Genomic DNA, 144,179 nt, shown 5'->3' on the forward strand with positions numbered 1-144,179 from the left:
AGTGAGGTTGGAGATGTTCCTAGAAGTTCTTTGGATGCATGAAATCTAAAAAAACACACATTTACAAACATTAAGGGTCACATCTGAAGATTAAAAGGATGTTCAGGGTCATCATGATAAAAGAGCCACATTTGGTTAATTTGTTGCAGAGGTAACCAGGTTTTATGACTTAGTTGTTCTCCACCCCCTGTCCTTTTTAGTGTCCTTATGTTAGTGTTTCCCCTGCCTCATCACGCTAACTTCCATTCACGAGAGGTTGTTAATTAGCTGATTAGTTAAATTTGGTGAGCAGGACCACTTACTCACTCATTATAAAACTTTTTTTTAGGTTAAAGTCACAAAGTTATAGAATAGACTACCAATTAATGTTCGAGACTCACACAGTGTCTAGGCTAGCCAAGCATTTTTTGTGAATATATTTGCTCTTTCCTCATCTCTTCTCTCTTTCTGCCTCTCTTTCCTTTTCTGTCGAGCTACACACGTTGCTCCTGAGCTGCCAGTGATCCAGACCACCTCTGCCCTCTGGACCTGTCAGAGTCTCCCTGGTGTTTCGCTTTAAATACCCTGTTGTGTGCTTGTGTGTGGTGACTCGGGACGGTTCCAATTTACGGTTCCTCAGCTAATGCATTTAACTGTTCTCTGAGGACTTGTTCTACTTGTTCAAGACTGGAGTTTCCTACAGTCTACCTAAACCTCCAATGATGAACTCCATATTAACTGAAAGACATCACCTGTTATAATAAACGTTCCGCTTTCTAACACACAGTATGACTGCAGATCAACCCCTGCTATCCGTTATCACTCAAATGAGGACAGGTTTCCTGTTGAGTCTGGTTCCTCTCAAGGTTTCTTCCTATTGCCATCTCAGGGAGTTTTTCCTTGTCCCTGTTGCCCTAGGCTTGCTCATCAGCCATTTTGATTCATACACATTTTCCACATTTTATATACAATGAGGTCATTAAGTATTTGATCACCCTGTGATTTCGCAAGTTTTCTTACTTAGAAATCATGGAGGGGTCTACAATTTTCAGCATAGGTCCATTTCCACTGTCAGAGACAGACTCTAAAAAGACAAATCCGGAAATCACAATGTATGAGTTTTTTCAGCTCCCTCTAAAGATTTTCTTTTGGATTTAGGTCTGGAGATTGGCTAGGCCACTCCAGAACCTTGATATGCTTCTTACGGGACCACTGCTTGGTTTTCCTGGCTGTGTGCTTTGGGTCATTGTCATGTTGGAAGACCCAGCCACGACCCATCTTTAATGCTTTAACTGAGGGAAGGAGGTTTTTGTCCAATACAGTGCAGTCGTCCTGACCCCTGTGCAGAAAAACACCCCCAGAGCATGATGCTTCCAGCCCCATGCTTCACTGTAGGTATGGTATTATTGTCATGATACTCATCATTCTTTTTCCTCCAAACACGGCGAATGGCGTTAAGACCAAAAAGTTCTACTTTGGTCTCATCTGACCACAGGACTTTCTCCCATGACTCCTCTGGATCATCCAGATGGTTCTGGAAAACTTCAGACAGGCTGGACATGGGCTGACTTAAGCAGGGGAACCTATCGTGAGATGCAAGATTTTAAACCATGACATCTTAGTATTGGTATTACTGATGGTAGCCTTGGAAACGATGGTCCCAGCCCTCTTCACGGTTTTGACCAGCTCCTCCCGTGTAGTTTTGGGCTGATTCTTCACCATTCTTAGCATCATTGATACCCCACGAGGAGAGATCTTTCGTGGGGCCCCAGTCTGAGGGACATTGAGTCATCATTAGCCTCTTCCATTTTCTGACAATTGCTCCAACAGTTGTTCATTTTTTTTCCAAGCTGCTTGGCAATTGCTCAGTAGCCCTTTCCCAATGATTTCTAAGTAAGTGAACTTGCAAAATCACAGGGTGATCAAATACTTATTGACCTCACTGTATTTTCCATAATTTTCTTTTGAGTGTGTAATGATACTTTGCGACAATGAGCATTGTTAAAACGCTGTAGAAATAAAATGTAATCAAATTCAATTTTGTATTAGGTAAAGGAGCAGATCTGGGGGACCCATGGACATAGAGTATTATGGTGAACTGGTATGTTTAGGTGATGTCTTCCCCACTCTGAGTGATCACTCAGGCTTGTTGATGGTGAATGACTGGTTGCTTCACGTCCCAAGGATCCCTCATGACTGCAAATCAACCCCTGCTATCTGATATCACCCTATAGGATAGGTCCTCTGTTGATTCTGGTTCCTCTCAAGGATTTTTTCTATTTCCATGACATGGAGTTTTTCCTATCCACGGCCTTGTTCAGCAGCTTTCAGATAGCGCTGTCCTCCAAATGTGTTACCCCCAACGGTGTGTGAAAAAGCAGTTCGAAAAGATGCTGTCGGTTGGCGTAACATGGTTCAAAAGAAGCGCTATATAAATAAAACTACTGAATTGATTTAAAATCTTTTTCCTGGTGATTTTAGGTTTGGAAAAGGCCAGAAGTCACCGGGAGCCAAACCAGGGCTGTCGGGGAGCTGAGTCACCTCATGCACTCATTGCATCGACCCTGAAAACCTTCTGAATCATGCGAATAATTTCCACAAAGTAATGCGCAAGCTTAATGCCAGATTTGATACAGATCCGTTGCTACACTCGCTCAGCCATTTTGAACGTGACAGCCACACAGTTACGCGCTCACTCGAGGGTGTCTAGTACCCACAGTAAAGTCATCATTGATCATGCATGAACATTCCAGTCTACTCTCCTTGGTTACATCAATGTTGTGCAAACCATTCTCTTTTTATATATAGCACTGACTCGTGTCTATATTTACAGTAAGTCAGCTTTCCTTTGCCTTTTCACCAAGACTGGATGATGGCCAAAGCTGCATCTTGCTCACTGTGCTTCTTTTGTGTAATCTTTCTAAAGAGCTTCCTGTGTCTCAAGTAGCATTGCATCAATACAGATACTTAGGTATACAATAGATACTAGGTATTAGTCTCATACGTTGCTCATTTCCTTATAAAATTTCTCGGATATCTTGTCACATAATCTTCATTAAGCAATCGAAGAAAGCCGGCTGCAAACTCTCTGCTCTGTGATTATATGCAGAGCGGAATTTTTTTGTTCTTTGGTTAATCACCACCTTGTGTTCTCCTGTATGTTGTTCCTGATGATGTGTCGACAAGGGATCAAAACTAATGCAAATTTAGGAAAGAGAATTATCCAACTGGTGGCATGGTGGCGTAGTGGTTAGCACTGTCGCCTTGCATCTCCAGGATCTGGCTATCGATTCCTGCTGGAGTTTGCATGTTCTCCCCATGCTTGGTGGGTTCCCTCTGGGTTCTCTGGTTTCCTTCCACAGTTCAAAGACATGCAGAGTAGGCGAATTAGTGTTCCCAATTTGCTCATAGTGTGTGAATGAGTGGCCCCGTGACCCTGTATACAGAAAAAAGGGTTATAGATGATGAGTAAGTAAAAAAACGAAAAAACAAGTATATTATATTAGAAGTAAGTATAAATATTCCATTTATAGAAATGCCATTAGTTATGCTTTTGTTGAATAAAATATACTTGTTTTTTATTGTAGAGAAAATGGATTTATAGTCAAGTTCCAAGGGTGCCAATATTTTTACAGACATTCTTGCAACACCATTCATGGTCTCAATCTGCAGCTTGTGTTTGTGCTGTGTGTGTGTGTGTGTGTGTGTGGTAATGAGTGCTTTGGATTCGAGATGATGTAATTAGCAGAGCCCTCAGGTGTGATGTTTCCATCGTCGTGTTACCGAGCTACGAAACTCACATATTTCTACCAGAATAGCCCGTGCTGTGTTTTTTCTTTCTTTTAAACCTGACAGAGGTGAAGTTAAAGTAACAAAGAGAGCATTATCGAGCTGCACCGTGGGCTTTTAGCTGAGCTAATAGCAGAGTAAGAGAGGCGGCTTTGTACGTCCGGGGATTCCAATCATAAGCTCGAGATGACTAAGACTGTAGACTTTATTTTCACAAAGTATCTCTCTGTCTCACACACACACACACACATACACATACACATATGCATTTTCATGCATTGATTAAGCAAATAATCTGAATGCAGCCAATCAGAGCGAGTCAGTACGGTGCCTCGTCTCTCATCCCCTTGTCATAACCGTGCTGCCGTCTCCCTTCTCCGCTGTGATTCATGGCGGTTCACCTGTGTGTGTGTGCTCGTGCCTGGTCTTGTAAAGATGTCTGGAGTGATTAATGCTCTCAAACAGGTGGAAGAATAAAAAAAACAAGAAAAAAACACACACACACAACTCTGTGGGTCACTTTTAATCCTGAAGGCTCATTTCTGTTCATTTAGCTACTGACACCTGAACCTATACATACAGTACGCTCACATTACCAAAATACAAAGTGCAGGCCGTGTTAAAAATCCCAAACGATTCAAAAATGGTTTAAATGATTCCTCAGATGACGTGTGGTCTGACGTTTATTCCGTTCCCTCCTTCACAAAGTTAGCTCCTTCCTGTCAGGAAACATGGAAGCTAATCCTTATGCTAATGTGTGAGGGATCATATGGTTTCGTCTTGTTTACAACATTTACAGAGATGTTTAAAGAAAAAATCAAGCTTAGAAAGAAGTAGCAGCAATCCCTAGTTCCTCTGGTGGGACTACATAAAGATGCTCGCATACTGTAGGTAGCTAATCTAATCTCACGCCAAACTTGTTATTTAAACGTAAAAGCATTTTTTAAAAATTGTGGTGTGTATAAACTGTAGCAGGTTCTATGATTTGATCATCACTCCTCTACCCGTCTAAACCACTTGTGTATATTCTGTGTACAGTGTTGCAGAGGGCCTGGAGCCCATCCCAGGTACACCCTGGACGGGGTGCCAATCCATCGCAGGGCATGTTTTGGATATCAGCATTTTTTCAATAAAAAAAGAGACAAGCCGCACCCGCGAGGCGCAACAGTAGCGATCGCTACACGCCTACAGCTACAAGCAACACGACCGACTTGTCATCCGATAGTCCGGACGCGTGACACATCATGCTTACCGACTGCATGTGTGTGTGACGCACAACGCAAGGTCTTTGTACATGTGTGTGTGCTTGTGTGTGCGTGTGTCTGATGCCTCAGGAAGCTCAGGAGTGTGTCTGGGGCGTCGCTGAAGCCTGAGGCTGTGTGGCAAATCAACCGGATAGACAACCTTCCTGCGGCAGGTGATGTTATGTTACTTTAACTCAGTGTTCACTGTGTTGCCTGTGTTACTCAAGTTCTGCATTCTGATTGATTGCAAAAAATGTTTCATTTCATTATTGAGCTAATATCACTATAAAGAACCTTTGAGCTTTCATCCATTCATCTTATGTAGTGTTTATCCTGTACAGGGTTGTGGAAGGCATGGAGTCAATCCCAGGAGACATTGGGCACGAGGCAGGTACACCATGGACAGGATTCCAATTCTTCACAATGTACACACACACACTACGTTGCAATTTGGAAACGCCAGTTAGTCTACTTTGCAGGTCTTTGGACTGTGGAAGCAAACCAGAGTACCCAGAGGAAACCCACCAAGTACGGGGTGAACATGCAAACTCCACATGCACACAGACCGGAGAGATCAGGATCTAACCTTTGAGCTTGGAGGTGCGAGGCTACAGTGCTGACCATTACACCACTGTGCTGTCTGAGCCTTTTTCAAATCACAAAGATAAATACCTCAAAATCTGAGATTTTTCATTCAATCTTCACCTTTTGATAAATTAACTGCATTTGGACAATATACAAGCAAATCACAAAATACACCCCACCCTGCCATGGACAAATTCAAAGTACAAATATTTAATGTATCAGGTGTTTCAACCTCGATTGAAGAAAGACAAAATGATTTGTTGGCCAGTTTCTTAAAGGGGTACTTCCCCCAAAATGACAGGGTGGACATCAATTTCAGGGATAGGTACTGTAGAAAATTTTTACGAGGTGGTATCAAAAAGTTTCAAGACTAGTTTTGTAACACACCAACAGATGGCAGACCTTCATAAGTCAGTGTGCCAAAAGACATGATGCTTGTACATCAGGAGCTGTGCAACTGGTGCTATTCTGACCATGAGCATTACTACGTCTGCTATTTCATCATGGACAGCAAGTTAGAACAAAAAGCGAACGTAAAATTCTGTGTAAATCTGGGCAAATCTGCCACAAAGACATTTGACATGATTCAGCAGGTTTACGGCGATGCTGCAACGTGTCGTTTGAGATGTTTTGAGTGCCACGTGCACTTCAAGAGCAGAAGAACATCACAGGAAAACAGAAAGAGTTCTGGAAGACCTTTAATGAACTCAACCTCCCAAAATGTTGAAAACATTCAGCAACTTGTGCATGATGATCATCAGAGAACATACTACAACATTGCTGCCACTGTCGGTGTGTGACACAGAACAGTCCAGGCAATCCTCACGTGTGATCTGAACATGCCCCTCATTGCTGCCAAGTTTGTCTCCAGGATGCTGACCCAGGAGCAGAAGAATCATTGCGTTGACGTCTCTCTATCAGCATGCGGTGGATGACCCGTCCTTCATGTTGAGGAACATTACCAGTGACAAAGCTAGGGTGTATGGGTATGACCCTGAGATGAAACAACAGACTTCACAGTGAAAGAGCCCATCATCCCCACGACCGAAAAAGGTGAGGCAGATCTGCAGCTCAACCAAGAGTGTGCTCAACGCCTTTTGTAACATTCACGGCATTGTGCATCGAGAGAATTTGTCCCCAGGGGCCAAACCATCAACAGGAAATTTTACTGCCAGGTTTAAAGGTGACTGAGTGAGAACATGTGGTAAAAAAAAAAAAAAACTCGCAAACAGAGCTAATTTCAGAAGTTCTTAATACTCTCTATTATTATTATTATTATTATTATTAGTGTTGTCTATACCGCTTTATCCTGTATTTAGGGTTACAGGGGGCCTGGAGCCTATCCCAGGAGACTTGGGGCATGAGACGAAGTACACCCTGGACAGGGTGCAAATCCACCACAGGGCAATTATTATTATTATTATTATTATTATTATTATTATTATTGTTGTTGTTAATAATAATAATAATAATAATAATAATAATAATAATAATAATAATATAAAAAATAAAAACACCTTGTTTTATTAAATAGTTTGTTGATAACATTAAAATTATATAAAAAAAAGTGTTTTTGTGAAATTAATGATTGAATTTTGCAAAGGTGCATGTGGGACATGACAAAATCACTTACACAAACAAAATCATAGAAAACTGTATAAAATGATTGTTCTAATATGTGTGTAAATGTTTGTTCATTAATGATAAGCCCTCAAAAGCAGAACTATATTATTTTGCAATATGTTGTTCATTATACAGTAACTGGTGATTCTAATGAGAACACCACTGGCACTTTACACACATTACAACACATTAACATTATTTCTATTTACACAACAACCAGGGTGTGAATTTCTTTGAATTATTAATCATTACGGAATTGATTGACCACAACTAAACTCATCATTTTATTGGCCTACAGATTTAAGACAGAATTATTTCTTGTTCGTTTGAAGTCAGAATTGACCTTGAACAATTGTCTGTTAAAAACCTAATAGTATTTTCTTACGTTTTATGTTCCTGGATATACATTTTCAAACTTTTGAGTTCATTAACTACTTAATGATGTACTTAAAAAAAGAAATTGTACTGTATGAAGATTTAAAACATAATTCAAATTTTTCATCTCGGTTTGATCTTCGCCCAGGTGTTTATTTGCCACTTTGTTCAGTTATATTATTAGAATAAAGTCTTTTTCATGGAAAACAGTTCAGCATTTACATTAATGTTTATGGCATTTGGCAGCAGCTGCTGCAGCGTAACGTCATGATCAGAAATGCCTGAGCCTCTTCTGATTTGTTAATTAAAAACATCTCTTTACATACCCGGCAGTGCCAAGCCTATCGTCTCCGGAATGCAGGGATTAAAAACGTAAAAAATAAAGTATGGTTTATTTGGTTATGAAAATGTCCACGTTTTTTTTTTCAGCTCAGCAAATGAGCAGTTTTGTAATAAAGGCGTGGTGATGGACGACTGCTCCATGCTGCTTTACTCAGACTTTAATTCTTATTTAACAGATCCCTGTGGCCAGTGCCAAGAGCTTATGCGCACTCTTGGTCATTCACTCGGAGAATGAAGAAAAACCTGCAGCACTCTCAGGAATGCCTGAGTTAATGGCACTGCTGATGGACTGCGTTCTTCAAAACCTCACTGCCTGAATATTTATGTTGACGCATGGCATTTCCTGAGAATGTAGCTCGTGTTTTCTGCATTACATACACTCAGACTTACACACATTGTTCCTAGTGTTGAAATGCAAACCATAGCTTATGTGCATTTTTGTTCATTTGTTCAAATAATCACACACCAGCGGTGCTTACGGAGAAAAAAATAAGTGTTTTCTTTTTACACACACACACACACACACCGCTATTGTTCAGTTCTGCTAGTAAAAACTAAAACTAGCCTAACCTTAGTTTACTGCACATCCAGATAGTCAAGATCTCCACGAACAGGTCGAGCCAGCTGGATTAAAGCCGCACAATCAAAACCGTCAGACAGAAACGAGTCATCGAACAAAACGCTCGTCTGTGTGGCCTATAATGATAATAATGGTCAGAATTATGATTATAATTATAACATATGCAACCTACCAAGCAGGAAATGTCAATGCGACTATTAATTACATCATGAAACTGAGAATGGGTGAAAAATCCTTTAGTAATTTGGAATTAGTTGTTAGGTATCATTCATGTCTATTTATACTTTATTGTATGTTGGTGTTATATACTTTAGGAAGAATACTTTATTAGAAGTGCCTTTCAAGTCAAACCGAGACTTGTCTCATAAACAGAAGAATGAAGGTGTAAAATTGATTGACATTTACAAAAGATTTCAAGCACAGCATGGTGATAAGACTCTGAGCCTCAGTAAGACATTCAAATGGCGCTAACGTTTTAAAGGAGGTCGTACATTCATGAATAATGCTCCCGGCTAAGACAGTTCGGAGCCCACTGCACTCATAAACATCAGGAACTTTAAGTGAGTGGAAACGTTAGGGGCGAGTGTGTTACGCCGCCCTTAACGATACGTGAGCGAGCAGTTCGAAAAGATGCGGTCGGTTCGGAGGAAACACATGATAGTCCCGGCTGAGTAGTAGTAGTAGCCTTAATGTGGGAGCCCCCTAGTGACGGGGAGGAATTGGACACGACTAAATTAGGGGAAAAATCTGGAAAAATAAATAAATAAATAAATAAATCAACAGTGCCAACTTGCGGTAAAGACACATTTGTCTTTGGGAACTGTACACACACCAACAACACTTGTACATTACCGGAACTCGCTGGGAGTTATTATCACACCCCCTGTACAGTCCTGACCTCACTCCATGCTATTTCCACATGTTTGGGCCATTAAAGGAACTCCTGGGAGGCCGGCGTTTAAAACCGATCATGGCTCTGGTGTACTGAGAAAACTTTCCACCTTGATGGTGTCCAAGCACTAGTGAAACACTGGAATAATTGTTGGAGATTGTAAAGAGAAATAAAGGATGTTTTTACTCTTTTTCTGTTATTCTGAACGATCAAAGGGGTTGCTTTGACTTGAAAGCACTTTAACATACATGAACCTGTATTTAACTCCCACATGTTTGCATCACTATCCTTTCCCAGGACTGTTTTTTGTCCAAGACTGTCCACATTCTCAGGAAAAAAATAGTCCTCTTTAGTTAAATATTCCTAATATTATTATTTTTCCACCACATTTTGACCACAGACAATTCAGAGTCCTTACAGAAACGGTTGTTTATTTCTATTATAATAAAAATACATAATGTATAAGCTGTAAAAATACATGCCTTCTATTGTTCTTTCTATCAATGACTCAAAAAAAAACATTTTTTTGGATGGCCAAAAATTATAATTTATAAAAAGGTTTGGTTTGTTGTTGTTGTTTTACTGTTGCCTTGACTGTTCTCGTATTGCCCCTTCGCGAGGTGCACCATCTCATGGCAGCTGCAGTACATAGAAAACTTTAAAAGTGTTGTAAAGCAACAAATATAATCTAACTCCATTGTTGCAAAATGTTGGTTAGAAAATCAAACAAACAAAATAGTTCCTGGAGAAAGGGGTTAGGAAAGAGATATGAATGGAATACCACGGTTTATTGCCTATTCACACTCACTCATTCTCTATACCGTTGATCCTGTATAGGGTCGCTGGAGGCCTGGAGCCTGCATGGGGTGAAAATCCATCACAGAGCACAAGCATGCACACTGCGGGCAATTTGGAAACACCAATTAGTCTAATCTGCATGCCTTTGGACTGTAGGAGGAAATCCACCAAGCATGGAGAGAACACGAAAACTCCACACACACACACCGACTCAAAGGCAGGAATCGAACTCTCGACCTTAAAGGCCACAATATTAACCACTACACCACTACAGTATGCTACCAGTTGACTGACAATTTTTGCTGTTCAATAGGTAAATATCAGCCATGTAAACATCTTAACCTGACTTGGGTTTAAAACCCCTAGTTTTAGATAAACGGCTCTGACTCAAGATAAACTGAGAAATTCAAAAGTGTTTTTTCCTTGATTGCCTTGATATTATCAGGAATTTAGTGTTTCAATGTTTAAGGAACTGGAGGACTTACTAAGGACCTCAGTGTTGTTCTACATAGCTAGTTACAGCCATGCAAAGCAGAGCATCAAACAACTTTTTTATATTTTTCTGTCTGCAAGCTTCAGGATCTTCCATGTAGTAAAGTGATCGTTCATGAACGATTCGTTTGTTTTGAGCGAGTCTTTAACATGACTCAGAGAGTGATTCATTCATTTTCTATACTGGGCGCGCATGCACATAGTATCTCAAACCCTCCAGGTTACATACTGTACAGAAACAGAAATAAGTAGTTACCTTTGAGTCTTCTAGTCCGAATCTTTCGTTCTTTTGTCACGTGACTTCCATAGAAGCTATGTAGTGCATCAGACAGGCAACAGAATTGAACGGTTCTTCTCATTAGTCTTTGTTCTTTTGAATCTGTTGCTCTGCATAGCATCTATAGGAGTTAGGTGACAAAAGAACAAATGATTCAGACCAGAAGATATGAGAGGTGAGCTGCTCATTCTGTTCTTAATAATATGTTCTTAGCTGCATTGTAATACTTTTATTACTGGAACTACTGTATAGCCAAAATTTGTGCATGTAGACGTGTCAGGGGTCTGTTTATTGAAAATTTAACATTTTATTTTATTGCTGTTCAAAAGAACGAAATGACCTAAATGACTAAAAAAAAGTCATTTATTTTGATGAATGAGATTCAAAGAACTGAGTCATTAAAATAATCCAAACTTTCCATCACTACTTCCATGTATATACAATCCTGTGCACAAGAAAGCATTTTTCTAGTTATGTTTTGTATGAAGCAATGAAGCATGGTGGCTTAGTGGTTAACAGTGTGGCCTTGCACCTCCAGGTCCTGGGGTCAATGCCCGCATCTAGTCTGTTGTATGCATGGAGTTTCCATGTTCTCCCCGTGCCAAGGTTGGTTTCGTACCGTCGTACAAAATGGGAATAAATACAATAGTCACCACTGGCTTCCAGAGTCCCTAGTTGGACTACAGAGGTTCCTAGATGGATGGATGGATGGTATGAAATAAAAATGGCACACTGTAGGAAATGGCTTGTGATTGAGAAGTGCATCGACTGTACACAGTATTTATTCTAAGTTACTGTACATGTAACAATACCTGAATAAATAACTAAATGGAAATGCAGTATATAATATATTATATATAATACTGTATAACCGTATCACTTGTTATCTAAGTAAATAGCCGTAAGCCTTATATCTGATTATGTTCACCAGTTCATATGAATCAAAAGTGGATATTTGTTCATGCAAATAATTTCCAACTTAAATAACAGCTCATCTCGTTAGAGTCCCTGTGACTAACTAAACTCTGCTCATGAGGAAGAGGAGGCGATAAATATATATATTTTTTAAACTGACTTCATAATGAAAGCTGAAAGCTGAAGTGAATCTTGCAACTTCTTACTGTGAAATCGAGTGTTGAGTAACACAGAAGTGGCGTTGCCAGCAAATGGCTCAGCATGACATTTCATCACAAGTTACTTTTGTTCCAGATTACTTCAGTGCTGTTTATAATGCCGTATTATAATTGAACGCTTGTCACAGCATGTTTTTATTCTTTTTTTTGAAAGAGATCTAGCTGGTACAAAGCACCTGTAGGGCAGCAGGCAGGTCAGAGAAGGTCTGTGTCTTAGGTCCAATCTCACCTCATGCCAGTCAGGGGTCATCTAAGGGGCTGTGGTAAATATGGTTTATGATTCAGGGAAAAAATAAGAGAAGTGAATTGACACAATATGAGACACTCTAGGAAGGTTTTTGCTTATTGCTCTTGTGATAGCATGAACTACGGCAAAAACAGGTACAGTAGTACGGTAGTAATGTGATATCACACATTATTGAGACAAGTTACAATCATTCTATAGAAATATGCTTAAAGCTTTAAAAAAAATGGTTTGTGGGAATGTGGTGCGAAAGCATCCGAACAAAAAAAAAATTCAAACTCAGAACTAAAAATGACTCTTTAGGGAATCATAAATAGTTCTTCTTTTCTATTAACATTTTGGCAGCTGAAATTTGTAAGAAATAACGTAGAAAGGCAGGAGAGCACGGAACTGGGATACAGTGCAGTTTAACGTCCATCAGGTCAGCTGGGTCACGTCAGGGTTGTAGCTCATCTTCCAGAAAATGTGCTTTTAATCCTTCATGAAAGAAACACTGGATTTGTTTTTGTGAAAAAAGGCAAAAGGAGTTTCAAGGTTCCATATTTTAATATTTCTCTAGCCAGTTAGCACAGACCTCAGAGCTCCGTCAAAGTGTGTGTGTGTGTGTGTGTGTTAACGCCTCAGTTCAAACCCCCTTAACACTCCTCCTACAAATGCACTATTTCAGTGTCTATGGAAATGAGCTGCTGTTGGGCAACACAATAGAGCTGAGCAACACACTTGCTGATGGGCTTTTCTTTTATGAGGTCACATAAGGAGGTGAATTCGAGCTGGCTTGTAGAGCTTGAGCCCTAGCCCATAAAAAAAATGCAAAAGGAAAAATGCAGGAAGTGTTTGCAAAAAAAAAAAAAAAAAAAATGCAGGTGTTGTTTTTTGTTGTTGTTTGTGCATACACAAAGGCAACATGGTGCGTAGTGGTTAGCATTGTGGCCACACACCTTCAGGGTTCTCTCCATGATTCCTGTTCGGAGATATAATTGAATGTACGTGCACACTGGAGACATGTCTAAATGTCTAACCACTGATAACTTTTGTCCACTTTTCTGGCCACAAACTTCTGGATCTTGAACGCTGTGATCCAACTGGCTGTTGGCTCTTTAGAAAAGTCTTTACTCTTGCCTGTTATGACTAATAAAGATCTCTGTTTGTTTTTGTGTTAGTAAAATGGCCACTGTCTGTGCAAGTAAGCGGTTTCTGGCCACACTTCATTCTGGGGGAAAAAAAAAAACAGATTCTGTAGTAAACACTTGTGGCCTGGCTTGTCCTGCTATACACATTTAGTGTCAAAAACGTAACAAGGAGAATGAGCTTACCATCTTTGTGAAAAACTGAAGAAATGCCTATAGAGTTTTCTCTGTAACATTTTCAGTAACTTTAAGAGAAAGGAGCTGCATGAAGAGGGAACAGGAACTTGTCTTGCAGCCATTTCCAACACGAAAACAGTATAACCTATCGATTATTTTTATTTAATAAAGAACGATTTGTAGTTGTTGGAAACTTTCTGTTCTATAAAAAGACTAGAACATTCTGCTTCATCACAAAACACTACCGCTCAATATTGTCTTATAACAGCATACAGCATGTGTTTAATTCCTCACAGCTTGCGTTCCGTGATGAGGCTCTTCAGCACTGGAGCAGGTTCCAACTTTCCAGCAGCACATCATGAGCAATAAGTTTACACAACCATAAGGTTTTAATGAATCCTTCATGAATCCTTCCAAGCCCTCGTCCTCGAACAGGCGGAGCGTCCTTCGCAGAGTTTTCGAAGAGAAACCAAAGGCCCCGAGCGCTGAAGCTGGCACTCTGTCTTACGCTGTAATCTAAACCTGTTGTTTGTGATTTCCAAGGAAGTGTGTGCGTGTATGTGTAAACTTTCTGAACAAATCGTGTATTGCAGTGTTTCATTTCTGACGAGGTGTCGGTTACATTAGGCATGAAAAATCCAGTTAGGCGTGTATGTGTGTTTACATCATTTCGTGTCCTGGTTTGTTATAAAAGAAGGATGAAAACCCATGTCAGTGTACTTCTTGGACTGTATACTAGTTACAAATATGTTTTTTTTTCTGACACACGCCACCTCTGCCAACATGCCATGACTCATTTATAGATGTAATAAACATCGTTTTTGAGGGTGACCGGTGCGAACACTTCTCTTCCTATTAACAGGAACTAAATAGACTCACTGTCTATAAACAGGCAGTACTTCTCTATTGTAAAAGGTCAGCAAGCTGCACATGATAAAAGGGAAGTTGTGAGCAGTGCTGCCAACTGGTTTGAATTGATGTGGCAACTTTTTAGAGCCTTTTAGTGAATAGATTTTTAAGCAGATGTCAGCAACTGTCCTGATAGAGCCTCTTAATGATTTATCCCTGATAACCATTGTTCCCAACACACAATAACTTATCACCTTGATTCCAAAGGAAAAATCTCATTGCTCCTAATGACCAATCTCTGAGCTCCATTTTTTTTCCAAAGATGTTTCCCTGATTACCATTGTTCCCAATGACCAATCTCCATTCTTACTCATTGATGAATCCCTGATCTCCACTGCTCCCTAATGACCAATGATCTCCATTGCTCTCAACAATTCCTAATCTCCACTATTTCCCAATAATCAATCCCTGACCTCCACTATTCCCTGATGATTAATCCTTGATCTCCATTGTTCCAAAAACCACTCAATCTCTTATCAATACTGTTCCCAACAACCACTCAACCACTTACTGTATCACCATTGCTCCCAAATATCAATCCCTGATCACTAGAGTTCCCAAGGACCAATAACTAGTTATCACTTTCCCAACAATCCATCTCTCATCATTATTGTTCCCAATGTTCAATCAAGAAATATCTGTGTTTTCCAACAACCAATTAGTGATCACTGTTGTTCCTAATCACTAATCACCAATCATCATCGTTCCCAACAACAAGTCCTATATCCTGCCCACATTCCCACCTGTGTACACATAAATACACACACGTTCTAATGCTATAAATCTTTTTAATAATTGATTCTCTAGCCAGCTTCATCATGGTTTATTCAAGGTTTCTGCTTTTCAGTTAATTAGGGTTGTTTCAACCACAAAGTGATTTTTTTTTTTTTTTTTTTGTAATATGATTTTCCAAACACAAGCGAGCTTTCTGGACTCTAACCCAGATTCCCAAGAATGTTAAGACCATGGCTTAAATAATCATATTTAATCATATTGTTGACTAGTAAAAACTACTACTAGTTCTACTACTGCTAATAATAATAATATTATTAATAATAAATATAATAATAATAAAGATTACATCTTTAACATTTAACCTCTGAAAGTGCCTTGAGGTCACTTTTACTTTTTGTTAGCGGAAGTAAATTTCAATTAAAAAAAAGAACCTCAGTACATTTTCCATCACTGCTAGAGTGATACCGAAAAAAGATGAGGAGGTGCTCTTCCTGTTAATGACTCAAACCATGATTAACGTCCCCCCCCCACCCGCACCCCCATCCCCCCCGCACACATACATCCTGCTGTTGCTAATATGTAAAAGGTAAGGCAGTCTAGTTTGGGTGATGGTAAAAGTGTGCACCATGTAGCAGTTAGAAAAATATGAAGTTATCAAATTGAATTTTAAAAATACTTCTGGACTGGCACATAAACTTTTCACTTATGTAATTACTTCCAGGCCACTGTTTCTTAAGGCACTGCACAGATGCTAAGTAAAAAAATAAAAATTATTACCAGATGCTGAACATACTAAAGTTCAGTTTAGTGCTGCTGTTGATGTTGACGTTGGCGTGTCAGACTGCATCTGGAACTTACTCATGCCGAGGGTCAATCACAGGAACCTTTCAGGAACTCTGGAATTTTTTCCATTGCGGGATATTTCGCAGGGACCTTCAGCATGTTTCCATTACATGAGGTTTTTTAATAATGTAGTAAGTGTGTTTTTACTGCAAAATATAAATTTTTCTGGAACTTTTGGGCTTGTTTCCAACATGAGAAATTTCTTAGAATGTCAAGGACCTTTTTATTTGATGGCTTTCAACTGAAGGAATCTTTTTTTTTCCCTGGGAGGAACATTAGGCAAATTTTCACTGCAGGAACCTGTCAGAAAATAAGGACCTTTTTAGATGTTTTTCAACTGTAGGAAACTTCTCATGGAACCTATACTTTCTACCACAGGAACCCTTTTAGGAACGCTTTCTGCCAGTGCTTCCCTACTGTAGGAAGTTTCTCAAGAACACAAGAACCTATGGTGTATTTCAACCAAAGTAAGAGGAGTGTGTGCTCAGGAGCTCAGAAAATTACACTGTAAGTGATTTTCTAGACAAGATATACTGTAGAAGCTACATTTCCACTATAGAAATCATTTCAGAGTTTTGGGAATGTTAGGGAACTTCCATTCTACTTCCAATTTTAATTTTTTGGGATGGCTCTAATGCAGGAACTTCATAGGAACATTTGTGTTTTCATTGTAAGATGAAACCATCTCCATTTCAGAAACCTTTCAGAAACCATCTCCATTGATAGAACTTTCTCTACAGGAACCTCAAGCATTGTTTTTTTTTTTTTCCATATTGGAATGTCCTCAACATTTTAAATTGCAGGAATCTTGGGTGCCTTTCCACTGCAGAAACCCTTTCAAGAGCTCAGGAAATAGAGGTGTTCTTTTTACTACATTATTTTATTATTATACAGGAATATTAAGGACATATACAATTCATGATTCTGTGAGTCTTTTTTTTAAAAAACGTACTATTAAAAGAATGATATCGCTGCCGTTTCCATCACACAGCGTACATCACTTGTTTTCTGTAGTGAAGTGGAACTGGAGAACAGGAACCTGAACTGCACTGGAAGCTCAGGCACTCTTTATAAAGATGCAATGCACCAAGATGTTCCTGTGCATCTCAAATTCCAGGTTCTCTCCCAAGACGGAGTTTTAATCCCAGACTTTCAGACTAATGTAGGCCTGAGAATACTAACACAGACTAAGCAATGACTGCATACCTCAATTATCCATGCTCCTGAGCGTCATGCTAACATTCTCCCTCTGGTAACTAGCACCGTGCTGATTGAGATGCCAGAGGCAGGTGGACTGCAAAGTCTGACAGCTAGCATGAAAAATCTTTCTTCGCCAAATTTCCCTCGTATGTCATACACTCACGTAAATCATGTCAGGAAAATCACATATCGTATTTTTTGAGCTGTGATGCTTAGCTATGTTGCATTGCATTTTATTTTTGTTTAGTGTTGAATTGAAGTTTTGCATATTAATTTGTTCTTACACACCTATTTTGTCAAATTAATTCATCAAGGTGTGGATTTACTGTATAATCCATTTCTAACTCTCTGTCCTTGGCCAGCTTCCACATCTGCTTATTTGTTAAAAAAAAAAACAAAAAAAAAACACACACACACACACATTCCTAACCCCACCCATTTACAGTAGAACTGTTTTAATAAGCACACATGCAAATTCGACAGAATTAACAGATGTGCTCTAAATAAATACAAATAGATGTATAAATAAGAAGGGCATGATTTGATAAAATTAGTAACGGTGGTGTTCACAGAAAGATTTACAGGGCACCTGGTGAAAAGGAGAGGTATGGATTCTGTAGGATGTGGCATAAGGAGAAGCACAAATTTTTCCCTTTTACGCTGGGGCGAGTGAGCGGTCCCATCACGGTCGGTGATCTCGGTAATGTTGAAGGTGTTTTTGTGTGTGTTCGTGGGCAACATTTTATTGCTTCCTGTACTACTTGTACTATTACTCTGCAATTACAAAATGAAGCAGGGCGTGAGGTGTGGCTCAGTGATTAGGCTGGGATGGTGAACCACTAATCAGAAAGTCACGGGTTCACACCTCAGGACTGCTCAGGTGCCAGTGTTTGTATGTGCATGAGCAAAGCTCGTAAATGCACACATGTACAACAAATGTAATAAATGAACAGGTGTAAGTCTCCGTAGATAAGAATCTCTGCTCAGAAATGTAAATGATGTTCCTGACTCTTGTATTGTGGCTGTCACTAATCACGTTTTCCCTACCATCTCTCATATCCTGTCTTTCAATTGTGATCAAACCTCTCATTTCAAAAATGTGTGATTGATGGGTTTCCTCCTGGTACTCCGGTTTCCTTACACAATCCAAAAACATGCAGATTGGGCAAACTAGCATTTCCAAATTGTCTAGCATTTCCCAAATTCCAAAAATGAGCATTAAGGGTGTATCCTGCCACGTGCCCCAAGTCCCCCTGGGATAGTCTCCAGGCCTCCCGCGAGCCTGTACAGGATAAGCTCTGTAGAGAGTGAGTGAGTCAGTAAATAAATAAATAAGAATTTCCTAAACACTAACTCATTGCTGATGATTTGTGTAGCTCTGTAAACAGACTTTTATGTTCTTAGATAAAAAGGTTCTTCTTTTTCTAAACTCTGCCTGGGGTTCTCCTGAAAGACGGACAACACTAAGTCGTCATTCTAGTTCTTGAATGTTTTTTGGTTAAATTAGGACACATTCTATCGTTTGTGTCATTTTGTTAGTACAGTACTGTTCACGTTCCTCTCCAAAAGTATTGGAACAGCAAGTCTCTTGTTTTTGTTATACACTGAAGGCACGTGGGTTGCGAGATCAAAAGTATTAGACGAGAGTTCAGAATTCCAGCTTTCCCTCCCTGATCTTTACATCCAGCTGTGTTTAACAACGACAGTAAGTATATACTACACGACTTGAAGAAGTCAGGACACACAGGCAACTATTATCTCTACTCCAGTGTACACAGTGTGTTCCGGTTTAATGACATTTATTGTTTAAACATGTTGAAGAGGGTTCTGACTACAAACACTGGCCCTGTGCCGAGAACATGACAAAGCCGGCGTGGCCTTTGGGTTCTGTGTTATTACACGGCAGAAGCTGTCACCTGAGCGAGGCTCGCTGAAATGAACGTTATTAAGGGAATGTGAACAACACAGACGACCGGCTCGGCGTCTGCAGAACGTTTAACTAACTTCACCGAACCTGTTTTTGGCCATCTGGTGCCTGATTGCATCCTCTGTGTGTGTGTGTGTGTGCGTGTGTTTTGTGTGCATGTTTACTGCAAGATCAGGAAGACTTGTCAGAGGTTTTGAGGAGCCTGATGACAGAATGGGTGATACTGCAGATAAGGCACACCCATGTCTTTTTGGGAATGGCGCAACACACACACACACACACACACACACGCACATTTCTGTCTGACTTCATTTCCCAGTTGTTTTGACTGAAGCCCTGCATGTGACTCATCACCCCCTCTGAAACTGAGACTGCAACTTGCAGAGATGTTACTCTGAGCTCGTTTTACCTAAAACCTGATGCTGAAATAACAACAAAACCTAAACAAAGAGCTAAAGTGGATCCTAGAATTCTAGACATAAGGCGGGAATACTTGACAGACATGTACTGTAAGCTTTCTTGGAATAAGAGCGTCTACCAAATGCCATAAATGAAAAAGTAATAGAGCCTGGGCGGGATGCAAATTCATTACACATACACAAACACACACACACACACACACACACATGCACACACTCATTCAGCAATTAAGCGTCATCAGTTCACTTAGTGCTGCTTTTTCCAGGAACCCATGTAAACACACAGGGAGAAGATGTGTCACCCTTTCAGAAAGACCTGGTCGTACCATTTTAACACTCGCTTGTTACTTAGTCTTTCATTAATTAATTTCTATTAAATTCCGTTTACTTTTATTTATATAGAGCTTTTTACAATGGTCATTGACGGAAAGCAGCATGTAAAAAAATATGTATAAATTATAATAATCAGATTGTCATCAGTGATGAGCAAACTGAGAGTGAGGGTGGAAAGGAAAAACCCTCTGAAATGGCAGTAGAAAGTAACCTTGAGAGGACCAAGACTCAACAGGGAACCCATCCTCATCTGGGGTGATAACGGATAGCAGAGAAGCTCAGTGTAGCGTTGTTTAGCTTTTTTTTTTTTTTTTAGCATTTTCTCCCTAATTTAGTCCTACTTCAGTCGTCAGAGCACTCCCATATCAAGGCTAGAACTAGTCACCAACCCCATATCTTTAAACTGCTATACTTCTGCTCGCTCTCGCACCATTGGGAGAGGCCTAACACACTTGGAGATCCTTGTTAAGTGCCTTCCATCCATCCCCTCTAAAAGCTCGTCCAATCAGCTCTCACTAGGCCGCCAGCCGCAAAGGCAACAGCATCATCCGGGGTTCACACTAGCGATCTCTGGATGATAGGACGAACACATTACCACTGCACCACTAGGGTGAATTTCAGTCCCAAACTATTGACTGACTGCAGTCGCAAGATTATGATGATGATGATGATGATGATGATGATGATGATAAGGAAGAGGAGGAAAAAGGCAACATTAAGTCTAATTTTATTTAGAATTTAACTTACATTAATTATTGATCAATTTTGTATGATATTAAATATTAAACAAAACGACAAGGGCAGAGATGGATAATGTGATGGTGCAAATGTTCACTCGTCTAAACTCACTCTCTCACTCATTCCCTACAGCGTTTATCCTGTCCTACTGTATAGACGTTTATAGTGTTGTGGGAGACTCAGGGCACACATGGGCACACACTCATTCACACACTACAGATACTAATCTCATGTCTCTGGAATGTAGGAGGAAACCAGAGTACCTGGAGGAAACCCACCAAATACAGATCTGAAGGCGGAAATTGAACTCATGATCTTGGTGATTATTATTACTATGATATTTATGATTCTTTTAATATTGCATATTACAACTGCAAATGATTACAGGACAGAGTAAAATACAGTCCAGATTTAGATGTGGGAAAGCAACAAAATAGAATAAAGTGAAATGAAAGGAATACAAATAATTAATTAATTAATACATTAATTGATTAAAAATGAGCAGAATTAACCAGCAACTTTAATGAAACTTTTTAAAGTATTCAAAGAAAATAAAGAAAAAAGAAAAACAGTTTAAATCTTGAAAAAATAAACCATGTTTTATTCTTTCAATCCTTCTTTCTTTCTCTTTTTCAAAAGCAGTCTTTGTTAAGGCAACATCTGCTTTCGCTCCCTGATGAACAGACAAAAGGATGGACAGAGTTTCCATCTGCGTTTTACAACAGCATCACTTTTTTTTTCTCTGTGAAGATGAAAGTGTGTAACAGAAAGCTTTGTCCGACAGGTATAAGCATGCACACACATGCGCACACTCTCTATCTCTCTCACACACACACACACACACACACATACACACAGGTGGTAATGCAGGTGTAAGTTTGCAGGTGTCAGAGTTTCGCAGCTTGTCGTGACACGTGCACGCGCCGCTCTGGTTCTTGCTTAAGGACGTGTTGTCACACTCCGAGAAACGACCGTGGGCCAACATGTGCCAAAATCTAAACAAATAGCTTGCGCACACACACACATAACTGTTGGCTCACACTTCTATGTCTTACGTACTGTATATAAGCAGTGCTTAGTTTTTTTATGTAACTCAAGTTTCTCCTGTCTAACGGGTTTCTTCTGGACACATTTAGAGGGAAGAAAAATAACGAGACGAACACCTGAAAGCTGTTTCTTTATTGGCTCGTGTTCATTCGACACTGCCAAGAAACAAAAATACAGACATTAAGAAAGATGGAGGATAATAAACAGAGCCCTGGCATGATGAAACCCAGGTGGACATTTTTTCATTTCTTTCTCAGTCCTGTCGTTCTGCTGATCGTTAGCACTGTCGATTCTGGATTCTGATTGGTCGGAAATGACTGCAACAGGAGCTCCGACAGTAGCGCAGCTGCAAATGCTTTACGTTATGGTTTTCATAGCTCTTTTGTAGCTATGGCATCAACCACAACAGTGGACGGCGGAAGTACTGTACCATTACCCAACATTAGGTCACTACGTATTTTCCTTTATAACTGATAAGGTGTGTTTTGGAGCCAAAAACAAAAAGTAACATGATAATCTTGCACAGTCCTACTGAAAAAAATCAAGTTGGTATCTTGCACCGTATTTCACAGAAAATACTTTAAAGTCTTTGTGCCAAAAAGTAATTGGCTGCCAAAATCTGATAAAGTCTCTGCTAGACAATAGTTAAATTTGCACTAAATTTATGGTAACTATTAAATATCCCCCCCCCCCCCCCATTACTTACATCATATTGGTTTTATAACAACCTATTGTATTGTACTCATACGCACCTTAGTGTCGAGTTAAAAGAATCCGAGCCATCGTTTTAGTGCGTCCAGGGATGTTTACAGATAAAGTTAAAGCTCCAAGCCTAACAAAAACAAGATGTATATTATTTTGTAATGCTTCTGCCTTTTTTCTGCCTTTGGATATAGAATAGAAGCTACAGTATAAGTAACCAAAAGTGTTCGAGTAGCACATGTGACAGAACTAATATGAAAAAGGAAGGGAAAAAAAAGCTTTTAGTAGAGTTGTTAAATAGGACAAAACTTACTTTTAGTAAAAAAAAAAAAAAAAAAAAAAAAGCTTTTTTTTTACTTAAAGTAAGTTTTGTCCTATTTAACAACTCTACTGATTTAATAACATCTCGTATTTTATATTAAACCTGTTCTGGCTGAATTTCTATTTCAAATTGATTTAAAACAAATTAAATATGATTGTGGTGCATATGTCACATAGGGCTTTTAACCATAAAAGTATCAGTAAGAATGCTATAGGACATCTTTCAACATGTATTCATGTGATCTGTTTGGTCTGTGTTATATTACCCATAATATCACTTAAAGGTGAAATTTATCTGTGGGCTCTTATTGGTTAACAAGATGTCTGTTTAGCCGTTTGGAAGGAATCTCCTGTTTCAGTGTTTTATAATGCTCAGAAGCAAACTTGTACTTTTTCTGTCTTCAGGACTTTGTGGCTTCTCAAGAAGTGTCACAAGCTATCTGTAAGATTAACCAAGTTCAAAAGAAAAAAGATTAAATCTGTCATAACATTAGCAAGAAGAGGAACTAACTTTCTAATCGATCTATCTATCTATCATTGATCTGTACATTTACAATTTCTGTACCACGGTTATTACTTTCCTAAAGCAATAAAACCTAAATACTGAACTAGCTAACTGTTCGTAAGTCAGCTATATGTACATTTAGCAGTTCCATCATTTAGCTAGCTTTGTGTATACCATATTTTAGGAAAATATTAGCCAGATATTAATATTTAGCTCTCATTAGGTAGCTCAGTAACTAGCAAAGATAATTACTTTTAGATATTTTTATCAAACCATGAAAATAAAATATATTTCTGGTTACTTAATACATTAACTAAGATCAACAGTTTGTCAGTAAGACAAACAGCTAACAAAGAAAACACATGGAATTACTTTATTTAGCCAAAAACTTCTAATGCTCATGAAGCAGCCTCCCTTGTGTTTCTGGTTCACTTTTTATGAAAGGACAAACATTTACACACTCTTATTTAACACACGGTTTGCCTCAGCATTATCCAAGCTCTAATGTTTTAGCAAGACATCACGAGGTACAGACTGTTCTTGGCCCCGAGCTCTTCACCCGCAGCAGAGTAGACCCTGAGCTACAAGTCTGAATGCTTATGGAGTGCAAAGGATTCCTAAATCTAGCACTTAAACCCAAAACTGAGTCTTGGACAAGAGGATAAGCGAAATTACCCATCGTTCATTGCTCCTTGCTGGAGCACGCTTACATGAGACCTGGCATTAGTTGTACACAACAATTATTATTAGCGAAAAGAACATAATATAAATATTATATAAATATTATATATCATTATTTGTAAGTTATCTAATCACAAATTATAAAAATCTAAATATGATGTGTTTTGTAATACATCAGTTTGCTTAAATAAATATTCATTATTTAATTTCCTCAGGGTGAAATTTCCAAAGTAGCAGCAACAGGTGTGTAGTTGCCAGGTGTGTATGTACCAAGATAACGCAATAGTTCACACAGTCACGCAGAGGAAGTGATGTCAGTGTTAGGAGTGTTGTCCAAGGATGGTCACTTAACTGATGTTCTTTAATCTGGGATCAAGGAGCAGAGTTCATGGAGCAGGGAGCACTGTTTAATGTGCACTGTGGAACAGAACACAGCTTTAGAGAATGCCTGCCTATTCCCAATGATGGATACCTATAGTTCATGCCATAAAATAGTTTATGCCATAAAATTAGATTTTTACGTCCTAACTATAAGTGAAAACTGAAAGACTTTTATTCACTTGTGAAACACCATACACGTTCACACACACATACACACAGGACGCGTTTAAACTGTAGATAAATCTTTAATAGTGAGCTATGGTGATTTTAATCTCACTCTCTTTGCGCATGTGCAGCTGCGAGCTCGCGCGCGCGGCGCAGAAGGGGCGGGGCTTTAAGTAAATTGAGTTCGTCGCGCGCGGTGTGGAATTCGAGCTGCAGTTCTCGAGCTGGCGCGCGCAGAGAGGCAGCGGTTGAGTGAGACCCGCTCTCACCGACATGGAGTAACGGACAGCCGGGAAGAGAGAGGGACACACACCGGGCACACGGGACAGGACGCTGACGCTCTTGACGCTTTAACGGATAACGAGCGCGATGTTGTAGCGGGATTTAAACCGATGGCGCCCGGATTCCTTTACTGCGCGTGACACCGGAGGAGCACAGCAGCAGAAGGCGAGTCAGCCAGGCGGCGCGAGGATCCAGGCGGTGCGTCCATCATGCTGTGGCCGCTGGTGGCGCACTTCCTGTCGGCTGTCGCGCTGTGGCGCCCCGCTGGAGCGCAGTACTCCAGCGACGAGTGCAGCTGGAGGGGCAGGTGGGGAGAGTCTACACTTTATTATTATTATTATTATTATTATTATTATTATGTACAGTTAGTTTATATCAAAAACAAACGTTTCAGAATAAGTTTTACAACAATAATTACAATAATGATAATAAGTAATACATTTAATAATAATGATATTAACAATCACAAAAAACAACTATTATTATTATTATTATTATTATTATTAAGCATTAGTAGTATTATTTTTAATAAGGTATTTTTTTATTTTCATTTATAAAAAGATATATATATATATATATATATATATATATATATATATATATATATATATGTGTGTGTGTGTGTGTGTGTGTTTTATAAATATAAGTTATGTATACATACATAAACACATTTATACCCTATTATTTCTATATTATAATAACTATTAATTGGATAGTTGGTTAGACGATGTATAAATTGTATTAGTATTAGTAAATTTATTAGTTCTGCATTTTCGCATTATTTGCAGTTTTAAGTCGTATTTTCTCATCACCTTTTCCTTTCATTAACCCTTTAAACACCTGGTTTATTATTCAGAGCACAGCATTCAGTAAACATTACACATCAACAAGTGGGGTGTGTGTGTGTGTGTGTGTGTATAATGTTTATTTATTTATTTTTTTGCTCATTCTTTAAAAAAATATATGACCCCCGCTGCAGTTCCCCCCCACCCTGCAGTGTGACTCATTTTGCAGCTGATTATTCAGTCACTACAAACAGAGGAATCAGTAACCAGGGTGAAACCAAGCAGCAGAGAGAGCGACGTCTGTGCAGGTTAATGACCCGTTACGTGTAACGCCAGCTGTAACCTGTAACACAGAGATGTTGGGGCGACTTTTTACTTGTTCTCTAAGCAAAAGTAAAAAGTCACAGTAGAAAGGAAGAGGACTCTGCAGCTTTTCATTTCATACATTTTAGACGAGGTGTGACGTCTTGTGTGATAGATTATAACCCGTAAACCTGACATGATGAGGTTTAAGTAACGTTTATTAACGTTTATTTTTGCAGCTTTGTCTATTGTGTCTCTTTTCAGTGACTTTGTATGCTGATAGCTCTGTTTAGAAGAAAAGAAGTGGTGTGTGTGTATGTGTGGGTGTGTGTGTGGAGTGTTGTTCAGTATCGGGTCAGTAATGTGGTGTTGATCAGCCGGGCTGTACGCCAGGATCTCATTATCAAGCTTGGGGTCTTGACGTGACTCTCCTGATTAAAGAGTTGCCGCTCGGGGGGATTCTGTGTTGCACATGTGCCACGTTACTGTTTCAGTGTCTGCGTCTGAATCGGACCCGGACCCCGGGCTCAGCACGAGAGGCAGATGGTTCCGAGCTGAAAGTGAGCCATGGGTTTGGAGAAAATGAGACAGAAAGAGAAAAAAGATAGTGTAAGAGAGAGGGGTGGGTTGCAGCGTTGCTGAAGCAGTTAAGAGGCTCCTCTTCTTTTTTCTTTTTTTTTGCTTCTTTTCTTTTTTTTTTGGCAGGCTGGGGGGCTTCCAGGCTCTTTGAGGAGGCTGAAAGCACGGGGAGGCGCGGTGCGTGACCTGCATTTGCACTTGCATGCTCTGGAGACGCAGCTACTGTGTCAGCGCTCGCCTCGTGTGCCGTTGGCTTGTGAATCCCCGGGATTCATTGACTTGTGTTTCAAAAATCCGAGCCGAGGCCGTGCGCCAGTCGCCAAGCTTGCCAGGGAGTCAGTGGGAAAGTGGGAACAACAACAAAAAAAAAAACTAATATAAAAAAAAAAATAAATGAATGGTATTATACCATTCACAGTTTAGCAGCTGAGCAGAAGTGTTTAAAAAACCTGCCTAAATTTTGTTTAAAGAGGCGCTGTGTAATTTATTTAGAAGTGCTTGGAGATCTTAGATGTTAAATTTTGCTGTTGAATATATTTGACGACTGTAGAAGCTAGAGATGATAAAAAAATTGTTTCAGTTACATATCGTTATTCGTGTATCTCACCACACTGACTCCAAAAGTATTTTTTTATAATATATATTTTTGCGTTTTGCATCGACAGACCTCACATTTTTCCATAGGGTATGAGCAAATAATTCGCTAAATTCTATCTAATCAGAATTTTTATAGAATCTTTTTCAAAAATTTGCTTTTCATTCTTTTCCTTGGCTAGCTATTTGCGTTGCAGTACTCTCTCGTGACACTGGGTGGCGCTTACAAGCCTTAGCCTTTGGCCGGCCGTACAATTAATTAAATGGGTTTATAATGTTTTTTAGCTTAGTATGGGTTTAACAGGATGTGAAACAATCCTACATCAAGGCCGCTGTTTACACTTTTCTGGCCCTGAAATAGACTCGATGGAAACTAACATTAGACAGGGCTTCTGGGATATTGTTTAAAGGTTCAGTCTATCATTTTAAAAAGGGCCAAATATTAATAAAAAGTATGTAGTAGTTATAACATTTTGGAAGGAACCCTGAGACAGCCTCTGAATTGACATTTTACATATCACGATTAAGAGGAAAAATTTTTAATATTACTTAAAGGGGCGACGTGTAACATTTACGAATTACCGTATCGATGAATTTTTTGCAGTTGCTAGTCATTTAGAGGGTGTTAAATATTATGCAGTGCTCCTAAAAATGCTTTTGTCTAAACAAACAGGTGTTCTGTTTCTCTCCCTTGGCATGACATCATGAGGAATGATTATATTTGATGTATCAGATGAGCACTAAGCTCAGTTGCAGCAGTCTGTCATATCTGTCATGCAGTATCGCTATGCAGACAGCCGCGACACCGCATGCCAGAGGACGTGAAGTTATTAGCAGTTATTAAAGAGCCGCAGAGACATTCCTCTGCCACTAGCTTCGGGTTTAGACTCGGACCACTTTGAGCGTTTAATCTAAATCTGTGGAGTTTCCTTTAAAGCTGAACGTTTTATAAGGAGAAGGAGTAAATGTAAAAAACACACAGTAAAGCTGATGATATTTTCCACCTGGCGTCTATGTGCAGGACGAGCGAGTTACAGGAAACGTCTAGTCAGGATCGTTGTTATTCTTTGATTGCACACTCTGAGACCATTTCTGTCTCTGTTAACCGGCCTAAAAAGTGCCTGCTGTCCCAGAATGCACTGCAAATACTTTCACACACATGGATCAGGGTTTGAAAGATAAAATAAAAGAAAGACAAAAAGAAGGACAGAAGGAAGGAAGAAAGTAGGAAAGAAAAAAAAAAGGAAGTAAGGTTAAAATAAAGGAACGAACAAATAAACGAAGGTTTTTCACTCACAGCTCAGATCAAAGGATGGAAGAAAGAAGAGGACGAAAAATTCCAATTGAGAAGGAAGGAACAAACTGACTAACAAACAACTTCTCACATCTTAAAGGAACGAATGAATGGTGGAAAGGCAATTAGAAAGAAAAAAGAGGGAAGGACAGGAGAAAGTGTAAAATAAAAAGGAAAGTAAGAAAGGTTAAAAAGAGGAAAAGGAAGGAAGAAGCGAATGATGAAACAGTTCTCACAGGAAGGACACAGACCTGGAAGGAAAGACAGAAAGATGGAGGGCCATAAGGAAGGAAGAAAAGAAAGTGGAAAAGGAAAATAAAAAAGAAAGAGGAAAAAATGTAGGAACAAATTAATAAACAAAGAAAAGGAAAAGAAAGAAGGACTTTTTTATTATTATTATTATTATATCCTCATATTGCACAACACTAATTTAAGTACTGGATTAAGTAGTTAATTTATTGTTGTAAAAGAAATCATGATATCTGACTCCGCCCACTCCCTCCTCTGTTGCAGCGGTTTAACCCATGAAGGCCACGCGCGTGACGTGGAGCAGGTCTACCTCCGCTGCTCTCAGGGCTCTCTCGAGTGGCTCTACCCGACCGGCGCCATTATCGTCAACCTGCGGCCTAACATGGCATCTCCGTCCGCCGCACATCTCTCCGTGTGCATCAAACCGTCCCATGAATCGAGCGGCACTCACATCTACCTGGAGCGGATGGGTAAGCTGCGGCTGCTGCTCCGTGAGGCTCAGCAAGCCGAGGGCAAAGTACACTGCTTCGGCATCCAAGAGGGAGCGCTGTTCATCGAGGCTGTGCCTCAGCGCGACATCAGCCGAAGGATCACCTCCTTCCAGTACGAGTTGGTCAACCACAGGCCCGGTGCTGATCCTCAATCACTGATAGGTAAAGAAGATGCAGTTCTTTTAATAAATGTCACTGTTATGTGCGTTTTAGTCTGGGCTTCATAAAGCTGCGTTGGGTTATGACGCTTTGAAGGCATTGACCTCAGAATGTTACTATTTTTTTGGCTTTTTACAGTTTAAAAAAACATTCTAAGCTTTATACCTAAATCTAGCTTTCGAAAGGCTCAATAAGACCCTCATAAGTCCAGGGAAATATTTATAAAAGGTTACACCAACTTACTCCATTGCTCATTGTAAAGGTTTTGCATGCCCTGTGTTGCCAACACAACACAAGCATGATGTGTTATGACACGTTCACTGCAAGATGTTAAACTGTTATAACCACAGACGTTTCCAGCTAAGTGCACCAGTGCATTAAAAAAAAAAACCCTCAATGAAGTATAAAGTCTAATGAAAATGTGTGAAGGTTGGCATCTTAGCAATAAGCCTACATTAGACCTTTATAAGCTCATGACAACTCGCACAAGCCCAGGCAAATACTTATGGAAGACTACACCAATTGTCTGTTGTAAAGATTTCTTCTATTATTTTAGATTTTTGTGTGCTCTTTGTTGCCCATACAACACATGCGTGATGTGTTATGACACTTTCAGGGCAAGATATCGAACTGTAATAACAACTGACATTTATAGCAATATGAGATTAAACCGTCCATAGTAGAAGTGATTAGACATGACAAAAACAAACTCGGTGTAGTTTAAAGGCTAATGAAAGTGTATAGGTAGAGATTTTGGTAATAGGCCTACATAAGACCTACATAAGCCTATAATGGCACAGACATTAATCTGCATAAACATTTATCCATAAAGCCTTATTGAAAAAAAATGCCACTTGTCATTAAGATTTGTCTTGTTTTCTTTGACGTCAGGTTGACCTAATTTGTTTTTGATATGACATTAGAGCAAATAAGTTATCGTAGTGTACTTTTGGCCTTGTCAGAGGTGTTCATAGATGTCTTATAAACGGGAGACTTTAGACTACAGTACATTGCCACAGTATTACAGTGTAACAGGCATCGTAATGATAATGACAATCTGACCCGTCTCTTGGCAGGTTTATATGTCAGTCTTTATGACAGTGTTTATAACAACTAAAGCTTGTTGTAAAAAAAAAAAAAAAAAAAATATATATATATATATATATATATATATATATATATATATAAGTCAAATTACAACCATTATAAAGTTGAAAGCTGGGACAGGAAATTCAAATAAAACATATTGCTAATAAACAAACTAGTCGTAAAGCGTGACGAGTAATGCGTGTTGCCCTTTCTAATCGTATGTGGAGAAAATGGAAAGTATATATTTTACCCATCTAGTAAACCGTAACCTGAGAGTATCAGTGCTCATATGAACCGTGCTTACTAACAGACGTTGAAACAGCGTGTAGGGTTTGTTTTGCTAATGACCCAGTGCACCCCGGGGTAGCCTCGCGCAGCGAGACGCCGCTACGTGCCGAAAACCTCGCCTTATTTTTGAAAGCCAGACCAGGCTTCACACAGCAAGGATGTGCGGCAGCTTTATTTTTCCTGCGCCAATCAAAGCAAGTCTCTGGTGCACGCTTTGTTCAGGAAGGTCGGCGTGTCAAGCTGGAACCGATGAACGTAGAGACGGACTGAAGAATGCAGAAAGCAGCAGTGTTTGCATGGGTCACCGCAGAAATGTTTTAAAGAGGATTCGGGTTGCACTGGGCACGTGTTACACATCAGGCTGATCGCAGGAGCAGCGTAACTCGTCACATCTGGTGTTTTTAGGAACTTTTGTGGTGTCTCTCTTCCTCAGTCGCTAATCACGATGCTTAGAAGAACTCGAGCGGCTTCTGTAGTCCTGCTATGTCTGCTTGCTTTCAGTGGTGTAATTTACAGTCTTTACAAGGTGAGCTGTGATCCAAATGTAATCCACTTCTATTTTAACGAATTTCGCCAGCTCTGCTCAAGTCTCTTTGACCCAGGCTCCAGCCTCGCCATGTAAAGTGACCTGTTTTTCTTTCTGCAAGCGTACTGTTGTCTTTCCTCACCCCCTCAAGCCCCTAACCTGCTGTGTGGGGCCCGAGTCATAGAACCGGTCCCTTTCCAGATGTTTGAAGAATATTTCATCCTTGTTTTTATTTTTTTATAATTTTTTTTGTTCTGACTCGTCGTCGTCTTCTGAAGTGGTCTCGATGTAAAGCGGAGCGCAGCTTGCAAAAAAAATAAATAAATAAAAAATAAAAAAGCTTCAGTCTATTAGAAAGGAATGCGGTGGTGCGCAGATGTTGCGGTGCTCCGCGTGGTCTGTCCTGTGAAGTGGTTTAGCTGACTCAGATCCTCATCCATTCCTGCGGTTCCTTTTTCAAGACGCCACGGCGGCGAGCGCTCCGGATTAGGAGATCAAAGCTTGTTGGTTAAACATACGCCTGGTTGACCCCTGACCCCGTGCATGCAGCGGTTGACCTTTGGCTTGGCTTTGTAGATGTGGCGTGCCTGAAATAACCCCGTGCATAATCGAAAGGAGGCTCGTGTCATTTTTGAGGCGCTGAGTGACGATGAGGAGAAAAGGGCGGGAAAAAAAAATCACCTGTAAACTGGTTAAGCCATGTCTCGAGTTCCTTCCCTCCTGCTTCTTCACCCACCTGCACCAACCTAATGTGGTTTTGTCCGGGGTAGGGAGGAGCGCCACATTTAACCGCAGACTCTTAGTACTTTTGCTGAGAGAGCAGTCTTTGGACGCACTTCCTGATCTGTAACACTCAAGCCTGAGACAAAAATCAGGCATGGTACAAGAACGCTTTGGTCATGACTGGAGACACCACTGCAGGCAAAATCCAGCGAAGGATAAAGACCTGTATGAGTGTGAGAAATATATTATAAATGTTTAATAATAATTTAAAAAATTCTAATTTGTTCTTATTCTATTCAGATACTTACGTCAAATAAAAAACGTTAAATCGTCTAAAATTGATGAACTTCTCAAAAATACACCCCGGCTTTTGCAGGAAATATGAACCGCTTCTATCTAACACAAAATATCTATGTTTTGCAAGAGTATGCCTTCTTTTGCTTATTTCGGATTTTTGAGTGGTTTGGTGCAACACCACCACCTACTGGACTGGAGTGTGGAGCAAAAGGGAAAAAAATTTTTTTTTCTTTTTTAAACAACACATGAGATTTAAACAATCAAAAACCTTTTATGTTTAGTCATTTTTAATTATTTAAATAGGCAAGAAATATAACTGCATGAGACAAAAATGAATCAAACAGAAAATCTCAGTGTTTAATCAGAAGTAGAGTGCTGAGTCTGTTCAGTTTGATTAAGGAATTTGCTGAAATCGCACAGCGCTAGTCGGCGTATCGTCATTCTCGTATCTGATCTAGAGTCGGTGTTGGGTTTCTGCGTGACATCAGCACTTAAAGTTTTCCACTTGGCTTACTATTTCCTCCTTCTTTAGGTGTTTAGCCTAAACCGCTTTTAACCGCATTGCATTGGATCGGTGACTCGTCTGGGTCGTACAGCAACCAGATCAACCTCAAGCCGATTTGTTTGTATGTACGACGCTCAGGTCACGGATGGATCAGAACGAGTAACTGGGCTGAGAAGCCACAGAGTGGTATAATGGTGTCAGTGGTTGGTGGCTGGTGGTTTAGTCGTCACCACATTGAGCAGAAAAAGAAAGCAGGAACTAGTGGTTTACATAGAGATTAGATGTATTATATAAATTTGATAATTAGCAAGGATATATTAGCCTATTCACGTTTTTTATCGTGACAATTCACAAACAGTATGCTTTCATTCATCCATTCATTTTGTCTTTCTAATTCATAAAATCCTCATTCCTCAGGTTTTGAGTTTTCTCCGCTTAGGTCCGTCAGTTTGTTGTACTTCACACTGTTATTTAAAAGTTTTGTGGTGTTTCATCTAGATAAATCAGAAATCTTCCTCATTCAAAGACAAAATTTGACATGTATATACTGTATAAGAATTACTTTGCATGTTATGTATGTATGGGTGAGATAGATTTCTTGAATACACACCAGTGCTTGTGTGAGGTGGGTCTTATTAGCTGTACTTGTGTGTGTGTGTGTGTGTATGTGTGTGTGTGTGTGTGTGTGTGTGTGTGTGTGTGTGTGTGTGTGTGTGTGAAACATTAACTTGATAGAAATGTTGATTAGATTGTATTTGCATTTGTTTCTCACCCCCCTCTCTTTCTCTCTCTGTCTCTCCCCTCAGCCCCGTGTCAGCCCTGCACCGACGCCGAGCTGCTCCTGTCCGTCTGCACGAGTGACTTCGGTAAGTTTCTCACAACGTGTGCCGAATAATGTTTTTAAACAACCTTAGGAATACATCAGACTGCACGTCATCATTCACACACTCATACGCTTCCATCTTCCATAAAATATCTGTGTTTTGGAAGAGTTTGCCTTTTTGTACTTCTTTTGGATTTTTGAGTGATTTGGTGCAACACCACCACCTACTGGACTGGAGCAGAAGAAATATTTTTTTCTTTTTAGAACATGACATGATGTTTTAAACGATCAAAACAAAGTTTCACAGCATTTTCACACTGTTTATTAGATATGGTTAGTCATTTTTAATTATATAAATAAGCAAGAAAGGTATAACTACAACCTTAGCATCCATGTTTTGTTTTGTTTTGTTTTCCATAATGTGAGTTTATTATTATTTTTCTGCCCAGTGTTTAAAATGGTCTTCTATATGTTTTCATCTGAACATTTTTTTAAATTAATCTAATAACTACAATTAGTCACCTGATGCTTCTCATTTCCAAGGTATACATATTCACGCCTTTCATCAAGAATCGTATAAATGGAGGAAATAAACTGTCTTGTGCTGTAAAAGGATATTCAGCTGTTCCTCAGGAGAACATCAAAGCTGAGCAACAAGCCGGCTTTAAAGGGTTTTTTGTTACATTAGGTCACATTAGGGAACATATTTGAACATAATTGGCAAGTTTTAGCCCCGGCCTTTTTTATTGATTTGCAATAAAGTTGCATAAAATTAAGGAAAATAATCAGTTAAAAAAAAAGGTTGCATGAAGTTGATTCTTTGTAGCCTTTAACAGCACATCCTGAAGTGTTTTATTCCTCTTGTTCCTTATCTATCGGTCAGTAATTCCGATTTGTATCAACGACAGATTATTTTTAGAGTTATGTTTACATGGATAAAGTTATCACTTTCCCTGACATGTGACACGCAGCTCATCACGTTGACGCTAAAAGCGTGTGTTACACGCATTCATTTCTGACACAGGAGTCTCCTTCCCTACATAATGCATGTTACAAGCATATGTTATAAGCTCCTTACATATCACTGATATTGCAGCCTGTTGCTAGAGAAATTATATGATCTGATTAGAATGATTAATTGATTAGAACGAGTGTGTTACTGTACACTAGTCATGGACAATCAATCATGGACTAATTAGAATGCTGAACATGTGCAGTGTATTAATATACGTGTGGTTGTGTGGTTGTGTGTAGTGGGACGTGGCAGCATCCTCGGCGTGGAAGAGGAGGAGGATCAGACGTCAGTGGGCGTCACTTTGTCTCGTGTATACAGACAGAAGAGTGAGGTGTTCACACAGACCGGGGGCCGGGTGAAGGTCTGGACGGGGAAGCTCCTGATGCCGCACGAGTGCAGAGTGAAACCCGGTGAGGGCGAGTTCCTCTTCACCGGCACCGTGCGTTTCGGCCAGGCCTGGCTCGGCTGCGCGCCGAGATACACAGACTTCCTTAGGACGTACCGGGAAGCCGAGACTCACGGGACCAACCCATGTCACGTAGACACGAACTGAGAGTCACATCACATCACGTCTTGTATCGGTCGTATCAGACGCATCTGCCTAAATCAGACTCTTTCCCCGAGAGCGGCTTTATACAAACCTGACATTCTGATTAAAACCTAAATCGATGTAGCACACGTCTGTGTTTAAAAAGTGTAAAAAAAAAAAAGAAAAATGTGAAAACATTGTGCGATTGAAGTCCTCTGCTTTTGTAAAAAGCTTGTTTGTACAGTTTTTATTTTTTGTACCTTTTTGCAGTCTTATGACAAAAAACATGTTAAAGAAAAAAATGCTTTTTATTTTATTCTAGTTTCTTTTTTTTGTATAGAAGTGCTATTTCTCTGCCTGCACTATGCCTCCAAGAATGAGAAAAGATTTCAAAAGATTAAAAATACTTTTTTTCTGAGGAATTGGTGTGTTATTGTTCTGCACATGAACACAGCTGCAGCGTATCGCTTTCATATAAACTCTTACACTGGTACAAGTTTGTGTGTGTGTTCATCCCGTTACTCATTCATGCAAATCCACTGCGCAGTAAAACCCTCAGTCATGATAACGGTGATGATGATTATTTTCTTCCAGCATCTCATTTTTCATGACTACGTCCAACGTGTTTTAACTGAAAATCCACGGTATTGAGAGGAGGAAAAAAAAGTCATCCATCATTTCATTTCATCTCATTACACACTCTTCTTACGGTTACCTCGTGTTTACTTTGTAGGATTATTATTATATTATAATTATATATATATATAAATATATATATATATTTTTTTTCTTTTTATTTTTTTTTTTTATCCCCACTCTATGATGTTATGATGGAAGATAAAAAAAAAACAGTAATTACTGGAATCTCAAGACTTAGAATGACGGATGTTTTATTTATATTACACATCTTAAATTTGACTCAACCGAATATCGGGATCTCCTCAAAAGTAAGCACACCCCTCATAGACTCCGCCTCTTTTCGAGCTCTTTGTGTATGACTGGGTAAGATGAACAAGTGATTATTAAGTATATAACTGCTAAAAGACAATCACTTCTATAACCATATCATGCTTCAATCAAACATACAATGGCATAAAAAAGTCACCATTTTAGAAAGAACTGCGTTAAGAACCCTTTAACACATTATCAAAACCTGGAAGGATAGTGCTGGGCCGTCAACTTTGTCAAAGAAATATAATGAACAGAGATCACTTAAACACTTGGTGAAGTTGCATGCTAAAAAAAAACAACTAATAATTATGATTTTTTTTTCATGTAACAGAGCAATTTTAGCCAAAGGCTATTTGAAATCCATCACTTCGCTGATTAATATCTGGTTTATGCAACTCTCTTGCCCTTCTTGAGCCTGGTCTTATGTAATTAAAGTGGATGAATATTGAGTGAAAGAAAGCCTTTTTGAGTGACCTCGTTAATGAAGATCCTGCAGTTCGGTCCAGCTGAGTTGAGTTTGGGGCGGAGGACAGAAGGCAGTCACTGTTCCAGATTGAGAGGGTGTAGGAATGTGCAGGATGAACGCCACTGGCATCACAGCTGCGATATTTGGCCACAGATGATCCGAGTGACTTTCCCACGTGTGTGTGGTGTCACGCCAGCTGTTCCTGTATCCTACATGCCACAGTAAGGAGCCGTGGACAGATCGGTTTGTTTCACAACGTAATGAATAACGATTACGGCTAAAGAGCCCAAGCTGTTTAGTTTGTCCTCGCTCCCGTTGTCCTTTTTTTGTCTTTCTTTCTTTCTCACATCATTTAATTTTGGGATAGAATGGTTTAAAATTGAATGTATCGAGGTTGTATAGGTACAGTATTTGTAACATAAACAGTAATGTCATTGCAATGTCCTTACAACTATATTACAACATACTCAGTTTTGATGTATATGTGTATAAAATATATGTGTAAATATAAAATGTATACATGGAATGAGACACAAATCAGATTTTTTTAGTGCTGTGTGAACTCACAAATCTGATGTCAAAGAATCACCCTTGTATGTGGTGTCCGATCAGATATATCCGGTATATGTCATCAGCCAGCATCAGTAGTGCGGCGATTTTATAGCATCGCTAGCAATAGCTGCTAAAAGAGCTAAAGCAAGGCGTCTGGCTTTCTTTCTAATTCTGAACCTCAGCAAATACAGGCGATTAACTGCTCGCTGTCCTTCTGCCCAATTCCCCAAGCATTTTTTTGCTAAAATCACATCGCACAAATACAGCATGCTTTAACACAGATGACATGAGCAAAGATATATCGATGTGCGCATCCGCGTTCGAGTCAGATAAACATCACTTGTAATAATGAAGGTGAACCGTCATGACATGCAAATTCGACTGGACGGAAAAAATCCTGAAACAAACAATGCGGTTTGTAATGTGAACGCAGCCTGTGATGGTTTTACATTTCAGTAACATGCAAGAATTCAGTTTCAGCTGTCAAGGCACGTTTTGTATTATTTAGAGAAAATAGTTCTGACAGTAATAAAGTCACTTGATGCTCGCGTATAACACCAGAAAGGACCTCATAAGATCAGGAGAACTGCGCAACTATCTATACACGCTTTGCTCACATTTCATGATCGTTGTGACTCGACTCCTCTTTGTAAGACTTTCTCGCACTTGTTTCTGCTCGGATGACGGAAACCTCAGGACTTCACAATCCATTTTGGTTATGAGCGTCTGCCAAGACAGCGCTATTAAAACATAAAATGTTTACAGAGCAATCGAGCTGCTCGAATGATGAAACTGGAACACGCCATGCACGTCACTGTTTCGGTTTTATACGTTTTGTAATTCGTTATATTTTCTAGCTTTTAAAAAAATCAGGACGGCTTTGAATGTCATGTGGTTGTGTGAGTGTGCTGTTTTCTTTTTTTTTCTCCAACAGAACGCTTCTGTTTCTAATCACTGGCCTCATGTTTCCAATTTCAGCCGCATTCTCGCTGAAAAACGCTGTCATTATTTAATTAAGTCCATAACGCGGGCACGCTGTGAGCTATTCAGTATGAAGTGGTTCTGCTCTCGGACTTCAGTTCCGCTTTAAGAGATATGGCTCCATTTCAATACCCTTATTACTCTTCCCTCATCAACTTCCCAGCTCGGGGGAATCCCTGTCAGCATCAGAAAGGAAAAATCTAATAAACAGAAATGTAATCAATCATCCAAGAAGTTCTCTGTGTCTGTGTAGGTTTGCACTGGAGCTTTGATGCATAAGTAGCTACATCTGTCTCATCAGTGATGTGGTAGGAGCTTAAATGCTGGATTGCTATCAGAAGTAAATGCATTTTGGACTGAAATTGCAAGCACAAAAGCAAGGAGCTTAGTATAAAGCTAGCATGCTAATGTTAGCAATAATTCTAATGTTGATGTCTCAAAACAGTGATCATTATGGGAAGTGTTATAGATTTAATGTTGATTTGAAATTGCTTCACAAAAAGCAAAAGAACTGGTAGTTGAGGGGACAATTCCAAGTGGACAAGTTTCAAGTTGAAGCGGTGTTTTTTTAATAGCTTTTACCAATTATAGGCAGAGGGTTTGTTGGGCAGCCATCTTGGAGAGTCTTAAGTTGTGTGTCAATTTTATCCTACAAAAGCTGCATTGCCCCTTCAACTTTGCCCTGACAACAAAGGCTCCAATGGTGGATCGTTCATGGCCCAACCTAGCCATGTGGAGAATGCAGGAGCTGAGGAGTACACTTTCCAATGTAAATACTGTAAATACATTTTACTAATAATATAAATAAATATTAAAATATATAAAATATTTAATGATAGAGCCCCCCGAGTGACGCAGTGGTAAAGTGCTTGTCCTATCATCCTGAAATCGCTGGTTTAATTCTCAGGTGTTGCCTCTCGCAGCCGGGAGCCTAGTAAGAGCTGATTGGCAGGGTGGGATTTGAGGCGCTCTAATATCAATCAAAGCTCTATAGCCAATCATGGGCATCTGTGAGCTCACACAAGTGCTGTCCTCCAATTATGTTACGGTGCCTGAATGAGCAGTCCGAAAAAAGATGTGGTCGGTTGGCATCACGTGACTCGGAAGGTCTTGGCCCTTCTTTTTCAGGACCTCTGCAATTCGACTGGGTAGCTCTCAAACAACTTCTGGGCCAAATCCTGACTGATAGCAACCCATTCTTTCATAATAATTTCTTGGAGTTTGTCAGAATTAGTGGGTTTTTGTTTGTCCACCCGCCTCTTGAGGACTGACCACAAGTTCTCAACGGGATTAAGATCTGGGGAGTTTCCAGGCCAGGGACCCAAAATTTCAACGTTTTGGTCCCTGAGCCACTTAGTTATCACTTTTGCCTTATGGCACGGTGCTCCATCGTGCTGGAAAAAGCTTTGTTCTTCACCAAACTGTTGTTGGATTGTTGGAAGAAGTTGCTGTTGGAGGGTGTTTCGGTACCATTCTTTATTCATGGCTGTGTTTTTGGGCAAAATTGTGAGTAAGCCCACTCTCTTGGATAAGAAGCAACTCCACACATGAATGGTCTCAGGATGCTTTACTGTTGGCATGACACAGGACTGATGGCAGCGCTCACCTTTTCTTCTCCGGACAAGCCTTTTTCCAGATGCCCCAAACAATCGGAAAAAGGCTTTATCTGAGAATATGACTTTTTCCCAGTCCTCATCAGTGCATTCACCATACTTTCTGCAGAAGATCAATCTGTCCCTGATGTTTTTTTGGAAAGAAGTGGCTTCTTTGCTGCCCTTCTTGACACCAGGACTGGTGGCACTCCGATCCCGCAGCTGAATCTTCTTTAGGAGACGATCATGGCGCTTGCTGGACTTTCTTGCACGTCCTGTAAGCCTTCTTAACAAGAATTGAACCTCTTTCCTTGAAGTTCTTGATGATCCTATAAATTGTTGATTTAGGTGCAATCTTAGTAGCCACAATATCCTTGCCTGAGAAGCCATTTTTATGCAACGCAATGATGGCTGCACGCGTTTCTTTGCAGGTCACCATGGTTAACAATGAAAGAACAATGATTTCAAGCATCACCCTCCTTTTAACATGTCAAGTCTGCCATTCTAACCCAATCAGCCTGACATAATGATCTCCAGCCTTGTGCTCGTCAACATTCTCACCTGAGTTATCAAGACGATTACTGAAATGATCTCAGCAGGTCCTTTAATGACAGCAATGAAATGCATTGGAAAGGTTTTTTAGGGATTAAGTTGATTTTCATGGCAAAGAAGGACTATGCAATTCATCTAATCACTCTTTATAACATTCTGAAGTATATGCAAATTGCCATCATAAAAACTTAAACAGTAACTTTTCCAATTTCCAATATTTATGTAGTTCTCAAAACTTTTGGCCACGACTGTAAATTAAGGAGAAATTCGGTAGGGGAGATTTTGAAGCGTCTGATTTTGTTGGACTGCAATTTTGGCTAGTGGTACTTTGTTAGGTAGCCATCTTGAGGAGTTTAGTTCATTGAGAGTCCAACTTGAAGAGTATAAATTTTTGGAGCAGCCATCTTGGAGAGTTTAGCTTCTTGGGCTGTCATTTTAGAGAGTTTAACTTGATGAACAGGCATATTGGAGAGTTTAGCTTTTTGAGCAGCCATCTTGTAATGTTTAGCTTGGGTGGCCATCTTGTTGAGTTCACCTTGTTGGGTGACCTCTTGGGGAATTTAGCTTGTTGGGCGGCCATCTTGGACAGTTTAAGCTTGTTGGGCGGCCATCTTAGAGTCTGCACATTTGTTATTGCAAGACAAATTAAATTCTGATGGATAACTTAAAATTTCTGGCATGGCCAAATAAACTGCTTTCCATGTCACATTGTTTTGAATAACTAGCTGTTTAAAAGGAAACTGTCTGCTGTCAGGAATGGAAAATGTCTGCAGGTCATGGCTTTTACCAGGCTACCAATATTTACGGTGTACTGTAGCACCTACGATGACTCTATAGCCATTTCACTGAAGGACGACGGACATAATAGATGCGCGTTTGTTTCTATTAAGAGTTTATTGAAATTTTGTCCGTACATATTACCTGGGTGAAATTTGAGCATTGAAGTCACGACCCTTTCTCTCCTTGTGAGACAAATATGTCTTTGGCCTGTAAAAAACGTGTTTAATTAAGCAAATCTACCCTCCTTTTTTAAATTAATGTAAATTCCTACTAAATAATTTCTAAACTGCTAGATAGATTAAAGAAATACCAGAAATCTAATTTTTATACAGCACTTCAACTATTAATTATTGATGCCATTGTTTAGAAAGTTGCATTTGGTAGAACAGATTAAGTTTGTATTTCAGACAGTCAGATTAAACGGCTTGTAAAAAACCATGGAGTTTGTAAGTTAAAGCCGAATCCTGGGTCAAGTTTTCTTCTTTCCTTCTTTCTTTTTTCTTTCTTTCTTTCTTTCTTTCTTTTGCTCCTTTTCTGCTCAGTCGGAAATGCGGCTGTAACGTCTCTCACAGCGAGTCGCCCCGAATAGACGGCTGCTTTTTTTCAGGCTGACCTGCGAGCCTGTTTCAAAAGCCTGGATGCCAGCCGAGGGCCGACACACTCACTGGGAAATGCAAACAGAGTTCCCATGGCAACAAGGACAAGAGGCAAAAACTCCCAGTGAGAGGCCTGAGGGGTTGGGGTAAGAGGTTGTGGGGGTGATGGAGTGTGTGGAATAAGTGCGGCTGTGCGTTTACCCTGGCGCAGCCTCGCTTCATGAATACACACACACACTCTGCCTCTGTGCCCAGACCTCAAACCGAATTGCACAAAAATGTTTATTTGGAAAGCAGAGCTTGAGGTATTAGTGCATACATCACATACTTTCACTCTGCCTCATGTTTTCTTTTGTCCTTTCGGGAGTTTTGAGAAAGGTGTATTCAGGCTAAGAACCGTTAGGTGTGTGTAGGAGTTTTACAACATTTTTGAAACATCCACAGCCAGCCGAGTAACCTTAACTCTCCAGCTAGCGGGGTCAGATTAACTCTCCAACTGGCCGAGTGGCATTAACTTTCCATCCAACAGAGTGACATTAACCCTCCAGTTAGCATTAGTGGCATTTACTTTTCAGCTAGTAGAGTGACTAACTCTCCTAACGGAGAGACATTAAATCTCCATCTAGCGCAGTGACATTAACTCTCCAGATAGTGGAAGAACATTAACTCACAAGTTAACGGAGTGACAAATACTTTCCATCTAGCGAGTGGCATTTACTTTCCAGCTAGCAGGGTGACTTTACCTCTCCAGCTCGCGGAGTGGCATTAAAGCTCCAGCTATCAGAGTGACATTAACTCTTTATCCGCTGGAGTGACATTAACTCTCCATTGAGCGAAGTAACATTAACTAGTTGGTTAAAAGACAAGGTAAAAAGATTCTGTTTATTGTGTTGTTTTGTTCACATGGGTTTGTAATGTTTGTTATTGCGCCCCCTTAATCATATGGGCTTCCAACACAGAGCAAAACAGACGAAAGTTTTGCCTCAGTCTCTCAGAAATGATCAGGAAATACCTCATCTGGACAGGGTGTAGCTAGTAGCTAGCTAGCTGAGTTAAGGCTTAAAAGGAAACATAGATCTTGTGTTCCCTAATCAAAATGCATTTTCCTTGTCACTGGCTAGCTAAGGGCTATTATTACATATAAATACCTTCCAGCTAGCAAGCTGTAACGTTAACGTTAGCTCGCACTTCACTGTTATGTGAGACTTCTTACTAACTCTATCTTCTATTTTAGGCTGGTGTTCTCCGTTAAACCTCAGGGTTAATGTTCTGCAATAACTTAAAAAAAAAACAACGTAGCTAGCGTTAGCTAAGGTAAAGCTTCTAGCTTCTAATTCTAGATGGACTCACAGCTCTGACTAAATAAATAATAAATTATTAACTTTAGCCATAAAATCAAAAACAGATCCTGAAAGTCCAAGGCTGAATGCTTTGTTTTTCCCTCTCTTCTATGGAAACGGCACGTTCGGTCCGAGCCGTCCGAGTTCAAACCCACGACCCGAGCTGAAACGTCGGTCTGGTCATTTATTCAGCGATACATTTCCTGGACATGTAAACTATAATCAGAAAACGATCTGGCTCGGACCAGGCGCGTACGCACATCTAATTATGATAAGATGAGCTAAATGTACGGGAAACGATTCACTTAGGGCGCCCTCGGGCTGGGTCAGATAAACACCCGCGGTCGGGGTATGTGCAGTAGCAGCAAATTACTGAAGAAGTCTGTTGGCAGGAAAGAGAGAGAGAGAAAAAGAAAAAAAACATGGGGGGAATAAGGATGAGAGACAGAGAGAAAACAAAAGAAAGATGTCAATGAATGGAGAAAGAGAGAAAGAAGGAGAGAAAAAGAAAATAGAAGGAAAATGGCAGTGAATGGTGAATAGAGAGACGAAGAGAAAATAGAGGGAAAATAGCAATGACGAAGAAAAAGAGTGACACACAAGAAGCAGACAGAAATAGAGAGACAAAGAAAGTGTGAGACGGATGATGAGTCAGAGGCTGAAAAAGAGATGATCAAAGAGAGAAAGAGGGGGAGAGAGAGAAACTTAATGGAAGAAATATGTCAATGAAAGAATAAAGGAAGAGAGACAGAAAAACAAAATGACAAAGATGGCAATAAATGGAGGAGAGAAAAAGACAATAAATAAAGTGAGGATGTCAATAAAAGACAGAAGACAGAAAAATGTCAAACGGAGACAGAGATAGAGAGAGAGAAACCAAAAACAAGCAATGAAGAAAGAGAGACCGAGAGAGAATAGAGGAAAAGGAAAGATGACAAAAAGGTTTTAAAAAAAGAATGACAAGAGAGAGAGAGAGAGAGAGAGAGAGAGAGAGAAGAAATACAGAGCAATAGAAAGTGTGAGAGAAAGAGATGAGGAGTGAGGGAGGCTGAGAAAGAGATGATCAAGGAAAGAGAGAGAGAGAGAGAGAGAGAGAGGAAAATGGAGAAAAGATGGCAAAAGATCGACAGAAGAGTGAAAAGACAGAGAGTGAGAGAGAGAGAGGAAAGGAGGTGGTAATGAAAGAATGATGAGAGACAGACAAAAAGAGACAGAGAGAGACCAAGTGTGAACCATCGGTGCACTAAAAGAATGAAGAGAAAAGACAGAGTGTGCGACAGGGTGTGGAAGAAAGACAAGGAGTCAGAGGGACTGAGAAAGAGACGGGGGTGACGGCATTAAAAATGAAGAGAATGAGAGGCAGAAAGTGAGGGGTGAGAAAAAAAATGGAGGGATGATGGCACTGAAAGAATGATAAGGGGAGAGAGAGAGAATATAAACAGAAGAAAAATTGTGACATCTCTCCAGCACGGGAAGTGCAGGAATTCATGGAATGTGTTGACTTTCACACACACACACACACACACACACACACACACACACACACACACACAGAGCTCCCCACAGTCTCCTGGCCTCGGCTGGAGGGAATCAATAGGGCCTCTGTGGCGTGTGCACGTGGCTTGGCCTCCGGCGCTGACTCTCGGCCACACACACCCGCCTCGCAAAGAACAACAGCCGCCCTCGCTGGGCCTCGCCTCGCCTCGCCTCACGTTTCCCCGCATTACACTTTATACGATTTAAACCTGAAGAGAAAAGCAGAAGGAGGTAATGAAGGCAGATAAAACCATACGGTGGTCAAGAACTTTGTGTTATAAAACGAATCGTATGTCTACACAGTTCATTAATACTACCTACTACACATACACACACCACACACACACAAAACAATACGGTCAAAGAAAATAGGGCTTAGTGGATCGGATTTAAGTGTCAGAGCTGCATGATGGAACATCCTGTAATAACCCGGCTGGAGAAATCCGAGAGAACTTTACAGCCTCAAATCACAAAAGTGTGTGTAGGGTTTTTTTTTTTTTTTTTTTTTAAAGTGACCACAACTTTATGAGGGTAAAATTGCAAATGATCCTGTGCTGTTTTACTTTTCATAAAGCTATACATAGTGGTAGAAATTACAATGAGGCGTGAGATTAGTGAGACCGTTAACTGGTCCGAAACCAAACAGCATCCAGCTTGAATGAGAAAACCAGGAATAAAAAAAGAAAAAGGAAAAAAAAAAAAATACACGGGTGGGGTGAGGGTACATGTTTCTCCTGGACTCCCATCTGGATCCACCTGCATGCTGATCGTCCATTCTGAAAAAAGAATGAATTCATATTAATAAAAATTATGCAATATTACACTCAAGGTTGTGATGTTGTGGTGAATATCAGCACAGCTGTGATGCAGTCATAGGCACGAGTACTGAAGATATCACATTCAGGTACTCACATTTGACCTTGAATGTGATTATGGTTTAATCAAATTTTTAAATCAATTATTAACAGATTACGAAATAGTTTCTTTATTTAACCAGTTTTTTGCTTCGGCCAAAAATATCCTCCTGCGTCTGGCGGATATAACCACGACGGAACTGGTGACCGACAGATAGTGAGTGTAATTAACAGGAGTGAAAGTAGGTGAAACATACCGGTAATTCTTACCGTTACTATGTAGCCAAAAGGTGAGAAGGTGGTCAACAGTCCTGAGATTTACTTTATATTTCCACCTATTCTGCTTTAGAATATCAGCTCCAATAACTTCTGGGTTCCAATTTCTGGCCTTGATCAGAAGTTAGAAAGGGATTTTTTTTGGATGTAAATCTACATTTAAACCAAAATCTAGTCGATCAATCATTATGCTAAGTGCCGATGTGGCTAAACAAATAAAGCTAGCAGTCTTTCTCAGCCAGACTTCTTACAGAAAAGTACTTAACAAGTTCTTAACAAATGAACACAGGTCTCCCCAAAACACTTTGTGTGTTATGCTGCAGCTAAAACACCTCTCAGATAATGTACTTCTTTTTTTTTTTTTTTTTTTACCTTAAATCCTCTTGATTTTACTCCTTACCCAAATGTGTCATATCCGTGTCTATGTAAATGAGGGGGAGGAGCTCTTCTTATATGAGGTAACAATAGGAGGAAAATCTACTTAACTTGTTTAAGCCCCAGGATAATACAAGCTGGGTTTATTTTTTTTAACACACAGAAGACCTATCTGAAAAAAAGTGAATTGTGCATAAATGCATAAAAGGTGTCCTTTAAGTCAGTAAACAGATTGTAAAACTTTTTTTGTAAGTATGGCATTCTTCACTCTGGTTTCTGAGAACGTCCAGCTTGAGGGTTTTTTTCGCATTTTGTCATGAAGGTCTCACATTTTCCGCGGTTGAGGGAATCAGTGGTGTTTTTATGCAGCAGAGGAGTGGAGCTATAATGTATGGTGATTTTAATGCCTTTTCCAGGTATGGATGTAAATTCTGGTTCTGGATCTTGAATCCGTCTTTAATTTGGGGACAGGCCTGAAGTCCTCAGCACCCGCTCCTGCCACATGACCCTAAACCTTGTTACATAATTATCTCATGACTCCTCATTAGTAATGGCCTCATAACGTCGTCAAGGACAAAGCCATGCTGTTTAAACCAACAGCGTTTTTCTGTCTCAGCCCCGGTTTTATTCAACGTATTTATGTTACGTCCCGAGACGGAGTGAGTGAACGAACGGTTCTGTTCAGGAGATGTCATAAAACCGTGGCGCCATAATTCTCAGAAAGATCCCGCAAATGGACGGTGTCTGTAAATCACCGAAAAAACTGGCCCCTCTTACCCCAGTCCAGTTTCCTGGATCCTGTAAGTGTCAGGATCGTTTGCATCTGGGCTCTTGATTTATTTCCCAGCGATTTGTCACCCACACATCAATAAATACCAAGCTGAAGGCACTGGCTTATAAATTAAATGACTGACATCAATAGGAGGAAGTGGTGCCAGGCACTGGGTGCTCTATCTGATCGTCTGTCTTTGCAGGGAAAAATTCCACCCAGGCTTTGTTTACACTTCTCCTTTACACACACACACACACACACACACACACACACACATGCACAAAAAAAGTATCAATAAAGAGTGTGTTATGCATGGTCATGTGACCAAGCGATGACCTTCTCATTGCCCCAGAAATACCAAAGCAAACATGCTGCAAATACTTTACACACCCCTTAACCCAAATTCACACACACACACACGCACACGCACACACATACACAAAGTGGCAGTGCCATTTTCCCAACAGCTCCATGGCAACAGCCGCTATGTCACTGAGGCGACTATTTTCTCATGATGTCATGAATTCATTACAGTCGCTACGCTCCAATGCGCTATTGTTGTCGCGATATAATAAATGATCCACGCAGCTATTCGCGACACGACACTAGACTTCACGCTTTCAGGTTAACTGCCTATTTAGATTATCTTTCATTTCCCAAGCCTGTCTTTTTCCTGTTTCTTAAAGCTAATGAAACTTCTCATGTTGCTGATAAACCACAAAAAAATAACCCTCTGTCCTGAAGATGTCTGAAAACTTAAGGTGACAGCTTTACTACAGACTGTTGCAAAGAGCTGACACTGGAGACTCCTTCCCTAGACGCTACACAAACATCTCCTACAGCCGTTGCTATAGAAACTATAACGACTGCATTGATACTGTATAAACCTGCACTGGTCTAAGAGAACTAGAACATCTTTAGACCAATCAGAATCCAGAATTCAGCACAGGGTTTTCATAATGTTATTGTTGCTATAGGAACCAAAATAAAAACAGAGACGTATGCGGGGGATGCTGCACCGTTTATAGATGCTCTAAGAATGAGAACAGAAACTAGCTTGTTTCATAGACACGACAGGTTGTTAAATGTAACTGTAGCTATGGAGGTATAAAACATTTCAGGACACACTGAATATATATATATATATATATATATATATATATATATATATATATATATATATATATATATATATATATATATATATATGCCTGGCTAAAAAGGTTACCACCTGGATTTAACTAAGCAAATAGTTAAGGCTCATTTAATGGATAAATACTGCAGTGATTAATAAGGGTCAGCTGCAACAAGTTATTTAACCCTAACTGATGCAGTGAGTAGCTTCTCATTTTTTAAACACCCATGTCAGACATTGTCCTGCATCAAGCAAAGAAAACAACTAAGGATAATGCTGAAACTACTAAAATTGGGTTAAAACGCATTATTAAAACCTGGAAGGATAGCAGTGAACCTTCAAGGAAGAAATGTGGTCAGAAAAACATCCTGAGTGAGTATGATGGAAGATCACTTACTGTAAATGCTTAGTGAAATCAAATCATTAAAAAAACAAAAAGCAAAAGAAATCCCGGGCTATGTTTAATACTGAAATCAAATGCATTCCCACATGCACAAAGTCAAGAGAACTCAATGGTTTGGGACTAAACAGCGGTGTAGTCTTACGAAAATTAATTAGTGAGACTAATTTGAAAAAAAAAAAGGCTTCCATTTGCTAGGAAGGATAAATCTGCTCCCTCTGGACTGTAGAGCAATAAAAAAAATGCTATGTGTTCTGATGAGTCCAGGTTGACCCTGTTGCAGAGTGATGGGAGGACCAGGGTGAGAGAGGCAGATGAAGCGATGCATTATGCTCAGGTCCAGGCAATAAAATGAAGTCAGCTGACGACTTGAATGTACTAAATGACCAGGTTTTTCTATTTTTTTCTTTCCTGATTCCACGGGCATTTCCCAAGATGATGATGCCAGGATTCTTCGGACTCAAATTGTGAAAGAGTGGTTTAGGGAGCATGAGACATCATTTTCACACATGGATTGGCCACCACAGTCCAAACAATGCCATAAACTTATTTTTTTCTATATTGTAAAGCAATATTGAAGGCGTCCAAAATATGCAATAATCTCCTATAGAGACGCATCTGCTACTCTGTGAATCTTTCATAACAGCTCTAATCTGAGGTGCTGTTTGTTAATTGGTGATTTCTGATGCTGGTAACTCTAAATGAACTTAATGAGCATAATCAAAGCAAAAGGTTATCTGATGAAATATTAGAGTGTGTGATTATTTTTATTTTACATATTTGCCTTACATCTTGACTATATATTACTCGCACATTTACATATTTGCATTACATGTTTAATAAATATTACTTGCAATCACTTTTCAATCCTGATAACTGGAGACAAATTTAACTCTAACTGGAAATTAATTTTGTTAAAAAAAAATATTTTTTTTAACGTTCAATCATTCTTTTACGTTCATGAAAATGACCCACAAGGTGAAATCACTCCGCACGTCTCACCTTGAGCCCTCCACCCAGGTTTGTTTTCACGCCTCGGACCTGACACTGATTGGCCAAGCTGGCTGCGCTAATGGTGTGTAATGGGCTGTGATTACCGGAGGGTCCCAAGGAGAGGTTTGTAAATGGCTCAGCTAACTCCGTGACACATTGACAGACCAGTTAGCGTAGTTTCGCTTCAAGTGGAGGAATGGAAAGTGGGAAGTAATTCACCCACCAAGTGTGGAAAGGAAATGTGGAGGAACCTGGCTGTAATAGAGAAATGGAAGAAGTAAATCTAGCAGAGGTCTGTTAATGTTCCTTCACATCTAAAAGTTGATCTGAAATCCAGACAGATGCTCTGCCTCAGAGTAAACCGTCTGCAAGGAGACTTTTAGCAAATGTGTTCAATACTAAATGTGCAAGTCATTTCTTACATACCAGAAAGGATTGTAATATAATAAAGCTTATCATATGGAAGTGTTATGGAGTTTTTTTTGGAGATGAATTATGGAAATCTTAGTGAGGTCTTATTGCAGTCTTATGGTATTATTTATTAGATTTTCTGGAAATCTTATCATATTATGGATGTATTATGGATTATGTATTACGTTTTCGTTAAAATCTTATGCAGACCTGTTGGAGGTCTTATGGAAGGTCTCAAGGAGATCTCAAGGAGGTCTTAAGGAGGGTCTTGTGGTGTTTTTGAGAGATGATTAGGAGACTGATGATGATCTTATGGTGTTCACATTAAAGCCCAATCCCAATTCTACCCCTTACCCCTAAGGTAGAAAATAGAATTGAGATTGGGGTTAAGTGCCTCATGAAGGTTCATATGGAGATCTTATGGAGATGCTATGGAGACCTTATGGACATTTATGTTGGAGATCTTATGGAAAGTATAAAGATCCTACAGTATGTAATTAAGATCTAATAGAGATCTTAAAGAGAATCTCATAAAGATATTATGGAGATTAAATGGAGGTTTTATGAAATTATTTTGTTGTTTTTTTGTTTTTAATGTGTAAAGTATCTATAAAGTCTAAATCTCAAATATTTCGTTCACAAATACAGTATCCTGCAACCAGCCTGCACATTTCTGTTCGACACCATGCCACCACTCTTGAGCGCTAGGGAAACAGTGATGAACTTTGGAAGGAAACAAAGATTGTTAAATCAGACTCATAGAGCTGTTGTTAATGGAAAACATCCCACTCTTCTGACTTTATCTGAATTCTAGGTGAAAATGCTAGTTAAAGTTTTTATCTTATGCCATAGAACTTGTACTACTACGACTACTACTACTAATAATAATTATATTAATAATACTCTTCTTGTAATATTATTTTAATAGTTACAGCTCGTATAGATATAACGAATAGATTTTAAATGAGACATTTATGAAAGGACTCTCCATTGTCAGCACTTTGTGGTTTCTCTGTAACATGATGGTTTTTTGTATTAAAAATCTGTTTATGCTCTCCCAATCAAAATTCTGGACATGCCTTCTAACTGCATGGTCGTAACTGATTTTAATTTTTTTCTACGATGTAAAACAATGCTAAAGGCATCCAAAATATGTAACAATTTTATACAGTTGATATTAATAATGATAATTTGAACAGCTGATATTGAGATGTATCTGCTACGTATGTTCTGTAAAGCCTTTATAACGGCTCTAATCAGAAATGATTTCTGAGGTTAGTAACTCTAAATAAACTTCTCTTCTGCAGCAGAGGTAGGTTTTGGTCTTGCTGCCCTAGGAAGGTCTTCATGAGAGCCAGTTTCATCATGGTGCTTGATGGGATTTGAAACCCCATGCTTGGTGGGTTTCCTCAGGGTGCCCCGGTTTCCTCCCACATTTCAAAGGCTTGCAGATTAGGCAAATTGATGTTCCCAAATTGCCCAGTAGTGTCTGTATGTGTGTGTGTGCCCTGCTATGGATTGGCACCCCATTCAGGGTGTACCATGGCTCGTGCCCTGAGCCCACTGGGATAGGCTCCAGCCACACACACCCCCACGCAACCCTGTATACAGGATAAAGCGGAATAGAAGATTAGTGATAAATAAGTAAGAGAGTGAAAAATAAAGGAATAAAACACCTCAGGTCACTTTAATTCTCTATTATATAATAAATAATTAAAATATTTCTCATGTGCTGCAGGGCTTTCACTATTACAAAAACCAAAGCAATTAACGGCACAATTTATTGAGTGAAAAAGCTATTTTTTTGACAAAGGCTTGTATGCAGTCGGTGGTCTCATGTCCAGGTTCCGTGGCTGTCAGCACTCTCCCAGACATTCCAACGTGGGATTCCCAGCCTGAGGTCAACGTGAACATTTCAGTTTTTTGTCAATCAGAAAGAGGGAATTGTGATTATTTCTGTATGACGTGAAAGCTGCATTAGCATCACTGAAGCTGTGTGGTCCTGTGAGAACGCGGTGTCGCTGGGAAAGAAAAGAGACGGGAAAGAAAGGGCCAGGGGCCCTACTTTTTTTTTCTTCTTTTTTTTCCTTTTTTTTAACCCCAGCGTGGTTCGTTGCTTCCATGATTCCCCCTGCAGGGACACTGAAAAGACCTGATCAAACTATTATCACACAGGACTCAGTAAAAATGAGAACCTTATATAATAGACACATTTGCAATTATTGGTCTTTTAAGCCGCACTTGTGTGTATTCTCAAACATTCTTAAAACTCAGTATAATTGATGGCTTTACAACCAGTGCACAAATCTGCACAAATACATACAGCAGTGTGATTCCAAAAATTATTTTGGGTCCCTTAAGAAACATTTTCTTTATAACTGAACAATAATATTGAGTTATAATCAAAATAATTAAAATAATAATAATAATAATAATAATAATAATAATAATAATAATAATAATAATAATAATAAAATTTACAAATATTGTAATCACCATTATATATATTACAGCTTCTGTTTTCATCTAAACCATGAAAGAGTTTAATCTAACGTAAAGTCTTTTTGCTCAAGTTAACCTTTTTTCCAGGATTCTTTGAATGTTCACACCTTCAGGGACAAATCCATCATTAATTCACATCCAGACAGCTCCTTGGCCTTCCTCGCTCTTAAAGCACCTCTGACTTCAATGCCGTCTCCCTGACAACTATATCCCTCCTTCGACCCCTGACCTTTGACCCCTCACTATGCATAATGGAACGAAGAATCCGTGAATGTATCCGGGGGCAGACAAGGTCGCGTCAGAGCGCACACAAATGAAGAGCATTGTGACAATGACAATGATTATTGAGCTGAGCAGGAAACAGCACACACACACACACACACACACACACACACAGAAATAATCTTGATGATAAATGAGGTTTTGTGCAGCACCACGGATAAGGAGACTGACAGGTAGGGAACAGGGGGAAACACATAAACACTTTACTCTTTGTCCTGAGACAGAGTGAGAGTGATGAAGAGTTAAAGAGAGAGGAGAAAATATGGTGTGAGTCAAGTCTTTAGCGGGATCTTAAGAGTTCCTTAACGTGAAGATGTTTCAGTGCTAAAGTTAATGAACTGCAAGTGCTTGGACACAAAACAACAGCTAGATTTTTACATTTGAAATTGCTAAATTACATTTTAAAAACGCATAGATGCTATAATACTGTAAGAAATGAATGAACCACACCTTTATAGGAAAATCATAATGAAAGACACCCTGTCAAGAGGGGTTTTATTTCCTTTATATGACAGCAGTTTGTCCATGAGTGTGATTTATTAATAAAAAATGTGTTTTTTACCGTTAATACCCAGATGCGACCAAGTAGACAAATCCTGCAAAAAATAATCTTAATCAATTCTATTCTCACTTTTTAAAGGGTGCGGGGGATGTATAGTACAGTGGTGGGGGGGTGGGGGGTTGTTTAGGGTCTATCTACATACCTGCCCAATAACCCATCAAGTCACTAAGCTATAGGGGCTGGGGCTAGGCTAAATAAAAATTGTAAAAAAATCAAATAATATCAACAGGAAAGTGACTTGGTAATGTCCCAATAGACGTCAGAGATGTGGAAAAGTTTATATAAAAAAAAAAAATCAATGTTGAGATCAAAGACCAATGGGGAAGAGCAGAATTGAGCAAAGGTGTGAACTCCAAAAGTGTCTTGTCTGTAAATGTCTGTAAATGTCTCCTGACAAAATCCTTGAGTGCATTACTTGTTGCCATGACAACAAAAGGCTGTACCATGGTAAGATACCTCAGCGAGATACATCCGAATTGGTATCATTCTGGAAGTATTTTAGCTTTGTGGAATTTGATGTATACGCTCAGTGGTACTTGTAAATACTAAGTAAGTATGTAAATAAAAGTACAGAAGTATTTACTTTCAAATTGACTTGTATTAACTCAGTAGACTTTTTCATAGTTTTTATAGAAATCTTTATCTATCTATCTATCTATCTATCTATCTATCTATCTATCTATCTATCTATCTATCTATCTATCTATCTATCTATCTACAGTTCAAATAATACACACTACTGTTGTTAGGTTTTTATGCAACATGCAGAAGGGTAGTGAAGTAAAAGCACAGATATTTGCTGTATGATGTAGTGGAGTGAAAGTAAAACGTATTCTCTAATAAAACTACTCAAGTAAAGTACAGATACAGTACATGAAATATTTACTTAATTGCATTAATGAAGTAAACATAGTCGGTAACCTCACACTTCTGCATTTAAAGGTGTGAAACATCCCCAAAAACGTCAGCTTCTATTATCTCTTACATAGTACCACCATCATCATCACACACACACACACACACACACACACACACACACACACACACACACACACACACACACACACACATTCTCATTCTTTAACCGGCCTCTCTTTTTTTTCTCTTTCTTAAAATAAGTCATTATAAGAAGAAACCTCAAAGTTACTGCAGCTTTAACTCCGTGCACTGAGTTATATCAATAAATTAAAATTTTATTTGTCACATGCACAACCATATACAGTATGATATGCAGTGAAATGCTTACACGACTGTTCGTGATCTAAATAATCTACACTAGAAATTTATATCAAATATAAAATCTACAATTACACAAAGTATAGAGTTACAATAAAATATCATATAAAATAAAAATATCTAAAATGTAAATGTAAAAATATTAACTAAATGAATTATAGAGAATGTGCAAAGGGAGAGATATTGCATGTACAGTAGGTATGATAGCAGTATGAGTGAACGATGGAGTGTGAAAAGAGATGATGTGGCATTGTCTGTTTTAAAGTGTATCGTTAGACCTTATTTATGTGTAAATAAATGAACCATCAATGTGCAAAATATGTGTCATTGGCAAATGTGGAGTGTGGTTAGTAGTGTGCTGTGCATCAACACAGGTATGAAGAAAACAAAGCAAATGCAATCAGTTGAGTCCTATGTGGTGTTCTGGTTGGAAGCCCGTATCGCATGCAGGAAGAAGCTCCTCCTCAGTCTCTCTGTGTCGGCCTTCAGGGGGACGTAATCGCTTTTCTGACCTCAACAGAGAGAACAGTCCATTGTTAGGGTGGTTGAGGTCCTTCACAATCTTTCTGGCCTTGGTCCCGTAGAGGTTCTTAAGCATTGTGAACAGTCTCTCATGACATGTCCTGTGTGATGTGAACACTGAGGTATCATCTAAAGCCGTCCACTCACTTCAATGGGCTCTTGTTGATCACGGGGGTCTGGTAGTTCCTCTTCTGCTCTGTACAGAAGTCCACCTCCTTTGCCTTGCTGATGGTCAGGAGGAGTTTGTACCTCTGGCAGAAGGTCTCCAGATTTCTAATTGCTGTCAGTGATCCGGGCCACCATCACGGAGTCATGAGGAAAACTTGATGATGGTGCTAGAGTTGGTTGTGGCCACACAGTCATATGTGTACAGTGAGTACAGCAGGGGGCTCAGAACACAACCCTGGGGGGCTCCAGTGCTGAGGGTGAGGGAGACTGAGACATGTCTACCCACAGAAGTGAATCCCAGGTGCTATAGCTTGGTGGTGAGTGTGGAGGAAATTATGGTAATAAATGCTAAACTGTAATCAAAACTCAGTTCAGAGATCCATGGCTACTGAGATCAATGGCTACATTCATTTTCACGTGGAGTCTCTGACACGCAATGATCTAGTGCATTTATACAGTATAAATTCACGTGATTTATAGTTGGATTTAATTATAATTGATATTTCAGAGACTCTGAGCTACTTATCTTCATCCTTCATCATCCTCGTCCTATTCCAGAGCTGTTAAACCTCACAATAACGTGGTTGTATTCGTACAGGAAGCCAGTCTTTGGCTGACTCAGGCCTGAGGACTGCGCTGTTAGGAATGAGAAACAGTGGCTGGGATTTGGGTGAGTAATCACCTGATCAATGCGCTGTTTATTACAGACACAGTGGGGCAACAAAAAGGCTTCTGTGTCCAGGCACACGCTTTAATATGGCTTAGGTGGGGCAAAGACCAAGCGGTGTGTGTGTGTGTGTGAGCACAGAGAGCAGGGTCCTGAAGTGTGCTCTTTGTGTGAGGATGAACAAGAAAACACAGGAGGAACATTATGAAGCTTTGGCATGCGTCTGTGCGGCAGCACTGAAGGAATATTCTGTTGTTTTTGTGTTTGACACTAAGTTCAAGAAATTTCCTTAAAGTCAGAACAATAATTAGGGCTTATACAATATTAGGCAATATTACGTGTTATATAAATTTTTAGAACCATGTATGGTCTGTGTCAATCTTTTAATTAATGAATCTAATAATTTATCATCATAATTAGAATTAATTTTATCCTACAATTATTACTCATCTAATTATAAATTATGTCAAGATGATGACATGATGATGTTAAAATGATGGAATCTTACCCCAGGAAGATTGCTTATCTTATAATTCTGACTTAGTATCTCAAGATAATGACTTATCTAATAATTACTACCCATGATATTATAAAATCATCACTTGTGTTTTGTTGTGAATGAGCATCTTAAAATCACGACTAATCTGACTATGACTCAGTATCTCTAGAGGGTGACATCATAATTATATCGCAAAATTGTGACTTGTTTTAATTATGGCTTAGTTTCTTTAAAGGCTGAGTTAATATCTCATGATTATGAGTTAGTATCAAAATGATGACGATGAAATTAGATCTTTTTAAATTTCAGACCTTAGATGGTTTCAAAACAAAAACACTAGAAGTTTGAACAGAACCAGACCTAGCAATCGACTTGTACTTACACATACTGTAATAGAATAAACACTGTGTGATCATTGAGATCGTGAAGGAGTCTCCAGTGTCGGAGACATCCTCAAAACACAGGAGTTAATGCGTAATAATGTATGGTTAATTCCAAAAAAAAAAAAGAAAAAAGAGAGCGTGTCGAGGGAACAACTGTTTATAGCCGCTATAAATATAAGTGAGAACAGGAAGTAACCAGACATGAACTCTGCAGGCACGCACAACAAGCACTGTACTAAAGGAGGAAAGCATGTATGTATGGAACTGATATACACACTAACTATGCTTTCACACTAGACATGATAGATTTGCTCCGCCTTCCCATTTTCCCGCTGGCCAGCTTTCTCATTATTATTATTCTCAGTACTCGGGTACGTTTGCATATTCTCACTCTTCAATACAGCAGGGGGCAGTATGCACCTAATTGGTTTGGCAGCTGCCATTTAAACAAGACAAGAGAATGAAAAACTCAGTCTTCGTGCCATGCTTAAAAATTCTAAAACAATATTCTAGCATGCCTTCCTACTGTAGCGATGGCTGCGTAGGTCTGAGGATGCGATTGGAGCGTGCTCCGTGCACACTGAGATTTTGGAGGACATCAGCGGTACTGATTGCGTCTACACAGTGGTTTACTCTCCTGTTCGGGTACGACTGGCTTTGATATCCGATTTGACACTCTATGCTCTCGAGACCACATTCCAGATGACTCTGTCAAGGTTCTCGAGTGCGGAACGATTGTGTTCACACTGATCAAAATGACCCAGACTTTGGGGTCAAAACACCCTAAGAAATGTAAATGTAAAATCTTTTTTGTGTTCAGTGTATATATGAGTGCAGCTGAATCACAGACCATTAATTTCAGCATTTGCCTCTGGATCCAGACTTTGGGCCACCCAGTACTGTATATGAGAGATTTTCTGTGACCTGAAAGCACAGTGTGGCGTTCTAACACTATCTGGAACTATCGGGATTCTTGGAATCTTGGGTCTTTATGGTATAATCATAATTAAAGAGACACCAAACATCTCATCTTCCTTAATCTGATGTTTTATGTCGTCCGAGCTGCGGAACAATTATTTAACATTAAAAACAAGGAACACACAAGCAGAACCCTAGCATGCGGTTTTGTGAGTATAAATAAAACACTTAGCGCAGTGTTGTGCACATTTAGCTGCCTGCATCAGCAAATCATTAATATTACAGGAGCTAAATCGGGCACCGAGAGCCAGAACGAGCCTGCTGACGAACACAAGTGTGAGCAACAGCTGAGTCGTCAGCTGGATAAAGAATGGCTGAGCTCAGGGAAAGTGTAGAGAAAGTACACACACACACACACTCTCTCTCTCTCACACACACTGTAAGGTTTGGTACATGCACACAGACACCCCGAGCAACCCTAAACGTTTATGCATTCAAGAAAACACTCAGCACTGACCCCAGGGTGTTGACCCTTGACCCCTGAGAGGTCAGAGCTGCATGATGCTATCAGGCTGAACAAACACACGAGACACAGGTGCGTGGTGATAGCAGCCTCGGTAGGCCTGCAGAGAAACACAATGGCACACACGTTGTGTTTTCTTTTTTTTTTCCGAGACACAGCATGAATAAACAACTCGAGCGTGAGGGAGGAAAACAAGACATTGTCACGTCAGCTTGAGATAACACGCACACAACACAGAACAGATCTATTCATAGAAACATTCAAAATGCAGCTTCAACGTGCTGTTGAGTTCTGGATCCTGATTGGTCAGAAGGTGTTGATTAACTCTCTAGACAGCAGCACGAATTCATATTAATGCGCTCGTACTATGTTGATATTGTTGCTATGGCAACAGTTCATTCAAAGACAATACACGTGATAGAATAAAATCTGTGAGATCATTTTCAGAACACATGTTTTTACACATATAAAAAACTTTTTTTTTGTTAACCTTAAAAAAGTGAAAAATGGAACCGATTATATACAGTAGCTGCTATAACGTAAGCGAGAAAAATAATTTTTATGGTTGTTCCTAAATGTTGTTACCATAAATGGATAAAACGTTTATTGATGTTTTGATTTTTAATAAATTGCATTGCAATTGTTGAAAAAGAGAAATAAAACTCCAGGACGTGCTGTAACAGGGAGCCGATGAAAAAGCCCACTGAATAGCGTTAAAACAAGAAAAAGAAAAAGTATATTTCTATTTTTTTTCTCTGTTTATTTTTCTCTCGGTTCTAAAAAAGAAACATCCTGCATGACAGGAGACAGGCGCACCGTGAGCGGCGGAGGATCCCCGCCGACTGCAGTCTCACACCGGATTAGCGTAAAGCTGCAGCGTGTAAATCCGTCACAGTTATTCTCAAAGGCCACATAGTTCAAGCTCCACGCTGATCTCCTCATCGATCACACCCACTGCGTTATCACCACATGCATTAAGCGGAACTGCATTCTGACTCTGTGTGTAATAAATCACGGCAAGACGGAGACCCGAAACGCAGACAGGTGCTGCGCGGATGTGTGGATTGTGACGAGCTTGGACACAGACACGTGTTCTGTAAGGGGAATTCTCTCGCTTCGTCGTCATTAATAAAATTCAACACTAAAACCATTCCCATGCATAGCGTTGCACAAGTTTCTTTAGGGAAAGCGCAGCTGAAAAACAGCGAAAAAGTGTGTGCAAATTCCAAAATTATGGATATGAGAAAAGGATATTGAGAAAAAATAGTGATCAGTGATCGGATGAGAAAAACATCCAATCAAGGGGAACAGTGATTGATTAGTGAGAATAATGGTGTTCATTGATTGTTTATCAGGAACGTTGGCAAACAGGTTGATTGGTTGAAGAGAACAAGGATGTTCAGTGACTTGTTGATGGGAAAAATCGTGATCAGTGATTGGTCAAAGAGAACTAAGGTAATCAGTGATTGGTTGATGGGAACAAAGATGATCAGTGACTTGTTACTGGAAACAATAGTGATTGGTCACAGAGAACGCTGGTAGTTAGTGATTGGTTGATGAAACAAAGATGTTTAGTGACTTGTTGATGGGAACAATGGTGATCAGTGATTGGTCAAAGAGAACAACAATGACCAATGATTATTAAAAGAGAACAGTGATCAGTCATTCATCATTACACTGTAAAAACTCCAACTATAGATAGATTTTGAATGAATTTATATTGATTTGTTGGCCCAACTTTTTACAGTGGTATTTGTTGAGACAACAGGTAACATTGCATACTTGAAAACCTTGGAGACACAGACTGAATAAACAAAAAAATATCAAGTTGGGCCAGCAATTTACATTTCCTAAAATCTCCTCCTTATGGACTGCCTATTGCGGACAGTCTGAGCACTGATGGAGGGATTGTGTGTTCCTGGTGTGACTCGGGCAGTTGTTGTGGCCATCCTGTACCTGTCACGGAGGTGTGATATTCGGATGTACCGATCCTGTGCAGGTGTTGTTACACGTGGTCTTCCACTGCGAGGATGATCAGCTGTCCTTCCTGTCTCCCTGTAGCGCCGTCTTAGGTGTCTCACAGTGCGGACATGGCGATTTATTGCCCTAGCCACATCAGCAGTCCTCATGCCTCCCTGCAGCATGCCTAATGCACGTTCACGCAGATGAGCTTTAGAACTGTGACCTTAAATGCCCACTTTCTGTAAGCTGTTAAGGTCTTAACGACCTTTCCACAGGTGCATGTTAATTAATTGATCATGGTTAATTGAACATGCATGGAAAACATTGTTTAGACCCTTAACAATGAAGATCTGTAAAATTATTTGGATTTTTACAACATTATTGTTGAAATACACAGTCCTGAAAAAGGGACGTTTCTTTTTTTGCTGAGTTGCAGGTTTCATGGCTAAATTTGACCAGCCTGGTAGCGAATCTTCATTTATTGCACATTCCACCAGTAAGTGCAGAGTGTGAAGGTTTAATTAGCAAAGTAATGGCACAGATTTAATTAAAATATAGCAATACACACAACATTATGGGTGAAATATCAGAGTTCAAAAGAGGACAAATTGTTGGCGCACGTCTCACTGGCGCATCTGTGACCAAGACAGCAAGTCTTTGTGATGTATCGAAAGCAACAGTATCCAGGGTAATGTCAGCATACCACCAAGAAGAAGAACCACATCCAACAGGAGTAACTGTGGACGCATGAGGAAGCTGTCTGAAAGGGATGTCTGGGTGCTAACCCAGATTGTACAAAAATCACAGCTGCACAACTCACTGCAGAATTAAATGTGCAGCTCAACTCTCCTGTTTGTCGGAAGCTCCACAGTGTCAATGTACATGGCCGGGCTGCTATAGCCAAACCTTTGGTCACTCGTGCCAATGTCAATCGTCGGTTTCAATGGTGCCAGCGGTGAAAATCTTGGGCTGTGGACAATGTGAAACGTATTGTTTTCTGATGAGCCTCCCCTGCAACCTGACCCAACTCACCACCAAATGTTGATCAAATGACAGCTTTGCCCCTCTCTTTACCTGACTGTACCAGACATATTGCCTCAGGTCAGATGATACGATCACGAAGTCGATCAATGACCTTCGGCCTAAGGTGCTCTGGTACCAAGTACACTTATGAGCATTCCTATGTTTGAACATGGTATTTGTTATGGACAATCCATAACTAGCACAGAAATGCAATAACAAAACACTGCTCGGGTTTAGACCAAGGCCATTCCTCCCAATCACGCCCCTCCAGGTATCTCATTCCTCCATTATATCATGTGCATTGAAGTCCTCCAGCAAGACTATGGAATCCCCTACTGGAGCCCAATGCAGTACTCCATTCAGAGTCTCCAAGAAAGAAGAATACTCTGAACTGCTGTTTGAAGCATAAGCACAGACCACAGTGAGAGGTTTCCCTCCCATGGTCCTCAGGCGCAGAGAGACGACCCTCTTGTCCACTGGAGTAAACTCCAACGTCATGGCACTCAGCCGGGGACTCATGAGTATCCCCACACCCGCCTGGCGCCTTACATCCTGGTTAAATCTAAAGAATAACAAAGTCCAACCCCTATCCAGGAGTATGGATCCAAAGCCAAGGCTATGCATCGAGGTAAGTCCTTCACTCATTACCTGTATTAATGTTTGAACTCGTTATAAGTATAAAAGATACCTGTCCACAACCTCAAACAGTCACACTCCAAACTCTTCCAAAATGGAAGACATACAGTACAAGACCACTGATAATCTCCTTCGATCTGGGGCTCCACGCAAGATCTCACCTCATAGGGTCAAAATGATGACAAGAACTGTAAGCAAAAATCCCAGAACCACACGAGGGGACCTAGTGAATGACCTGCAGAGAGCTGGGACCCGCCACGGACTCAAATCCTGCAGTGCCAGACGTGTCCCCCTGCTTGAGCCAGTACATGTCCAGACCCGTCTGAAGTTTGCTAGAGAGCATTTGGATGATCCAAAAGAGGATTGGGAGAATGTCATATGGTCAGATACCAAAATAGAACTTTTCGGTAAAAACTCAACTTGTCATGTTTGGAGGAAAAAGAGTTGCATCCAAAGAACACTATACCTACTGTGAAGCATGGGGGTGGAAACATCATGCTTTGGAGCTGTTTTTCTGCAAAGGGACCAGGACGACTGATCCATGTAAAGGAAAGAATGAATTGAGCCATGTATCGTGAGATTTTGAGTGAAAACCTCCTTCCATCAGCAAGGGCATTGAAAATGAAACGTGGCTGTAGCATGACAATGATTGCAAACACACCGCCCGGGCAACGAAGGAGTGGCTCCGTAAGAAGCATTTTAAGGTCCTGGAGTGGCCTAGCCAGTCTCCAGATCTCAACCCCATAGAAAATCTTTGAAGAGAGTTGAAAGTATGTGTTGCCCAGTGACAGCCCCAAAACATCACTGCTTTAGAGGAGATCTGCATGGAATAATGGGCCAATATACCAGCAACAATGTGTGAAAACCTTGTGAAGACTTACAGAAAAGGTTTGACCTCTGTTATTGCCAACAAATGGTATATAACAAAGTATTGAGATGAAATTTTATTATTGACTAAAATCCTAATTTTCCATTATAATTTGCAAATAAATTCTTTAAAAATCATACAATGTGATTTTCTGGATTTTTTTCTATCCTTTTCTGCACTTTTGCCTCAACCTTTGCCCAGCAAGAGCATCCTTCTCCACCCCAGCACACACGGCCGCGCGAGTGCACAGCTAAAAAAAAGTTTGAGAAAACCCTGAAGTTTTTAACAGTTTCAGTACTCAGTAAGATAAGTAATATTATGGTGTATTGTCTTATTATAATAACTAGATATTCTGTGAAATGTATTAATCTTTTTCTTTGCAACATTTCTCATTTTCTTTAACCAAAGCTCTGCTGTGAAGGTTTGGGTCAGAGGCGTGACATCTTTTGGAGCTATAAAGAGTGCTGGGTTTAGAAATGATGTTTAGTCGGGTCTGTGCTCTGTGCATTGAATTCTAGAAGGACTGGATGTACATATGAAGCCATTCAAATAATTTCTATTGGACTTGGAGAGACACGCTCCCCTCAGATTCACATGTTGAGAAACAAACTCTTGTTGCCATGGATTTTTTAATTCGCATCTGACACATTGGGGTGGGGGTTGGTTATAATTTTGTAATATAATAGAATCAGTTTTCCAGGTATTTTACCAACGTAAGCAAAAAAGAACTCATTTCTCCTGTTTTAACTTTTGACTAGTTTGGGAAAGTTATTTAAGTAATGTTTTTGTTTTAATTGTTGGGGTATTGTTAAAATAACTTGTTTTTATAGTAAAAAACAATAATTTGAACCAACTACATTAGTGGGTTACAATTAGAGACAACAAATTTTTTGAGTAAATTAAAGTTGAAAGTAGATGAAAAGAGATGAAAAATTGGGCTAAGTCAACTCTAGAGAAATATAATTAATAACACATAACTAATATTACTTGAGCTGACTTAAATATTTGGACTGAGTAAATGTTGTGTTAAATAAACATCAATGTGAATATTTATTTTTTGCTCAGCAAATTCTTCTAAAAGGTTAAGAGTAAACTTTAAAAAGCTGTGCAACTTATGTTGAGCGTACCAGTGTAGTAAAAGAGCCAAATGCATCCTTGCAAAACTGGGAAAAAAATAATAATTATGCCCGGGGTGATGAAATGAAGAAAGGAGAAAGAGAACGAGTGGGATTCAGGTCCTGACCTGAGCCACTTGTCTGAGCACCAGAGTGTTACTCCAGCGCCACCATCAGGCCGCACAAACACACCAGCCAAAAAACTGTAAAAAGGTTTATTAAACTTAAGACATTTTTAAAAAAGGCATTGGTTGAACTTCTACACACACTTTCTCCAAATCCAACACAGATGTCATGTCTGTTCACCTGAACAACAACAATAATAATAATAATATTAATAATAATAATAATCCCTGCATTTATAAAGTGCCAAAAAGTGTGTATTCTTTTCAGCTGAGGTTTGTTTATCTGCCAATATAAACACCAAGTGTTAATCAAACATAAATAAAATTAAATACGTTCTTGTCTAGTGCACACAGCAGCGTCTGAGAAGACCTCACCCGACCCGATCCGTCCAACTTCTCGGCCCGGCATTAAACACAGACCAAAAACTGGAATTCCTCAACAAAGAAAAACAATAACAGTGGAATAATGAACAGTCCGAATTATTATCGCTTACATTCACAATGAAATCATAAAAATACATATGGCTCATGTTTAAAAAATTTAATAAAATCCAGCACCTGTTTTCCTTAAGTATAAAAAAAAAAACCCTGAACACCATTTGGGTGAAAAAGCTGCAAAAATACAACAAGGCAATAACAACAAAAAAAAAACCTCAGTATGAAAAAAACAAATAAAGGAACACGAGGCTGTGGAATCAGCCAGACTTTAGCTAGAGGAATAAGGCGTAGCAGGACGTGTGTGGATCCTTCAGCTGTGTTTAAAATCTTTTTTCTAAAAAAGGCAGCGACAGTGAAGGTGAAGGCAGTTCGGTTCAGAGACCTTCCTCTGTTTGAGGAAAGCGTAAACACCTTAATACTTTATGTGGAAGAGGGGAAAAACCCTTGCTCCAAATCATGCTGGAGTTCACCTGTCAGAGGAAACACACAGATTACTGTTATTACAGTAACACATTAATCAATAGTAATAAAGGAGTAAATGATAAAAAAAGAAATAAAAACAAGGAAAACAAATTAAAAGAAAAAAATTATAAAAGAAATTACAAAAAAACTTTAACAAGAGTGCACTTTAAAAAATATATAAATAAACGAAAATAGAAAATAAATCGAAAACAAAAAGACTCTGTACTTTAATAAATAAATATGGAAGAAACATATTATGTAATAATAGAAAGACAGATAAAAGAAGTAAAAAAAGTAAGATACCGATTGAGAAGTAACAAAAAAAGAAAGAAAAAAGAAAAGAAACCAGCCAAAAAATAAAGATTGAATATATTGTAAATACAAAAGTGGAAAGTTTGATCAATTAAAAAAGGTTCCAAAAAAGAAAAAAAACTAAAGTGAAAAAACCATCAATAATGCTAACGTTTTAATATTTTTTTTATCTTAATGAGAAACAACATTGCTTAAAGCAAAAAAGATTTAAATATATTTACAGTTACATGTTCCGCGGTTGGCTCGCACCGAGTCCTGATTTATTCTGAAACGATAACGAAGAAGAAAAGTTAAAGCTGAAAGTTATTTAAAATAATTACAAGACTGTTACAACAAAACCAATATTTAATACCAAGTAGATCTTAGTAGTGTGTGTGTGTGTGTGTGTGTGTGTGTGTGTGTGTGTGTGTGTGTGTGTGTTACCTTGTGCTTTGGACATCTCAGAGTAAAGTTTTCCTCATTAAACACACAGTCTGTAAAATCAAAACAAGAAATCGTCACTTGTGAAAACAACCACTACAAAAAAAAACCCAAAGTGCTCAGACAAGACAAGCAGGACATGCGACGCCGAGTTTACACACATCTCATGAGGCACACAAACAAGATCAGCATCGCTGACGTAACCGCTTGTACCGATCCGCTACGAATATATTTTGTTTTCAAATCTAATCTGTCCACTGCGTGTATGAGAGACAGACGGCACATGACATTACTGCAGCCAGAAAACCTTCAACATGTTTACTTCAACATCCTGGAAACTCCCAGATGGAAATGAGGATAAAACCAAAACTTAATATGGTCTGAGGAAATCCAGACCATTGAAAAGTGACATCATCATCCAGAAGTAAACAATTAAAGGTTTTGACACATTTATTCTGCTATGTTACGATTTTAACAGTGACGATACCACTGATCCAGATATTACTCAGTTCTTAAGATGGTGATTTCATATTTGATGATGTCACTGAATCTGATTTAACTTGATTTAATTCTAAAGAAGTGATTCAATATTTGACGATACCACTGAATCAGCCACTGGATTTTTCCCAGATTTTCTTCCTAATTTAGTTGTGTCCAATTTCTCCCCGTCACTAGGGGGCTCCCACATTAAGGCTACTCTTCCACTTATTCAGGAGGGCCGAAGACTGTCGTGTTTCCGCCGAACCATGTGACGTAAGCCGACCGCATCTTTTCGAACCACTGGCTTACGCACCATTGGGGGTGGCGTAAAACACTCGGGGGACGGCGCTATCCACTCCTTCCACTTGCGTGAGCTCACAGATGCCCCTGATTGGCTATTCAACTCTCTCTAGACCTCCGGCAGCATCACCCAGGAATCAAACTCACGATCTCTTTACCACTGCATCACTCAGAGGCCATATAACTTGATTTTTAAGATGGTGATTTAATGTTTTAAGGTCGATATTTGACAACACTGCTAAATTTAATTTAATTTGATTAGATTAAGAAAACAAGTTGATATTGACGATGTCAGTAAATCTGATTTAATTTAATTCAATTCTGATTCACTTTGATTAAAATCTTAAGACAACAAGGCGATATTTAATAATAGCACTAAATCTGACTCAATCTGATTTGATATTTGACAAGATCACTTTTATATATTACGTGATTTGATTAGATCTGACGATATCACTGAATCTGATCTGATCCCTGATCACTAAATCTGATTCAAACCTTAAGTACGGAGAAAGTACATTAGATCTGATCAAACAGATCATCGTGCAGCAGACAGGATCTTACCGGCCTGGAGAGCGCAGGGAAAGTGGTATTTATTTGGGCAGCCTCTGAAGAAACATCCCAGAGTGGCACCACACCTGTGGCAACACGAGCACACCTGAAACATTTACCAGGTCATGTTCACTTCAGTCTAAATTTATACATTTCACATACAAGTAAAATTTCTGACACAAAATGTTTTGTTTATAGTTTTTTGTGCATTTTATTTAACTTGTTTGTTTGGACTTCTCAGGTGTTTGACCCTTACTGCGTGTGGACCTAATATAACATGTCCACATACAAGCTTTCCTTTAAAACATACATAAATATGAACTCACAGCGTGTTGTGCGACCTGGAGTGCCTCGTCCAGCCCGTACAGCCTTCCTTTAACAAGAAAAACCCCCGCTGACCAGATACTGCAGTCCTCGTGAACCCAGCGCTCCCCGATCTCGTCTGACCTTCTCTTCATCTTTGCTTCAACATCCTCGTGTCCATTTATCAGGACATCTTCTGAAGTCGTCTTGCCCTGTGTGCAGGGATTGTACGGCCCATGCAGGTCTCCCAATCCTGCGGCATTGGCCGACCGGCCACACAGGCAGCACAGCTCGCCACTCTGGTGCTTTCCCTCTGTCCCAAGGCGACCCAGCTGCAAACACGACGTGCTGGGAACGATCCCCGGGGAAGCTGTGGGTTGTCGCTGCTTTTTCTCCTTGAAGTCTTCCTCATAGTTGACAACAGTGCAGACAGAGAACTGCATACGGACATATGGGGTAAAGGTGTTCCCTCGGCTTCCCTCTCGCTTCTCCTCCTTGCGGCTTGAGAACTTCAGCTTAATCTCAGGTTCATGAGACGGAAACGCACACGGAGACGAGGATAAACCAGAGCGCTTCTTCTTCTGCCTCCTCCTCTTCACTGCACTCGCTGTTTCTTTCTTGCCTGCTGAAGACCTCATGTGCTGTTTGTTTCTAGTTTTCTTTGTCGCCGGCGCGGTCATCTGGCTTGATCCATTCTTTGCCTCATTTTCTGCCTCTGAGGTGGATGCTACGTTCCTGGACTCCAGCGAGTCACTATCCTGGAGCACGTGACATTCTATCAGCTGTGCAGAAGAATGTTCTGTCCTTTCTTCTTTTTTCCGTTTCTTGTCTTTTGAAACTCCGTGTGTCTTAACGTTCACAGGCACCTCGATCACGCTGCTGTCGTCACTGGAAACGCATTCTGTGTGTCCTGATCCCAAAAAGCCTGACGACGGTGTTCCCGAGAACCGGGAATGTGATCGTGATGAAGGAGTGTCCCGAAATCCTGCACCGTTCTTTTCTCTTTCCCCTTCTCCTCTGTTCCGCTCGAGTCCTTGTACAGTCACACCATCAGTCTGGCCGTTTTTCGTACCGGTTACTACCGGTGTGTGGGTGTGTCCGTTTGGTAGTGAGGTGTTTAAAGGCACACACACAGACTCATAACTGAACTCTGAGCTAGGAGGAGAACAGATGGTGTTGGTCCCTGAGGCACGGCTGCTCTGCCTCGGCTTGTTCTTCACCAAATTCAGAGCTTCGGAGATCTGCTTGGTGAGATCCAGAGGCTTGGGAAGCGGATCCTGAAGGTGCATGAGGTTCAGCCGACTCATAGGATCCATAACTAGAGACAAACAAGGAAAAAGAACATATAAATCATTACATCACATACAAGCACATTGACATCAACCCTGATGTTTCAGTTTTATCTGCCAAACTATTCTCATGTTTTAAATATTTTTGGGAAGATACACAAGTTTTTTTTTTTTGTTTTGTTTTTTTACAAAAAAAAAAGGAATCATTAGTAATCATGTAACAGCACTGTAATTAAAATATTAAAAATAGAAATTAATTCAAATTAGAAATATTGAAAATATTAAAAATTAATTGGCTCTTCCATTTTTTTAAAACAGTGCTTTATTAATGATTCAACTGTGCAATACTGTGTAATACTGTGCAATTCCACTGATATTTATGTTTATTTTATAATAGCACACATCTTATTCCATTACGTGTGGAATTCTATCATTATTGTTCTCATTCACTTGTATTCTTTTTTTCGCTGTATTCTGTGTTGTGTTGTTGTTGTCTTCTCTAGAAGCTTCACCAAAACAAATTCCTTAGTTTAAATATTAATTCCAATTCCAAGCTTAAATATCCATTCATTACATTTTTGCAGTTATTTACCTAGATATAAATATTACTAATTTAACAATTGTTTAACGAAATATAGATGAATATTACTAGACAATTTTTTTATTATTAATAAATTAATAATAATGATTTATAATCAAATTCCTACCTGTTTTAATCTTGAGCTTTTCCTATAAACAAAGTTAATTAACGATTATTTAAAAATATATACATGAATATTCATAGATGTGCAAATTATTTTAATAATTAACACAAAATCTGAAAATTAATTGTGACGTATTAAGTGTAAGTTATCACAAACAAGGCTTGTTTTGCTTCCTTTGTTAGCAATTTAAAACCCTTAAAAAAAAACTTTGATAATTACACCGTCACAAATGTAATTAATTGTGTTAACATTATTTTCGCAACATTTAGTTGTGGTCAAAATTTGTATTATTTTAATTAAAGAATCTAAACTGTTTTAGCCAGCTTGTTAGCTCTCACCTTAAGTTCCGGTTCAGTTCAGGAAAAGCTCAGGTAGCTACAGAAATGTATCTGTTTAATATTTTAAATTTATATTCAAGCAAAACAGTGCATATTTCGCTAAGGTTTAAATAAACATGAAGCAGTTTTACTATTTCGAATAAATAAATTAAAAATATTAAAAATAATAATTAATATAGGCTTAGAAGCTGCTTTCCTCACCGGAGCCGGTAGAAGGAAAGTACCGCTGGTCCACGATGCTGAAAAAAAGCTAACGCTAATCAACGAAGAGTTAACCTAGCTTAGCCGTTAGCTTAGCCCCCAGCTAGCCGGACTTACCGGATAAATAGCTTTAATACACCGAGGTGACGCACATCAACTCTGACACTAAAGGCACAAATTAGTGAATAAAAACATGTCTGTGTAAAATTATACAATAAAACTGAATTATATAAATAAATAAAAATGTTTTGTTTAGTGTATATTTATTTATTTTACATAATTGAAACATATTAGCTGAGCTGTAACTCTGAGACTGCTGACAGGTTTAAAGATGGCGGACAGGAACTCATTAGAGTTGCGTCATTTTAAAATAAAAGCCCCGACGTGATTAATTTTCTATAACAGGACAGTTTTTCTTTCCTCTTGTTTTCCTTTTGTTTCTGTATTTTCAGTCATTTATTAATTTATAGCTCATTAACATAAAATAAAATGCATGTGTATTTGTAAACTTGAGTAGATATGGTGAAGATTTATTAAACAGATAAAATACAAGGGGGTATACATTCTTTTAAGATTTGCGCGCCACAGATCCAGGTGTTTTGGCCATACATACTCAGGCGCCTTAAAACCTGGGAGTAGAATTCGTTATTAACGGTCTGGCCCCAGGAAATGAATTCTTGATGCACAATGCCGCAAATGTCGAAAAAGATGAGAATGCACTTGGTCGAGCTGCGGACCTTTTTCCACTCTTCCACTTTGAAGGCTGTTTCTTTTCGTCTCAGGATCGTACCCACGTTTTGTCAAACAATGATAATAATCCCTGACAGATCCATGAGTTCTTGGCAGACTTCGATGCGATGTTCCCTCTGCTCCTGGTTCAGCGACCCGGCACATGTTTAAATCGTGAGGATTCCCTGGACTGTTCCGTATGGCACACAGACGATGGCAGCAATGTTGTACATTGTTCTCTGACAATCACCATGCACAAGTTGCCGAATGATTTCTAAATTTTTCGGGGTTGAGCTCATTGAAGGTCTTCCTGATCTCTTATCATCTTCCAGTCACGATCTTTTGCTCTTGAAGTGTGTGTGCCACTTAAAACACCTCGAAAGACTTATTGCAGCATCGCTGTAAATTTGGCGAAACATGTCAAACATCTCTGTGACAGATTTGCCCAGTTTCACACAGAATTCCATGTTCGCTCTTTGTTATAATTTGCTGTCCATGATGAAATAGCAGATGTGGAAATGCAGGAATACACAGGATGATGTCTTTTGGCACACTGACTTATGAAGATCAGTGCTCCCTGTGACTGTCCGTGCAGACTTTTGCTGCCATCTCTTGGTGTGTTACAAAACTAGTTTTGAAACTTTTATACTACCTCGTGCTTGCTTAGCAATGTGGTGCAGTGGGGGAGAAATAAAACCCTGTAAGACATGCTGTTTTTAGAAACATTATAATCCTCAGTGTGGTAGCAGTAACTCCATTTCATCGCTGGTTATCTTCTAATGATTTCTCTCTCACACACACACATACACCGCTCCCCACTTGTGTTATTCCTTACATAATCTATCAGCTATTCTTGTGCATTATTGTCAAGGAAACAAGGAACAATAAAGAGATGAAATAGACAATCCATCATTTAAAAAAAAATCACTTAAAAAAATCATAATCACAATGAGTTTGCAACACAAATGGAGGACAAAATTTATTTGCACAATGTAAAGGTTTATTTTCACACATTCTAGCAAAAAATACATTTGTTCCCTCAAATATCGATGTTGCATTAAATGTCATGTTACAAAAATGTGACGTCTAGAAAACATCTCAGACCCTATTTGTTAAGCTGGATCTAAGCAGGTTTAATTGTAAATCCATAAATTAAGACAAATAAGATTAACAATTCAAGCAGAACAAAAGTAATGGCCCCTAATAAAAGCTGAAAAACGTTACATGCTAAATCGTTAAATTTGCTAAAAAGTTGCTAAATGCAGCTCAGGCACTGCAGCACTTCATGGGCTTTATTTATTTAGAAAGATTTGAAGTTAGATTTTCTCAATTCTACAAAAAGGTAAGGCATGAAATACAAACACCAGGCTCGGATTATTTCCTCAGACCAGTCCAACTGTGTGTGTGCGTGTATGTGTGTGTGGTCTGGGTGTATCTTGAGTTCCTCACTCATGGCAACTTTACCCATAAATGTAGTCTACATACAAATGTAGTTTACAAAGAAAAATAAAGCTTAGGAGGAAGTATCAGGAATCGTTGTTGTCTCTAGTGAGTGTGTGTAGCTATGACAGTTAGCTAGTACTCTTTCTTAAGCTAAGCTTTTGCTGTAGTCATCATTTTGACAGTTCTAACCTGTCCTTTTGTCTGACTGTGGGTGTGTCTTACTGTAATCTGGTAATTTTATACATATTTGGTACTGATTAATATATACACAGATACACACATGAGTACGAAGAAATATGGCAGAATGTTTCTTTCATTAGCTACTGAATTAAATATTTTCATAATTTTCAACTTGATAAATGATGCTCATTGGGTGTAAAAAAAAGAGAGAAAAAAAAAACATTATTTTGTAAACCACTGTGCAGAAGAAACTAGAACTCATGTGACATCAATGTTACAATTAGCATTACATCACATACCGCTGCCTAAATATAGCATCTGCTATTAAGATAAAAAAAACAACAACAACTAAAAACTAAAAATAAAAGACTACTAAAAAGCTAGTTAAGATTGTATCCAGGCGGAAAGCTGGGCAGTTCAGTGTTCACGCTGTGTCTTCTCGAGGACTGGTTTACTCCCAGTGCTGAGATTAAATCTCACACCCTCCTGTCCACAGGGGAGAATCTTAACCACAGTACCCTTAGTACCACCTAGCTCCTTTTCCTGCCATCAGTAAGAAGTTAGAAGAAGTAAGAAAAAAAATAAAATACTTTTAAACCCTTTCACACACAGCCTCCATGCCAACATCCGCACTCCGACGCCTCACTCACACTAAAGTGCAGACATTTGAAAAGGCAGACATTATTTTTCTCCCTTCCTCCATGTTGTTTTCTCGTCCATTAATGAAAAGCGTCGTGTTGTAAACATGCTCCACGGCAGGCCAGAATTAAAGTAAAGACCTTTCGTAACGTGTGGCCACGTGACCCAAGGTCCAATTACTTTTGGTCACATTTTTAACAAATAATTATTGGCACCCTTCACCAAACCGAATCCAACTGCACATTATAAGCTCTATTTGGACTGGATCAGATTGTTTCTTATTCTTATTTTAAACATGTTGCCCAGCAAAAAAAAAAAAAAAAAAAAAAAAAACAGTTGGATTTAACTAAGCAAATAGTTAGGAGGCTTTCATTGGATAACTACTGCAGTGATTAATATGGTTAAGCTATTATAACAAGTTATTTAACCCCGAATTGTCCAACGCATTATTAAAACCTAGAAGGATAGAGGAACTCTATGTTTAATAAAGTTGAATAAGTAAAGTAAGAGCATTTCTACACACACAATGCGAAGAGAACTCAAGGGCAGTTTAATAAAATATTAGGGCGTGCAACATTCTTTGTTGCTGGGCAGTGTATATATTTAATTAATTATTGCTTTAAGAAGTTGGTCCAGACTTAGCAGAAGTAAGAATTAAAATAGTATTAAGTTCATGAGTCTAGAAACATCTCAACACATTTTGAAAAAAATAATCACAAAATCTTAACCCCAGGTAAATATACATCACCAGAAAAAAACCTGCTGGTAAAGATTTCATTATGTACTACGAATAAAAAGTGATTTCGTGCTTTTTGTTAAGTGTAGAAAAACTTCACAGAGTTTTAAATATAGAGATAGTCTTTTTTAAATATCTGATGAAAAAGTCACAAATAAAATATAGATAACACTTTAAATGTTTTCTCATGATAGTAATCTTTTGTATTATCTTTAGGTAGTTTATTGAGTTCCTATACACCCACAACCACCTTCCCCCCAAAAAACTCTATGGTTTCAAGATGAATGGCATGCCAAGAATTACGAATAAACATCCCTCGCTGCAAGCTGCACGTTTTCATACTTTTTTTTGTCTTTTTTTCTCCAGATATCAATTTAAAGCAATAATGATTAATCTATAAAGATCACAACATGGTTGGGAGAAAATGCCATGTGGAATGAATGTGTCAGTTGTTATAGTATATTACAATGCCCTGATAATAAAATAAAACATTTACTCTCCCCATACCCTTTACATACTTAAAATCCTAAAAAAAAAAAAAATGCACTCATCATAATTCTATTGACTTAAACCATGATGGGTCTCCAGGAAATCACCCCTCGACGTACTTTGAGTCCGTTGTGTGACTGTCTCTGACCGAGAACGGCTTCCAGAAGAGGAACTGCAGAACGGTGATGCACAACGGCACCAAGCAGACCATGTAGAACATGACGCTGTGGAGAGCTTCCAGTGCACTGTAGTAGGGGAAAGAGAGAGAGAGAGAGAGAACATGTTTTTTATTATTATTTAAAAATAAGCAGTTGTGTTTTGTATGTAGTACTTAGATAGTTTTGTGTTGAGGTGGTTTGTCTTGGCTAGTCAGGTAATTAGGTGTCTACTTAGTTCTGTTCATTTATGTTATTTGCACTGAGTAGCACCTCGCTCCTGGAGGAACGCTGTTTCGTTTCACTGTACTGAATTGTACATGTCTGAAATGACAATCAATGCCTACTTGACTTGACTAATTATATAGCTGTGATGTTCCATTGATAAACACTAGAGGGCAGCAAACATCATTGAACGAGTTCACGTTTAAAAATATACACTGCATAAAAAGGTTCACACACTAATCTCGTCTAGCTTTGATTAGAGCTTAAACTGTGGTGTTCAGTTCAGATGTAAAAATGATTCCTCATGCTTCCAGAAACACCCTTAGATAGATACAAAAACTCCATAGGTGTGAAAACCTGGACATTCAGTACATTCAGCATCTCTCACATTGTGTGTGTGTGTGTGTGTGTGTGTGTGTGTGTGTGTGTGTGTGTGTGTATGCTCTTACTCTGACTATGAAACATAGTTCCATTTTTTTCTGTTATTTTTTTTACCATGTAACTTCAAGTGTTTAAGTGATCTCTAGTCGTTTTTTTTCTGACCATATTTCATCCACAAAGTTGATGGTGCAGCACTATCCTTTCAGGTTTTGATAATGTGTTAGAGTTTTTACCCAGTTCTAGTTTCTTAGTTGTTTTATATATATATATATATACACACACACACACACACACTGCCTGGTCAAAAATACACTGCACTGTATATATATACACATATATACATACAGAATATATACCTACCTGGTTCACTCCCAGTTCACTCCCTTATAAAGAATTCTCAGGTGTAATTTTCTTGCGTATACGTTGACATAAATGACAACTAATATTTCTAGTGTTTAACAAGAGAGTGTCAAACAATGCTTTTAAGCCAGCCAAGTATTCACTTAGATAAACTACCACACACGTAAAAAGTAAATATATGTATATATATATATATATGTAAAGATCCATCTTAGACCGCATGCAGCAGGTAAGGCTCAAGGCTCTTTTATTAAAAAAAATAATATATATATATATCTTAACCAGCTCAGTTGGCCTTTACATCTTCCACTTCCATTAAACAAAGCAGGAGCTTCTACTCCTCAGACCTATTCCAGGTCAGGGTTAGAGGTGTGCTGTGGTGTCCATTACCAGGATGTTGGCAGTGGATTGTCTGGGTGCTGTGAGTTGTAGGGTGGGGCCTCTGTGGGTCAGACTTGTTTCTGTGCCTTTCGTGGCCAACATTGACTTTCACAAATCTACTGCTGCACTGGCTTTTCAGACAAAGTCAGGGAGGCGAGGCCCCCATGAATCATCTTTGTTTGTCCGTTGCACTAAAGGGGGCGCGGCCCATGGTTTCTCGAATTATATGAATGGGCAGTTTATATGAGAATGCTTCACATTAAACCAGCTCTAAATCACGTCATAAAAAATTACAGGCTGCCGTAAAATGATGGTGGTAACAGTAGAGAATTAAGCAGGTTTTAAGATCATCTTTTCAACAGACACACCCCTGTCTCACCCCTGACTGGAATCTAAGTAAACAAATGTAAAATGCATGATTAATATCTTTCATGTTTTAAACAGTGCTGGAACTACAAACTGGCTTTCTGTCGTATCTGTTTTAAGAAGATTTTTCTTGGTGGGTAAAGTTGAAGTGCAGATGTTGGATGGAGTGTCACTCTTGATGTATCATTTCTCTTTTTAAATCTCTAACCCAGGAGAAGTTATGAGGTTTGTAGCACGCCATATAGTTATTATTACGTTTACCTCTGATCGGTCACATTCCCGCTTTTCATGCTCTCGTAGCCGTACTGGTTCAAAATGGAGACCACCAGCATCGGGGCTAAAGACTGGGCAGGTTTGGTGAAGAGAGCGTTGGTCCCAAAAACCATTGACGAGAGCGGGGAGCTGGTGGAGAAAACAGCATGCAAATACCAAGGGTTAAAGTTAAAAAAAAACTAACATTTTTACAATATACAGTGCAGTACAATCATCTAGGATGACAAACACTCAAAAGATTTTTAAAACAGGAAGGGGAATTATTTATTTATTTATTTATTTATTTATTTATTTATTTTCTGCACCATGTGATAAAATCGACCAATTCTTAGGCGTGTCACGAGGTGTAACTCACTGGTGTTAATTATTTTTAATGACAGTAATTAGCCTAAAATGGCCATTCAGGTTTCCCTAATCAGTCAAACGGCTATAGAAGGCCAAACCCATTTCACTCCCCTATGAAGAATCCTCAGGTGTATATTTCTTGCATATACATTGACATACATACCAGCCAACATTTCTAGTGTGTAACAATACAGTGTCATAAACAGTGCTCATAAGCCAGTATTCACTGAGATAAACTATCACACACAAACACACACACACACGTACAAGGTATCACGATAAGAACAGTGTAATAATAATACTACTCATAATAATTGTGTGATAAGGTTTACGATAGCGGCTATTTTGCTGCAATGAGATATTAAATCTTACAATTTAGCTCCTTCAGGGGAAAGCAATGTGTGTGTATTGTAGGACAAACAAGTGTGTGTAGCACCCGTTAGATTAAAAAATTTATGTGTAAATTCCAATAATAAGGGGAAAATAGTGGTTTCTAATGTTTTATGATTATAGTGGCTGTCTTTCAACAAAAAATTATTGCTTAATGATGCAGAGAAACTAGTTCATGCTTTTGTTATTCCTATGATGGATTATAATAACGCATTACTGCATGAACGTTTAACGAGATACATAACCAAGCTCGAGTTAGTCCAAAAGGCACTAGCGAGAGTGACTGTTGACCTGTAAAGTGTGAATTGTCTCCTCATGACACAGTACCTGCTTGTAAACTGTTATGTACGCCGTTACATAAACATCTTTTCACAGGACAGTTTATTATATCAACATTTATCTGTTTTTTCTATATCTGTGCACATGAAGTCTCCGCTGTACAGGTCCCAGTGCACAAGTTGTTACTATAGAAATGATAAGCTTGTTAAAATAAACCTGTGATGCGCAGCTGCACTCTTGTCAGAGCCGCTGTTCTGAACAATTAGAATCCAGAACTAGATGGCATCTTACCTGCGCTTGTATTTCTGCAAGTCTGAGTCAATGATGTCAGCCAGCGGCAGGTTAAAGAGGCTAAAAGCAGCCTGGACCAAAATCCTAACACACATTCGGAGGGAGAGAGACGAGAGAAATGAACAAACAGATTTGATTTGACAGAACAAAATACAGCATTAATGCTGATCCAACATGGAAGTGACCAATCTTGCTTTCCTAAAAAATTTTAAGTTGCTAACTTCAGCTGTTTTAGAGAGATAATTTTATATGTGACCCAGAAATGGCCATTTTCCAGCATTATACTGTCTTGCTTTGAACAATAATCATTTAAAATGCTAATTATTCATATTATGAGTATTTATACTTAAATTGGTGTAAGCTTCTAGAGGCATACAACCTGTAAAATTGTTACTTAAATCAAAGCATTCTGTGCAAAATTAAGGATCCCCCCTCCCAAATAACTAAGTGATTTTGTTTAAATGCTCCAAATTAGACACACTACCATAATGTTATGTGAAATCTAAATTGGCCAAGTTTCATATTAATGGCAATTAAGATCATTGAAGGATTTTAATTTAAAAAAGTTACAAACACTAGATAAAAGAGCATGAAATTATATTTAATAATGTTTTTTTATCTGATAAAAAATATAATGCATATATTATATATGTATGCATAATCCCGAAAAAACAAAACATGGATCAGGATAAAAGAAGCACTAAGGGTTATAAAAAATTACGTTATATGACCCTATCTAAAAATTAAGTTTTTCACTTAGGTGAGACCATTTTAGCACCTGTTTTGGCCGGGAAAAAAAGCATTCAAAGTTCTTTTCCTTTTCACACATTCCTTTTATCTTTCCTTTTTCAAAATTGTTAGCATAAGTTAATAGCTAATGGTCTTAATTCAGTTAGGCAAAAATTCTAATTAGCCCTATGTAGCTTTTTGGCATAGCTACATACTTGACTGGAGTACTGCTTATAACAGTTTGCCTGATGCTAGTCATCTTATTAGTCAGTCAGATATTAGCCACCATGCTACTGAACCTGGCTAATAGTCCTAATTAAATTATAATAACTAGCCCCATATTATCATATTAGCTTGCGTGTGTTTACATGTTGATGGTGATGAACAGAGCGAGGCAGTAGTAGTGTTCCGACCCAAGCAACACCATCACCAAGGCGCCTCCTGCTTCCATGGCAAAGGTGATGAGGATGATGCGGTAATACCCGATCCCATGGAGGAGGTTCTGACTGCACAAAACCAGTAGCTGGACACACACACAAACACACAGTAAAGAGTGAGAAAAAACAATCCTGAATTGCAGCTCTGGTGATTAGGCGTATGTCTCGCTCATCTATCTTTCTTTTTCTTATCCAGTCTCTCTTTACTTGTATTATTTCATCCTTTATTTCTTTATTATTTTTTATTATTGTCAATTCATGCATTATATTTTTCTTTCAGTCTTTTTTTCCTACTTTCATTTCTAGGCTGTACATCTTTCTTTTTTTGTATTTTTACAATCTACAATCTTTTACTGATTCATTCTTTCTTTTGCCCTTAATTTTCTTTTTTCTTCTTTTTTCTTTCCTTCCTTTTTTTAGTTTATTCTTCTTTCATGCATCTTTCTTTTCATTCATTTAGTTATTCTTATTTCTTATCTTACTTATCTTATTTTTGTTTTGTTTTCTTTTCTTTTCCCTTTCCTTTAAATTTAATCATTTTGCCCTTCTTTCTTTCTTCTTGTCCTTTTTTAATTTTTTCTTTCATAGATTGTGTTTTGTTTCCTTTCTTGCTTTCTCTTAAAAGAATGCCTTACTGGAATTGATAGCAGCTGTAATTAGTGTGAAGAACATTTTCATAACTATCATATGTTAACGGCGAATAACGCACCTGAGGGCATATAAATCCAGCTCCATACATGATGCTCTTCGCCAGCTGTGGCAGGGCGTCCGTTGGGATGAGATTGTCAGCGAAGATCATGGCAAAGTTGTTAAAGAAGGCCAGTAGAAAGACCTGGAAAAAGTTCATAAGCACAAACAGCTGGAAGTCACGGTTGGTGAGGATCTGCCACGTCATGGTAGCCACGGCGGAGAACGACAGAGGAGGCTTCTGCTGCGTGCTCGTCTCTGCGATCTTTGTGTCAAAGCGGCTCTCGCTGCGCAGGCCCGTGTAGACCATGCAGGCACATCCCAACAGCGCCACACAAACGCAGAACACCTGGAAGGCGAAGAAGTTGTCCATGTTGTTAGAGACAAGGCCACAGAAGAGCACGCTGGAGGAGCCGACGAGAGACGCCACCTGGCTGTACTTTATGAGCCTCAGACGGATCTGGTGGTTCTCGGAGATCTCGGCGAAGAGGGCGCACTGCGCCAGTAGCACGAAAGTCAGCATGCCGTCAAAGGCGCACAGCGTGATGACCAGGTGCATGCCGCTTAGCCAGTCCCCCGACTCGTATTCCCGCCAGGGGAACCAGGCCAGCAGGAAAGCCAGGCCATAGAAAGGAGCACCGTACAGGATTGAGATCCTTCTCATGGAGCAACAGGGAACACGAGAGTTGTCCTGCAGGTAGCCGAAGAGCGGGTCGTTCAGAGCATTCCAGATCATATACACCACCTGAGCGAGAAGAGATCTGGATTATAAACAGGATCCACGGAACAAATTATCAGCAATATTCCACCGGATTCTCTGTCTTTCTGAGTAAAAAAAAACCTAACTATTTTCAAAACATCTCTAAAACACTTATTCTTTTCAGGGTTCCCAGGAGGCCTGGAGCCTGTTTCAGGGGACTCAGTGACTCACACATTACAGGCAATTTGAAAAACCTAGTTAACCTAATCTGCATGTCAACCACTTTCTAACTCACATACTTTCTTCCTTGTCCTCTTTCTCCATTTCCAAAAATTCTTTTTACAGTGTACTCAACCTTTCCAAAGTACTGAAAGGAATACTAAAGAGATGCGAGAAGGGTCCGATAAAGCAGACAAAGCAAGACAGGACAAGTTTAGGGAAGGAAGCATTAGATGTTTAATTTTATTTTATTTTAGGAAAAGCTGGACTAAAGAAATTTTGCTTTGAGATGCCAGGAAGATAAGGGATAGTGAGACCTACAGTTAACAGCAATGCAACCTACTGAGTTCCAACCGCCATTAAAGAACAAAGAGGAAGAATAAGATGACCACACCTGCTGTAAAACACTGCATCAGTCAATATGAGATCAAATTTAACCGACATATTTTCACTCCGATTTTGACTTACCTGACAGGTTTTAACTTTAAGCACAGAACTGTCATGCCTGCAATACTTGAAATAACTTGGGTGCAGGTGCATACATCGAGCCACAGGGGTTAATATGAGGATGTTAGCAATATAATTAGAAGATATGCAGGTTTTATGAGATGTAACACCACCATTGCGCTGAAAAGAGCATGCACCCTTGGACATTTATTTAAGGTTTTATAGATGTAGTTTCGAAGATTTAAAAAAAAATCAATTGCTGTTAGTGCATCCGACATAAAGCCTGTGCCAAGTTGTGTGCGGATGATATCAGATCCATGAGGGAGTGAGGGAGAAAATGGATTAAACTTATAACAACACACATTTTATATATATATACAAACTCTTACAATAGATGTGTCATGTTTTTATTGATTGAAATAACTATGTGTATAAATTATTTGGAATATGATAATGATGGTTCTTGTTCTCATTTTTATTATTATTATTTTTATTATTATTACTATTAGTGGTAGTAGTAGAAGTATTAGTTTTATTATCAGCAGTAAGACTCACCTGGGCTTTGTGGAAAGCTCCTTCTGATATATTGTACTTGTTGAGAAACAGCTTGACATAATAAAAACTAAAAATGCTGTTCATCATGCTGGATCCCAGTGTAGTCATGGAATAAGCCACAGAGGGCGGATGTGTTGAGAGTCTTAGCACCTTCATGTTGATTTGTATTTTGTTTTAATTTATACTTGTATAAAAAATAACTACTAATGTCACACTAAATTAAAGCAAGGCAAAATGAACTAAAAAAGAAAATGCAACGTTTTCTTTTTGCATAGAATAGTCATAAAATACACATTATAAACTCTTACTTCTGTCCTCGACGTAAACTAACTAATGCTATGGGTGCAACCACGAAAAGGCAAACACGCACCCGGACAAAACGACACTACTCATATCTACTATATCTGTACTGTGTACGGAAGAAGAAGTTGGGTTGGGCCCATTTTTTGGAGTCACGTGATAAGAAACGCGCGCTCTGATTGGACAACGGTCTTTTCTCACCGCCCATAGTGACGTCAGTCGATAGAAATTCTGTTATCTTATTGGATGTGTTTTAAACCACATTTCAAAAAGATTCCTACTTGTACGCACTCTTTAGTGCGCGAGCCAACGCGCTTCTAGTGCACTACTTAGTGCCTGGGAGAGTGTTTTAGGATACGGCTTGTGTTCTGGTCCTATGGAGTTTGCCACGTTGCCGCAGATGCAGAACAACGCCACCGGGTGTGTTTTACATCAGCATACAACAAAGTGACCTGATGTACAAGGGTGCTGTTACAGGGGAAAGGACTTTAAATTGGATTTTAGAAAGGTGGGAAAATGCTTGCAGGAGTGATAGTGGAGGAGGAGTTTGATAAGGAGCAGGAGCTCTGGTACAGCAGTAAGGAGCTTGAGCACGGTGAGATAGCTTTAAAAATACATTTTATTCCAAACCTATGATGAATAATACTATTTCTTCCACATCATGACTTAAATATATTCCCTAAGAAAATCCTTTGCCACATATAATGCAACATGATCTGTTAAATATTACAATGTATAATATTGTGCGTTGTATTTTGTATTTCTTCCACCATTTTTAAACAGATGTTCATGACTTCGTATATTATACCTCCTTTATATCTGTATCAGGTAAAAAATAAATTTAATAAAACAATAAACAATAATTTTTAGTGTATACGTATTTAAGTTTGTATACGTATTGTGAGGTTATTTCCGGTTTGGATAGTGCGAATTCTCACCGCAGAGAGCAATCAGTTTCATTTATAAGTATTCTAGGATTAATATATGTAAAGAAATATAGTATATTTATAATTATGTGTTTTTCACTACGTTTTGTTTAATTATTTCCATAGATACTTTACTAACACTACAGAAATCCCGTTCTGTTAACGGTCCTCCTAAGAAACCGCATACTTCTGCACTGAACAGTGTGTAAGGGCGGAGCGTCACTGCAGGCTCGAATACTATTCTTGCATTCTCGTTAGTGCGCTAGTATGCGCACTGGATGGCAGCCATGACGGTTCCTAAGCAACGGCGTCAAGGGAAGGTCACGCGCGTAGCGGCTGTTTAAAATGTTACGTCACTTCCGTATTATTTTTTGTTTGTTTTTAAAGATTACCCATATGCTTTCACACCAAAATGCTGTTGAATTCTGTAGTCAGACGTTAAAGTACTATTATTATAGTATAACATGCCCTTGATAAATTACGTTTTTTTTGCCCATCACGGTTGCTTAGACTTTAAAGAACCACAAGATAATGTATGAATAAATAGCCAAGTAATGGACTTAAAATAAATTGTATACCACCCTCTTAAAATGAATGTGTTTTTATTATTAACAATAATAGTTTTAATTTATTACGCACATTTCCGATCTGCGTGCTTGGTTCATTATGTGTCGCTATACGTACCTTTGACGTAACATACCGTTCTGAGTGTCACGTGACTACGTACGTACCTTCGACGTGGCGTAACTTTTACAATCGTCAATTCGTATAGAACAGCAAACAATTGTTTTCCCCCTTTTCATAATAGCATTTACCTCACTTTTTAATTCTATTAAACTAATTTAAATTAAAGCAAGGCAGAATGAAAGATATACCATTTATGAGTTTGCAAGAGAAATTAATTAGATGATATCACACTCGAGGTCATGCTGTCGTATTGAATATCAACACGGCTGTTATGATGGCGCGGCCTGAATGCGGAAAATATAACAGTCATTAATTAACAGTTTATTTTTTATTTAACCAGTTATTTCGCTCTTCCAACTTGTATCCTTCCACTCCTAGAGGAAATGACTGGGGGAGCTGGTGACGTACATTTAGCTTTATTACCGGGGGTAAAAGTGGTTTAAATTGTTATCGGTACTGTGTAGCCAAAAGGTGAGGAGAATGAACCATGGAGGTAGTGTACAGTCCTGTGAAATTTACTTTATATTTTTATCTATTCCGCTGATCTGAGGTTGAATCCCAAATAGCGTGAAATGGAAAGCTAGTGTACTATGTCGGGTGTACAATCCCTTGTTCCACACACCAAGTAGTGCCCTTATTTAAAGGGTTAGAGAGGGATTCGGGATTCTAATCAGATTCTTTGTGGCTGTAAATAAAAGAACTCTGAGGCTTCAGAGGTGATTCAGAAGCAGTTACTAAGGAGACAGCATGTTGCTTAAGATGTCATAATGTTATCAGATTTGTTTACTTGCTGAAAGTGCTTCTGTGACTGGTTGTTATTATTATATCCCTTTTAACTTTCTCACTACTCTCTTAATCACTTATATTATAACATAATAAATCAGCTTCATATTTAATGCGAATCTTGCCATAAAATAGCCTAAGAAGCTGATATGGCAATAAATCCAAATACAAACAAACAAACTGTGACTGGTTGTGAATGTGGGGTTTGGCAGGCAGCTGCTCAGCACTGCGGACCATACAGACCGACTGTCACTTACACTGCACACAGTTGGTGTAATCCTGTGACACCAAGTGATACATATAGCTAAACATCCCAGTGCTGTTACCATCTATTATCACCACTCATGGAATGCTTCTCGTCTAATCCGATTACTTGGTAACACACTGAGGTTCAATGTTTTTTAAATTTGAATAGACGGCGAAAAATTTTGATAAGATAAACCAAATGTGTTTTAAGTGCAATGTTCTAATCCTTAACAATGGAGAGTTTTTTTTTTTTTATTATTATTCTGTTTTAACAAAGAAAACAAATGCAGGTTATTTATTTCTTTATTTATTTATTTTAAATGGACTTTGCTGTTGTAACCATGTGGTGCTATCTGATTTTTTTTTTGTAAAGGTTTTGCAATAATATCATAACTGTACTAAATGTGATTTAAACTCATGTCCATCTGTCTGTGTGTGTGAGGGAGACATTTAAAAGTGTGAGCGCTCTTACATCAGGATTCCTGTGACTCGCACGTTGATGTTATCCAGCTTGTGGCTCTGTGAATTCCTGTCTCAGGGCTCTTTATTTACTCCCTGCTTAGTGTTTACTGTTCTGTGTGTGTGTGTGTGTGTGTGTGTGTACAGATTTACACTTGGCAGCAGAGTTAGGAAAGACTCTACTGGAGAGGAACCATGAGCTGGAGCAGGGCCTTCAGCAGATGTACTCCACCAATCAGGAGCAGCTGCAGGAGATCGAGGTGGCGCTTCCTTCCTGCCCTTTATACATTAACGCAGCGTTTGTTTAGAAACAGGACGTTTCACAATGCCGAGCAGACGTCCTGTTTCTTAGTAAACACCCTGCGATTCAGTCGGTATCTTAAAGAACGAGTGTGTTTTCATATAGCGCAGTCTGCACACTTCTACACGTGTCCTGTAGCGTCTGCGCAGGGAAAAAGAAAACGCTTCGATTCGTACACTTTAATCGTTTTTAGGTGTCATCTCCTTATCCACACGTCGGTTACTGTATTAAAGTCGGCTCGGCAGGGCCGGCAGCAGGAAAGGCGTCTCCTCTTTCTGTCCACGTGTTTATTTCCTTTACACAAACCTTTCCAGGAACTCTTAACATTTTAATATTATGAGGAACATGAGGTCTGTTTTTACCCGCAAGCCAGAAGCTTTTAAGCTCCTGCACCTCATTTGGTCTTTTTTTTTTTTGTAGAATAGGGAGCCTTATGGGCGGGGCTTAGAAATATTAAAAGTCTCTGAATGACAATCACAGACTGTCCAGCTCACCTGACATATTTCCGAAGTCAGTGTTTAAATAACAAGGGATCACTAAACTGTGGCTTATATAAGATTGAATTGACAAAATTTGTGTTTGTAGAAATGGTTTTGGAATGTAAGCACAAGGAACGAGCTTCCAATCTTTTTTTGTTGCAGAGAGCTGGAATTTAGGAATTCCTTTATGGTAGTGTTCCAGAATTTTTGTTTCCTGCGAATTCAGGAATTCTTTGCTGATGAAATTTGTTTGTTCTGGACTTCAGGAATTCCTTTAAGTTTTATTTTCTTTGATGCCAAGTTCAAGAATTCCTTGAACAAATAAAAAAAATATATGTTCTGGAATTTTGTATCCTTTGTTGCAGCATTCAAGAATTCCTTTGAATGTTGTGGAATTTCTTTACAATGGTGTTCCAGAAATTCAGTTTTCTGTGTTGCTGAGCTCAGGAATGCCTTTTTAATTAAGATCTGGAATTTTAGTTTCCTGCAAGTTCAAGAATTCTATTTATGAAGAAGTTCTGAAATTTTGTTTGTTGCTGAGTTCAGGAATGCATTAATAATGGAGATCTGGATTTTTTGTTTCCTGTAGGTTTATCATGTTCTGGAAGATTTTCCTGTTATGCAGTGTTTAAAAGATCCTTTATGCCGGAGTTCTGGAAAAAAAATATTACAGAACATGATAAAGGTTAATTCTTGAACTCGAAAACAACAAAAGAAACAAAATTTCAGAACCTGGAATTCTTGAATGGCACAACAAACGAAAACAAGAAATTCCTGTACTTAATAGCTTTCCAAAAATTTTTGTTTTCTTTTGTTGTACCATTCAAGAATTCCAGGTTCTGAAATTTTTGTTTTCTTTTGTTGTGGAGTTCAGGAATTATATTATGATTGAGGTCTGGGTGGTTATTTTTGCCAACTTCAGGAGTCCTTTTTGATCAAGATCACTAGTTTTGTTTTCCATGTTGCATTATTTAAGAATTTCTTTCCAATGGAGTTCTGGAATTTTACGTATACACACTACATACATACTGTATACATACATTTCATTCAGGAGGTAAATTATGATGGATTTCTGAAATATTATTTGCTGTTGAGCTCTGGAATTCCTTCATAATCGAGTTCAGGAATTTCTTTATAATGCCATTCCAGGAATGTTGTTTCCTTTGTGGCTGAGTTAAGAATTACAGGTTTCTAGAATTTAGTGGCCTGTGTTACTGAGCCTTTATAATGGAGAGGTGGGATTTTAGTTTTTTGCAGAGTTTAAGAATTCCTTTATGATAAAGTTCTGGAATTTAGTTTGTTTGCAGAGTTCAGGAATTCTTTTGTGATAAATTTTATGGGTTTGTTTCCCATGTTGTCAAGTTCAATAATTCCTTAATTATGTTCTAGAATTTTGTTTCCAGTGTTCATGAATTCCATTATGATGGGAGTTCTGGAATTTTGCTTTTTGTGGAGTTCTTGTTTTGGAAGTTTGCATCCTGTGTTGGTGAGCTTTAGAAATTCCTTCTTTATTTGGTTTCTGGAATTTCTATATGATGGTGTTCCAGAGATAATTCCCTTTTTTGCAGAGTTCAGGAACTCCAAGTCCTGGAATTTAGTATTCCATGTTGCTGAGCTCAGGAATTTCGTTATGATTGATTGCTGGAGTTTTATTTGTTGCAGAGTTCCGTATTCCTGTATGATCATGTTCAAGAATTTTGGATCTTGTGTGAGTTCTGAATTTCGTTGGTCTGGAAATTAGTTTCCTTTGCTGCAGTTCTCAGGAATGTCTATAATGGAGTTCTGCAATGTTCTTTGTTGTGGAGAGGAAGTCCTTTATTATAAAGCTTTGGAATCTCAGTTGTTGTGGTCTTTAGCAATTTCATTGATTGAGTTTTGGAAATCTGGATTTTAATTTATTTATTTTTCTTATATATAATATCTCTTTCTTTTCTTTTTTTTAAAGTAATAGTTACAGGTTTTTACTTTGATTTCAGGAACTAGTAATATTTTAATAAGGTAATAAATGGTACTCATGACTAGTTCTCGAATCACATATTTAATAAACTTTAACTAAATCCTGTCTTTGGTTGGAAAGTTGAAATCATCTGACATCAACCACAAAATGATGAAGTCAGTGTAATAAATGTGATGTAGGATTCACTAAACACTGAACTGAGAAAGCTTTAAAAGAGCGAACAGGCCAGCACACAGCTTCTTTTTTTTATGACACTATTTGGGTGTTACCGGAGCAGTTTAATTGTTGTACAACCTCTTTAACAGACGTGTTTATTTTACACTCAACTCTTATCTAGTGGTCTCATGTGTACATATGCTGCTGGGTTTTGTGTGTTAATGACGATGATAATACTGATAGCATTCCTATCTCTGAGAGCATGTAGTGGAGTAAACGTTCCTCAGATACAAGCTAAAATGTATGTGTCAATATGTATACTGTATATGTGTCAAAATATGTTTTCATAGCAACTATGATTCCCAGAATATAGTCCTTATTATGTATACACACACTCACACACACACACACACACACACACACACACACACACACACAGACTGTGTGCGTGCATATTTATGTGTGTATACACACACGCCTGAGTATAATAATATAATCTGTATTTACATATAATGTGTGTGTGACTGTACTATACTGTAAGTGCACAGATGGCAACCTCTGCTAATTTCCATATTAAACATCATTGGTCCATAGTTACATCACTTATACTAATGGAATAAAGAAAGGTCATGAAGTTATCCATATCAAACAGGTGTGTGTGTGTTCTCTTTCTCTCTCAGTACCTGAACAAGCAGGTGGAGCTGCTGAGGCAGATGAACGATCAGCACACTAAGATGTACGAGCAGCTGGACGCAGCAGCGCGAGACCTGGAGACGACGAACCACAGGCTGCTGCTGGACAACCGCACGGCCCAGGGAAAGATCCACAGGTGAGGGATTGTGGGACTGGGAACACTGGGAGGTTTCTCAATCACAACAGGAATAGAAGAATGATAGTAGAGTAATATTTATACATATAGTAATGTTCGCACTTATTAAAGAAATGTTACTGTAGCAGTTCGCACGTCACAGTGTGGTTAATGAAATACAGCCAGAAACTTTGGGAACCTAAGGATAACTTTTTCCCCCCACCATTTTGGGCTTTTTGGTGTTTGGGCCCAGTTCTTATGAACCGTTGCAAGCGCTAAGTTTTAAGATTTTTAAATATTTGTATTTCTTGCTATACTTTATCCTTCTTATCCTCGCCCGCTCTCTGTTTCAGCCTGACCGAGACCATCGACAGCCTGCAGTCTCACATGGAGAGTCTGCAGAAGCAGGTGGAGGAGCTGCAGGCCTCGCAGTCGGAGCGCTCCATGAGGGAACGCGCCGAAACGCGCAGAAGCCTGGCGGCTCAGAGCTTCTCCTGCCTCTACGACCTGCACCGGGATACGTGAGTCTGAGTCCTCGTGCCTTTAGATCAGCCAAACCTCAGGACGCGTCCCCCCCCCAGGCTCGCCTCTCTCCTCGTCTGACCCAGTTCTTCTCAGGTTCCTCTGAAGACATGAAGCACTAGAGATGCAGGAATATAATCTTAGACTCTGATTCTATTTTTACTTAGAATTGGTTTTTATTTTTTGACTGAAGTCCTAGCAGAGGTGTATCGGTGTACTGTTACTTTTAAAAAAAATTTTTTAGGCATATACATTTTCACCATAGCTCCTGAAATGTCCCTGAGGTTTCACACAGACACATGGTGATGTGGCACGACCCTGCAGACCTCCAACTGTAGTGACCTAAGACCGTAATCTGCTCAGACATCCCGACTAATCTGTAACATGATCTCTTTTACACACACTCGTACTGTATCGGGTTTATTGCTCTACTAAGCAGCTGGTCCAAAGGAATAAAAATCTACATGAGGCTGGTGTGTGCTCACCAATTTTTTTTCATTGCTCTACGTAGACACTGCTAAATAGAGCAATAAACCCAATACAGTACGAGTGTGTGCTGCGTCTCCTTTTAGACCTTTATTTAGGAATTTAGACCTTAGACAAGACGAGACAGGTTTCTTTATACACCGCGCCGTCCCAAAGCTTCCTGCTCGGTCTAGTCTGAACGAGAACACTACTGCGTGCCAGTTTTGACTGTACATGGGTGTTTGTTTTTTAAAATATATTTTTAATGCTCGTATATTCCACCCTGTCATCTTCTCCTTTCACCAGGCCTGGGTTTACTTCCTGATCGCTTGCACCAGAGAAACAAGGAACTAACTGAAGTGAATGCTGAGCGGGAAAAGCACGCTGGTCATTAACATGCATTAATGAGTAAAGATAAAGGAAAAGAGTAAATGGACAGAAAGAATAAAGCTCTGCTCTAAAAGTAATTTCATCCGCTGAGAAGAGAAACAACACACCTCTGTCTGGATGAAATATTGTTTAGTCGTGTCCCGTCGACCCTGCCGTGTTCCACCTGCCTTCTTTTTCTTTTTAAAGCCTCAGGAATATTTCAGAATGTTAGGATTTTAATGAACCAGGGCTGACTTAGATATCCCTCCACTCCAGGAACCCATCTGTCTCTGTCTCCGTCTATCTATCTATTGAGCCATCTCTGTCCACCTTGCTTTGCTCACTGGTGCAGTCATGTTGGAACAGGAAGCGGCCGTCCCCAAACTGTGCCCACTATGTTGGGAGCATGGAATTGTCCATAATGTCTTGGTGTGCTGAAGCATTAAGAGTTCCTTTCACTGAAAGTAAGGGGCCGAGCACAATGACTTGAACGACAACCCCACATCAGTTCCGACACGACTGTGCGCCAGAGCACAAAGCAAGAAATTCCATAAAGACATGGATGAGCCAGTTTGGTGTGGAAGAACTTGACTGGTCCTGACCTCGACCCTAGAGAACACCTTTGGGATGAATTAGAGCGGAGACTGGGAGACAGGCCTTCTCGTCCAACATCAGTGTCTAACCTCACAAATGCGCTTCTGGAAGAATGGTCAAAAATTCCCATAAACACACTCCTAAACTTTGTGGAAAGCCTTTATAGAAGAGTTAAAGCTGTTATAGCTGCAAAGGGGGCGGGGCCAACATCATATTAAACCCTATGGATTAAGAATTGGATGTTACTCAAGTTCATATGCATTTAAAGTCAAACAAGGGAATACTTTTGGCAATATAATTTATCCATCTTCCTATGTAAATATTTTTAAATATCTTCAAAAATGAATAGGAAATTCGAAGTATTTAAAACATTAAAACTGTGTGTGTGTGTGTGTGTGTGTCTGTGTGTGTGTGTAGGCGTCTAAGCACAGAGAGCCACAGTGACGAGCGCTCATGGTGGGCGTTGGATACCAACCTGGTGGAAGAGGAGAAATCTGCCCTGCAGAGCGCCCTGCGTAGCCTGCACACCCAGCTGAGCAGCGAGCGCGAGCGGCGGGAAGCGGCGGAGAAGGTCACGGAGCTGACCGAGCGAGAGATCCGGGTGCTCGAGGAACAGCTGGCACAGCTGGAGGGAGCACGACGACACCAAGCCGAACTGGAGGCCGAGGTGGAGGAGCTGCGACAGCTGTGGCGATCCGAGAAATCCAGCGTCAGACCTACGGAGTCTCTCGTAGCCGACGCCGTGTTCTTCCTGTCCGAAGAGAGGGGGGCGGAGGAGGTGGTAGTAATAGAGGAAGAGGAGGGGTCAGAACAGGAACCGGGGCGCGGGCACGAGCTGACGTGTATACGGCGATCAGAGGCGGTGAGGCAGCGAGGTATCTCCCTGCTGAACGAAGTAGACGCGCAGTACAGCGTGCTGAAGACCAAGTACGAGGAGCTGCTGCAGCGCAGCCAGCGCAGAGACGACACGCCCAGCCACAAGGCCGTCCAGACGCCCGCCGTCTCCCTCAGACTTCAGTCAGCCTCCCTCATGGACGACACGTACCAGCCGGAGTACAGGGCGCTCTTCAAGGAGATCTTTACATGTATCGAGAAGACCAAAGAGGACCTGAAAGAGAACAAGGCCACCCCCAGGCACAAACACTGACTGACTCTGGGTAGTGGTTCCTTTTTTTTTTTTTTCGTGTTCCACTATATAATAGCAGTATTCTCATCAGCCTCCGTCCTGTTTAAAAAAAAAAAAATTTGCACTCTGTTCTCATCTGTGTAAAATGTGCGGCTCAGGACGCGTCGTTCAGCGTTTAGGTGCTAACCTACCAGAGTGCATTGTGGGATATCGGCAAAGTCTCGGGTATTTTACACTACGTCCGCATTAGAGACGATTCCCTGAGCTATGCACTCTACCGTAACTTGTGATCGTGACCGCGGTCCGAGGGCAACGTTAGCCTGCGAGCTTCAGTCTGGCTTCACAGCAAGATTTCAAAATAAGAGCATGTGAACAGTCGTGTGAATTTCTCGTGTTCATTTGTTACGCTTTCTTTCTTAAACATTTACTTTTTTTCAAAATTTTGCCATAATATTCGACTTTATTTATTTTATAGACGTATTTATTTGAGTTCATTTTATTTAGTTTTGTTTTTATTTTTTTTACACGTGCCCACATTTGTTAAATGTCACGTGTTTTGCTTAAATTCAGGACTAAATGCAAAAAAAAAAATTCTAAATCGTCTTTTTTTTCTTTCCCTTCCCCATTATAATTACATACCACTCAGTCCCGTGACTTTACTGTATGGAGTTCAGTTCAGTGCATTGCTGCGTTCTGGTTGACAATAATTAACATATCAACAATACTTAGGAGTAAATCACGTGGGATCTTTGCTTTGCTTTATCGGAGAGGTGTGTGGTGACACCGAAGCGCTCATCAAACCTCAAGGACGCCATAAAAGCATAAAACGGCCTAATTATGCTGCTCTGGATTCTTTAAAAAAAAACACCGCCATTTCTACATTAGTAGTCTTATATACGTGTAAAAAAAAATTAATAATGATGTGCTGTTACTAATAATTAACTATGACTAACTTGTAACTATTAACTTTATTCGTATATCATCGTTGCTAAATTTAAAAATAATCCATTAACATGTCAGAACTTAATATAATGATAATGGCATTAAACTGTTGTTTTTGTTTGTGTTATTCCGACGACTCCAAGCTTACCTCATGAGTTCTGCGTATTAACGGGCGAGCTAATTTCGTACTCGTGTTTGAGTGAAATGGTTTCTCGTCAAACGTGCGTCTGACGTCGGGGATGCTCCACCGCTCTGCACTTTATTCTATTTTATGCATTTCAGGGTTTTTTTTAATAAATTATATTTATTGTTTTTGTTTGTTTTTTCACAAGTGGATTTAGTAATTGAATAATTTCTTTTTTGTATTTATTTAGTAATTTGTTTTGTTCAGTCACTGTATATTTGTTGCTTGTTTAATAGATTTTTTTTTCGCATTTGTGAACACTGATAAATATAACTCTTATGAATTCTGCACGGATTTGTAAGAGCGTGTTGGTAGCCTGACGAGTACACATCTCGGTGCTGAATACAGGATTAAAGAAATAATCAGGTGAAGAAACAAATTAATTTCTTTTAATTCGGTCCAAATTCACGTATTATTAGTTACGTCTTTTTGTTGTTTTTGTTGTCGGATATTTGCTTGCTGGGTTTCGCACCAGAGCTACAGAGATAATTGAGCTACCAACTAACTTTGCAGGATCTCTAAAACGCAGTAAAAGTGTTTGGACTCAAATATTTCAGATGTTTCGAGCGATTCTGGTGCTAACCTTTTAATAGTAAAAAAACCTTTTAAAGATCTCGAACACGAGAAATAACTCTCAGGTTTTGCTACTAGCTTCTTAAAAATAACCCTTTTCTTCAGCCATGCCATATTAATAAGAAGCTATATATTATATATATATACATGTTTATGTATCAAAATCTACATCTATAGAAATATGTATTTATAGAGGAGCATAGTTAAGATGTTGGTTGAGAGTTAAGAGTCAGCGCGGCGGCTAGCCTTAATGTTTGAGCGAGAGCTAGACAAAATAAAACACTAAAGCGCCGCTGCATCACTCTCGATCACAGAAAGAAACTGGTTTAAAAAATTAAAAGATCGAGATCACATTAAATAATAAAGAATGAGTGATGCGAAAAGAGATTTCTCACTATTAAACCCCGCATCGCGATCCTGTGATCTTCGCTCATCTCAGCGGGGTTCCCGAGGAACCGGCTCTTTATTTTTAAGAAGTTTAAGAGGGAGAAAATATTTCACATGACGTAGACTTTTACGAGCAACGTTAGATTCTTGGCTCTAGCACAAAAGAAATATTAATAATAAAGAAGCAGCAAATGCGAGACCAAGATTGAAACCAAACCGTTTTAGTAAATGTCTGAAAACCCGTTCCTTTAATCTGAGCTCCACCAGCTCGTGGGTTCTTCCACTATTACTAGTGTGATTGTAGAATTTAATTCCTGACTTCAGGAAAAACGTCTCGAGTATGTTCACAGTTAATCGTTTTCGCACCGTTGCAGGTGCCACTGGTGAGAGAAACGTGATATGAGGAGTGTGTGAGGGTTTGGGGATTATTGGAGGTTTATCACTGGGTGCTGATGGAGTGTAAAAGGGAAACAGAGATGTTGAAATGTGGTTCTGATGTGATGTTTTGGACGTTGCGTGTATAAGGGGTCGTGTAAAGTGAAGTGATAGTAGTGGGTACGAAGGAAGATGGCCTTGGCATGTGTGTGTCTGTATTTGCTGCCTGTTTTGTTTAAAAAAAAAAAAAAAAAGTTAAATATATTTCATGAAACTTGGGTCATTTGAATATTTTAGTTCACATGAGATGACAAGATAACTTCCTTCTAGGGATGAAATTGAATTGTATACATTTTCAAATCGTTCAGTTTTTTAATGATCATGTTTTATCTGCGTTGCTGATTTATTGTTAACCAGCGAATTCCAGCAGATGGTGAGAGAAAGACAGAATGTAGGGGAAAAGAAGGTTTTACCACGTACACAAGTGCACCTGGATCTTAGCGCACGAGCCGAACGGGGAAAACGGACAGGTGTGGACACTAAAGACACCATGTTGAGTCCTGCCTTCTCATTCATTTCCTGTTGACTGATGAGGCTGAGGCTTGGGAGGTCAGAGGTCACCCAGATAAAGTCGACACACAGCGAAAGTCAAAGCCACTACAGATAAATGCGTCTTTTATGTCATGTGACTGTTCAGCTTTCCACCTCTACTTTAGCTGAAATAGAAGAAAGATTCCGTTTAAGGCTACTGTCTCCCCGGTCACCGCTGTGCAGGTGTACTTCTTTTTTTGTCTGAGGGTGTACCTGGTCCCGAAACAGCTCACAGAGGAGCATAAACAGAAGCATTTTGGTTATCTGCAAACATAATTTGGAGTGATGCAACACCTCTAAGAAAGGTGAAAGTTTCCTAAAGAGAATCATTACTGCTGACGAGAGACGGATTCATCACTACGAGCCTGACCGTAAATGGCTGAGTATGGAACGTAAAAATCCTGAATCACAGGCCGAGAAAAAGTTTAACCATCAGCTGGAAAATTGATGCTCACAGTTTTCTAGGATTCTTAAGGACCGGTATTGGAGCATAACCAGAAAAAGGGTTCAACAATCAACAGTGCTCGTTACACTGAGACACTTATTGAAGGGCTGAAGCCTAAACTTCAGATTAAACTCAGAAGACTGCTAGCCAGGCCATCGTGATCTCGCATTGTCGATGTCAATACTTAGTTTTTGAGGTGTTAGTCCTGATCTCGCTTGGTCGGCCTTTCACCTGTTTGGTCCCCTGAAAGCAGCGCTACGAGGATGAAGATAAACTTCTGATGAAGTGAAGACGGCAGTGCATTCGTGGCTCTCGGTTTAACCTAATACATTTTTAATGGGGAAACATGAAAGCTTGTTGACGGAGGGGGACAGAGTAAGGAGATTATGTTGGAAAAATGATGAATTGGTCTTTTCTTATAATTAGTTAAAATAAATTCTAAAGCTAGAATGCGGATATGTTTTGACTAAACTAATATATGCTAACCATACATTTTCGCACATCTTTGATCCAGATGTAATGTACCATAAAAATTCAATTTAGAGGTCTACATTTGTTAATTCATTATCGCCATGAAACAATTAGGGAAAAGTATTTTGTCATCTCAGGAAAAAAAATGTAAAAAATTTAAAATGAATAAAAGAGAAAATAAATCCCCAGGTTAAAATATACTGTATTTCAAAATAAATAAATCTTATATCAGTGCTTCCTTAGGTCATAAGTTTAGCATGAATTCTATTTAACAAGATAAACGCAAATAACTATAACAACATAGAAAAAAAATCCTACTAGAGTGGTGTTTATATAAATAAAGTCAAGCTGTAGTATTTAGATGTGATCGAGTATTCTGATCAGTCCTGATTGGTCAGATGGCTGACTCGTATACAATACCATATTAGCAAGGCAGATACTGTAGTGTAGATTAATCACGAGACTAATAGATGAACGTTAACGTTATTTCTGCGCTAGGTTGCACGCCTATGTTGATCAGAGCCTTTATTGTAGTTGATTTATTGTAAGCGATGCTAAGAAGTTAACTTTCTTTTTATGTTAAAAATAAAAATATCTGTAGCATTGTGCTTTGATGCAGAATGCAAACTTCTTTTTAAATACAGATGCAAAATGTTTTGCTTGTATTGAATGTAATCAATCACATCCACATCCATTATATCCATCCATTTTGGGTTTTTTCCTCAATCATGTCTGTATTGTACTTCAGATGCTTGTGACTTTTTTTTACCATCATTGATAAGATAATTATAAAATTTAATATGCATAACCTGTACAATGGTGCTGAACTTTGTAGACTTTGTAACTCAACACCGTAAAAATACAATTTAAAATAAGAGTTAGAGCCTGTGAGGAACAGCGGCTAGCGCTTGGTCAGGATTTAAAACGGCTAATTAAAGAAAGATTTGCAATTCATGAAGTCTGCTGTGTGTTTCTTTGACTGAGAGAAACTTGACGGTCAGAAACCCCAGGGAACATGGGGGGGTCAACTGTGGCTTAGCTTGATGTGCCACAAGAGGCACCAAGAATCTCTGGTACATCCTTCAAAGCTTTCTTTTTTTCTTTGTAAAGTCTCTTATAAATATTTATTGAGAGATTGTGTATAAAAGTAGAAGATGAAACTAATATGAGGCTATTAATATGTGATGTTACACTTGCTTACTAAAGTAGTGACCTCGGGTGTTTTCCCGCATCATACCTTATTCACAACTCGGGTGATGCTCCACATGCTGTGACTAGTCCATGTTTAATGTATATCACTTTTTATATTCATAATGAAGCATGTAAACACTAGAAAGCCTACCTGACCCATAAGCTTTACAGCTTTCTGTTTGTTTGATTTAAAACTTTAGACAGATTTGTTTTCGTCCGGTTTTGCTTTCAAAAATAATTTATTATTTGAAAATCAATATCACTCCAAAAAAAGAAGTACAGCATGGTGTCCAACAAGGTTCTGCTTTAGGCCCGCTGTAGTTTTCCCGTTAAATCTAGTATTTTATACTTCAACCCTAGCAGGTCTTCTGATCCATCACAATTTGGCTTTGTCACAGTAGCTACAGTTACAATATCTCGTTACAATGGCACCTGGAAGTGTGTGAGATATATTACGAAATATTTTTCTCTGAGCATATTATGGGGCAACATGACCGCAGCAGTTGAGAAGCATGCAGGTGTTTGCTTCATATGTACAAGAGGAAGCCTTTAGCTTTGGTTATTGTTAGCTGTTGATGTGTAAATGTAAATGTGTTGCAAAAAATCTGAAAAAAGGTCACATGACAATGTTTTGGGGGGAGAAAAAGCTCAAAGTTCTAAATCGATAAATTCCATATTTGTTCGTAAAAATTTTGGACAGTCAATTTTGGCCTTCAAAAAGATTTAAGTAAGCATAAAAACAAAAGTAATAAAATGTTGAAATGTCCAAACATGTAGGGTTTTATTAAAACAAGACTTATTTTTTTATTCTACTTGACTACAGTGAAAACTCAAACTATTTCCGCTGTTAAGAATAAACTTGCAACTCTGAAACAATTACACAAGTCAATTACACCTTTATTATCCTCATTTACATCAGTTTAAATAATTAATGTCTGAAATGCAAGACAACAACAAAAAGCTAAACACGACAATTCCAGGAACAAACAACAGTTTTTGGTCGGATTTTTACCTGTTTGGTCCCCTAAAAGCAGCGCTATAAGGATGAAGATAAACTTCTGATGTAAAAAATGTGGTTTTACAAAAACTGAAAATCTGTATCATACTATTATAATTATTTGTACTGTTTAATATATATTTATATACAAGTCCTTTATTCTAAAGATAATCTGCAGTATTTTGGAGATAAGTGCCACAGTGTTGGTGTGTTTTGGTTCTCTATGCCAAAACTTGCCAAAAAATCTTTTTTTTTTCCCTGAGTTAAACATTAGGTGTTTTTTTGTTTTTTTTTATCTTCTGTTAATCACAGGTTAGGTTTATTTTAGGGCTGTCAGTAGATTTATTATTATAACAAGTAAACCACTATGATTAGTTAGTCTGTACGTCGTCAACGTGAGATAAAGCACATCTTACTGGACAAACTCTAGAACTGAAAATCAGATGAAAAGTTTATTTATTCAGCACACTAATGTGGGCAGCAAAAAAATATGCTGCCTGGCTAAAAAAAAAAAAGGTCACACTCTAAGGTTTCCTTAAATTATATTTAGCTTTAATTATGACACACATTGGCCAATGTGCATGATGAGTGCATTGCTTCATACAATTACCTCCTTATTCTGGAATAGACTTGCTCTGAAATCATCAGACCTCATGATATTTTTTTGTTGCTCCAAAGCCCAATCTTTATGCCTTTTTTTATGATGAGTCTCACTAACAAGTGGTTTTCTTATGAATATGCAGCTGTTTAGTCTGAATTCTGAGTTCTCATCGCATTGTGTGTGTATGAAAATGCTCTTACTTTTACTAAAAAACACAATTTTTTACTGTTGGTTTTTCACCACGCAATTTCACCAAATATTTTATGTGATCTACATTTATGATTTTTGTTTGTTTTATGTTCAATCAAATTTTTTACACAGAGTTGATGGTTTAGCACTATCCTTTTAGGTTCCGATAATGTTTTGAAGGGTTTTTAACCCAGTTCCAGTAATTTCAAATCTTATTTGATTAGTTGATCTTTTTGCTTGATACAGCCCAATAATTTGGCCTTCTGCAATGCCAACTTTTTCTGGGCAGGCAGTGTATCAGTGTTTGGAAGAAGGACAAAAAAGTCTGTAGTTTGGGTAGTTTTTTAATTTTTTTTCTTAATCACAGATTTTAGTAAATTCCTACAGGGCATTTATTAATTTACTGACTTAATACTCATTACTTGCTTTACTTGATTTGTTCTTGCCTCGCTTAGCTCTCAAAGAGATTTTATTATTTGCAAATAAAGACTGCCAAAAAAGTGCAACAAGGTTCTGCTCTAGGCCCGCTTTGGTTTTCATTCCATAGCCAATTCTACACTGATTATTAACAATAAGACATGAGATTAAGTAGTTCAGATAAGCAAAATCCAATATTTTCAAAGACAAATTAAAAACATTCTTTCCCTTAATTGGAATCAAACTAAAACACTCATGGCCAGGACTGAGTTTGTCTAAAGCAAGTGTTCCTAATTTCACCATAAAGATTAATGCATTCTCTGACAGAAAAAAGACCCAATTATGGATTTAACCCTAAAAGCTAATGTATCAATTACTACCTGTATATTATGTATAAACACTACACTATCATTCATTCAAGGAAGCTTACACAATTCCTATACTGATACTACAAGGTGATGTTAAATTAGTTTGTTTTTATAACGTCTAGTAGAGAATACTGTACTGTAAAATATAAATTGTGTATTCAACAGCCGTGCCCTCACCAGGAAAAAAGGCTGGATAAACATTATTTTTCATGTAAAAAAATCCACAACAGAGCTGCAACTTCTTTAAGAAGGTTATGTTTTTCGATAACCTTCACATGTATAACATGAGGGGCATTCAAGTCAACCCTGGACTTGTGATAAAATTTCTGTTTAAAGAAGGCAAAAAATGTACAGAACGCTTTTTTTTTTACCTGTACACACAAACATTCACAAACACCACTTTTACGTTAAAGGAACTTAGCTGGGAGTTATTGCCCTCCTCTGTACTGTCTTGACCTCGCTCTAAGCCATTTTCACAGGTTTGGGCCGTTAAAGGAGTTCCTGGGAGGCCAGCATTTCAGACGTGGCTCCAGTATACTGAGAAAACTTTCTCTCTTGATGGTATCCAAGCACTAGTGTAGCAGGGGATTATATCCTCATAACTCTCAAAAGTCCCTGTTTGACTTGAATGTCCCTCATATTAAAATATGTACTGGAGAGAAGAACACTAGCCTGTCTACTACTAAACAGGGGGTATTTTATTATTATTGTTGTTATTAATAATAATAATAATAAACCGCCAAACTACGTCTTGAACAGCAAGGTGTTCAGTCTAATCCTTCATCCAGGATCATGGAAATGGAAAATTGGATACATCAATTAAATGTTTATATGGATAGTTTAAGAAATACGTGAGCTCATCCACTCACACACACACCGCCACTTGGTGAAGAAGTATCATTGTTTTTAGTAGAGAATCATCCTCTTCCTCCATTAGTCAGACTGTGATTACATTACAGCATAGTAGTAGCTGTTTTATTTCTTCCAATATGCTACTATCATCTTTATAGTAAAAGCTACAAGAGCATCTTCATAAATAATCATTCATAAGGTGAAGTTTATGGAGGGAGGTGCTAGCAATTCCTGACAGTCAGAGGTAAAGCTGTACAGTACTTTTCTTGGTAACATGATAAGCTGCGTATAGTGAGGGAACGGCTGTTTGTAGCTGCCACAGGTGAGTTGTTCTGCAGGTAATCCGGAACATTAAACAGATACAAAGTTTGATGTTATTCCTAATTAAATAATAAAAGGAATAACATATTCAGAGATATGCTGTTAGAAAACTAATCAACCAGTCAGTAATTATTTTCCCTAAATGCATGCTACTGACTGATAATCATAAAACATATTAGACTATAAAGAACACAGGTCCAGGTACATTTGGACAGACACTGCACCTAAAATTAATTAATACTCTAAATCAACTTAATAAACTGCAAAACCACACGTGACTAAGATATTTACAGACTATCTGCATGTATAAGGTGGTCCTAATCAGAAAGCAAAGCAGGGTTTGGGGGGGGGGGTGCTATGTGCACGTGTTAATGCTAATGCCAGCTTGAGCATAGCATCAGCAAGACCAGTCCCACCAGCATCATCATCATCAGCATGGCGAAGAGGAAAGGGCGCGAGGATTCGGAGGCGTCAGGTCGGCTCTGGAGGTACTCGTCCACCGAGTCGGCGAGGGTGTACTTCTTCGGGGAGAAGCCCAGCTCCTGGCGCGCCTTCTCGATCCTGAAGGTGTGGCTCACTGAGATGTTTCTCACCTGCATTGAGATAGAAGAAAATTGTCTTAGCAAAGGCTGTATTTGAAGTGTATTATTCACATTTCTAACGTTTCTGTAGTGTTGTGGTAAAGTATAAAGATTGTGTAATATTCGACAGAGGTTCTAGTGGGAAAATACGTATAAGACAAAAGAATTCTACTTAAAAGGTTCTGGTAGAACGAAAAAAAGAACAAACACTTTCTCGAGGTTTCCAACCAATCATACAGTAGGCTAGGGTGAATAATTAATTTTTTTAATTATTTCAATAATCATCCTTACTTGTGACTTAAACTAGTGTTTCTAAAACATTTTTTTAAAGAGACCCACTTAACATAAATACTAAACTGACTCACACTAGGCAGTATAATATACATCATGAGAAAATAATATAAATCATGAGAAAAGTTTATATGTGCGTACATGAATATTACTGATCAATTTATTGACATTTACACATCAAATTAATTTATCAATTTTTATTTACTTTAAATGGTAAAACATTTCTGGACATTTCTGAGAGGCTACACCTTAAAATACCTGTGTTTATTCCTTTACTCTCACTCTTAACTGCAGACAGAATTATGACAAAAAACCATGACAGTGAAGAAAACTTACAAACTCCCCCGTGTGACTGAAATATGTACTGCAGTTATAAATTGCAACAATGACAACTCAATAAAAATCATGTACTTCAATGTGTACCCTGCCTCGAGCCCTAAGTTTCATGGAATAGGCTCCAGGTCCACCGGATAAAGCGGTACAGACGATGAGTGAGTGACTGAGTGAGTAAAAATCATGTGCTGAACTGTGAAAAAAAGCAACAATTTAAGTTTCACATTTGAGCTCATGGTTTCTTATCAATCACATACAAGACTGGATTCTTCCTACCAATTATAAAACAGGTGGTGGTATTTCTTAACCCCAATCAGAGGCTCCCTTACAGTTTTGGAGTCGTTTTCCAAGATGCACATTTCTAGTAATGACTTTTCTCACACTGACCAGGATATACAGTACGCTCAGCCATCCTGGCAAAATTTCACAAATGCCTCCTAGTAAAGCCTTAATAAAAGTGTTTCACAAAAAAACACATTTTCAATAAGTATAAACACCCTCTGGGTCTCAGAGCTAGGTTAAGAGCCCACATCGGTTTTCAGACATCAGATGTAACTAGGGACTTGAGCATTATTGATGTAAGATTACACACAGATGTGGAGTTGGAGTCTCTCACTTGAGGTATATGTAAACATGGTCACAAAAAATATATTTAAAATCTATATCTACATCTATATATATACTGTATATATACTGTATATATGTATAAGGCGCCGTATAGGGCTTAAATCAAACTTCACTCATGCACACACATATGAAACACTTGCATACACATATATGAAACACTCACACATACATATATACTACTAACTGCTCAAACAACTACATATGAAATGCGCACACACACACAAATACATACTTTCCGCGCACACACATACATACTTTCCGCGCACACACATACATACTTTCTGCACACACCGGAAAGTATGTATGTTTGTGTGTGCGCGAAGAGTATGTATGTGTGTGTGTGTGTGAAGAGTATGTATGTGTGTGTGTGTGTGCGCGCATTTCATATGTGAATACTAATACGGTGTTTGACCCCCTTTTGCCTTCAGAACTGCCTTAATTCTACGTGCCATTGATTCAACAAGGTGCTGAAGGCGTTCTTTAGAAATGTTGGCCCATATTGATAGTATAGCATCTTGCAGTTGATGGAAATTTGTGGGAAGCACATCCAGGGCACAAAGCTCCCGTTCCACCACATCCCAAAGATGCTCTATTGGGTTGAGATCTGGTGACTGTGGGGGGGGCGTTTTAGTGCAGTGAACTCATTGTCATGTTCAAGAAACCAATTTGAAATGATTCGAGCTTTGTGACATGGTGCAATATCCTGCTGAAAGTAGCCATCAGAGGATGGGTACATGGTGGTCATAAAGGGATGGACATGGTCAGGAACAATGCTTAGGTTGCCCAGTGGTAACAAGGCATGATGGATCCATGTTTTCATTCTGTTTACTCCAAATTCTGACTCTACCATTTGAATGTCTCAACAGAAATCGAGACTCATCAGACCAGGCAACATTTGTTCAGTCTTCAACTGTCCAATTTTGGTGAGCTCGTGCAAATTGTAGCCTCTTTTTCCTATTTGTAGTGGAGATGAGTGCTACCCGGTGGGGTCGTCTGCTGTTGTAGCCCATCCGCCCCAAGGTTGAGCGTGTTGTGGCTTCACAAATGCTTTGCTGCATACCTCGGTTGTAACGAGTGGTTATTTCAGTCAAAGATGCTCTTCTATCAGCTTGAATCAGTCGGCCCATTCTCCTCTGACCTCTAGCATTAACAAGGTATTTTCACCCACAGGACTGCCACATACTGGATGTTTATCCCTTTTCACACCATTCTTTGTAAACCCTAGAAATGGTTGTCCGTGAAAATCCCAGGAACTGAGCAGATTGTAAAATACCCAGACCGGCCCGTGTGGCACCAACAACCATGCCATGCTTAAAATTGCTTAAATCACCTTTCTATGTGATTTTCACCTTGCCATGTGATTGGTTGATTAGATAATTGCATTAATGAGAAATTAAACAGGTGTTCCTAATAATCCTTTAGGTGAGTGTATATATATATATATATATATATATATATATATATATATATTGTAGCGTTTTTACGCCGGGAAGAATGCTGGAGAGACGAGTGAGCTTATTTGCTACCCAATGCAATGGCTGGGAGTACTTTATTTAGCACACAGCCGGTAATGGCATGAGCAGCACCTTCACTCAGGAGCCTACCTCTAATTCAGCGTCAGCCTGAACTAGAGCACATTTCACACGTCACACACCTCAACACACACACAACAGGGCCGAAGTCACTAACCCAAACACCTTTCCCCATCATGGTGAACACACCGACATCCCCGCAAGGCATGCTGGTCGTCAGCCGCCGCCCCGCCCACGCCACACTGCCCCCACCCGAGCTGTGACCGTCCCTGGTCACCATGACGAACTTGGTTTCGAAGGCGTGGAGGCGGTCGGCGCTGGCGGTGGAAACGCCGGCGTCCTTTGGCAGGTGAGGGATAAACGTGAACATAGTCCTGAGGCGGTCCGGCCTCCACAGAGTTCAATGTTTCATCGGCGTGCGGCTGGTAAGGCGCAAGACGGTCCCGGTGGAGCAAAACTCGTACCCGCCCCGCCAACCGCACCCGGTAGATGACATCGGAGAGCCGAGCAATTACCGTGCCGGGGCCCACCCAGTGAGACACACGCCCGGTCGAGAGCCCCCTCCTTCTCCTTCTGGAGGAACACACCCACACCTGCTCGCCAGCAGCAAAATCTCGCCCCTGGCTGTGAGTGTCCACGCCCATTCGCTCCATAGGTGCCCCCACCCGAAAGTCTTGCAGCGGTGCCCGCGAGCGCTGGGTGGGGCCCTTCTGCCTGGCGAGGAGCGGTTCACAGTTCAGCTGTGAGACCGGCGGAGCGACTGCGGGTGACGCTGTAAGACGGCTGCATGCTGGTTTGAACGGCTGATCACCACGGGAGGGCCTGGAGGACTGCACGGGGGGAACGTCCTGCGTCGAGGGTTCTACGTCGTGACGGCGCGCCACTTGCTCGCAGTACCGGCCACGCGCTTTGCTGCCCGGCCGGCGAGGTAAAGCGCCGGTGTTAGCGCGCAGATTTCCCGCTCGGTCTGCTTTTGGAAGTTCCGCCCCCCGGGTGTGTGCTGCTAACCTGTCCGGCTGTGGTTTGGGTCCAAGCAACCTGGCTACCCCAAAGTTACCACGAAGAGTTCCGCTGGACAAGTTCAGCACCGCACCCCATCTCTCCAGAATGTCCAACCCCAAAATGCAGTCCTCCTCAACATTCCCCACAACGAACCCGTGGGAATAATTTCGGCCACCCACCTGGACTCGCGCTGTGCGACACGCCCTTACCTTCACGTAGCCCCCAGCAACGGTGCAGATGCTGAAGGCAGGATCAGGCCGTCCGCAAACACGCTCGCTTTGCCCCAGTAATCCAGAGCGCAGCAGTGAAACAGCGGAGCCGGTGTCCACGAGCGCCCGCAGTAAGACACCATCCAGCACACAGTCAATGTAAAGCCCAGCGCGGCTTACCACGCGTCCTCCCGGCATTAGTCTAGCGGCTGCTGGTGTACGCTGTCCCGTGCCTCGGCCTCGCCGCGAACCGTCGGAGAGTTGCTCGTTGCCTAGCCGCGACGGGTAGCCCTGTCCCCGGCTAGGTTCACGAACGGAGCGCCACTGAGCTGCAGGCGGTCGCTCGGCTCTTCCGCCGTGATGTACCGTCGATATGGGCTCAGCGCGCTCGGCCTCGCGCAGCGGCAGGACGCTTTGCCGGCTAACGGCGCGCGAAGCTGTCTCTTGCTCCGGCGCTTGCGCTGCGCCAGCCTCCGCCCCGAGATCCAGCGCCGGGATTTTCACTTCGCCGCTCCGCGTTGGTTGCCGTGGTGTGCTCGCTTTAGCGCCGTCGGGAAAGCGCTTCTTCGCGAGTAGTCGCTCCGCTACTCGGCGGCCCGCTTGGATTTTCAGTAGATCTTCCGTTGTGCGCTCGAACCCGTTACTCTCCATCCCACTTCTGACACCAATGTAGCGTTTTTACGCCGGGAACAATGCTGGAGAGACGAGTGAGCTTATTTGCTACCCAATGCAATGGCTGGGAGTACTTTATTTAGCACACAGCCGGTAATGGCATGAGCAGCACCTTCACTCAGGAGCCTACCTCTAATTCAGCGTCAGCCTGAACTAGAGCACATTTCACACGTCACACACCTCAACACACACACAACAGGGCCGAAGTCACTAACCCAAACACCTTTCCCCATCATGGTGAACACACCGACATCCCCGCAAGGCATGCTGGTCGTCAGCCGCCGCCCCGCCCACGCCACAATATATATATATAGTGTATATATATATATAAAACAAAATAATAAACAGATATAACAAATAACAGGATGAGCTTGACGTAGTGCTATTCTTTGCACTCCTAAGTAATACGTGTGGAAGCCATTTTGGTAAATAAAAAATCTTTCATTGAAAAAATGCTAAAATTCTTTTTTCATCAGAAATTTTCATCATGAATTATTACATTTCCCTCATTGGTCCACATTTTTTAGGGCAGATTTTTTTCTTGTTTAAATGTAAGTGTTTGTATTTGAAGCTGGGGATTTGGACAATAAAAAAAAATCCATCTTAACTATTCGTGCTCTCTATTTGATCAGGTCACATCCCGACCGCTTTGCATGCTAAGAGCTGGACGTGGATCTGTCAAGTTCAGATCGGATTCTATGTCCATTTACATGGTGGCATTACTATCCCATGCTCTCGGCTGGCACAGGACCGACGCCCCCTGCGCCTTTCTCCTCTTACCATGGAGGATTGGGTATCTGCATGGAAAATCTCCATCGATCAGACTGGCACCAAGCCAGTCTACATACAGCATGGTCCTAATGCCCTTTCAGAGTCCTTTCATATTCAGCAAAATCTTAACTTAAAAAAGGCTGTGTTTTTTTTCTGGCTCTCTATTTTTTGGTCCTATCAGAGTCCCTAAATGCAATCCATACATTCACCTTGTACATAAAGTGACTGTGACCATACTTAACTGTCGTCTTCTTTTACATTTAGGTATTTGGTGGACCCCTTTATCCAGAGCAACTTACAAGCCTATTTTGGTTACACATGGGAGCAGTTGAGGGTTAAGGGCCTTGCCCAAGGGCCCAACATGGCAGTCGTGGGATTTGAACCTGGGACCTTACAAATTGCATTCCAATGCCTTAACCACAGAGTTACTTACATTTTTATCTTTAGCAGTTAAAGGGTTAAGAGGCTTGCTCAAGGGCCCAACAAGGCCTGGACTCTATCCTAGGAGACTTAGAGCACGAGACAGGGTACACCCTGGACAGGGTGCCAATCCATCACAGGGCACACACACTCACACACTACGGGCAATATGGGAACGTCAGTTAACCTTACCTACATGTCTTTGGACTGTGGGAGGAAACCGGAGGACCCGGAGGAAACCCACCAAGCATGGGGAGAACATGCAAACTCCATGCACACAGAGACGGGAATCAAGCCTGGTCGGAAATCGAACCCGGACCCTGGAGGTGCAAGGCGACAGTGCTAACCACTTCACCACCGTGCCGCCTACATTTCACACATTTTCATAATTTTCTTCTGATGACCATGACCATTGTTAAACGCACTATATGAATAAAATTTAATTGAAAAATGTAGTAATCTCTCAAAATACATAGCTTCATTATATCTGAGACTTTTTCAGAGGAACAGGGAAGTCAAATAATGCACAGATTCATAAGAACAGTTTTCAGTATTAAACTCAGACTTATAGTCTGTATTCAAAAGGAAATTTGGTAATCTGCATTTCTGATCCGAACCCAAGCACTCCTTCCTTTGTGTTAAAATAACATTCACGTAACCCCTTATCACTGCTCTTGGTTCACAAATGCCTGTGTCATCTGTCAAAACTTAGCGTGAATCCAAGGAGCCCGAGCTTATGATTAATTCACACAGCCGAGCAGAATCAGCGCTCCGAGCCCCAACGTCTCCTTCTCACGTTTCAGTCATTAAGCACGCTCAACCATGTCTAGACTTCACTTGTGCCTGGCTTCTTCGATAGGATTTGGGGAAAATCAACTAAAATAATATCTTCCCCATTAGAAAATATTACAAGTACACAAAATAATTAAATGTGTGAATTAGAATAAACACTTTAGTCCGTGCTCAGATCAACTTTTTCACTTTTAAAGCTGTTTTCAGGATTTAAACCTGAGCACCTCACCACTGGTTTATATATCTGCTTATGATTTAAAAAAAAAAAAAAAGTAAATATTTTTTTCGTATAACTTCAAAAGAGAATAAAAAGAGAGGTTGAATAGGAAATGAGTCTTTATAGCGGCGGGTTGGTAACTGATAGAGTGAAACCTCAGATTGCGAGTAACACGATTTGCGAGTGTTCCACAAGACAAGCAAAGACTGTTGATAAACTTGGGAAAAGAACAAGTCTTGGTTTACAAGTACCGAGGATCATGTATCACGCATGCGTTTCCTGTTTTGATGCAGAGCGTCACGTGATCACAACTGATCCAACGGTTTTTCTTTCTCTTGCGCTGCTGGAATTGTGGGTAATCGTCTCCCCTGCAGGGTCTTAGTGCGCGACTCACACTGGTATAATCAACATCCGTGCACACGTGTACTGTTTACTATAACACTGTGACCACGTGTGTGTGCGTAAAACAAATTTTATTTTGTGTTTGTAAGTGCGTGTGTACAGCACGCATGTACTGTTTCTTATAACAAACGTGTCTCATTAAAGAGGTTAAAAATCCATTTTCAGCCTGCACTTTGTCTGCGTGCGTCAGTGGACACCGTGCCCCTTCACACACACACCCCTCCTCCCCTTGCTTTCACACACACACACACACACACACACTCTCTCTCTCTCTCTAAAGGAAAACTGCTCTGTCGTGATTCTTTTTAAAGGTAAAGTGCAGGTTAATTTGTTTTATTTTTACTTTACAGAAGTAATTCCGTTAGCATAAGCTCATGCGAGTGTCATTAATTTTGTGTCATTAATGTAAATTTTTCCGCTAAAACAGTCTTTCCATTAACATATGTGTGTGTGTGTGTGTGTGTGTGTGTGTGTGTGTGTGTGTGTGTGTTTGTGTGTGTGTATGAAAAATTCAAATAAGCGAGCAAGAAGGGTTACAGTGTAAGACGAGAAGAGGTAGGGGGGTCTGATTCCTCCTTTTCTCCTACTTTAGCTTCACACAGAAACACACACAGCGCCTGCGCGCATCAAAGCAAACACTTATCTGTCGGGATTTATTTTTACTTTCTTTTGAGGTAAAGTGCGGGTTAATTTGTTTTATTTTTACTTTATATTTTGTGTTAATTATATGTTTATGATTTTTTTTTTTCAAATTATTTGTGGAACAAATAATTTGAGTTTCCATTATTTCTTATGTGACAATTTGCTTTGGTTTACAAGTGTTTTGAAATATGACCCCACTTCAGGGTACAAATTATGCTCGTAATCCAAGGTTCCATTGTACTATGTATCTTGGATTATTTTTCTATAACAGCACAACCCTGAGGGTTTTATTCCCTTTTATACTTTATAAGTATATATACTTCTAAAAGAAGAAAAAAAATGTTCACAAGAGAAACATGTAGTCGCCTGGTCTGGCGCATCTTAATTTCTGCTGCGACTTTCGGATTTGGGATAAACAACATGGAGGTATGGATCCATCCTGTCATGGTGGTTCAGGCTGCTGCTGGTGGTGTATTGGTGTGGGGGAGTAGGGGGCAGTAGTAGCTCATTTGCCTTTAAAGTTTAGGACACTAAAACAGTGTTTATGAATCAGGAGTGGAACAGAACGAAATGCATGATCTGAGCTGTACTTCAGCTGGAACTTTTTAGGGCACATTTTGGAACACTCTAACACATACGGTAAGTTGTTCAATAAGAAGTATAATCTAGCGCCTTTAAGGACAAGTTAATATTGTTACCACCTGACATTTATCCCTGAGCGTGATTTTCTTCCAGGAGACGTACAATCACACCTACTTACTGAATTATTCATCATGATTACTGACAATGACTTTACAATGATAAACAATGTGTAAACAAGGATCCATGCTGCTAATTAACCCAGAGGCAGCACGCAATAAAATCACCCTAGTGTACATCATGAGATCCCAAGTTCTCACAGTTAATGAACTCTTTAGTTAATGATGTTAATAAACTCTTTACAAATATTTAATAATCTAACGTTAATAATCATTTTGTCTGATGTTGTTTTACTGCTTTAATAAAAAACAATGGAGTTAAATAGGTGAGAAATGAAGGAAGGAGCTGTGGTGAGGAAACAAAAGCATGAAGTCATCCAGGTGAGGTTATCTGGGAGTTGAGTCATGTCAACTCAACATCTTTCCTGTTAGGTAGAAACGTTTCTTCGTCAGTCTGAGAGAGAGGAGTAAAAGAAGCCGTCTATGTGCAACAGAGGTGGAGGTCTTCGGCACAACCCATCTGCTCTTTTATCCATCCCAAGAGAGATCAAGACCTCTTCACAGGTCCACATTTAAAAGGGAAAGCCACATTTAAGGACGTCCCTACTGTCTCTGATCATCAAACCCTGCAGACTCTTTTCTAATCTCTCTCTCTCTCTCTCTATTGCTGTTTCTTCTTAACAGCTCTTCCCCCCTACTCTCTAACAACTCCCACTCCTACTGTACTCACACCTTCACTATTGTTAACATAAAAAGACTTTCAGACAGGTAAGGACTGTTTGACCTTGGAGGACTCCCCTTAGACTGGTGAAGCTACATGGATGAGCAGTGAAACTTCTCGTTTCTAAAAGTCCAGATGACATGATAACATGAAAGTGTAAAAGTAAAAGAGAATAATTTTAAGTAATTACTGAATAATAAGCCCTGATTACAATTAATTATAAAATACATCTTTGTGTACATGTTGAACTCACCACGATGATGTCTGTTAAGTGTCAAATGTCTGTTGTGTATTTTATTTTCTCTCTTAGTTTTCTCAATTTTAGGGGCATGAGAGAAATTATACGCTCACTGTACTGTACACTCAGTGCTCACTTTAATAGGAACAACTGCATGTTAATGCAATTATCCAGTCAGCCAATCGTGTGTTAGCACGACAATGTAGAACATCACGCAGAAAAAGCCATCATAATGAAGAAAAAGCCTGTAACCTTAACAGTGGCATAAGGTGTTTGAGTATTTTAGAAACTCCTGGGATTTTTTCTAAGTTTACAAAGATAAAACAAAACATGAACATGAACACTATATCTCTATGATTTTATGGTTTGCTCTGTTGCTGCCTTGAATAACTCCGTAAACAACAGGTGTTTCTATTAAAGTGGACGCTGAGCATATACTATAACCGTTCAAGGTTATATAAGAAGAAATCTCAAATGAATTATCTGCCATCTTTGATTTGTCATCTTTTGCAAGACAACAGAGTACAAAAAGAGATGAGTTTTTACCTCATTTCTGGTCAGGAGCAGAGGAACCTTGACAACGGGCCTCAGAGCCACATGTAACTGCTCCATCAGAAATGCTGCACACACACGTCACACCATCAGGTCATGGTAAACCCATTCTAAATGTTGATTTTCATTAGGGATGGTGATTACATTAATCTCAGAAGAAATGTGTCCTACCTGCTGAGTAGACGAGTGAAACTGGGAGACGGATCAGCGGACGAGTGTAGCCCAGTCTCTCGAACTGCTCAGGAAGGAGGAGAAACAGGATTTTAAAAATAGATCAGAGTTAAAACTTGTGATTAATTCTTTAAAACAGCAGTTCTGACAGTAGTGAGTAACAGCTCATTCACAGGGACGTGTACATCGGACGCTCCACATTGATATGAGGATGATTTCTGATTATGTGGAAGGAGTCTCCAGTGTCAGTACTTTGTAATAAAAATAAGGTGGTCATTTTAACTTTTCAGGAGATCTTTCAACTCAAGAGTCTCGGAAAGATGACGAGGTTCAGGGTTTTTTGTTTGTTTGTTTGTCTTATTAGGCCAAAAGCTAAAATGTTAACAAACAATAAATGTAATTTTAGATGAATAATGAGATCACTAAAAAACAAAGCAATGGATTTTTTTCTTTGATTTATTTATTTATTTTTTATTTTTTATTTTTTATTAAGGACAATAAAAGACCCCAGATGGTAAAAGACCTCTTCCAAATGGTTAAGATGTCACTTTATGGTAAAAGTATTAATTCATAAAAACTGAAAAAGTGACGTAAACTGTTAAATTTTTGTTCAGCGCTGGAATATGATACACGCTTTTGGAATTTAATCCACTTTATTTCTTGTGTTATGCTACAAAGCAATTAAAAAGGCATATTACTTGAAGACACAGCAATGTCTAGTGGAATTTTTTTAAATCATAGCAGAGCTCAACCAAGTGGTAGAGATGGCTTAAACAGGTTAGGTTCATGTTCCAGTAAAATATAGTAACTGAAAATGTGCTCTACCAAAAAGTTGAGCAGAATGTTAAAGGGGTCACAGTTATAAAAAAAAAAAAAAGAAAAAAACTGCAGTTATTAGCAAACTGATTTCTTGTAGAACCCAAAAAAAAAAACCACTCTTTGAGATAAGTCATCCACTACAGGATAACACTATGGGATCAAATCATCAGTGGTTTCACCACACAACGTGTTCATTGATTATTTTCGTTTAAATAAGTGTTTAATTCTTTAATCATAAAAAGCACTGCTGCTGTATATTTCACTGTGTGCTTTATACTTAGATTGTTGGTCTTCACCAGTATGTTAAGTTGAAATAGAATAGATAGAACAACAACAAAAACATGTTTGCCATATTGTGTCTGTTATAATGCTATTTTTACTCAATATTAACTAATAGATTGACTGTATAAAAGTAACATCATGTTGAATATTCAGTGTAACAGCACTTGTGTAAAGTTGGTGTGATATCATGGCTTAAATATCGCATACGAACAGCACTCACCAGTGGTGTCATCCAGTCGAACACATTCACAGATTCGCCGTCGTTGATGAAGTAGGCCTGTCCATTCTGAAACCAAGACGCAACCCCGTCAGTGCACTCTTTCTGAGTTTTACTTCTCTCTCTTCTCTTTATTATTAATGTTTATTAATGCTAGCACTGGTGCGGACTGTCTAATCGATTATGGATTTGTCATGCTTTGCTGTTTTTTGAGATGGTGGACATGATTGCAATCCAGGTTTCTGTTTAGATCCCAGGTTTAGATCATGATATGTAAAGCAGGTAGCTGTCAAGAGCTCAGGTTCCACAAAGAAGCCATGAAGAACGGATCCAATAATAGTTAGAAAAAATAGTTATGACACTTTATTGCACTATATATTTTTGCAGTTTTTTTACAGAAGTATATACAGCGGGTCCCGTATATTTAAAAAAAATAAGGCTCAAACTGGACTCCTCCAATCACATGACCTTTTTCCATTGTTCCAAAGTCCTTTTATGCTCTCTATGCTCCCTAACAAACTGAAGGCTTATAATAAAACACACCCTGGCATGATGTTACAAAAAGATATTCATACACTTAGGAGATGCCCTTATCCAGAGCGACTTAAATTTTTTTTTTTATCTCATTATACATCTGAGCAGTTTTGGGTTAAAGGCCTTGCTCAAGGGCCCAACAGGGACAAGTTGGTGGTCATGGGATTTGAACCTGGGACCTTCCGAGCCACAGTCCAATGCCTTAACCATTGCCTTAAGCATCTGGGCGGCAACAGTGACCTCACATGAGCACATCATCCTGCCACTGATTATTTTAGCTACATAAGAATGTATGGGAGGGTGTGACTTTCTCCCTGCACTTAAAAAACGTATATGTAACTATTATCTAGAGTTTCTTTATAAATTGCCACTGCAGATTAGGTTGTACATTTAGAAGAAAGCTGAGAAGAAATCCTATTCAGGTCTGTTCTAGGGAGACACCAGGCCAATGGCGCCCCGGAGGTACAGTTAAAACTGATGTAGATAGTGAGGTGCGTAAGGCTTACTGCGACACAGCTTCTCTCAGGCATGAGGCCTTCAGCTGCCAGGACATGAGCCGTGACCAGATTGTCCACATGTACCCAGTTCATCCTGGCCTTGGGGTCACCGAAAGTGAAACTAAACAACCTGCGCTCCACGTTCACCTAGAGCAGAGAGCGAGACAGAGAGAGAGAAAGCGAGAGTTATTAATGCATAATTAGAAAATTAAACTCTACAGTTTATCTCGTACACTACTGGGCTGGTGTACAGAGAACATTTAGCGAAAGTGACTCCGAGACGAGGCGTGACTTTTATTTTGATATGCTGTTCAATTTACAGATAATACTGAACTTTATACTGAACTGCAAAAATGCACTGTTGCCCCTTTTTTTTTTTTTTTTTAGTGTGTGTGTGTGTGTGTGTGTGTGTGTGCGTGTGTGACAGAGGGAAATAGAACTGTAACTGGAGCCTCTCACAGAATTCATTAATATTGTACACTTTTGGACACAGGGGAGCCAAGTAATGTGTGTGTGTGTGAGAGAGAGAAAGAGAGAGAGAGAGAGAGAGAGGAAGAGGGTGTGAGAGAGAGAAACACAGACAGGGATAGAGATAATGATGGAGTGAGACAGACAAAGACAAACACACATCAAAAGAGAAGAAAAAAAGAAGACATTCGGAGAAGAAGAAAGGAGAAAAAGAGAGATACAGAGTGCGAGAGGAAAGCAACAAGACAAAGGATGATAGGGAAGACAGAAAAAAGAAAAAATGAAGAGAGAGAAAGAGAGAATTAATCACCATCACTCGATGTAGATGTCTCCTCTCCTCAGGACCGTAAATACCTGAAGGTCGTAACACACACGTCTGCAGAAGGCCACCATCTTTGTAAAGCACACACACAGAAAAAAAATATATGAAAAAATGATTTGTACACTGATCCATAAATAGAAGCACTTACTCTCTCTCACACACACACACACACACACACACAGGTCTGAGTGGATGCGAAAGTTACAGACGCACCAGTGTCGGGTTTACCTGGCAGCTCAGCCTTATTGTAAAGCTCTAAATTTAAACAGGTGTCAGAGGTGCCGCTGGGTCCGGTTGCACACGGTACCTCATCATCATGCACACACACACACACACACACACACACACACACACATAAGAGATGGCTTTCACCTCTTAGGGTCAGAGAGAAGGATCTGTACCTTGTAAGGTTCTTCTGTTGGCGCTGAGGACCATGCGCTCGGCGATGGCTTTAGTCCTGGAATAGTGGTCTATGTGCTAAGTATTGCAATCACAATTACGCACACACACACACACACACACACAAACACACACACACAAAAAAATCTGCTTTAAACCGTGCTGCTGAATCCTGGATCCTGATTGGTCAGGAGGTTTTTATTCGGAATCATTTTTGCAAACTCTAAACCCATAAAAATATGACATCTCGTTGTTTAATAAATAGCACTTCTTACTTCTGCCATGTAAGAGGGATACAACGCTTCAAGATGTGGTGTTACAGGTTATTGTGATGGAGTGACGTTACAGTACTTTTCCCGCCCTGTCTTTGATTATTTTTCTATGACAGCGCAACACGGAGTGTGTTATTTCTCACTGTACACATTCATAACCAGAGGCGGAAAGTAATGAATTACATTTACTCGCATTACTGTAATTGAGTAGATTTTTTGTGTACTTCTACTTTTGAAAGTAGTTTTTAAAATCTGGAATTTTACTTTTACTTAAGTATGTTTTGTTTGAAGTATTGTACTTCACTACATTTTAAATCATATTCACTACCGAGTAAAAAATAAATGAATGAAAATAAAAAATAATACAAATAATACAACGAGGAAGGGAAAAAATTGCACCCCGGAAACCACTGCACTGATTGATTTATGGGCGAGGAGAACAAACGCGCTAAATTCACAAGAACGGTGGAGACGAACAAAACAGATGTCAGTGATGCAGACACAGCTGAAAGTGAAATGCCAACAAATTCTTATGAAGCGATTTAAGCGACCACTTTGATTTCAAGCACTTCAAAGGGAACCGATTTATTATACAAGGGTGTTCCATCCCCCATCCCAACCCCGCTGTTAAACGAATAAAGTAACTCGGTAACTTTTACTCTAAGTAAATTTTTCATGAGTTACTTTTTACTTTACCTGTACTTCAGTAAAAGTTCACTAAAGTAACAGTACTTTAAATTTTAATACTCTTTCCACCTCTGTTCATAACCTTTGAGTTTCATCTTATCTTTTCAACAAGATCCCAGAGTGACGTATGAGACAGAGACTAAGCCTGCGATCTCACATCTCCGCTAAATCCAAATTAAATAAGAAGTTATCCCCTGTGGTCTGAACTGACGTCCTGCCGTACGCCTCCCGTCCCTTCGGAGTAATTATGATTGTGTGACGTTAGAGGAGGAGTACGATGTCTGGTATAATTGGCACTCACACTCACAATCTAAACAAGGGACGAGGTTTTACACTAAACGAGAATTTGAGCCGTTTTTAGTTTAAAGCGGAGCTGAATTAAATGAGTGGAAAAGACAAAATGATATGAGTAGGAAGTGACGAGTGTAAGAGTAAGTGGTGTTCTGTGGTTGTACAACATCAGGGTATTTAAATGAATACTGTGAAGACAGTCGGATTATAAGCCAGCTCTGGAGAAGATCTGTATGATCATGTATATGATAATTAAGTATGACAAATTGTTCAGTGAAAACATCAGGGCCCGTATTCACAAAGCTTCTTAAGCCTAAAAGTTGTTCTTAATGAAGAAATTCTTAGGAAATTCTTAGAATTGTGACATTTTCTTAGAATTTCCTCCTAAATTTAGGACAAAATCTTAGTGAAAAAAAATTACGAAACATTTTAGCCCTAAAACAGCTCATAAGGTAAAAATTGTTAAGAGTAGAGACGAGGACTTTCAAGAGGCTTAAGAGTTTCACTAGCAGAGAACAAAATGGCGGAAAAAATAAATTCTCTCCAAAAACTAAACATAAAAGTAAACACTGCTCTTCTGTAAAATTTGGTTCTCTTGTTCTTTTACTTCCTGCAATTTTTCATGGATTGTTGGCTACATACCATCCAAAAGTGCAACTTAAACAGACTGTCCTGCAATCATGTAAATTAGTAAAATCTGAGCCATTTTGCTCCTATTAATCTAAAATGATACAAGTAATAAAATCAGTATAGTAAATAAATGTAAGAACTAAAATATAGTAACTACTGTGTGGAAATTGGTTGCTTCAAAAGTAGACTCGTTTTTAACATTTGGTTGTTTTAATTAACATTAAGATATTTAGCCTATAACAGTAACTTTGCTGTAAAGTAGCCTGTAGTCATGATTATACAATTTCCTTATATACAGACATTATGATTTCACTGTCTGCTCCATTATCATTTATGCAAAGAGCACATTTTAAGAACTTTGCAGAGGTCAGAGGTTGTTTTTTTAGTAACCAATCACAGTCCTTGAATTTCTGCATCATCCCTAGCAACAGGGTCAACCACACCCCCTCACTAAGATAAAATGTTTTGTACGTTCCTTAGAAGAGTTGTTTTGAGAAGTTTCCTAAATCACTTTAAAGACCCCCAGCTAGGACTTTTTAAGCTAAGATAGGAAATCTCTGAGAGAATTCTGAGAAGCTTTGTGAATACGGGCCCTGGTCTCTGGTTTGTCCGGTCCTGAAGACATCCTGCAGTTCTGCCTTTGACCACTGGGGAGACTGGTGATGTCTGAAAATAAACCTAGTTCCAGGTGTTTTCCTGTAGGATCATAGCAAAATAACCTTTTTTTTTCTTTTTTCTTTTTACTAATTTTGTTTTGTTTAAGTCATTTCCTGTAATTGCAGAAAAAAAAGGTTTCCCATTGTTTTCATGTCTCACAGTAAAATACTGATCCAGAATCAGCTCTCAGGAAATCATGTGGATCTAGACCAGAAGAAGTTTTTAAACAAGGCGGTTATAGGTGACATTAGATTTGTGTCAAAAAGTTAAAACAAAAATAATTGAAGTTTTTTTTGTTTTTTTTTAATGGGGTGTCTGACAGTACTGCATCCTCATTGGCCAAATGCTTTAACCATCTTGTACAGTACTGGGTCTTTATTGGCCGGCTGCTTTTGGGTGTGGTTTTTAGAACTACATCCTCATTAGACAGCTATTTTTTGGAACATATCTTACAGTACAGTCTTTATTGGCCAGCTGCTTTAAAGCATGTCTTATATTACTGTCTTCACTGGCCAGTTGCTATATTAAGGACTGAGACAGATATAAAAAAAAAAAACAGCAGCAAAACAAACTTTTTTGCATTTAATGTTAGTGGTTTGGTTTGCAGTTATTAAATTTTTTTTTTTTTATGTATTTAATATATTCACTTTCAATGTATTTATTTTTGTTTAGGTCTTAGCTTAACCTTTTGTTGCATTTAGCCACCTCGGTATGGACTTATTCCTTTAACATAATTTTAACAAATTGAACAAAGTTTATATAAATTTCTATTCATGAACTTTCAACTAGTTATATGATATTAGGTTTATATTATATTGAGTTGTTGAGCTGGTGCTTACTGCCATGGCCAAAAGTTTTGAGAATGACACAAAAAATTAATTTTTACATTAAAAATTAATTTTTAATTTCTTTTTGTCAGATGTTACCTTTGATCCTGTGTCATGCCAACAGTAAACCGGCCTCCAAGTGCAACTTCTCACAACCATGCAAAAACAGTTTGATAGAGCACCTCGCCATATGGCAAATGTGATAACTACTGTAAGTGGCTCAGGGAACAAAACATTAAAATTGTGGGTCCATGGCCAGGAAATTCCCCAGACCTTAATTCCATTGAGATCATTTGATAAATCCTCACGAGGCAGGTAGACAAACAAAAAACCACAAATTCTGACAAACTCCAAGCATTGAGTTGTGCCATCAGATGTGGCCTAGAAGTTGATTGACAGCACGACAGGGCGAAATTCAGCGGACCTTATGAAACAGAAGGATCAACACTACAAATTTTGCCTCTATGCATAAACTTAATGTAATTGTCAATAAAATCCTTTAACACTTATGAATATGGAACCCAGTTACAGAAGGGATTCATGTATGGTTGTGCTACTGTATCTGGTGTCACCCAGATGAGGATGGGTTTACTTTTGAGTCTGGTCCCTTTCAAGGTTTCTTCCTCATGTCGTCTCAGGGAGTGTTTCATTACCACTAATGCCACTGGCTTGGCCGTTAGGACTAAACTATAGACGTATAGATTGAATAATATGTTTTGTGTTTTGCATCACATATTTCTGCTTTTAAAAAAAAAACCTGGACCCAACCTTATTAGTAGAATGAACTGAGTATGCAGGGGGCGGGGGAAACCTCAACAGAAATGGCAAACACATGACAAATTGTTCTTAGTTCAAGCAATTCAAGCTTGTGTAGCAGATTTTACAGTTACATGCACTTATTATTAATAATTGACTTTTTCCCCAGACATTCATCAAATTAAAATTTTATTTACACTCTCTTGGCAATGTTTAAACATGACTCAGGACATCAAGTTCAACAGAGACAGACTCTGTTGAGACTCTTTGAACCAGACTCTTTGAACCAGATAGAACACACCAGAAGTGCGTGCGCAGCACAGTTAAGCTGAAGAAACAGTAAAGGTTTGTGAAACCTTTCAACCACAGCTGATGATATGAGCGGAACAAAGTTATCCGTAAACCCAAATAAAATCGACTGGTGACTGCATGTTTTTGACTCTCAACTAATTAATACAGCTATGCTAATGAAATGTCAGTCTGTCTGCTATGTTTTACTTGAGCTCCCCTGCTTTAGCATCCCGAACCGGATCCAGGATCAGTGATTGAGATCTTTGATCATTTTCATTGTAACGGGATCTGTCCCTCCGACATTCACGCTCGAGTGAAAGTCACATAGTGAGAGTTGATACGGCTGGCGGTGTGGTTATGAGTGACGATGACACGAGGTACAGCCGTACAGTTAGCGTGACTGATCTAGGGTTCATTACTTGATCATTTATATGTCGGGTGATGAGATGGGAGCAGCTTCTGTAGCACACACTTACACACCACAGGTGTCAGGTTTGCTTGGTTCACCTCGCTAACCTTTCACTCCATACAGTATACACCATTGTCTCTTACCTTATCCAGAGGCACGCAGGGCACAGAGTCCTCGTCCCCATCCTCAATAGGCCTCCCAGCAAACACCACGTTCACCGTGCTGGTGTACACCAGTCTGGAGACGCCACGCTCGCAACATACTGCAACACGCATACACACGCTGAGCTCTATGTTATCTACTCACACACTTCAGCATGAGAAGAACTTAACTCGTCCCACAAGCTCATATGAATTTAAGTTTCACACAAGTGCTTGATTGAGTTTTGAGTCATTCGGTTCTAGGCTAACGGTGCTAGATAACCTTTAAAACACACACTTGCTGGAACCAAGTAACGTAGAAAACAGTGGACTAAAGCTAACTAACTTTGTAGGATTTGTTTCAAATATTGTTCATATTAGCTAGGATAATATTTATTCTGGCAATGTATTGTAAATAAGCAGAATACAAATTGCCTTATATATATAAAAATATATGAAGGTGAGGAAATTTAGCAAGCAGAAAACTTGCTAATAATAGGGCAAGCTAACAAAGGGCTCTTGGCCATGCTCATATAAATACGTCATATAAATCTGGGGACCATCGGACCATGGAAACATGGAAATAAATGCTTAGAAAGTACTGCAAAAGATTTTTCTTATAAGATACAAGTAGTCCCTGACTTACAAACAAGTTCTGTTCAGGGAGAATGTTCATAAGTCAAATTTGTTCTCAAGTCTGTTGGAAGAATTATTTTACGGCTTTCACACGAATATACAATGTAAATCATACCAAGCCGCTTGGCTTAATAACTGTCCCTTTTCCCCACACTGCCATCATGTGGCCAAAAACCGTAATCACACCTAAGGAAAGGAATCTCATACGGTAAATGTAACAGTGCTGTCTCTGCACCATAAAAATGCGACGAGAATCCAAAATATATTTGTAAATATTATACACAATATAATATCTGGTACAGTCCAATGTCTATTTTTTGTACAATACACGTGAGCTACTTCAGTGATTTGTTCGGATGTATGAATGTTCGCAGAACCGTGGTCTGTTCATATCTGGAGAAATTTGTAACTTGAATGTTCCTAAGTAAGAGACTACTTGTATAGTGCTGTACTTTGTCAAAATACATTTTAGCACTTGTTAGCAAAAGTAGCACTTGTGCAAAAGCAAACACTAACATCAACCTTGTCTCACTGGGAAACGTAGACATCTTTGACATCAGCCTTAAAAAAAATCATCCTTTTAAAAGCCAGACACAGCCCTTTGAGCATGCAGTGAACATTAATTGTATTATAATGTATGACCTAGACTAATTGAGTAACTACTAGTGAAACTATATTTAAAAAAAATACACACAGAGACTAGCTCACCGTTTATGACGTTATTGGTGCCGCCGACATTGACAGACTCCACCAGCTCTTTCCTGAGCTAAAGGAATGAGAAAGAGAAAATAATACCAGTTCCTGTATGATAAAAGCAACGAATGGACCTTGCTATTCAACCAGCTAGCAAACACCTCTTTAATTAGGATGTAGAAAGCTCTAAGAGAACTAAGACAGCTCCAGCATGATGATACACCTGTGACATTCATCAAGCCAAACTCCAAGTGTGTGTTAAAAGTTTGTTACAGTGGAAGATCTTGAGATTCCTGCACAGAGCAATAACTAAACTCAACCCCATTAAACCATCACTTTCTGGATGAACAGGAACTGGAGGCATCTTTACACCTCAACATCGGCATCTGAGCACAATAATGCTTTTAAGGAATATCTGATTAAAAACAAACTCCCACAGCCTCCTCGAACATCTAGTGGAAAGAGGGAGAACATCTGGAACGAGATGTTCAACAAGGACTTATGGGTGGTTCGATGACTACAAACATTTGTTGCTTCATTTAATGCTTAAAGTGTTTGAATTTAGAGACTAAGCCTAATTTTGTGCGTTAGACAATTATCATCATCTTGGCTAGCTGGCTGGCTGTTTTCTCACAACCAGTAGTGACGTTGAGGTATTTAAATCCCCATCTAACACCACTCATCCTTACCACTTATCATCACTCAGGGAATACCAGTTCAGTGCTGCTCCTATAGTGGTCTCTTGTCAGTAATGAATGGGGGAACAGGGGACCCAATACTTTGTCCAGCTCAACAGATGGACTGCATTAAGTAACACTACACCTACAGAGGAAGTATTTGGTGATGTTATGTGTGATCTTGTGTACTAACCTGTTCTGGTCCTGACATGCCGTAGGACGCAGTGTGAAATATACAGTCCACTCCGGCACATGCCTTATAGAGGGTGTCATAGTCGCGCACATCACCCTGCACACACACACACGCACACTCATGATACACACTATCCAAAAAGTCTAGTGTCGATAGGGTAGAGTTACCCAAGAGCTCTACTGTAATCATTAAGAAATGTTCTGTTGCTCATTCCAGTAAACACTTGTCCCAATTTCAACTGTATACTGTAATGATTTATAATCCCGCTATAGAGGTATCGCCACATACAGTACAAGTCACAAGGGTTAATTATTACACTTATTACATTTAATTATTACACGTTTCATAATATAAATACTGTACAAGTTAGATAACAATTTAAACACCACAACCAGACCTTTTATATATTAACTCTTTCCTCCGTGATACCTGAGTGCATCAGCGAGGAACGGGGTCATTAAACCGTGGTCCTGAAACCTGAGGCTGCACTCTTGCCCTGCTCCGCACCTGGCACCGTGCTGCTTCTGTTTCACCCAGCTGCCCTGCACCGCTTACACACCCCTCCCTCCAAGTCTAGGCTACCACGAGCCGAAAACCGACGCTCATTACCCCGTCATCTGCCACAGGCTAGTCTTTATCTCTATTGTATGTTCTTTAAAGTAATGTAAAGGTCTAGTGGCTGCATTTCTGATATACAGTACATCCCCGTTGAAAGTATTAAAAATTTTATCTGGTTAAAATCAATTCTATGTAAATATTCAATTTTTGTTTTTTTAGGGTGTGCAAATTTTTGCTCTCCTGCATTGCTCCAGGAGCCAATCTTGAGTAGAGCAATGAAAAATTATTTAAGATTTGAATGAATAAATGAATGTATGTGAGATTAATCTGTATAGATATCAAATTAAAGAATTAAACATTCTGATATTTAATTAGAAATTTAAAAAATAGTCAATTTATTGTTCTATTAACACCCATCGGCTATTACCAATGTTAGCTGGAATATGATTTGTACTTCGAAATAGCAAGTCTACACTGCAAAAAAAAATTACATCTTAGGTGAAATATTCCATTCAATTCAATTTTATTTGTATAGCACTTTGACAATTGTCATTGTTGCAAAGCAGCTTTACATGATCAAAAAAAATAATGGAAATTTGTATGAAATGTAAAAGTTGGGTATGAATTAACATGATTAGATAGTCCTTGATGAGCCATAGATGGAATTAAGAAGAAACCTTGAGACAAACTGGACTCAACAGGAAACCCATCCTCTTTTGGGTGAAATATTCTTGAATCTAACCAAACTTATTTATAATTTCTTAACACAAGATTACAACAAACCAAATAAAACAATATACTTATAAGAAATAAACTCTTAAAAAATAGCTAAATTATCCACAAGTGGAAAAGCGCCTTTTATTCACTTTTATTTTGACTAGAAATAGGCTTAACAATAATATATTTTGTTTGTTGTAATCTTATGTTAAGAAGTTTTAGATATCTTTGTTTAGAATCAAGAATAGTTCACTTGAGAAGATGCTTAGATCTTTTGCAGTGTAAGGTCTGTGTAAAAATGTAAAAATCTACTATCTAAGCTGTGCCTTAAAATAAAAAATAAAAAACATTTGGCTAGTACAGTAAGTGAAGAGAATGAGCTATACTGCTTGAGGAGTTAAGCAAGATAAGCCGAAGCTAAAACCATTCAGAGCTTCGAATGTCATGAGCGGGACTTTCGTAATCAGTGTGGAACTTAATAGGCAGCCATTGTACAGTAGCTGGAAATAACCTGGGGCAATGAGTTCTGGCTTTCTTGCCCTGCTGCATTCTGATTTAGCCGACAGGTTACAGTGGTTCTGTCCATACAAACATCATACGCAAGTTTCTTAGCATCATGTCAGGCTTGCACATTTCCTTCTTTGTCGGATAATTATACCCAGGGCCCTGATGATCGACCAGCATCTACAGGTATACCAGGATAACAGACTAGATGCTCTGACTCACATTATGTTTATTATTTGCACGTCCAAGACAAAAGTAAGAATAATAGTGGGCCTAAAACAAAACCTTGTGGGACACCACATTTACAATATTTAGTTCATGGAGAATCTATTATTCTTGGTCTGGGTGTCAATCTATCAAATAGGATGAGAGCCAGATGAGAGCATGTCTGTCTATTATATAATATTTTAATATCACTGAAGCCCAAGCATTTAAAAACTGAAACATATACACAATTTTATATATAGGAGTAACAAGGTCATGCTTGGTATTCCTTCTATTTTGCTGGATAACAATCTTCTCCCAAATCTTACTTTTTAAAAGGCGTATTATAACCTTCCTTACCTGCAGGAACACTGCTCTGTCTGGAAGCTCCCACCGTGGCTGATGCAGATCCAGCAGGATTACACTGATGCCCTGCATGGCCAGAGCCTTGCCAAGCCTAAAGCCAAAGAAGCCAGCACCCCCGGTCACCAACGCCTTCTCGCCTCGTCCACCCCTCTGGATCTGCCCTGTGCTTTCCAGCCTGACGGAGGTGCCGCACTCGGGGTCATTGCACAGAGCCTTAACGGCCCCATTGGCTCTGCTTCGAACACCTGCGCTGATGGACATCCGGCCACTGCGTTTGCAGCTCTGAGAGTGGCACCCAGGCTCTAGTAGGCACCTATGGGGCAGCTGCTCCACTTGACACAAGGACCCGTTCTCCTTCATAATGCACAGCCAGGTTCAGATGCCTCCACTGTACAGTCAGCCTTGAGGGAGACCCAGGAACCCAGGGCAAAGAAAAAGGAGAGTGCGTGTGAAACAGATCTGCTTCAGAGCGAGGCAATGAATGCATAATTCACTCCACTGAGTGGCACAGGTGAAGCTGGACATTCCTTACACACTGGCCAGCCAGATGAGACCAGCGCCATTACCAGCTTCTATAATTAATGTGGATTTGATTATCTGCACAAATATGACTCATACAATGGATAAATTTTCACAAAAACAAAAAATAACAAAAAACACATGTAAATATGTAAAACAATCATCCTGTGGTGAATTCCCAACCGTGAAACCAGTAAACATACAAATTACATAGCTACTAAATAGTTTTCTTAGTTCTCTACAATATTTTATCTAATTTTAAATCTAATTTTTAATTTTAAAATATGTTTTTAATTCCCAACTCAAAGTGTCACCTTTGTGCTAACTCTTAATTGGTTACACTGATATCTTGCCTACTCAGAGAATCTATACACAACAACCCATGGAGTGTTCCACCAGCATAAGGTGTTCAAGCTGAGAACCCATACTGATTCAAAAAAAAGTTAAAAAAAAAAAAAAAAAAAAAAAACTTTTTAGACTTTAGAAAGACTAATAGAAAGGGAACTTGTTCCTTGTTTAACATTTCTCCAAGGTTTCCATTTTTAACCAAGGTTTTAATGATAATACACCAACACAGCAGTGGAAGCATAATTAATTCAAAGTAAGAAAAAAAAGAAAAATGGCACTAAAATGCCACAGAATTTTTGTTATAACTGACCTGATCAGAAGCTCTAATGTTCAAACCCCAGCACCACCAAGCTGCCACTGTACTTAATATACAAATTAAAATCTGACAAGACTAGTAACTGCAACATGTTTCTGATATGTAAAGATACAACTGCAACAATATGCTACCATACACTTTCTAACTTACTGTATGTTTAATCCATAAACATACAGTATAATATATAATTTTATTAACATTGTTGCTTGTAGAACTTCTTCATACGTGTCCCATCACCAGAAAATCATGGGTATTGGAGACATTACATGTACTGTGATGTATATTTATATTTGGATATAAAATATGTCCTATTTAGGTCTATATTACACTGTGTGGTTGCTGCATGAGCTTGTACTGTTCTTTATTTTTACAGAATTGTACTCAGTATTCTCATGGTTTTCATGTCATCCTCTGAATTTCACTATCATCCAGTAATCCGAATTTTTATTTACTTCTTTTTATGGCTAAAAACAAATATGAAAATATCATAATATCATTATATGTCCAGTCTTAGTGTCCATCTTACATTTTCCTATACTTTACTCGCAGATGGTTACTAGTTTAAAATATAATTTTAAATAAAATAATATTTTTTACAATATAAGGGGAAAGTGTTATTTTTTCCATCAAAACCAAAATGTAATCACTAAGATAGATAGATAGATAGATAGATAGATAGATAGATAGATAGATAGATAGATAGATAGATAGATAGATAGATAGATAGATAGATAGATAGATAGATGCAACATGACATTCCAAATAGTAACTTTTGCTTTATAGAATTACATCGTTCAATGTTTCTTATGGCTATATAACTGGGCTCATATAAGCAGACATGTCAATGCTCACGACAAAAAAAAAAAAAACAGAATTAAAACTAAAACACAGTAGACTCCATTTCTTTCTTGTTTTTCCTTTTATACTAAAGATTCACAACCTAACATTTGAAAGGTTTATAATCAATAATAATAATAATTATTATTATTATTATTATTATTATTACTATAATAACAATTATAACATTTATAATATTATTGATGAGCAAAAAAGACATTACTGTAACAAATTAACATTGCATACTTAAAATTCACATTCTGTTAAAATCTAACATGTTCTAAACTTCCTTTTTATTGCAATAATTCTGTGTTTAAATGATTTTCTGACGAGTACACTATATGTCGTTGTTGTTTTGCACTCAGAATAAACACTGAAACACAATCACACTCGTTTCACATTAACAATTAATAAAATACGAAATAAACAACTGATAAACTGATACTGATGAACTTATAAAGATGTCTTATGAGAGTTATTGAGAGTTCTACCTTCACATCGCCTCCCTTCACGCGCGCCGCGGCTTCTCCATCATCTGTATCGCGCCTCGGCCCCCAGATCAGGTTCACATCCCCGCCTGTCAATCACCTGCCGCCTCACCTGAGACTGCTACCGTAAACCCTAGAGAGCACGAGCACCCAGACTCACCCAGCAGCGCTACAGTAATGTCAAAAAAAGTAAACGCCTCAGAATATTTCCGTAAATCTTAGAGAATAAGGGACCATTAAACGTGTATTTTACCTTTACTGTACTTTTACTGCTACCGTAAGTCTAAGTGAATATGAGACCAGAGCATGTGTAATTGTGCCCTACCCTAAACATCAGAGAAGAGGAGACCAGAAGACGTGCTACCTTAAATCTCAGAGAATATGAGACAAGTGCGCTGTTATTTTACACTGTGCTGCTACTGTAAACCCCTAAAAAGATGAAACGTGTAATTTTACTTGGTATCGCTACCGTAAGCCTAAAGAATTTGAGACTAGCACACCTGTTATGTTTGCCTTAATGTAAACGTAAGGGTAATTTTTCCTGGCACTGTTGACATAAACCTTAACTAAACCTTAGAGAATAGGAGGCCAATACACTTGAAATTTCACTGATAGATTTACACCTCAAAGAACAGGACACCTCAAATATATATTTAAATTGATACCACTACTGTAAATCTTAGAAAACATGAAAACAAAACAACATTTTAACAACATTTCTTTTAAATATTTTTTATATTTTGTTCTATTTATTTCTTGTTAATTGTTTTTCCTTTTTTAAGGTTACAGCAGTCGTTTAAGCATTTCACTGCATATTGTACTGTGTATAACTGTGTATGTGACAAATAAAATTTGAATTTGCATTTGAACAGCACATCATCACTAGTTTCACCTAAAAATGTTACTGTAATCCTCAGAAAGCAGGAGACAAAATCACTTCCAGTTACACCAGAGACCTTTTGCAGTACACAACTTGCGATTTAAAATTAGACTCTTACTATAAAACTGTAGTTCCACTGTTCCAGTAATTAAATGAGGTAATTCTACCTAAGACTGTTTACCTGAGAATTGACTGTCAATTCTAGAGAAAGCTAAAGGCACTAATTCACCTGCGGCTTTAAATGTAAATCACTGGATAATCAATAAGGTAAACCATTAAAGACAAGGAAGAGCATCACCCACCCCACTGTCTCTGCCTTTTTGTCAATCTGTCTTTAAGAAGAACGATGTTTTAAAAAACTCTGTCTTTAAAGCTTATTTAAAGGTGGCAGTGTTTGATGTGTGACAACACTGGGATAATCTGTTTTAATCTTTATTAAACATTACAAAGTCAGAGACTTCAATATAATAAAGAACCTGTTTAGAAATATGCTGCATTTACCTTTATTGATTTATAGTTACATTTGAAGATTACTGTGTGTACTGCGGAGACGGAAGCACAGTGTGTTTAAGAACATAACACTTTCTTAGTGTTACATACAGTAGAACATATCTGATATTACAATTAGTTTCATCATGACTGTTTAGTTAAGATAAATTTCCCCCTCATTCTCTAAAAGTCTGTAATAAATGTTTTATGTAACAATTTTTGTCCTGACGTTAAGAGACAGAGTGTTGTTGTAAATAAAGTACAGTACTCAGAACAATGTGTCTGTTCTTACCTGATCACTGTCACCCTGAGGTGGACACAGTATGTGGCACCAAAATGTGTTGAAGGACAGGAAAATGTACTTTTGCAATCAATGACTAATAGAGGAGACACACTGCACTTTGTTACATTTTAAATTAAGAGTAGAGTAGAGGAGACAGAGTACTTTATTGAGTAAAAGTGAATCAAGATTTTAAAAAGTTCAAAGGGTTCAGTGGATGTTGATTTGTTTACTTCGTGTTGACAACTTCTGGATTCTTCACCAATAACGTTTCCCTAAACACACACAACACAAGTCATTCACATAAAGATTTTAAGTCATGCTAAAATTAAAAAGTCAAATTGTGCTTTGTAGAGAGTCAAAACTTTGTTGAAACATATGGGGAAAATACACTGTAGGCAGTATTTAATGCATCATAAAATATGATATTTCAGTATGCAATTCCAGCCCAAAGAATACAGTTTTAACCTGAGGTTAAATGAGCAAGGTACGCCTAGATACTACTGTAATTAGTGCAAGATACTACTACAGATACTACTACTGTAATTAGTGCAAGAGAGTTATTGACTTGGCTAGATGTTTTGAAAGGGTTCTTTGCACCATGGACAGAATTCTGTTGTCTTCCACATTAGTTGTCTTCTGTGGTCTCCCAGGCCTCCTGCTGTTCCTGAGCTTGCTACTTAATTACTTCTTTTTAAGAATGTACCAAACTATGGTACTGACCACTGTATTTGTATTTTGCTATTGCTCTCTGATGGGTTTATTTACCAGTATATATATATATATATATATATATATATATATATATATATATATATACTGTACTGTACAGTACTTGCACACATACTGTATTTCTTTGAACTTCCTGTTGAGCGTTTGAGTGCGCAACTACCAAATGCAAATTTAAAACTTAGACTACTTCCGGGCTTTTTATTTGTGTGGTTAGTCACAGAGTAATGATGGAATGGGACACACCTGGAAATGCACATGCTTGTCAGCCATTTGTTCCATTATTCATGAACCCCACAAAGTGTGTGTGTATGTGTGTATTAAAATGGCTGTAAATCTTTTGTCCAATCCATTGAAGTAAAGCTGAAAGTCTTAAATTCTGGAAAAAACTTACTTTTATTTCAAAAATGTACAGTATAGACGTGACTGTATTATGGATTTTCCAATTAGTATATCGATGTGTAAATGTTTTTGTGGCTTTTCCAATGTTTTGCAAAACCTCAGCATCAACCCTTTTTATTGTCAATTAGAAAATAAAAAAAATATATATACTTTCTAATAAATGCTCATATGGACAGACAAACCTGAGGTCTTTGGCTTGTTTGTGGAACATTCTCAACTTTTCAATTTCATTCCTCAGCCTTTTTAGATCATCACTATGAAACTCTGGAAGAACTGAGTCCTGCAGCAGAAGAGACGTAATGCATTCATATTGTTTTCCATGCATTTATGACAGGCGTATTATTACTTCATAGTAACTAACAGTTCTCACACAGTAAAGATGAAATGAAACAATTATACATTAAAGAAAAGTATAAGTTTTTCAACATTATTAAAAAAAAAGGAATCTTTCTTTCCCAGGAGAGGATCTTCCTTCCTTTTAATAAACTGAATACTGTAACATGTGGTTTGTCTATGGCCATATCTTTAGACTTCTTAATGATGCAAATTCATATGATCTTATGAAGCCTGAACTGCAGCAGTCCCTCCAAGGTTACACTCCAAGGAACCAGTGAGGAATGTGGCAGATGTGCATGGATGTGTGGGTGGATGGCTGGATGGGTGGGTAAAGGGATAAACAGCTAGACGGACAAAAATATAATTTTTAGTTTGATGGTTAAATGAGTGGATGCATCAAAGCATGGATGGATAAAACTATGGACTAATGGATGCCTCGGGGAATGGATAGGTAGATAGGTAGATAGAGATATTTATGCAGTAATGGATGAACTTACAGATGGATGAATGTGACACAGATAAGGAATGATGGATGGATGATCAGAAGAATAGATGGATAAGTAGAGAGATATACGGATGGGTGGATGATGAAATAAGAAATATATGGATGGATTAATGGACAAATAAATGAAGCAATTAAGCTAGATGACTTAAAAATGGAGGGATGCATGAGTGAACTGACAGACAAATATATACAATAACATATAGAATGGATGGACAGACAGGGATAGGTTGAATAATGGATAGATTGATTGTTAAATGGGTGGATAAAGGTATGTACTGAGGGCTAGATGATATGGGGTAGACTAAGAAATTAATTAAAACTTAGGATTCATAATAATATCCATATATGGACAGAATAATGGATGACTGTAACTCAAGACTGGTTTCAGGACGATGTTCTGAGGAGATCTGCAAAGGGTGGGATGTGGAGCAAAAATGGGTAGAGCTAAGGTTAAATAGCTACAGTATTTCCCAGTCTAAGCAGATATTTTGTGTCCTAATCTATATGTAAATTTAAGATAAAAATAATAATGTTGTTGCCTCGAAAACATGGTTTCCTTCAGCCAATCAGCTTTCAGTGAGCATTTCACATGATTAGCATTAGCTACCACCAAAAATCCGACCAAAATATGATCAGCCTTGCCAACATTAAAAATATAATCTAACAATATTATATTTTTAATTATATTCTCAATGTTGGCAAGACTGGCCATATTGTACTATTTCTAGCTATTCCTGTACACAGCGTACATTTTACACATACACTCGTGTGATTTTAGACACACCCAGTGTGTGTGATTCTCATCAATGACGTAATAATAATCATCACATGACTCTACAGATTAGCTGTACAGAAAATCATAAAGGAAATAAAATAAAAGTTGCAGGCAGCGTTATTGTGCTCACCTCTCCAGCACTGAACCCGCTGCTCAGAAGCTCTTGAGCCGCACTTGTGTCCGCAGCTGAAGGGACCTGGTGGAACCGGCCTCTGGTTTTGTGGGCCAGGCTTTTCAGAACCATGGCTGAGCTGTTGGAGGAAAAGAATTATACATCACAAACGCAGCTCCATCTCCTGTGCACGAGCTGTACATGACCTGCTTCTGGCTAATTTATTCTAGCAGACATCCTCTTGAGTGACGGAGTTATGCAGTAATCATGCAAGTTAAGGTGTGGCAGTGCAGCACCTGTCCAGGTCACTCAGCGTGACCGTGTGGATGGTAATGTGCTTTCCTGATGTCAGTCTTTCGAGCTCCTTCAGCACCAGATTGCAACTACAGTCCCACCGACCATCACTGATCAGATACACACCCACTGAGTCGCCCAACACACAAGCTGCCTGATAGGGGGTCAGAGTTTAATCAATCAATCAACATTTATTTATATAGCACCTTACAGCAACCTAAGTTGAAGCAAAGTGTTCCACAGCATTAAAAAATGACAATAAAATGGGAATAAGATAGCAATAAAAAAACACACAATTTCTAAAATTTTAAGAAACACATGAAATTAAAAATATCAAAAGCCATTCTAAAACAGAAAAAAAATGGCGATAAGATAGCAATAAAAAATACAAAATAAAACTTTTAAAAAAGTCTAAATTATAAAATACCAAATCCTATACTGAATAAGGGACAGTTTATATTCGAAAAATGAACAAATATATGGTGCTTTTTTCTGAAACCTCAGGAAAGGGTTAAAGATAGATAGATAGATAGATAGATAGATAGATAGATAGATAGATAGATAGATAGATAGATAGATAGAACTACTAACAGAAGACAGTCAAACAAATAGACAGACAGATGTGTAGACAGACAGATAGACAGAAAATAAATGGATTTATATGACAGACAGTTAAATAAACAGATGTGATTACACAGACAGTTTGAATAATGAATAGACAGATGGACTAGATAGACAGATAAACATACATATTGATTAAAAGACAGAAAGACAGACAGATTGAAAAATAGACAGATGGATTCATGAACTTAAATATTGATTAATGGATGGATAGACAGGCAGACAAACAGATAAATACATAAATACAGATTGATTAATAGGCAGATAGACAGATGGAGGGATTGATTAATGGACAGACAGACAGATAGACATAGATTCATAGACTCAGAGGCAAATGCATAGAAAGACAAATTTCCTTAAAGGACAGACAGACAGTCATAGACAGATGGATTTATACACAGACAGACAAAGAGACAAACAGATTCTGATTGTGATTCTGATCGTGATTAATGGATAGACGGACAGATACAAAGATAAACATACATATTAACAGACAGGTAGACAGACAGATAGATGTATTGATTGACAGACAGACAGACTGGCAAAAAGCCGACTCCTGCCGTTGTGTGTTTATAGGGCCATCAGCACTCTGCAGTACACTGCATATGTTTTGTACACAACTTTAATCAGAGTTCCCTGTCTGATATTTACACTGTGTGTATTTTGTGTGTGTGCGTGTGTACCTGCAGTGCATGTAGAATAGAGGTTCCTCCGTGTGTGTTCAGCTGACCCAGCCATGTTACTGCTTCCTTGCACCTCTCCTCTGAGGCCTCTACCAGCTTGTCCTGCCACACTCGCACCTCTTCAGAGAATGCCACCATACTGAATCTGACTTACACATACACACACACACACACACACACACACACACAAATACACACACATTGAACAGAAACGAAAGAAAAGACAGACACATGCATAAGTAAAAAAAAAGGCAGTAACAGCAATATAAACAGATAGAGAGACTCGTCACACTTAATGAGTTCACCTCAGTCTGTTGCCGTGCAGCTGATCCCAGATCAGTGAGGTGAGCTCTCTCTGCAGTGGCGCAAGCCAGGGCGACATGGAGCCCGACACATCCAGCAGCACACACACGTCTCTCTCCAACACACAGCCAAACACACGCTTGCTGCCTGCAGAAATATATATAAATATAAATATTTCAGAAATATTTTAATAATTACGTAAAAGTAGCAGATGTGAGGAAGAATTGTATTTAACCTTAAAACTCAAAATGGAAATTTTGTTCCTCTAGTCACATGAATGATTATTTTTTTTAAAGAATAAAATAAAAATAAATTAAATAAAGAAAATGCCAAAGTGTGTGTGTGTGTGTTTGGGGTGAATACTTCTGTATGTAAGACGCTGTGTGTGATGGTGTTCACCTGAGAGCAGCCACTGCATCCTGTGAGTGTAACGTTGCAGGACCCGTTCGGTCTGTATCAGGTACTGCTTCAACTCGCCCGATCTCAGGAACAGATGCAGCACTCGTCCCTTTACGATAAAAAAACACACAACCCATCAAAATAACACTCATACACAATATAGTGTAAGCTGTAGCACCATGTGACATCATACAGTGACATAATTCTTCTCAGGGGTGTTTATGATCTCGGGTCCTGAATGACCCTGATGTGACATGCTCGAACAGTAGAAAGTTAGGAGAAAATGCTACACAGGGAATCTGACCCTCCTGAGTACTGATTAAAACTCCACAGCACAGTGTGTAAGATGTTTTCCATGTGGGTTTGAAGTGCTGTGCTTACGTTTAGGTGAACGCTGGGGAAGATGGCGCAGTATCTCGCGGACACACTCCTGCTGACAGACGGTACGAGCTCCTGACGGTGGGTGCAGGCAGGAGCCGAGAGCAGCTTGTGGAGGTCCAGTTTCAGACTCCTGACACCAAACTGTTTCAGCCACTACAGGAACAAGCAAAGACAAATACAAACACTAAGCATACCAGCGAAGAATCATCCTAAAAGCAATTGAAAAATAATTTAATGCTGCACTACAACAGGAAAAACCATGTGCTCAAATTTAATATAAACTTGAAACGTATCTGTAAAATTCTCTAAAAGTTTTAATACATTAAATTTTAATTTATTTTAAATATGATTAAATATCGTGGGATTTTTTCTTTAAAATAACACAAATGTAATTACAATATGGTAAAATCATTTTTTAAATACTGAAAATGTAATATGCAAAAATTATTATCAAAAAAAAATTGTGATTAAAATATGCAGAAATGTTTTTTAAACACTAAACAATTATTACAAATATGCTAAAATTATCAAAAAAAATAAATACCCTAAAATGTTATTATAATATGGAAAAACATTTTTTGTCCTGAAAATGTACTAAAAATATGCTAAATGTAATTTTAGATGCTTAAAATGTAATTAAATTTAAATGTTACATTTTTAAATACTGAAAATGTAAATTTAATTTAAATATGCTACGTTTATTTTTTAAATATACTGAAATGTTCATCAAATTACATTGAAACATCTCAGAAAAACAAAACTGCTGAATTTAAAATTTTAAATATACTAAAAATGTAATTAGGATATGCTGAAATTTAAGTATGTAATATATTACATAACTGTAACTATATAAACAAAAAACTTTTTAATACATACAGAATTTGATAATGTAATATGCATTCTATTCTGTTGTAAGAGATTAGATTAGATTAGATTAGATTAGATTAGATTAGATTAGATTAGATTAGATTATAAGACGGATTCTACTGTACCTGTCTGGAGGAGGAGATGTCCTCATGTTTGGGGATATTAACAAACTTCTGAGCACTTTTTGCTTTCAGATGCTTAAAAACAGAACCTGCAATTATTAAAGCACAAAAACAGTCTTTAATATGAGCCTGTAGGAAAACAACACTGATTGAAATTGGTAAATAAATAAGCTGCTTTCTCTCCACTCTTTGAATGTGTTTTGTGTTTGTGCATTTTTCCCAATATCTGAATTTCTGAATAAATGCTTATCTGTACCTGATGTTAAGACATACAGTGCACAGACTGGAGGAAAAGAGGGATTATAAGGTAAGTAATACTAGAACACGGTTTTTGTTTTGTTTTGTTTGTTTTAAGTTAAAGATATTATATTGATATTTCTAACATGAAGACTTTCTATTTTATCTGCAGGCTCTTACATCAGGACTGTGCCACTCACCCAGGCGGTCTTCCTCCAAGTCGATAGCAGAATGCGACACTCTTTGCTTTTTCTTCACCTTAGCAGAGATTGTAGGTTTGACCGGCTCCCAACCAACCACTGGAGGTGCTAAAGTCAATAAATAATGTACTGTATATGCACTGTTTCTATTAGAGATTACAACTTTTCTTTTTAAAAACCAATAATTAAACTGAATCACCATGTATACGGGATATTATTTCTCTGTGAGGAATTAAACACTCTGGGACATTCTGTCTATGGAAAGTAATAAACCTCATGGAGGAAACACTAACTTTGCTTCATCACACCTTCCTGAAGTTGATTATTTTTTTATAACAGCACATATCTGGATGTATTTAATTTCATTTTGACACCACAGTAATTTACAGTTTTTATTACATTTTTTAAAAATGTCCTTTTATTTGTTAAACAGTGCTGAAACTAGAGACTCCCTTAATGTGGAAGCAATAATAACACTTGGTATTTTGTTATGTTGAAGCTGAGTTACTGTAACCATTCAGGGGTTCATTATTTTCCAATAACAGAATGCTCCTGATATGTTTGATGCCTTACTTATGGAAGGAGTTTCCACTGCCAGTGGTTTGTAAGAGCTCTTAAAGTTACGCACCAGGAGGAATGACTGCTTTGGCACTGTTTGGCATCCATGTTGGCGAGCACTTCCCCTCTGTTCTCCGCTGTGTCCACACAAACAAGAAGAATTACAACTTGAATCTGTACACCGTTTATTTCAAACTAAACAAAGTAACGAAATCTGGTGACAAGATTGTAAAATTTCTTAATTAGTAGAAGGTGTTGTCTAGGACAAACTCACATGTAATAGTCAGTAACATAAGGAAGTAACAGATAATTGGCAAATGTTAAAAACATCAGTGAAATGTTCACAGGGTATACGCAGTGTGTGTGCACAGACCAGCCTGGCTGAGCTCAGCCGAGTCTCTCTGGGAGGCCGAAGTGTGTGTTTCTGCGTCTGAGCTTTAGCGAACTGAACTGGGCTCTGACACTCTTGATCGTGATCTGCGCTGGAGTTTCGCTGAAGCAGAGAGTCCACCAGCTCGCAGCACTGCACAAAAACAACATCAACACCAAGGTAAGGTGCAGGACTTTTAAACGATATCCACCTGGTTATCATGTTCCACCTAGCTACTGATTATTTTCCCATAAAAGCACAACTCTATGTTTTATATATATACACCTAACCAATTGGAGACTGTTCAGTAAAACAGAAATGATGCGTCTCACCTTTTCCCAGTAATCAGCAGCCTTTTCCATTTCTCTGACCAGAGCAGTGATGTCATCGCTCTCCACTATACCTGCCAGTGGAGACAGAGAACAGGACAGAGAACACACACAGTCTGTTTTTGCTGTGATATGGGGTAAATAAAACACTTTCTTAAGTGAACTTTAAAAATAAAGTATTCTTAAAAAATGCTTTATTAAGAAAAGAAGAAGAGGTCATTTTTAGTCTTGCTTCCCTGGGATAGTCTTTATGAGAGCCAGTTTCATCATGGTGCCTAATGGGGTTTGCAAATGCAGTTGGCAATACTCCTATTGCAAGAACTCTTATTCCAACTGAATGTTGTTTTTGTTGTTGTTACTTAATTACTTAATGCCATAACAGTATGTGTTATTTCAGTTTTTTTTTTTTTATCCAGTATTATTCTAGAATGTACTGTAGAATATGTGTACACTATAATAGTCAGCAGCTGGACATATTACAGCTTCAGATGTTCTACACCACTGTAGTTAAGTAATGCAGTGCCATGAAGTAGAAAGGACAGATATTTGCTGTAGAATGTAGTGGAGTAAAAGTACAAAGCATTCACTTACAAAACAACTCATGCAAAGTAAAAATATTGAAATATGCAATATGAACTTAAGCACAGTAATGCAGTAAATGTACTTAAGTACCGTTCACCTCCACCAATACACTGTTGATTATTTTCCTATAACAGCATAATAAATGAGTGTTTTATTCCTTACTTAATACACTGTTATACAGAATGATTAGTTATTTTTTAGTCTTACAATACTTGGCATTATTTTACTTTTTTGGGTGAATATCATAATTAGTTTATTTTTTATTATTATTATTATTTGTTTGTTTGTTTTTGTCCAAGTAAGTATGAACCTTATCACATTTAAGTGGTGCTTGAATAAGCTGAAACGCTGGATCCCCTACAGTACATTTCCTGTAACAGTTAAAATTAGATCATTTAAGATTAGCAGGACAACAGATCTCGGCAATTTCTTCATTAATCTGCTGGACCTGAAACTAGCTTCCATTGCAGCTGGATTAAAGCTTTTTAGGTTTTCTCCTGAAAGACAACATGCATGGTACGCACAATGAAATCTTAAAATCTCCACAAACAATGAAGATCCAGCCACCAAAGAAATGGCAAGATTTAATATCAACATGGCTGCTCACAGCATCACCAACAGTGTAACTTGGATGCACAGAGATTGAAAATTGTTGACTGCAATTAATGAAGAAATGGGGCTAATATTCTGGCTTACATCCACCCACAAAGTTTATTCTTCAAAAAGTGAAACATTACCTGTGTTTGTGATCCAGTGGAAGCGGCCTTTAGCACTGTGTGCTAGGTTGCGCAGAAAAAGAGCGACTTTGGCATGAGACACGTAACATGAAGATGAGCACCGGAGCGGCTCGTCCTCTCTGGTGAACAGGCACACGTGAATCCGCAGACTAGTGCAGAACTCCGACACATATGAAGACACGGACGACTGAGGGGACACACACACACACATCAGCAACAAGTACACTTAAAAAAAAATGTTTATCGTAGCAAGACTATGGCTCTGTGGTGGAATGAATGTTGTCTGGACAATACAGCTCACAGAAAGCGACATATTGCTAATGATGGATAGGGATAGCTAGTTAGCGTTGAGCATATTAGCTCATGCAGGGTTTTTTTGTCATTAGTATTAACAGTGGTGTTGGTTTTGCAATCGAAAGAAAACATTAATTACTCAGTGCAGGTGCCTGATGTCACCAAGTAAAAAATACGTAATACCAGTTTCTGCCTTTTGAAAGCAAATTATTTTAATATAATTATTATTCTAGGCAGCACGGTGGTGTAGTGATTAGCACTGTCGCCTTTAACCTATAGGGGATGGGTACGATTCCCGTCTCTGTGTACATTCTGTGTTTGCATGTTCTCCCCGTGCTTGGTGAGTTTCCACTGGGCACTCCGGTTTCCTCCCTCAGTTCAAAGACATGCAGATAAGGCTAATTGGTGTTCCCAAAGTGCCCATAGTGTGTAAATGAGTGTGTAAGTGTGTGTGCCCTGCAATGGATTGGTACCCTATCCAGGGTGTGCCTTGCCTCGCGCCCTAAGTCACCTGGGATAGGCCCCAGGCCCCCCACAATCCTGAATACAGGATATAAGGCGGTGTAGACAATGAGTGAGTAATTTCAGTAAGTGATTTTTATTATTATTACATAACCAGTTTATCCAATTACACTTGCATATTAGGTTGCGGGATTTTGATGCGGAATGTGTGCTCTTACACTGGCCTGATCCGGAGCGCCGGTGGTAAGTAGATACACTCCGCCAGTAAGAGATGAGTCGGTATGTGCTTCTGTCTCTGTGACATGTCTGAGAGCATCCAGTGTATTACGACGCCCTGCACACTCTAGTCCCTGAACCCACCTACATACACGCACACACAAACATATACTGTAATTATTGCTTAATGTGAAAAAAAATAAGGTCATATTCCACGAGGCAACACATTATCATCATCATCATCATCATCATCACCACCACTTACTCCCAAGCGTCCTGAAGGTTTTGGTGATTAGAGGGGACTGTTCTCTCTCTCCATATTTTCACATCTGATCCAAACCTGTGAACAGGACAGTATACATTTTTTTCATGCACGACATTAAGTTCTAAGCACTGTTTAAGAAGCCATAAGGGTGCTACAGAACCTAAACAACCCTTGAAAGTGTATACAGGATAATAAAGAACATCATAATCACGCTATGATGTTGAAGCAGTGTGTGTTGGGAAGTTGTTCCTGCAGCAGAAGTCGGACGGCGTGCCGAATGTGGAGCTGGTGATGGGAGCTCATGTCGGACATGTCCAGCAGAACCTGCACGCTATACAGAAGAAAGCACAGAGTTTCATAAACTCCTCTGTCGTGGAGATGTCGAAAAAAGCAAGTTACAGCTATACTTCTGACTGTTGCAAAGTACTGACACAGGAGACTCCTTCTTGAATGTTAATCTTCCTTAAATGTTGAATAAACTTTATAATATACTTATAATATATATAATATATTTTTTAGATCGCTATGTGGGGCGCCAGGTGCACAATACCCTGTGTATGAGAGGTTACTATAGAAACAATAACCTATGTTCAATGAGAACGAGTGCACTGATATAAAATTAATGATGTGCAGCTGCACTACTGTCAGAGCTGCTGTTACAGAGAATTAATCAACACCTTCTGACCAATCACAATACAGAATTCCACAGCGCTGTGGTGTAAAGGTGGAATCTGTTTTGTTTTTTTAGATATTATAAATGCATCTTGCCTCTGTTCACACACTGTTCCCCAGATCTGCCTGCTGCCGGTACTGTTTAACCACATGACCCTGTCCTCCAACACACACTCAGCCTCCAGGAGCCGCCTCTGAAAAAGAGAGAGAGAAAGAAAGAGAGAGAGAGAGAGAGAGAAAAAAAAAGAGTTATTAGATGATAAGATAATAGAGAATTCACAAGTCTGTTTTTTACCTGATAATTCTGCAGCAGGGGCAGATCCACGTGCAGATTCTTCACTGCGCCGTCGTTCCACTCGAACTGCACCATTGCTTTCTGAAAAAAAAAAAAGAGAAATAAGAGTTACAATTCCCAGCAAAATAAATTAAAACCCCTTCATTTTACAAGAGCCATCCTGTGACCCATAATCTTCTCCTTCTGCCATCCAAAAACCAACAAGTTCCTCCTCTTGCAATTCAGAGACAAACAAGCTCATTCTCCATATAATGAGCTTGTCCAGAGACCAATATGTCTGTCCTCATCCCATCCAGAGACCAATAAGTCTGTCCTCCTGCCATCCAGAGACCAATATGTCTGTCCTCTTGCCATCCAGAGACCAATAAGTCTGTCCTCCTGCCATCCAGAGACCAAGAAGTCTGTCCTCCTGCCCTACAGAGACCAATAAGTCTGTCCTCCTGCCACCCAGAGACCAATATTTCTGTCCTCCTAGCATCCAGTGAACAATAAATCTATCCTCCTGCCATCCAGAGACCAATATGTTTGTCCTCCTGCCATCCAGAGACCCATAAGTCTGTCCTCCAGCCACCCAGGGACCAATAGGTCTGTCCTCCTGCCATCCAAGGACTAATAAGTCTGTCCTCATGCCATCCAGAGACCAATAAGTCTGTCCTTCTGCCATCCAGAGACCAACAGGTCTGTCATCCTGCCATCCAGAGACCAATATGTCTGTCCTCCTGCCATCCAGAGACAAACAGGCTCCTCCTGCCATTTAGAGACCAAATAGTTCCACCTCCTGCCATCCAGAAACCAATAAGCTCCTCTCCTACCATCAGAGACCAATGAGCCTGTCCTCCTGCCATTCAGAAACAAACATGCTCCTCCTCCTGCCATCCAGAAACCAACAAGCTCCTTCTTCTGCTATCCAAGGACCAACAAGCTCCTCCTCCTGCTATCCAACGACCAACAAGCTCCTCCTCCTACCATACAGAAACCAATTAGATCCTCATCCTACCATCAAGAGATCAACAAGCTCCTCCTTCTCCTGCCATCCAGAAACCTGCCATCTTGATGCCTAACAAGTCCTCCTCATGCCATGTTGATTCCCACAAGCCCATCGTCCTGCCATCCAGAAAAGTAGAAAGCAACATTTCCTGCCATTCTGAGAACACAACTTCACCTCCTTCCAACCTAAGAACCACAAGGCTCCACCTCCTGCCCTGAAGAGACCACGAAGCTTCTTTTTCTGCCATCCAAAAAAAGCATAAAGCTCCACTTCCTTCCATCAAGAGACCAAAAAACTCCACCTCCTGCCATCCTGAGAACCACAAAGCTCCTCCTTCTGACAATCTTAGAACAACCAAGCTTCGCTTCCAGCTCCTGCTCCTTAATCCCAAAACCAATAAAGCTCTCCTCCAGTTCACTGATGGTGTAGTAAGTATGGTGTTGTATATACAGACCTCGTGAACTTTTGACTTGACGTTCTTCCGCAGTACAGGGACGAAGCCTTCCAGTGGAGAGTAGACGTAAGGAGCCAGCACATCGTACACATTCAGTTTCTTGGCTACAAACAGAAAAGCATTAAATTGGTACAGCTCAATGGGACAGTACATAATTACGGTACATCTCCTGCTAACAGCCAGTCATATTAAAGCGTAGGGACTAATTTATAAGCACACGAGGAATTCAATCATTTGTGTCCTCTTGAAGGTAAACACAGGTGAACTGTGAACACCTCTCAGGCCATGGGTTTTCAGCCACTCAGCAGAGGAGTACGGCAGAGGACCTGCAGGCTGGACACACAGTGCAGCAGTTTGGGCTATAAAGTCCGGATCAGACAGAGACACACCGTCCAAATCTGTCATGATCTGCAATGACAACGAGGTGAGTTTAGAAACATATACGAGTGGCTGGAGGAATTACTGATAAGTATACATTTTTGCGTTTTGTTTATCTGCCGTTATACAATAACGTCTTTCTTTGTTCATGTGTCTCTTGTGATTTTTGCATCACCTCTGGAACGATTGACACTGGCGTGCTGTTTAGTTGCTCACACCGCCATACTTCCTGAACGTTGTGAAGAACGTCCCTTGCAGCTTTAATTTCAGCCCATAGACGCTCCAAATCACTACTGCTGTCCACTATACCCTACACACACAGTTACACATACACACATTAAAGGGCACCTATTATGCAAAATTTACTTTTCAGTCATGTCTTAACATTCATGTGAGGGGGGGGGAAAGACCTTCCCTGCTTTTTTTGTTAATTTTTAATTTTTTTAGACTGCAAGACCAAACAAATTGGATATTTTACCCTAATGTGACCTCATACAAGGAGATCCTGTCCCCCAGCATGTTGCTTGTTTGCAGGGGGGCCTTGGCTCAGGAGTAGCTTATTTACACAGACAGTGCATTTGAGACAGATATGGGACAAATGCAGCAGTATGAAGTATGAAAATCACATGGTCTTTAGGGCTATTTCAGCTGGAGCATTAACACACACACACACACACTTTAGAGGTCATCTGAGCCCTGTGTTTACTTGTAACAGAAATAAGTTAAATATGGGACCTTTAATATCCAGCATAAACAATTACTAGAAACAATTTATTTGATTTAATTTGTGTTACCAGTGAAGCAGAAAAGAGGTGAAATCTCCCTCCTGTGACTTTACTGATGTTCTTTACAACTTCCTGTGAAATCATTATAACAATACAATATTAGACAACCTAAAAAGCTAAAATACATTAGGTTTTTTTACTATCTAGTCTAAAAAAACATGATACTGTCTGCTGACTTTGATTGTAATGTGACTCTTGTAATGTGTGATAGAAACCTCGGACAGGGCTGGTATTTAACCTAAAACATAAATATTTCTCCTATAAAGATTGAAATATTGTAAATCTGGATGGCGGTAATAAAGTACTTATTTTAAACAAACATGATGCAGGGAAACCAAATAATCACTATAATTTCTTATAAATAAATATTATAAGAAAGTGTGTGAATTAGACCAGAAAAAACATACCATACTGTAAATTGAAGGGTCACTTATGGTCTAAAACGTCTGTATAAAATCAATCTAATCAAGTTCGATCTTTCTTGTACTTTTTAAGTTTCAAGCTGTATAATTAAAAAAAAAATACAGCGATGCAGAATTCTGAAACTTGACCTGTTGACCTGTTAAACAGTTTTATACTCACAACAGCTACAGGACTGCAGGAGTCATAGGACACCACGTGAACAGACAGCGACATCTCCTGTACCACCTCGGACACGAAGGAGAGTAGAACATTCAGGTCCTGATCAGGACTGAACATCAACACACACACACACACACACACACACACACACACACACACACACACACACACACCCAAAGTACAGTATGTTATTAATCAGAGAAAATGTACAGTATGGGATGGAAATTATTCAGGAAAAAAATTAAGTAGTGAAAGAACTAAAATGGTGTTCTTTTCCAAGTTTATTTTTGAAAACATTTTAGTAGTTAGATTGACCATTTGGTTAAATATGAAGCTCTTGTTTACAGTTCATATAGAAAACTTTAGGAAGCTGTTTTTTGCTTTTCTTTAGAAAAGGTCATTTTATTAACTATAAAAATCAAACGTATTTATTTCCAGACGTCCGAAACTTTTCAAACATTTAAATCAGTTTACGCAAAACAGTAATTTTCAAATAAAACCTTAATAATATAAAATATAATAGTTATTAATTTATTATTAATAACATTTGCTATCAAAACAGTCTTTAAAGAAGGATCTTTTTTTTTATGTAAAAGAAATTCCTGTGTCCTTATTAGGGAAAAAAATTATGCATCATTACAAAGTGCAATGTAAATACCAGAATTATCAACATCATGAAATAATCTTTCTATATCTTTCTAATCAGAGACTGGAATTAGTATGCAAAGTTTCATGAATGTACAGTGGCTCTGAAATTATCACTGTCACGATACCTCCTTTACACACACCTCCAGTGGGGTTTCAAATCGCTTTTACAGTGTATGAATTGGGTGTGTGATGTGATGAGTCTCCTGAATTCACAAGTTTTCAATCTAGTAGAGGCAGTTTAAGAGTTTTCAGGTAAATTTTCCTGATGGGTTTTTAAGGTTTTGTTGTTAAAGTGTATGATGATAGGAGTTTTGTAAAAAAAAAAACACCTAATGTGAATCTACCATATACTGTAGTGTACTAGCGTGTGTATCCTCTCACCAGGAGCTCAGGATGATCAGCAGACTGTCGAGCTGGGTGTGGCTCCGGGTCGTCTCCAAAGCCTGCAGCAGGTTGCAGCCTCCGCTTGGCCTCAGGTTCCGGATCCACTCCTGAACCTCCTGCAGCCTGGAGAGGAGATATATTGGACATTCAAACCCTCTGAAAACCTGCTCTAATTT

General features: G+C 39.0%; 6 protein-coding genes across 11 annotated transcripts in view; 2 read left to right on the plus strand and 4 right to left on the minus strand.

Annotated features, from left to right (window-relative positions):
* Window positions 1-24,768: 24,768 nt before the first annotated feature.
* Window positions 24,769-35,516, plus strand: metrnla (meteorin like, glial cell differentiation regulator a). Its single transcript, XM_053492601.1, has 4 exons — window positions 24,769-25,152; window positions 28,914-29,302; window positions 33,534-33,593; window positions 34,805-35,516. The coding sequence occupies exons 1-4, from the start codon at window positions 25,055-25,057 to the stop codon at window positions 35,116-35,118; spliced, it is 861 nt and encodes a 286-aa protein (XP_053348576.1). The 5' UTR covers window positions 24,769-25,054; the 3' UTR covers window positions 35,119-35,516.
* Window positions 35,517-63,723: 28,207 nt separating this feature from the next.
* si:ch211-165g14.1 (transcription factor 20) lies at window positions 63,724-69,770 on the minus strand. Of its 5 annotated transcripts, XM_053491614.1 has the most exons (8): window positions 69,447-69,770; window positions 69,246-69,282; window positions 68,911-68,932; window positions 66,938-68,232; window positions 66,624-66,717; window positions 65,283-65,332; window positions 65,081-65,124; window positions 63,724-64,555 (listed from the first exon to the last, which is right to left on the minus strand). In XM_053491614.1, exons 4-7 carry the CDS (start codon window positions 68,228-68,230, stop codon window positions 65,083-65,085), a joined length of 1,479 nt encoding a protein of 492 aa, XP_053347589.1. In that variant the 5' UTR covers window positions 68,231-68,232; window positions 68,911-68,932; window positions 69,246-69,282; window positions 69,447-69,770; the 3' UTR covers window positions 63,724-64,555; window positions 65,081-65,082. The 5 variants fall into 5 exon arrangements, with proteins under 5 accessions (XP_053347589.1, XP_053347588.1, XP_053347590.1 ...); XM_053491613.1 differs by lacking the exon at window positions 68,911-68,932; XM_053491615.1 differs by lacking the exons at window positions 68,911-68,932; window positions 69,246-69,282 and having other exon boundaries at window positions 69,564-69,770.
* A 1,397-nt stretch (window positions 69,771-71,167) lies between these two features.
* On the minus strand, window positions 71,168-81,270 carry mfsd13al (major facilitator superfamily domain containing 13a-like). 2 transcript variants are annotated; one of them, XM_053492111.1, is made up of 7 exons: window positions 80,883-81,270; window positions 78,984-79,706; window positions 78,206-78,360; window positions 77,109-77,192; window positions 75,792-75,932; window positions 73,782-73,907; window positions 71,168-72,341 (listed from the first exon to the last, which is right to left on the minus strand). In XM_053492111.1, the coding sequence occupies exons 1-7, from the start codon at window positions 81,036-81,038 to the stop codon at window positions 72,329-72,331; spliced, it is 1,398 nt and encodes a 465-aa protein (XP_053348086.1). In that variant the 5' UTR covers window positions 81,039-81,270; the 3' UTR covers window positions 71,168-72,328. The 2 variants fall into 2 exon arrangements, with proteins under 2 accessions (XP_053348086.1, XP_053348085.1); XM_053492110.1 differs by lacking the exon at window positions 71,168-72,341 and having other exon boundaries at window positions 72,965-73,907.
* A 295-nt stretch (window positions 81,271-81,565) lies between these two features.
* cdr2a (cerebellar degeneration-related protein 2a) lies at window positions 81,566-95,982 on the plus strand. Its single transcript, XM_053492112.1, has 5 exons — window positions 81,566-81,777; window positions 84,431-84,543; window positions 87,857-88,005; window positions 88,338-88,505; window positions 90,352-95,982. The coding sequence occupies exons 1-5, from the start codon at window positions 81,699-81,701 to the stop codon at window positions 91,079-91,081; spliced, it is 1,239 nt and encodes a 412-aa protein (XP_053348087.1). The 5' UTR covers window positions 81,566-81,698; the 3' UTR covers window positions 91,082-95,982.
* A 4,356-nt stretch (window positions 95,983-100,338) lies between these two features.
* On the minus strand, window positions 100,339-124,241 carry sdr42e2 (short chain dehydrogenase/reductase family 42E, member 2). The gene is made up of 11 exons (XM_053491929.1): window positions 123,876-124,241; window positions 121,533-121,628; window positions 120,678-120,735; window positions 119,337-119,455; window positions 114,376-114,451; window positions 113,963-114,045; window positions 113,194-113,331; window positions 112,157-112,222; window positions 110,836-110,899; window positions 110,659-110,732; window positions 100,339-100,557 (listed from the first exon to the last, which is right to left on the minus strand). The coding sequence occupies exons 1-11, from the start codon at window positions 124,239-124,241 to the stop codon at window positions 100,339-100,341; spliced, it is 1,359 nt and encodes a 452-aa protein (XP_053347904.1).
* A 3,590-nt stretch (window positions 124,242-127,831) lies between these two features.
* vwa3a (von Willebrand factor A domain containing 3A) overlaps window positions 127,832-144,179 on the minus strand; it is a 20,520-nt gene continuing 4,172 nt past the window's right edge. The window contains exons 8-32 of the mRNA XM_053492956.1: window positions 144,001-144,126; window positions 142,972-143,080; window positions 142,399-142,461; window positions 141,780-141,914; window positions 141,502-141,634; window positions 141,227-141,330; window positions 139,785-139,865; window positions 139,586-139,683; window positions 139,029-139,148; window positions 138,818-138,892; window positions 138,555-138,696; window positions 137,581-137,767; window positions 136,265-136,335; window positions 135,936-136,085; window positions 135,633-135,699; window positions 135,005-135,112; window positions 134,571-134,656; window positions 133,579-133,731; window positions 133,198-133,306; window positions 132,801-132,945; window positions 132,496-132,640; window positions 131,194-131,345; window positions 130,916-131,036; window positions 129,352-129,449; window positions 127,832-128,313 (exon numbers count right to left, since the gene is read on the minus strand). Of these exons, the coding sequence (XP_053348931.1) occupies window positions 128,268-128,313; window positions 129,352-129,449; window positions 130,916-131,036; window positions 131,194-131,345; window positions 132,496-132,640; window positions 132,801-132,945; window positions 133,198-133,306; window positions 133,579-133,731; window positions 134,571-134,656; window positions 135,005-135,112; window positions 135,633-135,699; window positions 135,936-136,085; window positions 136,265-136,335; window positions 137,581-137,767; window positions 138,555-138,696; window positions 138,818-138,892; window positions 139,029-139,148; window positions 139,586-139,683; window positions 139,785-139,865; window positions 141,227-141,330; window positions 141,502-141,634; window positions 141,780-141,914; window positions 142,399-142,461; window positions 142,972-143,080; window positions 144,001-144,126 (2,824 nt within the window). The 3' untranslated portion in view covers window positions 127,832-128,267. The remainder of the gene's footprint in view (window positions 128,314-129,351; window positions 129,450-130,915; window positions 131,037-131,193; window positions 131,346-132,495; window positions 132,641-132,800; window positions 132,946-133,197; window positions 133,307-133,578; window positions 133,732-134,570; window positions 134,657-135,004; window positions 135,113-135,632; window positions 135,700-135,935; window positions 136,086-136,264; window positions 136,336-137,580; window positions 137,768-138,554; window positions 138,697-138,817; window positions 138,893-139,028; window positions 139,149-139,585; window positions 139,684-139,784; window positions 139,866-141,226; window positions 141,331-141,501; window positions 141,635-141,779; window positions 141,915-142,398; window positions 142,462-142,971; window positions 143,081-144,000; window positions 144,127-144,179) is intronic.

This window comes from Clarias gariepinus, chromosome 3 (assembly GCF_024256425.1).
Source record: "Clarias gariepinus isolate MV-2021 ecotype Netherlands chromosome 3, CGAR_prim_01v2, whole genome shotgun sequence".
NCBI lineage: Eukaryota > Metazoa > Chordata > Actinopteri > Siluriformes > Clariidae > Clarias > Clarias gariepinus.

Excerpts from the sequence above, each read along its gene's own strand:
- mfsd13al (XM_053492110.1), bottom strand. The coding sequence starts at position 81,038 with ATGAAGGTGCTAAGACTCTCAACACATCCGCCCTCTGTGGCTTATTCC. Across the intron at positions 79,707-80,882 it reads GAGCTTTCCACAAAGCCCAG|GTGGTGTATATGATCTGGAA; the intron begins GTGAGTCTTACT and ends CTTCTCGCTCAG. Across the intron at positions 75,933-77,108 it reads TTGCAGAAATACAAGCGCAG|CTCCCCGCTCTCGTCAATGG; the intron begins GTAAGATGCCAT and ends TTTCTCCACCAG.
- metrnla (XM_053492601.1), top strand. The coding sequence starts at position 25,055 with ATGCTGTGGCCGCTGGTGGCGCACTTCCTGTCGGCTGTCGCGCTGTGG. Across the intron at positions 25,153-28,913 it reads GAGTGCAGCTGGAGGGGCAG|CGGTTTAACCCATGAAGGCC; the intron begins GTGGGGAGAGTC and ends CCTCTGTTGCAG. Across the intron at positions 33,594-34,804 it reads CGTCTGCACGAGTGACTTCG|TGGGACGTGGCAGCATCCTC; the intron begins GTAAGTTTCTCA and ends GGTTGTGTGTAG.
- cdr2a (XM_053492112.1), top strand. The coding sequence starts at position 81,699 with ATGCTTGCAGGAGTGATAGTGGAGGAGGAGTTTGATAAGGAGCAGGAG. Across the intron at positions 81,778-84,430 it reads CAGTAAGGAGCTTGAGCACG|ATTTACACTTGGCAGCAGAG; the intron begins GTGAGATAGCTT and ends GTGTGTGTACAG. Across the intron at positions 88,006-88,337 it reads GCCCAGGGAAAGATCCACAG|CCTGACCGAGACCATCGACA; the intron begins GTGAGGGATTGT and ends TCTCTGTTTCAG.
- si:ch211-165g14.1 (XM_053491615.1), bottom strand. The coding sequence starts at position 68,230 with ATGGATCCTATGAGTCGGCTGAACCTCATGCACCTTCAGGATCCGCTT. Across the intron at positions 66,718-66,937 it reads TCCAGGTCGCACAACACGCT|GTGTGCTCGTGTTGCCACAG; the intron begins GTGAGTTCATAT and ends TAAATGTTTCAG. Across the intron at positions 65,333-66,623 it reads TCCCTGCGCTCTCCAGGCCG|ACTGTGTGTTTAATGAGGAA; the intron begins GTAAGATCCTGT and ends TTGATTTTACAG.
- sdr42e2 (XM_053491929.1), bottom strand. The coding sequence starts at position 124,241 with ATGAAGGAGAACGGGTCCTTGTGTCAAGTGGAGCAGCTGCCCCATAGG. Across the intron at positions 114,452-119,336 it reads CCTGCGTGCCTCTGGATAAG|CACATAGACCACTATTCCAG; the intron begins GTAAGAGACAAT and ends TGCAATACTTAG. Across the intron at positions 100,558-110,658 it reads TGCTCCTGACCAGAAATGAG|GTGAGAAACATCTCAGTGAG; the intron begins GTAAAAACTCAT and ends ATCTCAATGCAG.